Below are 144,179 nucleotides of genomic sequence, written 5' to 3'. Positions count from 1 at the left end.
TGCGTAGCAGGAACTGAAACAGTGTGTGCTCATCAAAGAACGTCTATGTTCGGGAAGATACATCACTCACGTGCAGTTCTTGCGGATGTGGCCACAGACTGAGTACTGATAAGAGCACTACTAATATGAATACCTTACAGGCCCTACGTTAGAGAAAGTGGTCACACACTCATTAATTTATTCAAAGTATTATTTATTTCACCCAAAACAAAATAGTGCACAATTTTTCCACACATTTTGCATCATATAAATCAAAGAACATGATCAGAGGAATGTGTGACATGCAATTAAATATCCATACCAAGCTGCAAAAATGCTGATTTTTGCTCTGCATGTTTACAATACTTTCAGCTTGTGTGTAATTTTGTCACACACACTCAGTGGCCTCGAAAATGTCGCCAGTGCACTGATGGCACACTGCGCTGGTGTTTGCCGTACCCGGAAATAGAGGCAGAGTGAGCGCTCACTCCTCCTTAACCTTTCCTGTTGCTTGTGGAGTGATTTCCTCGCCATGGCAATTATAACCATGGCAACCAGCATCAGTGTAATGCTTGGCTGTGTGAGCCGTGTTGCCTTAGTAATGGGAGGCCTCTGTCATGCGAGGTCTCTTTTCTTCCCTTTTCCTTCTGTCTTTTTGTTTGAGCGCTGTGCTGCAGAGGACGTGAGGGGAGAGCCAGCTGCTCATGGAGGATAATGAGGCTGCTGGCTGGTCGGCCTGTTGGTCATGATGCCTCTCACGGGGTGCTTCACTCTGCTGAGGAGGCCCACATCAACTGTAATCACACTGGTATCCATTTATTTGCTTGTGCATTGGCCTTTGTGAAGAAACACAGCTCTATAGTACAGGATCATAACAAATATAGCAAAACACCTCCTGTGTAGCGTATATATACGGCTTGTTTTCTGCACTTGGAGGCATGAGGAGGTGCAGCGAGCATGTTTTATGAGATGAAATGTGATTTTGTTCCCTTCCCGACTGTACTGCCTCTTCTACCCTGCAGGTAGGCACTCCTGAACAATAACGTCATCTCTGCTTTTCAGTCTGTAGCGTCTCTCCCCGGCTTTGTTGGCTCTATCTGCCTTTCAGTCTCTAAAATTATGGTCTCTATTTTGGGAAGGAAAAAAAAAAACACATCATGCATTTTCTTTTTTCTTTCTTGCCAGTCTGGTCATTTTTAATCACCAGTTATCTCTAATATTCTAGGAAACAAACACAACAGTGTACAGGAATACTGTCTGTGTCCGTGCATCCAGAAATCACCAGGATGTTAAAGTGATGCTCCACCCTCTGATATTGCCAGAAGTCATTATTGAAACGCATCGTGACTGTGCATAATTCTCTCAAACTATCAGACTGGAAAAAGGATTAATTTGCCAGATCTGCTCATGCCTGACAGCTGGATGCTCTGGGCCTCAGAGATCACCAGCATTATAACATTACCCAGTGTGAGTGCAGGCCTACCGTGGGTGTGATAATAACATGTGAAGTCTCATATGAGCTCATGTGTTTCTGTGCTCACACTGGAGGCCCTCAGACCGGGGTTTGATCCCCGACTCCAGATTAGAGCCAGGGATTAAGGAGATTTTGGAGCACAGGTCATGACGTCAGGTTTATGATCATCTTGTATGTCCCACAAGCATTTTTTTCCTTTCTTTTCTTTTTTTCAACATACTGTTCTAAAGTTAGATTTGAATTCAAGTCAAGCTCAAGTTGTGGAAGAAGCTCCTGCTTTTACTCTGGTTTTTATTTTTTGTTATTGAAAATGCTTGGCTCTTCTGGTTTATATGTTTATTTTGACTATTGAGGAATAGACAAAATGGTGTATGTGATTTTTTCTTTTTTTGCCACCTTTTCAAAGTCTTTGTCTGTCCCATCTTTACTATAGAATCTAAAATTATTTCTACAACAAGGACCACCTTTCCCCTCTTTTTGTACCTCATTTCAATAGTTTGTCCCGTCTCTCTGAATGAACACAAAAACACTGATTCAAAATGATACCTACCTGGATATAAATAATGTTCCCATCTACCATCACGGCTTTAACAGAATAATTATCAGGGGCTGAAAGTGGAACACTGATGATATGGTAGGCAGGTTTAAATGTCTAATTACAAGGTAGGCAGACGTGCAATGTAGAAACATCTCCCTCCCCCAGTCTACCTTTTCCTCCTCCTCCGCCTCCTCCTCCTTCCCCCTTCGCCTCCCTTTCTCCCTCCTCATGAATATTGGGAGATTAAGGCGTGAGGAGGGAGGGAGGAGGCGTGGACAAAGGGAAAGAGAGGAGAGGGAGGGAAGGAAGCAAAGGAGGAGGGAGGGGGGAGGTGAGCTGCTATCGTCAGAGGCCCGGCAGTGCGCAGGCTCTGTGTGAGCTGGGCTGGCTGCCTATTGATTGGAAAACAACGGGCTGTGGGAGGACAGATAAGGGTGGCTGTGGGCTAACGGGTGAGGGAAGGGATACAGACCGAAGCTCCGACCACACTCTCACCCCTCTCTCTCTGTTTTTCCTCCCCTGTTTCACACTGGAATGAATGCAACTGCTCCTCATCGGTGGGTTTCGCAGTGGAGGGTGGCTTAGGGCGCAGATCTGCCTCGTCTAAGAAGCTCCTGCCTACACGCCGAGCCATAATATCGGAGGCACATCTTACTGCAGGTAATTACCTTCCCACCTTCCACCTTCCTCATTCTCCCGTGCCAACTCTTTGTCCTGACCGGTCCGAACTGCTCGTTTTGTCATCATCTCCCTCCATCCTCCATCCTCCATCCCTGCCTTGTAACCATGGTTTTCTCATGTCTCCTTCCCCCTGTCCTCACTGCTTCTTCTTCTCTCCCTCCCCCACTCTCATCTTTTTTTTTCTCCCTGTGATGAACTGATGACATGCACTTGCTTGATTTCCATTTCTGCCACAGCGCTCTGCATATTGATTGAGAGGAGCCTCCATTTCACACACACCTATGTGGTTGAAAATACAGCTGATTTGATTTGTATTTGGAAAAGTTACAGTGCTGAATGCGACTGCTTTCTGTAGCTCAGCCAAATTATTGTTTTATTCATCATGGCTGTGGGCACTGACAGACGTATTTTCATGTAAGCCGATGGTAGTAATAGATGCAAAGCATATTCATGTTCCAAATGAGAGGCTATTCCAGACACGCAGGCACACACTTATGGAAATTAGTAACAGTGGACAGGTATTGGCATTATTTTGACCCAAAAATGGATTTTCTTCCCTCAACAGAACAAGCCATCTTGTGAAAATTAGATGCTTGCTACCAAACATGGATGTCACCATGTGTTGTGTCAGAGCACAAATATGATAAATGTAAAGAAACACTAAAAAAAAAAAAAAAAAAAAAAAAGAATTATTGGATTTGCTTCATCTGGTGACAGTTGTGGTCGTCCCAGGGTAAAATGAGGTGAGTCATTTGATTCCCTTGCATTAAATGACCTCAGATGAGCTTTGGTGATTGCTTCTGTTGTTCCTGCATCCTTGTGGTTATGTTTGGCTTCCAGCAGGGAAACAAACCTGGGGCCACGGGTCCCTGTGAAGGTCACACACAGAGGCTGACACGCATCCCCTACCACACAACAACATACACACACGATGCACTTTAACACTATGCAGTTGTTTAACACACACACAACTCTCCAACGTCTGTATTTCTGCCTGCTCTGAGCCTGCTGCTGCGATTTCACATCATGCTTTGGCTAGAATTTTTTTTTTTTTTTTTTTTTTTTTGTCTGGCATTTTCCACATCCATTTGCTAAATTGGCTTGGCAGTAAACAGAGCAGTTACAGTAGCAGTGAAAAAGCCATGTCATGAACTGAATTTGTAAATTTAGTCATTTTCAAGGAGCGATGTGTTTGCGTCACGTGTAAGAAAGCCCCGTGGCAAAGTTAGACTCAGCTGCTAATTTCCATGTTTTCATCATTTGAGACAATAAAATGGCCTGTAGTTGACTGTACCAGCAGATGCAAGTTGTCAGTCAATGTCACATAATGGAGGCAGGCAGTGATTCATCTCCCTTGCTGCTTGAAGCCATGTGACACGGAGTCTCTCTCTTGACCATCGATGTCAAAGCAATTAGGAGCAGAGTGAGCGTTGATTAAAGAAAGATATACAGTACAGCCAGTGGTGATGCAGACACAATACAGTAAAAAGATGAAAGATTATAAAAATAACACAAGACAAGACGGCTTGAAAGGCAAACAATCGAGAGGTGAGAGATGGAGACAGAGACAGAGAGAGACAGAGAGAGACACACACACACACACACACACAAAGAGAGAGAGAGAGAGAGATCCTGTAAAATAATATCCGGCTTTTGACGGAGCAGCACTTTGCTGAGTGCTGTGCTGAGGAGGAAGAGGCTCGCAGCAGCTTGTTTTAAATGGACTCCTCTGTGCTCACCCACCACGCCAGGCCGCCGTCCAGCAAGGCATTAACGATGAAGTTTAGGCCTCACTACTGTAATTACACTGCGTCAGAGGGTCTGACTGAAGCACAGCTGCTGTCAGAAACTCTTGACTGCAGCATTACGGCCCTCCGTAAGAAAGGAGGGTGATTCTCGTTTCAGCTGAATACCTTTCTCTGTCTGTTGTTTCCGGTAATGATGTTTGATATTGCAGTTAGCTCAGCTTTTCGTTAGCCGTCTTAGCTTGAGTCCCAACAAGTTCCTGAAGTGAATTATATATATAGTACCTTTCTATTTTAAGTTTGTTTTGCCTGTATCATTGACTGTTCCCTGAATCATCATAATCAGCATCATTTTCTATAATCCGTTCCATTTTTTCTGAGCCCTAATCCCAAATTAGGACATGTTCAGCATGTAAAAGAGAGCATATCCATACTGTCATGTACCTATTGTCCCTCTATGTCATTTTTTTTAACCTGAAATCAGCTGCATGTTCACTCAATCTTATGTTCCCTCATAGTAAAAATTTAAAATAATATCTGCCTTCCATTATATTTACAAAAATGCATAATCTGATACATATTCATATTCAGTACATATTCAGTAAATAATTTCTGAAATGGTGTTCATGGACAAGATACTGTCTTATTTGAACAGGTAGATTGTTGTCAAATGACATTGCATATGTTATTTACTGAACATATCAGATTATGACTATTTGTTAATATTCCATGAATATGATAATCCTTTTTCTTTGGTTAAGGGAACATAAGATTGAGGGAACCTGTTTGAAACATGTACATTGTGGAAACACAGGGCCCTGGGAACATTCAGGAAATGACCTTGGCAACATAAGTTGGACCCGAATGAAAATCCCTAAATAGGCCACATGAAATCAGCAGGGCTAATGTTTTCACTGATTTGTTTTGGTTAATATTAAATGAGAATAAACCTACATGGAGACTCTTCAGTTTCCAGCGTCACATTTGTCCCCGCTTTGTCGTGACGTTTAACTTTCCAACTCTGAAAAATAGCTGCTAAATAGGACGGCTGTATTGTTCTTAGCCTTGTGTTCTCAAACCTTCCTGTCCCAGACTGTTAGAAACCTCATCAGTTGAAGTCCCAGTAGTGGTACTTAATTAACTGGGATTTACCAGTAAAGCCAACTGGTTTGGGCTCCCTGTGGGACCTGGTCCCCTTCTGGAGCATCTCTCTCTGCCTCCTCTTTGTCTAGACCGCATGGTGCCATTCCACCTGGGGTAAACTAGCGAAGGCGTGATGTAGGAGATGCCAGACACATGCTTTAGTGGTGACGGTAAATCTAGCAGATGGGTACAAATGATAAGATGGAAGTGATGAGTGATTTTTGTGCTTGGATGGAGCTGCTCTTTCCTTTCACACATCTGCTGTAGCAGAGGCCATTCCATTGATGAAATGCCATATTATTCTTGAAATTGGCAAACTCGAGCCTACCTACCTACCTTCTAAATGCCTTATGTTTTATCACCACCTTTTGCTCTGTCACCTTTTCTCCAGGGCACCCATTTCAGTGATCAAACTGACTGGGGACACCATGGAAGCTCCTCTGGTGTGTTTGGATGAGGAGTTCGAGGACCTCCGGCCATGTCGGATGGAAGACCTGGACAACCCAGCCCTCAACCACTCCTCTTACTCAACCACAGCCACCACCACCACCACCATCCCGCTGGCTCCCATCACCCGCGAGGACTTCTCTGAGCTGGAGAACTTCTCAGAGATGATGAGCTTCAAGTCCATGGAGGACCTGGTCAATGAGTTCGATGAGAAGCTCAACGTCTGCTTCCACAACTACAACACCAAGACGGAAGGCCTGGCACCCATACGCAGCCAGTCGCACAACCAAGAGGATGAGGAGAGGCTGCAGGATGAAGAGTGAGTGACCACTGCTAGTTTGGCTTCAAAAGATGTGTGTTTAAAGGTGCATACTGCAAAATTGCCAAGGGTCAGTTAAAGTGAAGACCCTTTAGACTTTAGACTCGTTCAACTGACCCTTGGCGATTTTGCAAAGCACGCCTCGAAGACCATGCAAAGTGCGTCTCTGAAGTTTTTATAGCTCCAAATTTTTTCAAACACTGACTTTATATTAAGAACTAACAAGCCATTCAAAAGCATTTGTGTTAGTGTTTCGGCTTTTTAAGATAATGAAAACAGAGGTAGAGAGCATTTTCTAGTAATGCTAAGGGAAGTCAGTGAATAAAAATGTGGCTCTTAAAAATTTCATGCAGCACCTTCTAAACAGCTTCCTGCTGTATAAATATACAGTGTAGTTACAGACGTATTTTCTTGAGATATATATATATATTTTTTTTTTACTCCAGTGGCTGCCAGTAGAACTGATAACCAATGCTAATAACTTCTGCTTCTTCTATCTCAAAAATCAAACCACCAGTCCCTCTGCCTTTTGAAGTATTCTCCTCAGCAGGATGTCTTTTGGCAGTGGAAGTAAAGCATGCCGCAATTTGTGCCTGATGCCAACACCAAACTGGGACCAAAACACTGTCTCACCAGCTCAGTATCTCACAGATGACAAGTCCAAAATATTTCACTCCAGGTCACCACTGGTGCGACCACAACAATACAAACGCTCAGTCAATCAGCAGCATGACCCCACCCAGCCCAGTGCACAGTCAGGCTGCATGCTGAATTATTCAATGTGTATTTTTGTACGCTTCAGTTGGCTTTGCTCTTGGTCTGTCTGTCTCAGTCTCTGCCTCTCTACCAGCTGACTCTCAGCACCTCCTCCATTTGCGAACAGGCTCTGAGGCGGAGGCACAGACATCCTCACACGGTGCAAAAAAATGAATCCCCCTCTGCTAAAAATAGGCCAAGAGTAGGTGTATGAAAGGATTTTTTGGACTGGAATCAAATGAACATGAACAAACTGACAAATAAAGCTGCAGAAAATGAACTACAATAAAGAACCATTAAAACTGTAGAAAAAAAACAAATCCCACATATTCATAATATCTAAGAGAATATAGAATTGGCTTATAAAAATGACTGCCTATTTGAATATATGTTTGTGTGTTGCAAGATGTTGTTTGATGTTGATCTTAACAGATATAGCCACCTATGTAACATGAATAGGACAGTTTGGTCTCACAGAAATATGTGAAATGAGCATGGCTTCCTTAACAATGCATCACATGGTGGTGGCATGAAAATGATACCAATGTTGAAGTCATTTAGGATCCGTTGTCATGTTTGACACACGAATTATGGATATAAAGAGTGACTTTCTCTCAGACGACCCGTGTTTAAACCCAGTTTGAGGCAAGACCAGTGTGTTCGTTTCTTGTTTACAACATTAGCTTTCTAACATCAACCATGACCTTTCCCAAACCTTAACCAAGTAGTTTTGGTGCCTAAACCTAACTCCATCAGCTTGCTAATGTTTTCAAGGTACCACGTATTATGTTGTTAAGAAAGTTGTGGTCATTTCACATATTTCTGTAAGATCAAGTTGCAGCATAGTCTGTGATTTCAGATGAAGTGAGTCTCACTCGTAGGTGGTTTTACACCTGTAATACTGACCTCAGTGCCACTGAGATACTGGAGCCTTGAAGGTCAACTCACAGAAAACGTGGAATCAACACAATTCAGTCTACATGGGTCTCACTGTCAGCCAGACTCACTGATAAATTATGTGCTTTTTGTCAGCTGAGTCTAAATGGTCCTTACCTCCCTTAAGCCTTGTGGTTCCTCCTCCACAATAGCAATAAGCTACAATAACCAGTGAAGCTCAGGATCTGTATGGTGGACTCTCACACTCTCAAAGATGATAGCCAACATTTATCCATTTATCAAGTCGTTCACACTACATGTCGGCAGCAGTCTGTTGCCATATTATGACCATATCCCTGTATTCGCCTGATTAAAAACCCGTACGAGTGTGTCCAACGAGCTGATGGGGAAGTAGAATATTAAATAGGATGATTCCCTCTCAGTGGCTGCAGGCCAACAAACACAGCAGGACAGCTTTGTAACATCGAGTTCCTGTCGGCCAGACGAGCCTGTGTCCCCACATGTCTGTGTTAGCATGCACAGGGACGTGTGTCTTGCTTTTTGTGTGTGTGTGTGTGAGTGTGTGTGTGTGTCCATGGGTGTGCAATGCCCGTTGTGAATGCATTTACGTTTTTCAGCACATCCTCAGCTTACCGAAGAGTGGCACCACTTGGTTTTCAAGCTCAACAACAATCTGACTTCTGTCGATTTCGCACTAAATAATTCAAACGGTGACTCATCGAGGCCTAATAAGGCAATCAGCACATTAGCATCATCCAGTGGCATAGCTAACATTCAGCAAAAATAATAATAATAAAAAAAAAATGCCTCCCAAATTGCATTACCTTTGTTACATAAACAAAGTGATGAAAGCTATAGCGTTTTCACATGCACTGTAAAAAATTCTCCATCTAACAAGTCGTTCAGTCTCATATTCAGTGTTTCAATCGTGTTTTTCTAACAAGATAAAAAAAAATCTATTCAACTTTTTTCCACAATTTTCTTGAGTCAAGTTTCATTATTTTGATACTACAGATGTATACATATATGCATTGTGTTTACAAATAAAAACAAGATTTTAAGCATGAATATGACACTGAATGACTTGTTCAAATTGAGATTTTTTTGCAGGGATATTTTAGTGTCTTAGACAAGTTTTTATTCCTCCTCAGCCTTTTCCTTCTCAAAATCTAGTTTTCATTTTTATCTCAGTTTACAAAAAAAAAAAAAATGTGTTTCAACATCTAGTAATTGTTGTAATACCGCTGCGTTCATGTGCGCACCCACAGCAGGCATATCCCAGTGAGGTAAGCTCTGTGATGAATGGGCTGCTTGTCCGGTGTGTGACTGGCTGTGGGCAGTGCCAGTGGGAGCAGGGCATGAGGCATTAGCCAACCTCCAAGTGGGGGGAGGGAGAAAAAAAGAAAAAAAAACAAAGGACTGGAAACAAAGGAAGAGTTTTCTTCCACTTTTATGTCATTCCTGCTCAGACAGACGCTCTCACTGGCTGCTCGCAGGGACATCTGACACAATGATGTGAGAGGCTTTATCTAAATCTCTTCTCAGGATACCTTGCAAGGAGTAGTAAGCCGTACTTCTTTTTTCTGTTGTGCATTGTTCCTCTCCGGCTCACAGCTCTTGCACATTGATCAACATTATTGACTTGCCTCATTGGAAAATTGACTGAGTTGCAGGCTACTAGAGAGACGGCTGAGTAGACCGCCTCAAAAACAGGAAAATAAAACAGCATAAAACCCTCTAATGGGATTATATCGCCGTATAACCAAATCTCCTCTTGATATGCCGGCTAAAAATAGTGGACAGCTTTTAGAGCGAAGGCCAAAAATAGGTTGTGATGCTTCCGTCACAACAGTATCTCAGTGTGTTTTGGTTCTTTTATTTATTTATTTGCTTTTATTTGATTCTGCTCACATGTGTCTATTTGCATGTCATTTTGCAGTGTGTGGGATGCTCTAACGGACAACTACATCTCCACTTGGGACAACCCCAACTCAGAGGGAATCAACGGAAACCTTTCTGACCAGGAGGTACTTCCTTGATATATTTTTGCCTGAATGTATGTGGATTAGATGCAGGGGATGTGTATGTACATATTAGGGCTAGCTAATAAAAATAATGAGTGAAAAAACTTGACTCATGTGACATAGAGCTGACCGAACGATGACTTATGACATAGCATGATTTAAAATAATTTCCTTTTCCTATTTCTATTCTATCTATTTCCTATTCCTATACTGTTGACCTCAAGGTAACCTTGTTTGAGTGCAGTTACACAAACTGTTGTGTCATGCATTGCGAAAGTTCAAATGGTGAAAAGCATGATGAATGGATGACTGATTCTGTGGACTCCTATAATGTTTGTATCCACTTTTACGCTCAGATGATCATCATCTCACTGGAAGTGCTACCAGTTGTGAACCAGAAAACATGCTCAAAACCCCAGAAAATTGCTTCTGCAGTCATTTCTTCCATGTTTTTCCACTTCATTCTCCATAGATTAGGGGGTGGGGGGGTACACTGAATGTGCTCTAATTTAAAGTGATCTGGCCTAGTTTACAGGACAAAATTTGATTCCCTTTAAAAGCACATTTTGATCATGCCAGTTATGTTTTTATGGTTGTATACACACATTCTCTCGGGGCAGGACCTGCTGAGAAGTAAATGGCCTTGGAAAATCTCAAATCCCCCAGTCTTTTTTATCACCTTAGTTTGCATACACTTTAATTCAGTACAATGTAAAAGTTATATTTAACCATCTGTTACTTAGGCCTGGTATCAAGAGCTCAGTCCCTCACTTTGAGGCTGATAAACTGGCTCTGACAAAATAAAAATAAAGCAGCAACTTGGCTCATATTGGTGTCACTGGTGGCATTGAGCTCCCAATTTGGACTGGGCTTTTAACTTATCACATGCTGAGCATTTTTATTTATTTAATTCGCAAGGACGTGTCTGCATAATGCATTCATGGACCTTTGCGAGCACATTTCAGTTTCAACAGTTAGATTTGTTTGACTTAAAGAGCAGAGGTAAAGACAAAATGGCATTATCAGTGTTCACCCTCACATTTCTTATTTTCTGATTCTGAATATTTCTGATGCTTTTCTGATAATTGTGAGTGAAGGAGTGAATGAAATGCAGAACACGATGTTTGATCGATTTTAGTTTCGCAACAGAGCAGCCGACAGAGCAGCCCAACAGGCCCAGCGTCTCTGAGGCTGAGCTGTAACGCTGACACATAAAGACATGCTTGACCAACCTTGACCGGCCTGCCATTCAGCATAAAGTTCCTGTCTTCCTCCCCTCCCCTCCTCCCCTAATTGGCTGTCACATACAACTGCACAGCAGGCACTTTGCAGTCTGGTCCATGTTTGGGCTGGTCAAGGCCAGCACGGAGACATTTTAGCCTGAGAGGATTGTTATTTTGCTGTCCGAGTGCGGAGGAAAGTGAAGGCAGAGTGCTGCCTGTGTGCACCGAGGGCAGACTCTGCACTCTGTGTACAAATCTGTAAAAATGAAAATTGTAGTTCCAAAATAAGGTATTCTAGCATTTAAAATTTAAAGTGATAATTTGGGATCCTATTTTTCTTTAATGAATGCATGAATTTATATTTTATCACTTGTCAGTCAATCCAAAGCCTGTAGAGAGATAAAACTGTGGCCATGGACTGCTGTGAGATGGAAATAAAACAGTGCAGTACAGTCTGTGGCCATGGGGGGCAGTGATGAGCACTTGCTAAATAGTAGAATTCATGGAGGTCAGTGTGGCTAAGCGTTACCAAGTGTTAGGGTTAGTTTAATTATAAATATTTATGAGCCGCTGGACTGATGTTATTGTTACATGGCCCAGTATTCAGAATGAAGACATAATTATAAACTGACATGACTGCAATGGGGCAATTTCAGAAGATTTGCACCAATATTGAGGCTATTTTGGTGCTGAATGGTTGCATTAAAAATGCATTTTTTTTTTTTAACCTATAAGTTTCCAGATTTCATTCATCTAAGCACATAGAAATGTGTATCTTGTTAACCACATTCTGGTCATTTTCACCAATGCACATGAAAAAAAAAAAAAAAAAAAGAATGAATGAATGAATAAATTCATAAAATTATGATTTAGAGAACTTGTTTTACTCCCATTCACCACCATTCAGTTTTAGCGCTCTACGTCGCCCCCCGGAGGTGGCCTCACATATTCTTGCAGGTCTCCATAGACTGTGTAATCTCCCTCTGTCTCCCTGTCTCTCTGGTCCAACAGCGTCAGAAACACTGTTGGTCTTTTTCTTGGGTTTTTGTTTGAAGTTTGAGTCTCTGTAGGTGGCGCTCTTCTCTCTGTCAGCTGAGCCATGGTGGCTGTTTAAAACCCTTCTCCTTTTGTATGCCAGAGGATTTTCCCCAGGAAAGAGCTGCCAAACCCCAGCTGTTTAAAACTGTGTTATATCAATCAGAGAATAGCAAAGCAGATATATTTATTTATTCAGAAATGCTGAGGATTACTTTAAATGTAACCCCCATCCTGACAAAATGATGTCTGGCATGAAAACAAAACGGACTTTTGAATAGACTCTTCACTGATGAAACAGGTAAATTATGTGTGAAAGTAATATTAAATAATGGAAATATCTCTGCTTTTAAATATTGATCAATGAGCATGAAATAATGTAAATGACTGCAGTTTTAATTATTGATTAATGGCCATAACACATTTTTTTCCCCACATGGATACATAGTGCTTTAAAGTGGAACCTTTCAAATATTTAAATGGGATTTTCAAATGACTTCATCCCTGCAGTCGTCAGCTGTCAGTGGCATTCCTGCCCAAACACAGATTTCTTTTGGGAGACGTCCCGGGCCACTGCTGACTGTTGTGAGCCTCGTTTCTGCCACTCATGCTAAAACATTTGAATTCTGAATGTTGATTAGTTCACTTGGTCGTCTCACACTGTGCAGGTCCACGAAAAAGAGGAGGAGGAGATGAACGAGAAGAACGACAACGCCAACTGCTTGAACGAAGAGCCTCTCATCACAGCTGACCAGGTGGGTGCACTCCAAGAAAATCTCCATCTTAACAAATCATTTATTCTCATATTCAGATCTTGTTTCTTTTCAAAATAGTAAACAAGTGTGCCAGTGGGATGAGATAATCCAACTTGTTTCCAATGCGAATCAAATTGTTTCCATAATTTTCTTTGACTGAAGTGTCATTTTCTTGATACTAGTGGGCTGCTTTCCCAGAAACATTCCTGAAACGAGTGAATCGGCCTTGGAAACAAGTGGGATTATGTCATCCCACTGGCATATTTGTTCAGTTGTTCAAGATCTGAACGCTGAATAAGGGACTAAATGACATCTTGAAATGGAGATTTTTTTTTTGCTCTCTGTGTGGCGACAGTGCAAACAGGCCCTTGCAAGAGGCACACAGAGGATCAGCATCCCTAACTCTCCTAATAAGTCATTTTCATTCATGGATTTTGTGTACAAGACTTGGATTTACCATAATCTTCTTTGACAACAGAGCTGGACAATTAGTCTTCTCATAACAAGTTGTAATCCCTCAAATTGTTGTGTCCCACCCCAAACTACAGCCAGTCTGTCCACTTGCACCTACTCACAGCATACCAGGCCAGTGTTTTCGCCGTCCTGCAGGCTGCCTTCGGAGAGGCTTTCCATCGTGCACAATAAAACTATTCATGTCACTTCTGACAGTGCGGAGTATCAGACTGCTTGTAGATCATGCGGGAATAGGAGTGTACACAGACGCCTGCCAAAATCTAACTCAAGGCTGTGTCTGTGCTACACAGCCGCCACTTTGGCCATCAATAATAGATGTGGGTGTGATGCATACACTTAAAGGGGAGGCTTTTGGTCTTCTCGTGGCCACAATGTACCGACAAATGGGCGGATATGGATGTATACAGCATGTACTAACCCTGCTCTCCTGATCTCTCCCCTGTCCATTCATCACTCCATCCATCCACCTGAATTCCCCCATCTGCCTCCATCCCCCCAAGGTCATAGAGGAGATAGTTGAGATGATGGAGAACTCCCCAGACCCTGGTGAGACAGAGGAAGAGGATGAGGAGGAGAGCAGCCACTGCTCCTCCAGGACCAACCCGTCCCTCCTGGAGGAGATCAGGCAGCTGTCGCAGGCCTCCAACAACAACTGCTCCTATGAAGGTAGGAGCCTGGAGCTGCTTTCATGTCACTAGTTTGTTTGTTCAGGTGATGTCTGCTAAACACACGTGCACCCAAGGTCATTTTCTCACATTTCTAACTGGGAGTCCAGCACAACCGGAACTTGTGCACTCACAGTTAACAGCAGCAGAGTGAGCGGAGAATAGTTGTTAAGTTACAACTAAAGCCCCAAAAAATCAATTTCTGCTCAACAGGGACATAACAAGGTGCTTCAAAACAAACTTGAAAACTTTAAAATAGACTCATAGCTCAGCCACTACAAAGATACTCAAAGCCTCTGAACCGTCTCTGGCTGTGGTCACACCCAACACATCCTACAAAGACCAAAAAGGGACAAACTCTGCAAAGCATGACTCAGAAAGGCTGGTGCATCCATGAGCTCGCATTAAGGCTACAGAGAAAACACTAAAATGCGCTTTGCTACCATGACTCCTGAAGGGATTGTACCTCTTCATGAGCATCTGGTTGGTATCCTTACATCTCAGTGGAATCTCCGAACACCACATGAGACGATCACTCTGTTACATGAGAGCAACAAGTTTAACTATGCATGCAGGGAGACTGGCCTTTTGGACACCTTTTAGGTTGTAATTAGTGGTGCTCCATGAACCTAAACATCAATACCAAATATCAATAAACAAAATGAGTTTAGGCAAAAACCCTCACAGACTGGATGCATTGATTGTCAAATGGCAGCCACACCTGGCCTGCAGAATATTCATGAATTCAGAAAATGTGAGGGAGAAAAAATATGTGCCGGTATTTAGGATGTCTAGCATTTTTTTTCTTTCTACAGTAAAACAACACCAAAAACAATTGAGATGGAAATAATTTCATTAGGAATGATTTAAATCCATCTGTCAGCTTATTACAAAGCAAAGCTCCACTTATTTTGCTGGTTGTCACTGAACAGCAGGAGCCTCGGACAGGTGAAGCCGAAGCTGATGTCTGTCTTTTATGAACTGAATGCGGCTCATCTTCATGCAAGCATGCGGACAAGTTTTCCACCAATCAGAACACTACATGAGAGCGTCAAACCCAGTTAAGGTTGACTATTTCCTGCCAATCAGGACTGCATTCTGCAATTCCAGATTCAAATCATCACTCCTCCTTGGTGGAGGTCTAAGAGCATTTTCTAGTTCTAGTAGTATCTAGTTATTATTATGGATTTCCAATGGTTTTTAGGAGTCTGTTCACACTGATATAAGCTAATACAAATAACACTGATTTGTAAGAAAGTGACAATATTAAACAATGACAGGCTAATTAGGCCTAAATAAATGTAAATTTTGTTATTTGAAAGTCTTTGAATCATCTCACCCCACTGGCATCTTCCTCCCTAACATTTTACTGTACACAGCTTAGCTTTCAAATTAACTCATCATCATCATCATCATCATCATCATCATCATCAGTATGTGCTGCAAATATGTGAGGTGCTGGTCAAATGCAGAAGAATGTCCAACGCGGAACAAATGTTTGCCACATATTCAGACCAATGCATTATTACTCATGATTGATGCACTTAAAAAGAGAGCAAACGATGTGCTGCAGCTTCTTTGGGCTCCCTCGTCATAAATTTAATTCAAGGCATTTTCTATTCTGAGCCTCCGGTTTGAAGATGCTGAAGAGATTTACACATGGCTCGATTAGTCATTTGATTTCAGCAGGTGAGAGTTCAAGAGGACCTTTTGTTCCCTGCCATACGGCGCCCTGTCGACAGACATATTGGAGGTCCATGTGGTTCCCTGCTTGAGTCGCATTTAATTTGTCATACCAACTGTGTGTGTATGGGAATGGGTACGCAAGTAGAGACGTGTGAGGCTGAGCATCTTTTGGCACCCACATCTGTATGTGTAAATTAATCTTTTCCTGATTTTATATATATTGGTGTATTTGAAGAAACTGAAGGTTCCAGTGTGGGGGTGGATAACAGTATCAGTGCAATATTAGGAGTCTTTCATTTGCATTTTACATCTATTCAGCTCTTGCTCTCACTTCAAAAGATAAGATAAAATGAGCTTTATTGATAGGAGTCTTTGCAGAAAAAAAGGTATGGTTAAAAATGCAACAAATAGAACAGGCTAAGGATTTGTTAATGCAGAAGGAGCATTTGCTTGAAAAAATCTCACTAATGCAATAACAGGCGAGGCTTCAGCTCCATACATTACGATGTATAGCTCAAGTGAGCAGTGCACTGGTCAAATCATCCAGACAGTATTTCCACTTCACAGCACATTACGTCTGTATTTATATCTGTTGCTGCCTTTCCTGTGCACTTCCTCCCTCCTGTCATCCGTTCCCCAGGCCTGAGCCTGATGCCCAGCTCGGCGCTGGTCAAGCTGCTGCACCGGGTGGAGGCCGCCATCCGCGAGTACTCAGAGGAGCTGGTCAGCCAGCTGGCTCGGCGTGACGAGCTGGAGTTCGAGAAGGAGGTGAAGAACACGTTCATCACGGCCCTGATGGAGGTGCAGAACAGGCAGAAGGAGCAGCGTGACAGCGGCAAACGCAGGCGCCGCGACAAGGCCCTGAGTCTGCAGGGAGGAGGAACTCTGCCAGCGAATGCCGGGAATACCACGGGACGCACAGAGAAGACAGGAAGCATGCCTGTCAAGGTGAGGCGGCAGAGAGGGGCTGGGTTTGGATGGAGTTTTTATATGGAAAAAAAAAACATAAAGTAATGCTTTTTTAAGTAATGATTACTGTGTTTACTGGTATTTGTTTGCCTTATAATGATCTAGTACCTGACTGATATCTCATTCAGCATATACTCATGTCAGTCCCATGCAGCAAAAACCAAATTCTAAAGTGGTGTGATTTTGCATGCTGGAGCCTAAACAGTCTTGGATTGTAAAGTCAAATTGGGTTTGACTGGAAAGCTGAGACTCTCTTTTATTCAGGTGCGATGTCACCCCCAGTAGCCATTTTACTATAGCGAGGACATTTTTAAAATATATTCTGTATTTAAATGGTCAGAAATTGACTGTAATTGACTGATACTGAACAGCAGCTATTTATTTATTCATTATTTTTGCAGTGTTTATGTCTAGAAATGGTTGACAATGTGTAGTAATGTCAGATATTCTTTAATTAACCTGTTTGTTTAAGAAAGTAGCCCTCTGTGTAATTTTGCATAGACATTTTGGTGCAAATTCAGCGCACAAATCCACATAGAAAAGGTCTAATTTCATTCCAGCTCAAAAATTCACTGTATCTGCTGCCACATCTGTCGTTGGCTCGATCTCAAAAATCCCTTATCAGTCAGGCACTATAATGATCATTTTCTGGAGATTTAGTTTGCCCATCTTATTTACCCCCATGTGCCCTGCCTATGACTGACCCATTCGCTGTAATTCCACCAGCATTAAAGCCACCCAATGTAGTTTGTGACCACCAGTGGAGCAAGATATTGCACATAATGATGCAACGATAAAACTTTCAAAAGGAAATGTGTTTTGAGGCAGGAAACGCATTGAAGGCGTGCTCACAAGAAACAGCACATTGGGCACATTTCATTAAGCCGTAATATACAAGTTTGACCTTTCACTATTCGGTGTGCTTATGAGTGTGTGGTTGTGTGTTTACTCCTTCCCGTGCAAAGCAGAGAAAGGTGAAACCACACTGCCAGACAGCCGACTTCCTCCCTCCCTCCCTTCCTCCCTCCCTCCCTCGCTCCAGCTGGCTGTTAGCATAATGGATCTCAATGCCATTAGCGTCTAGAGAGTCTTCCAGGAAAGACGTTAAAGTGGACGCGACCCATCCTCTACATACAGTAACAGCTCAGTCCAGCCTCCTCATGTCCAGTAACAGACAAACAGCCTAATGGACATGCTGTTTCCTCAGTGCCATGCAAAGGAAAATCTCAAGGGGGCAGCATTTTTTAACCATCTGACTGCTGTTTACCTGAGGCTCTGTCACTGATGTGCAATTTTCCCTGCAAGTTTGATCAAAGCTCTTATTTTGAAAGTCTGTGCATCCTGCTAGTGCACCACCTTTACTGACGTGTGTGTGTTTGTGATCTGTGATGTGTTCAGCGTTTCAGCATGGAGGGACTGTCCAACATCCTGCAGACCGGCATCAGACAGACGTTTGGAAGCACAGGCAGTGAGAAACAGGTGAGGGTAAAGATCTGATATTTAAGAAAAAAATTTAAAGTCATGCTTTTGTTGTTGTTGTTGTTGTTATTTATTCATTCATAAATTTCCTCTTTGAGTGTGGCACACATGTTTAGAAATATGTTCCAACACTGGCCTTAAAATATCTGTGTATATTCTCAGTCGATGATATTCTTTTGAAACACATCTCAGACACTAGAAATGTATTTTTGCTATATAATGCATTTCAAAATACATATCTGAATGAATTTAACATTAATGTGAAATGAACAAACATATATTCTGGCCAATGTTCCAAAGAGTGGACTTTTTTTATTTTTTATTTTTTTGATAAATTGATAACTGACATCTTCTGCTCTCTTTAAATTTTGAGTAAACTTTCCCTTTAAAATAAACACACCCCCATTATGTTGAGGATGCACGCAGGGATCGATATGAAATTTGATCAGCCCTCACAATGTAAGCACTTTTCTATAGTGCACTGCCATAGATGTCCATGTTAACCAGATGTTAAATGTCAGTTTTCATACTACGGTTTGAAGCCATCGGGTGAGGTCACTGCACCATGCGGCCTCTATGTGTTTCAACAGGGTGACAGCCGTTTAAAGAAAATTCTGCAAGAAGCCAGGTGACTAAAAGTTAGTTTCACGGTGAGAGATGACGAGACGTTTTCTGTTGACTTGTTTTCAGTATCTAAACACAGTAATTCCATACGAGAAGAACGGGACCCCACCGTCTGTGGACGACCTGCAGATGCTCACAAAGAGTAAGTCTGTCTATCTGTCTATCTACAAATCATTTGAATTTGGTCTGCAGTTCATGCCACTGAAGTGATTTTTAATTGATTTTGGTCTTTACCCACAGTTCTTTATGCCATGAAGGAGGACAGTGAGAAGGTGCCTACACTGTTAACTGACTACATATTAAAAGGTAACACAAAATGGAGCAAGGTAAAACTACTGAAATGAGAATAATGACACTAAAAGTTAAAATGTGAAATAAAAGTGGTCAGGATTTGCCTTTTGGGTTTTGGGGCATCGATGTGAACATGACATTTAAGGGGGAATAAAATCAGGCCATACTGCATGTAGCGACTTTTCTCACACCATATGACAAAATGTGAAAGGAATTTAAGAGTAGGCCTAAGCCGCAAAAAAAATCTAAATAACAAAGTATTCCATGAAAGATGAAAAAACACTGGTTCACTGGAAAGGCTGTGTTACACTTAAATGGAGAAAAAAAACTTGAGTCTTAATTAATAGTAAACTATTGAAAGCTCATGAAATCGACTAGATTTCTTTCAAAAACATGGGGAAACCCAAAATATCAAAATATGGCTGGAAAATTACAGCATTTATAATTAATGTAAATTTAAAATCTATTTCAAATTAAACTAGATTAAGATTTATTATCTCAAATTCACCCCCCAAAGTGTGAAGAAAACAACAACAAAACATGAAAAATAAAAAGAAATAATTTTTGTTATGATTGTGAGATGAAACCTTTCAGACAGCTCAGGGGGTTTGTATATACAGATAATAAACCTGACACTGACCTGTTGGTCTGTGAGCTCTTTGCCCTGGGAGCTCAGCGGTTTCTTTTATGTTAAGGCTGAGTCCTGATCACAGCGTCCTGGGTTTGAATCCGACCTCAGGCCCTTTGCTGCATTTCAACCTGTCTCTCTCTCTCTCCTGACTTTCCTGTCTCTCTCTATAAAGCAGAAATGCCTAAAAAAAAAAGTTCTCCTGGACGTTTGAAATGATGGCTCCGCCCCTGCCTTAATTTGTGCCATTAGTAACACCTGTGTGTGTGTGTGTGTGTGTGTGTGTGTGTGTGTGTGTGTGTGTGTGTGTGTACCTGCAACTGTCAGACATGAGTTCAGTCCCTGCTGTGTGAGAGCTGCCAGGGCACACAGTCCAGTATCAGGGTGAATTAAACCCCCGACCCATGGGCACCACCAGGAATTTTGGGCCCCATGAAAACAAAAGTATATATATTTACTCGATGATGGTTTAATAATTTTATATTAGTTTTTACCTATTTTTGGGGCCCCTGTCAGGCAAGGGCCCTTGGAATTGTCCTAACTTTTCCCCCCTATACGGCCCGACGTAACAGGGTGTTTCTCTGTCTGCAGTGTTGTGTCCCACCTAAAGCACCGCCAGGCCAGGGGCCGCCGTGCGACGGAGACTCCGACCCCCTCCTCCGCCCGCGCCGAGGGCTCCTCCAACCTGGCAACCCTCCGCGCCCCTGGCCCAAAGCTGCATGACCTCCCCTCATTTACCATTATCAGCCATGGATCCTCACCATCGACATTATCGTACGTTACTCACCTCGACTACGACTACTGCCTTTCGCTGAGCTCACCTTGTCCCCTCCTGCACACCAAGCTCAGGCCAGACCCAAAATGGCTGCCATATGAATACGTGTTGGGGCGGCCGGTCCCACTTTTAAACGGACTTTACTAACAAGAGCATGACATGCTACTAACGAACACACCGCCACATCGGTACAGGGATTTTATTTTGTTCTTTCTTTCTTTCTTTCTTTTTCTTTCTTTCTTTGTGTTGTTGTTTCTTCTTTGGTTCGTACAACGGAGACAATTTGATTTTGACACATAGTTTCAAACCGACCCGCTGGGTTTTGTGAATCATTCAGTTCATCGATCCATACGGACTACACTTTACAGATAATTAAAATGCCATATTGCATCCAAGTGTCAGCATATCTCTGTATTGTTGGAGATGAAAAAAAAAAAAAAAAATTAAAGTAAATCTAATTCATTTGAATACAAAAGCCATGCACCTTTTTCTGCCAATTTAGTACTGTAGCTCCATGTAAAAAATAAATAAATAAATGAATAAATAAATAAAATAAAAATAAACACAACTATTACGGGTGCAGTGCAGTGTGCTACACGCTTTTTTTCTTCTGTTCTTCTTCTTTTTTTAGCCAATATTTGAAAATCCAGTGCTCTTCTGACTTTTTTGTAATTTCTTTTCATTTTTATCTGAATATTTGATACACAGTCTGTTGTTGGTTTTCTACTTTTCTTTACTGTGTCATCAGAGTGTTGTCCAGCCCGTTCAGCCGTGTGGAAGTGTATTACTGAGTTTTTCCTCGAATGTCATTCCCCTGATGAGATGAGCTCATTTGATCAAAGGCGTACATATTGAGCATATTTATGACTTCCTTTGAGCCACGTAGGTGAATGTTACATTGCTAATCGCAAATTCTAATAAACATTCTACCCTAACAGCGAAAAACTCCTGCTTGTCCTGTCTCGTCACTGCCGTTATGTGGGTATGAGAAGAATATCACAATATGAGGATATAATCGAAGAATATGCTTTACAAGGAGCTGTGGAAAGTATAAAGTTTATGAATTAACTTGGAAACTGTGTCTTGATTCAGTCTACAGGGAAAGTCATGCTGCCCTCTGGTGGTCGAGTTTATAGCTGCTCTGTTAAAATTACATCACACATAAATAACACAGGTTATTTGTAGTATGTTGAATTAATGACTTCTGTTACTTAATACAGTTACTGATGGGCTGATACAGAAGAGTTTTATTATGATGCATTTGTTATTTTTGTCCATAAACAAGTGGTTAAGGTCATAGGGGTGATTGTTGATGGAAATATTTTTAATTTGTTAATGAGAAGATGAATGGGTCTTTTCTGAGGAGTTAATGCGACCAGCTCACGTGGGAGACGTTGGCCCTCAGCGTTTTCTGCCAGAGAGCCTCTCTGACCCAACCCTCACCCTTCTGATGGAGAGGAAGATGAAGAGAGGCTTTCCCACAGAGAGCCCCGAGGACAAACTTCCTCATGTGTCAGCTGTCCGGTGGCTCAGCCGGGAGTAGAGGGGAATCCTCGCCTCCCTGTTGGCCACACCAGGACAGGGGCTTTCTCCACATAGCTTGAAGACAGTTGTGTTTTTTCTAAATAGATTTTTTTAATTGAGTGGGCTAGGTTCTGGAACAATACATTCAATAATTCCACATACATTATCACCATTTCACCACCCACACACATACAAGCACGCGCACATGTACACAAACACACAGCAAACAAAACAAGATGAGGAGAAAACACAGGGCTCCTTCAGTGTTGTGGCTTCATGAACCGAGCTCCAGGTCTTATGGAAATGTTTGACTTTGTTGCTGCCCTCTGATACTGACATCTAACAGTGAAGGTGCTTCCTTAAATCTCCAGTTTTGCAATATTAACTTCTTATAAACTAATGACAAAAAATAATGATAATTTGCCATCCACTCAGGTAAATTATTTTCACTACATTTTGAAAGACACAAATTATTGGTTAAAATTCAACTTGAGAAATGACGTTGAGAAATCTGTAGGTAGCAAACCTGTCATGCTCTTTGCACATGCTTTTCATCGCTCTTTATTCTTCCCTGTCCTTGATGATATGCTGAGGAAGTGTGTAAGTATTCAGTTTGAAGAGCGACCCCTTATTGATGCATTAACCTGTAAAAAACAATTCAACGTTCAGGTTGTTCCAGATCTAACCACTCATAACCTGCAGGCAGTTTAAATCCCTGAAATGCATCATTAACAAGGTTTGACAAATTATGTATGTCATAATTTGTGTAATGCCAATTAAGAAAAAGTGCTAATTTTAAGAGTCAGAGATTGTTTTATCTACTGAAAATAATGTAAAAGTGCAGTTGTCACTCCTCCTGCCTGTAGCTCATCATCACCACAGGGTGGAGGCATGTCTCTAAATCACAGCCATCCTCCCAGTTTGTCTCATTCAGCAGCCTGAACTCCATTAATTGCATTCTTTATCCTCTTAAAAGCGTATTTTATCTTGTTTTGATTGCCAAAGCCTTATTTTAAAGAAATGCGACAGTGTAAATCACCCTGTAAAGTGTCTTTTTCTTCATAGTGGTCGAGTGATTTTGCCTTAGATAAAAACAGGAATTGGGTGGAATTATTTCACCTCACTGACAGAATCTTTCAGACCATAAACAGTTTGTTAGGATTGCAGTGTAGCTTTAAAAAAAAAAAAAAACAGAAAAAAAGCAAATGAAAAGACAAAGCGGTTTTCTGATAATGTCTCTTTTAATTGAAAATATCATACAAAGCCTTTTCCATGAACTTAAATATGGAAGGTACAAGTGAAGACACTGCTGTCCATGGTGTAGCAGAGGCCGACATAAATAAGCACAAGTTTGGCCACCAGTTTCGAGAGCAATATAATCCACCACGGCCTCAAACTCACTGACCAACACAGTGAGCGTCATCGTCATTTTTACTATTTATAAAATTTGCCCACATATTTTGTTCACTATATATTAGAGTATAAAAAATAAAGGCTTGTCTTGAATACATTTTTAATGTACAGTTTAAAGGACTTTTTAACCCAGGGTATTTATGAGAGAGTGTGTACACATGGAGTCTCGTGTCCCCCTCAACTTACTGATGGAAAACAACTGAAAAAATTTCTTATTTCTCATTTCGGATGATTTCAGCAGGGCTCATTTTGCTCCAGTGGGTTACAAACAACAGAAATCTAGAAAATCCATCACAGCTTCAAAATACATTTAACACTTGTGTTTAGCTGTCACATCATCGCTGTCATTCCTTGAGTTAAAATATATAGACTCTGGTTCCAGACTGGGCACGCGAAGAAGGCTTTTTAACAGTCTCTTCATTTCATCCGGAGGAAACTTTTCACCTCAGATGATCCATTTTTGGATTTGGTAGTTTTTATTCCCTTTTTCTCCTGATCTTTTGTGCACATAAAAAAAAAAAAATGACAAAGCAACAACAATGAATATAATGCTCCAGTGTAATGACAATACAGCAGAATCATGGATGGCAATATTCACTCCTTGTTTAGCCACGTTTAACTTTTACCTTCAGATAGAGACGAATGGTGTGACAGCAGGCGTATAGTGAGTGACTTGGAAGTGGCCAGACAAAAGGTAAACAGGCCACAGATGGGAAAAAAAAATAATGATTGGATGCTGAAAGTGACTTCTACAAACTCAGATGCTGAAAGAAAAAGCGGTTCTTAACCCAACACTGATCACATGGTCAGCCTGTCACCTTTAAGTATTCATCCAAAATTCAGTGCTTATTTTGTTCAGTAGCCTAAAGTCAGCACATTTTTAATCTTATGTTGTGGATTTTTAACAAAGCACAATAGGATTTATGTATGTTTAAATTTGCAAGATAAATTCGCTTCTTCCACTTTAATGAGGAACTGTGGATCTTTGATGTCCCGTCTGTGGAAGGGAAGGTTCAGAGGTCGTGGACAAAGGGTCAGCAACCTTCGGCGTGTAAACCAGCGGTCCACTAACAATCAGAGTGTGCAAGAGAGGCCATTTTTTTTTTAGGAAATGTTGAAGTGCCTTCTCATGCCATTGGCTGTTGCACGGTCTGTTATTTAGTGCGGTCATTGGCACAGCCTCCTGCTCAGAGGCTGTGCCAGATTGTGTCAGCAAAGCTAAAGTAAAGCTTAGACGGAGGAGTGAGGTGAGTATTTTATGTTTTGAAAATGTTGTCTGAGTGTGAGATGTCATTTTGAGACAAGACACAAGAAAACAACGTGGAGCGTCCAGGTACGGGAGGAAACCCAACACCTGCGAAATCTTTTTTTTTGATTGTCACCCCTCCGATCACACCGCTGACTGGTGAACCGTCAAAGTCTACTGTTGCTGTGCATGTAGCCTATATGGATGGAATAAAATTACTTGATTAACTTGATGCTAATGTCAACATGGCACAGGAATTAACAAGAAAATGTAAAACTGGCACTTTGTATCAAAAAGGTTGCCGACCCCCGTCTCAGACACTTTCACACTGCCACAAGCCCGCTGTTACCATTTGTTAGAAATGCGGCTGGAAATCAACAGGGAAAGAAACGATTTCTCTGCAAAAGCATAAAGGCATGTAGCTTATGGGAGCAAATCAAAACGCGATGTTGAGTAAAAGTGTTCCTTTCCCCGGCGAGCTGCACAGGAGAACAGCCTACAGTGTACGTAAAGAGAGCATTTCAACATAATAAAGCGATATATCTTTGGTTTGGTATCCAGTGTTGTAGGCTACATTATCACCTGTATCGTATAGCATGTACAGGCCGTGCCTATTCATATGCACATGTGTCACACATAAAATAAATATTGTATTTACAACTTCAGTGCAGCGAGCAACTTTAAATTATTACAACTCAGGAGTGGACTAATATATGCTCGGCAAAGTCTCTGATACTGCAGATGTGAATGGTGCTCTGTATTGTAAGAAGCTTTTCCTAAGCTTTGTTTAAAAAAAAAAAATGTTTAAAGCATTGAGTCTAAGTCTTCATAAGCTGAATCCTTGGCGGAAATCAAGCCAAAAAGAGATTATGATACTAGTGTCTCCGAATGTGTGATGTTGTCTCGTCTTTCTGTTCATTCATCTGCTGCGAGCCTGTGGTCATTAACACGCACTCTCACACAAGTCTCTCTCACTCATCTCTTCCTCACATCATTTTGAGTAACATTCTTTAAAATGCAAGTGTTTATACCTCTTTTCGCCTGTAAGAGTCACACACTTGGTTGTTTCTTATGTCATAAGGTGATATATCTGTGAGTCCCATGTACAAACAAAACCAATATCGATCCATTTGTTTCGTCCTTGCTGTTGTGACATTTGCATGATAGGAGCACAACAACAGGTTTTGAGGAAAATGAGACATTTAAAAGATAATTTGAAAAAAAAAAAACATTAGAAATGCATTGATACAATAGAAAACAAGATACTGCACAAATGTATAAAAGCCATATCTATACATACTTTTTCTACAGTGCATATATAGTATAAAAGAGGCTTGAGTATACCTAAAGCAAGTCAACACAGTCTGTGCTGGAGCGTTCTGCCAGGTGTCACCGCATTTTGACGATATCAAAAAGCTTCCTGGTGCCAAAGCAAGAGTCCATCTATTTTAGCTAAACGGTAGTTAAAGCGTTCCCTTTGAAAGGAAGAAAAAGTCGGCGGCTGACCCTTCCCTTAAGGTTAAAGGTACAGTGTGCCACCATACCAAAGTGAGTTTTTTGACAACAATGTTTCGCCACTCGTTGCTGGCGTTAGACCAGCGATCCAGCCTGGTTCTGCGCAGGCACCATGATCGGCACCCCTCCCATCCGAGTGATGTTGGAGGCCGTGACCACGGAGGTGGGCAGTGGAGGCGGGCGGGGAGCGGCCTGGGGCTGTTGGTGAGGTTGGCTGTAGGTCTGTGGCAGCGGCTGGGCCTGGGGCAGCTGGGTGTAGCGCTCCGGTCTGGGCAAGGTGCTCCCGTTGGTGCTGCCCTCGGACGACGGTTGACCGCGGGGCAGGGTGGCGCTGCTGTTGTAGCCGTAGTGGGTCGGGGTGGAAGCTCCCTGCTGGCGGGACGGTCTGTAGCCGGCCGTGCTGCCCGTGGCGGTGATGATGGAGGCGGTGTCCGAGGGCGGGCGCTGGGGGTACTGCTGCAGGTGGTGGTGGTTGTTGTGATGTGACGGCTCCTTGTGGTGCGGGCTGGAGGTGATGGAGGACAGCGTGCCGTTCTTGGAGATGATGTCCGAGCCCATGCCGCTCTTGGCCCATGACACGCGCTTGGGAGCCTGGGCGTCCTCCCTGGAGGTGGAGACATGGACACGTATTGGACACTCCACACAAAAAACACTAAACTGTCTCATATGCACAAATCCTAGCTGGTTTACATGGAGCAAAAGCCTTGTTCATGAGTTTTTATATGATGTAACTGTGGAGAATAAGAAAGCTTCAGCAGCTGTAAGACACGTGGACTCACTTGATGTCGTTGGCCATGTCATCTTCGCTGTCTCGTCGCCTCTTCATCAGGAAGACGAACAAGATAAGAAGAAGGAAGATGAAGCCGATCACTGAACCCACTACGGCACCGACTATCATCCCCACATTAGTGGCTGTAAAGAACAAACCAGATCACGCACTCATAAACACCACAAAAAACTGAAATTGCCACCACAGTGATCTGGTAATAACAGGAGACACTTGACTTATGAGGCTTATCAGGCTTGATTTGAACTTCTATCATTTGCTAATGTTTGTCACATAACTGTTAAACACTCAGACCTGATTGGTTGTTCTGTGGTTGGATATTTCTAACCTGTTACCTTTGTTTATGAAGCATTATTTTAATTATGTATAGCTTTACAGTGCTATGAATGATCACTTCAGGTAGGTTTGATATATCACTATATCAGAACATCTGGTCCATTTACTTTAGGTAAACAAGCCAACAATGACAAACAGTGACACCTGCTGGAGCCAAATGTCATTACAACATGGATATCAAATCAAATTGCAAGGTAATATAGGAACAGCAGCTAAAAACAAACAAACAAACAAACAAAATCATAGTAATTTAGACTATAATATAGGGACATAGACTATAACATGCAGTAACCCCAGAGCTGTGTCAAACAGACTTGGCAGCCCAAGAGGCCCTCCACCATTACTGAAGTCAGAATCTATGAATTACTCTAGTGGAGTCTTGAAAGCTACTAAAATCATTTCAAAATGTATAATGTGTTTCAAATAACTGGTGTTTTTATAAATAGCCATGTAGTAAGTTTAGGATAATGCCTGGCTGGTTTTACATTATCTCTCATGTGTGTGACTGTGAATTTGATCGTTTCCCAGTGCCTGTGGTTTTGTTTGTGCGACGTACAGGTGATGATCTCCAGGTTGATGTAGCAGGTCTCTGAGCCGGCTGAGTTGGTGGCTGCACACACGTACTTCCCCGACATGTTGCTGCTCAGGTTGTTCAGCTTCAGGGTGCCCGTCTTTTCATCTGAAACGCGTATAAGACATTGAGGGAAAATGGTCAGGTACAAACACATACACTTTGGTCTTTGCATTTCCTGTTTTGGTGGAGCACACAAAGGGGTGGAGCATTATTGGTGTGGTTTATATGTTGAATGGGGTCTTGCGTTCGTGATTCATAAGTTTCCTGTGGTTACTTAGCAACACTAAACACACTATGTTGTACCTACTGAAGGTGCAATAGGTAATATCAGGGACACTGACTCTTTCCATGATGTGAACTGATGAGGTGAATCAACGCAACAGCCTACAGTAAAGTACACATTTTTCTACATTATGGTATAGAGCTAAAAATTACTGTGATATCAGTGATATTGCACAGATTATAATCCGTACAACACTGGGGCTGCTTTCATGCCAAAGCAGCAAGTCATTGTTCTAATCTGCTATCTATTTAATTCCTAAATAATAAGCATTAAGGATGAAACAGTTAACCTAACCTAGACATGCCGTCACATAGGCTGGTCAGTTTTACAATCTACTTGGTTTCTGACGTAGTGGCACTGTTACATTATGAAATGTGAAATCCAGTATATTAGAACAACAAAGCAAATAAAAGTAAACATGGAAAACTTAATTGCTTTATTTTACATTTTATTGATAATGATGCCGTAGTGTTCCCTTCCGATCCTGTGAGGCATTTCTTTAGTGTTGGATATGGTGTCATCCAGGATGATACTCTAATCTTACTGGTTTATTACTTATAGCTTTGAATAGCATGACTCCACTCTGTTTTAGGTCAGACCACTTAAAACAAAACCAATAGATTTCGGCAATTTTGGTGGCCACTAGGCTGGGCTATATGAACAAAACAAAAGAAATACAATATCTTTGAGTCTAATGAATTAATAAAACTACATTCTTCTTCTGTAATGCAGCCTTTAACCAGGCAAAGACAATACTTAATTCATGTCATATTATGGCATCCAAAATCTCAGCCGATATCTAGTTCCATATCATGATATTGATACAATATCAATAAATTGCCCAGCCCTTCTATGTATGTACCTGAGTGAGTGGATATATCACTCAGAGTTCTTGCTTTAGTTAAGATAAACAACATCTACTGGATGAATGGATCAAATCTTTGTCTTAAAAAAGCATCTTCCTCCGTCACAGAGGAACGTCTCCATGCTGGTGTTTTCATTCCACTCTACTGTAATTTCCCAGTTGTAACACTGAAAACTGGGTTGTACACCAGGCCTTCAGAAACTTGACTGAAGGTAAAATGAGGTGAAGTGCGGAACCAAACAGAAGGAAGTGTTTTAAAACACCGAAATGACAAAACTGGCTTCAGGATCTTTCTGAGCTTCAGTCTAGCGAGATAGCCTGTGTGTCCCAAGCAGCCCCACAATCTCAAACAGTGAAACAGATCAGCGACAGTGACACTAACGCCTGAATGATACAAAGTTTGCTGATTAAATTTCCTTTGGAGTGAGTGCTCTATCTGATACAACCTCGTCTTCCTCAGGTCTCTTAATCAACTACATGCACATGTGCACTCAGTGACCACTTTATTAGGTCCACCAGCACAATCTAATCCAATCCAACTGTTGTACCATAAAGTTTTCTTTCCTGCTGCTTATAATGCCCAGGATTTTTTTTTTTTTGTCAGACTAATAGAGGTGTTCATTCACTCCTATGTTTGACATTGAGCTCATAGTTAGTGCTGCTGTGAGTCTGGACTGCATTTTATTGAGAGCTGTTTCCAATAATCTGTCCCCCTCGTGTATACATAAACAGGGAGGACAAAAAATTAGAAACACCTGTCAATATAATGTAGTCCAGTACAAGACCTCTGCAAACTACAACCTCAGTAATAAACACAGACTTAAATCTACACATTCTCCACAATGTCAACACAAACTGAACATTATAAACTTTCATAAAAGGTAGAATTGAAGGCAAAGTTGCTGCATTGAACTGAACTGCATTAGATTGTACAGGTGGAGCTGATAAAGTGGACATTGGAGGAGTGTATATTCCCATTCCAAACTCTTCAACACGGGCAACAATGACATTTTGAACCAATGTGCTGTTACTGATACATACCAGTAGAGAATAAATGACATGATTAATGGTGATCAGCTTCTGGTCGTACTCACTGAGCATGGGTGGGAAGAAGACCTCGTGGGTCGGGCTGGATTTGGTCCACCTGTACATGGGAATGGGCTTCCCAGCGCTGGACTTACAGCTCAGAGTCACGTTGCCCTTCAGCACCGGCTTCCCTGACATAGAGCACTTCGGGACAGCAGGGGGGACTGAGAGAGGAGAGGAGAGGAGAGGAGAGGAGGGGAGAGGGAGGAGAGGAGAGGAGAGGAGAGATCATATGGGGTTCAATTCACTTTTCATTTTACTATATATGGCCGCTGTTAACAAGGCAACAAAACTACTGAAGCATGAATGATTGGATTATAAAACATGTTTATTTGTGTGTGTCTGTGTGCATTGTGTTTTATTTGATTGTGAATTAAAGATTAACATCTGTGCATTCATTTTTTTGTATTTCATTCATTAATTCACTCATTCATTTTTTTTTTTTTATTTTTTTTTTATTTAATTTAATTTAATTTTTAGTAGTGGGGGTACACTGAAGCCATGCTAGATTTATTATTCATGCGGCTGCATGGGCACATACTTTTATTCCTCTTTGTTTGTCTTTGAATTTTGATTTTTTTTCCAATTATCTTTTCAGTTTATTTCTAATTATTTTGTTATGTTTGATTGTGGACTGAAGATCGACAGCTGTGTATTCACTGGTGTGAGCCGCATTAATTATGTAACTCATTCATTCATCTTTTATTGGTGATCTAATTTATTCCTTTCTCTTTTTGTGATTGTATTTTCATTTTTTTCATTATTCTGGTCGTTTATTCATGAGACAAACTGTGAGTTTTGTGTTGTGTTACACAGTGTGTAAAGTTATTAATAGTAGTACCACCACTTTCACCACTACCTTTACCACCACTATTAATCACACTAGTAGTAAATAGCATTAATGAATAGGTCATTCTATTGTAAACTGTGTAAACTTTATTGTGTTTTATAATTCCTGGAATGAAATTAACACTCACACAAGCCCGCTCAAGTTTTACCAATTTAATCATAGTATATATAAATATATATATATTTTTTGTGTGAATGCAGATTCAAGAGTAAAAATGAATTTACTGATTTTTCTGAACTATAAGTAAAGCCATAATGGTGGCTATAATTACGTGGTAAGTGCTTAGAGATCAGACGTGGTGGATTTTCATTTCCTCTCGGCTAAAAGTTGTTTCTCACCCTTGACGTCGAGGCTGAGCTCGGCGGTGAGGCCTGGGTTGTCGGGGATGATGACCTGGCAGAAGTAGCGTCCGGAGTCCGACTCCTGGGTGTTGTTGATGTACAGCGACACGTTGGTCGAGGGCATGGCGGACATGAAGCCGACGCGCCCCTTAAACTGCGGGCTGGCCACGCTGATGGAGTCCTTGGTGTAGGAGATGATCTGGGCACGAAAACAGAAAGACGGTGTTGGATGTCAAACAAGGTGTGTGCTGCTGATTTTCTGGCTCGTCCCATGAATACCAACAGGCAAATAAATCCTGAGGTTTTAATGCTGACTGTGGCACAACGAGAAGCCCTGATCAGGGGATTTAAGGGACATTTCACTTAAGTTGTACTAGGAGCCAGTGTACAGACACCAATATTTGACTTGCTGTAATCTCAAGTCTCATTTGGACAAAACATGACTGAATCTTGGATTTCACATGATTTTCAAACTTCAAATTAGTCTTTAGTTTGTCTGTAACTGCTATACTTGGTACTGCAACATGCACCTGATCTGGCCATGCAAAAAAATTATAACATACACTTCTCTGTCTAACCAAAGATTGTGGGATCTAGGTTTGGCTGAGGTAGCGGGATTTAATTCTTTTGATTCATGTTTCTGGCTACAAATTAAAGTGCGACAGAACGAGAGAAGGGATGATTGTCCACTCGTATGAAAAAGCCTCACTTTTAATCAACTGTGTCTTTCCCAGCTCTGTGAGAGTTCTCTTTTCCCCTGTTTTCTTTTTTGTTTTGGATCCTCTTTGGGGTTGTCCATCTGCACAGCCCAATAATCTGAACTAAGCAGACACACACGCTAGGCCACAGCTAGGTCCCTAGATAACATGTTTACTCATGGTGAACTGAAAAAAAAAAAGCACAATAAAAGATTGCAGACAGAGTTCATCCAGTCGGGCTTGATGTGTTAACCTCCTCTGCTCGATTTAATTTGTTTCGAGTGCAGCAGTGATTTTAAAATAGTCTCATTTGGAAACACATTTACCTCTGCCTGAACTTGGTGACAAAGATAAAAAAAAAAAAAAAAAAACAACATCACACTGGCACCAATGTATTTAAGCAGTAAGGAAATAATACAGTGCTTAAATGAAAGATATAAACTATGTTTTTCTTGGATTAATCTCCAAGGCTTTCCAGTGGAAACGCTTTTGCAGATTAACAGTATAAGAGAAGACAAACATCCCTCATAAGTGTAATCCCAGATATTATAAGCACAGATGGTAAAGAAAAAAAGATTTTCCTGCCGAGCTGTGGATGCAGCTTTATATGGGCTACAGAGCAGGACGTGTAAAAGAAGTATCATAGAAATATTGCCCATTATCTAATGTGAAGCTAAACACATGAGAGATTTTAAACTGGGACGTGACAGGGGACATCGTTAAAACTCAACTGCATGCAGCAAGGTTTTTGATAAATAATTACTCATTAACAAAACAGCTGATTTCTACAAAATGATTTATCACTGTCTCTGGCTGTCATTATATCAGATTTTCACCACATGATTATGATGGCCAAAAGCATTCACAACAATGATATTATCAAGATAGGTGTAGAAAATTACTTCTAATAATACTATAATAATATTGATAATGCCGTCAGTCAAATGCACCTTCAACTTTGTTTATTGTGCGTATTGTATTTTTTCCGGCAGAGGAATTACACTTAGACAAAGACCCTGTGACCTCTTGAAATCTTTAAAACACTTCTGATTTCTATTTCGTGTTTCTGTAAAAAACCTCTTTTGTGCTGGGAGTGTTCCCCGTTTGGTTCCTCACCAGTTTGGTGTTGTTGGAGACAAAGTTCCAGAGCACGGTGTTGGTGTTCTTGTCGGTCCCTGGCTGCGGGGTGTACCAGGCCCTCAGCACCACCATGCGGCCCTTGATCACGCTCATGCTGGTTTGGGGCATCTGGATCTCGGCCCATACGACTGCACGGAGGAGGAAAGGCGGACACAAAGGGAGGACACGGTCAGTGGGGGCTTATCGGGTGCAGACACATTCTGTCGTGAATAATGGAGATGTTATGACTCTACGTCGATGCAAAACATCAATTCCAGCAGCCCTTCAATTTGAACTCATTTGATCCAGCAGTAAACATGTTTCTCAATGCTGCTTTGTGTCTCTGTGATGCGGCTGTTGCTGTCAATGAAAGAAACATTAAATATGTCATCTAAAAATACCCCACAACCACAAGTGTTAAAGTCAGGATCTCAGCAAACATTCAGACAATAAATTCACAGTAGGGGAAAAGAACCACGGTGGTTTGACATACCAGAAAAAGACAATAATGTTACCTAGTAGTGTTTGGACTTGGCACCCTTTAGCACTTATTACCAAAATCTTCCAAAACATAATAGAACAGCAAATAAAAAGGCTGTAGGCACTATGTCAGACATGTCGATAAACACTGGTGGCTGTACATCACGAAAGCGTTTCCTACCAACCAAAGTTTGGAAGATATCCATGCAGGCGAGCACTTGTTGAGGCAAAGTCTTCAAAGTTAGAGACATCTTCCTGTGAGATGCCAACGTGCCGTTTGAGTTATTGACCAGCGAGCGATAAAGACTTTTCATCACATGAAAACAACTCCAGTTTCTCTGTGGTGCTGTCGGACGCCAGGCTCAGAGAATGTATATCCAATCACACACAGAATCCACATTATCTATATCGGCAGCATCATTTTTTTTTTTTAATCCTCAATACTCTGTTGCAGTAAGGGAATTATAAGGGACTTACTGTGATGTTGAAATGAGTGGGGGGAAACACTTGGATCTCGTTTGAGCCTTAAAGGTGCAGTGCGTGTAATAATGCTACAGCAGTGGGATATACCAGTGGCGAAGCTGCTGGTTGAATCTACTTAAGTGTTTTCACAAAAGACGTCAACAAAGAGCGTCTACTAATCCGTGGCACAGTATAAGAGCATGAATAGCTGTGATTTAGTTATGAATGTTTTGAACACGGCTTAACAGCTGAGGCTGTAAAGTCAAGGCAAACTGAGCAAAAAAGTGACACAGGGCCGTGCATATATTCTTACTAGTGCAGGGCTTCTTCAAGGTCACCTATTACAATAACTATACCAGGGAAAAATGTATTCTATTTAAGACCTTTTCAAGATAAATTTTAACCAAACATTAGATAGATTTTTTTGATAATAGCTGCAGCAAGAATAAATCTAAAAAGACTTGGTTTTTTTTTTTGTTTGTTTTGTTTTTGTTTTTGTTTTTTTACACAGAACTTGAGACAAGTCCAAGGATTTTTATGGATTTCTCTCCACAGATGCTAAAGTGAAGAATTTGGTTGCTTGTGTGCCTGAAAATGTAATATATGAGAGTAAGTGTAAAGTGAGTCAGGTTAATCTACCACAGGTAGTATAATGGAAGGATTGGGTTCAGTGTTCTGCAACATCAGAAGTGCTGAATTTCATGCAGAGGAGGTTGATACATTTTTACAAAGACAAATTAAAAACTGGAAAATTAAATTTGATAAAATATTTATGTTAAGATTATGACGTCATAAATTCAAATGTAAGACTGTTTAATGACTTTTAAGGCTGGTTACAGATGGATCTGCAGACTACTCTGATGGTTGATGATGAAAAAAATAGGGTCAATTTTAAATGTTTAAATTGAGCAATAGAGTAAGATGTACTGTGTCTTTGTGGCCAGAGAGGGGCAGCAGAGAGCCAAAACATATCTGACAGCAAGTGCTCACACAAATTAAACATCCAAGGAACATTTTCTGATGCTCAAAAAGAAACAGAAAGTTCACGGCACTTTAATGTGATTCATTGTACGATAACAAAAACCATTTACACATACGGCTTTGGGTGTGTGGGTGAATGCTTTTCAGACTTCAGTAAAGAGTGTTTGTTGATGCTTGGTGGGTGTGTGTGTGCTTTATGTGTGATCACTACAATCACAGGAAATTCTGCCTTTTTGTGAAACAGTGCATGTGCCAAATAACTGTTTTTGTCTTTTTTTTTTTTTGTGAGGGAACATGAATCCAGCACGCATCTACTCTTTTTTTCATGCCTCTACCATGAGACCCCAGCAGAGAGAGAGAGAGAGAGAGAGTGAGAGAGAGAGAGAGAGAAGATGAGAGGATGAATAAGCCAGGGAGGCAACACAAGCAGCAGAGCGACCTGTTTTCCTCTCTTCTTTATCCCTCCCTCTTATCCATCACCGTCCTCACACAGTCTCTCCCCTGGTGCTCCATCTCTCCCTCACTCTCACTCTCTTCTTTGACCTTTCCTTCGCTCCTCTGGACAGGATTTCTGTCTTTCTCTTTCTCTCCTCTCAGATGAAATTCCTCTTCTTCCTCTTCTCTCCTAAGTGAGACACTACACATTCTCCCTATTCATCATTAATTATTACTATTATTATTTTTTTTTTTTATCAAGCCCTAACCGACTTGTTATTATTCAGGTGCCAAGATCTGGTCACTGGTGAGAAATTTTCTGTATGCACCAGATGTCGCAAAGCAAATCCCAAATGTGTTTCCTTCGCTTACAAACGTCACATTACATGATTTCTGGGCACTGAAGTCCTCAGGAGTCAAACAGTCGCCTCAAGCTAGCTTCCAGCAATGTGTAAAGTTGCCTGGAGCGTCTTTAACAAGGCATCTAGTCTGAGACGGGCTGATTTGGTTTGGAAACAAGTAGAAAAAATTTAATCCCACTGGCAAGTGTTCCCCCCTTTTTTTAAAAAAAAAAAAAAAAAAAAGAGATTTTAAGACTCAGTACTTGTTGAAGATGGATATTTTTGGTAGTGCATACCCCTCGCACTGTCAACGCACAGAAGAAAGTTAGTAACAAGACGAGTTCCCCTGCAAAGAGCAGGTGACACAGAGGAAGAAATGAAGAGAGACAGAAAACGGGGCGAGAACGAGAGCGCAAATCTGTACAGCGCTTTGGAAATATTGTTTCTGATAAATAGCCTTTGCCGATAAAGTCATTAAATCGTGGAATGTAAAAGAGACAGATGAGAAAGGAGGATTTCAGAGGACGAGCGAAGTTGAGCAGGATAATCAAGAGCAGAAAAGGAGGACAAGTGGCAGTTGACAAGAGGAAGAGGTTCACTGTGTCAGTCGCTCTTTAGACCTAAGAGGATTTTCTGCGGCAATATGAAAGCTAGAGCGCTTGTCTGGAGAAACGTTGACTGATAGATGGTTGGATGGATGGATGTATGGATAAGTGGATGGGAAGAGATGACAGAAAGAGGCTTAAACATAAATGCAATGAGTCACACAGAGTGACTACTTAATGATTACGGTAAGCCTGTAACAGACTCCAATGGGAAGCCTGGGTGGGTGGTGGAGGGATGATGTATAGATGAATGGATGGAAAATAAAAATAGAAACACGCTTTAGGGCAAAATAGAGACAAGAAGTTATGGGATGAGGACATCAAAGGTAGAATATACGGCACTGTAAACATTCAGCCTCAGAGCTGTGACGGGTACCTTTACATGTTGGCAGCACCAAATGCAAGATGTTTGAATTTTTGGGACTTCAACACTCAGGAATTATATAATGTGATGTCAGTAAACTGCATGTCTTCTTAGGGACACATTTATTATGAGGGGCACTGGGTATGCAATGTGCCTGTGGGCGTTATTAACAACATTAACACCTTTCTGCCATGAAACAGGGTATCATCACTTACAGCACAGAAAACAATGTTGGAAGTTCTGGTTAAACAGATTCATACATAAAGTGCAAAACCAAAATGCGCCACCCTCATGTAAAAATACTTTATGGATTACCATTTCAGACAGCAGGAAGAACAAAAAAACTCATAAAGAAGAAATGGCAGGACTTGTCTGTCTCATGTCTCCTCTGAATGATTATGGCGGACACGTTAGTGCTGAGAAACAACTGTTTATAGGTGCTAAAGATGCGGCGGGAAATCCTTTTTCCACGCGAAAAGAGGTTTTTGAGATATTAGTAGATCTGGCTCGTGGTGACCAGTGAGGGTGGAGGTGATGAAGATGTTCAGTCCTCATCTGTGAGTCTTTTTTCCATAGAGTACACACTCATTTCTGTTCAACTGCTGCACATCTCTCTTAGGTTTGAGTCGTCACTTCGTGCGTGCAGAGAAGATTCCCCCACATCCGACATCACACCATATAATTTAGGCCAAACAGGCCACATCGACGGCATCTCAATTAGTCAGAATGGCAATCTCCTCCCCGTTGCAGCCCCACTTTGTGAATTTAGGATGATCAAACGGATCTATTTCTCCATGAAAATCTTTCCAAGTGCTGTTTTAAGAAGATTTCCTGACAGAAATCCCCCCCTCAGTCAGATGAGAGTGCACCCCACTAATAAGAAAAAAAAAAAAAAAAAGATGAAGGAATGTATTAAGAAATTGAAAATGGAGGGGACAGACAGAGAAATGTTCGAGGCCACGAGGACCACATTCGTAACATTCACTCTTCACCCATAATTTGGTCAGTGAGGCTTAATCTCTCCCAGTGTGGCAGGTCTGAAATCCACTCTACAGGCTTCACGCCGATTGGCTTTAAATATTCCATGGTGACTGATGGCCGGGCAGATGGGAACGTGCTCGCTTGGTGTGGAGGCAGTCATTTACACTGGATGGGGCTTTTGGGTCTCACTGGAGGTAATGGGGGAACATCAGGAGGTCTGATTTAACAGGATGCTTCATGGATAGTTAGTTTTGGAACACTGAAAATGGCTTGGAATGCATTTCAGGTGATTATAAATAGGGTTGGAAACACTATCGCACCTTGATAATGACAACCTTGAGGTTAGAAAAGAAGTTGCAGTCATGAATTTCTAACAATTTGCCACCAGAAAGTGCACTTTGTTAAAAAAAAAAAAAAGAGCTGAAATATGAATTGAAACCTCTATCCGTCATGTCCTGTCATGTGTAGACAATTAAGTTTCTGTTCTAGTCTAATTTATCCCACTAGTAAAGTGACAAAACATCTGTCTCCATATATATTTCCCTTTACTTTGACAATGAAATGACTAAATTATTTGTTAATATGAGTGTATCACTTGCGTTAGTGTGTGTGTGTGTGTAACTAACAATGAGCCCGGTTGATATTTTCAGTGGCTGAAGGTCAAAAAATGTCTGCAACAATTGTGTGGAAAAAGCCAGGATATTACCCATAGTACCTGGTAAAGCTTTATTCTTAAGTAAAAGGGGGTTTGACTCATCATTTGCTGTTAGAAAGAGTGTGTTTTAAACAAAAGGCAGGGGCCACACATCTTTGTTCATGCGTAAGTGTGTATAGACTGCAAACATAAAGCATGTACAGGCATTGCAGAGAGAATACTTGGCATGCAATAGATGCAGTAAAGTCATCTCTGTGCATTACAAACAGTGAAATAGGACCAACGCCTACATGTTAATATTGAAAATGAATCAGCACTGTGAGACCGTATGAGTGATAGAGCCAAGTGTATGCTGTACACATTGGCACGATGGCATTTATGTGTGTGTACGGTGGCACAACAGAGTGTGTTATTTCCCTGAGGGTCAACGCTGTGCGCGCAAACCAGCGCTGGCAAATCTCTTAATTACAGGAAACACTTCAGATTGAGTCTGTTTACTTCTTGAGGCCTCAATGTAGATAAAGCATAAGCCAGGCAGCCTTTGATGATGGTGACCTTTACTAGCGTCTTTCATGCTAAAAGATGGGTGGAGTGGGTCGGCCACTTCCTCTGACAGCGTTATCAACCTGCTTTGAGTAAACTGACGAAAAAGGGAGAGAGCGAGAGGGAACAGAGAGAGAGAGAGAGAAAGCGAGAGGCGGAGGGATGGAGTACAAGAGCGCGACGGAAAATGAGAACGATGTGTCATAGGTAAGCTGCTGTGAAGTTTCTCTCCTGCTCCCGAGTTCACAGACGTCTGTTCGCAAACGTCTGAAGTGAAGAACAAGCATTCGACAAAAATCCTACTCCACAACAGCCTCATTAAAGAAAGAGAGCGAGAGAGCGGATGACGGAGGATGAGAGGACGAGCCGGCGAAACAAGAACGAGAGCGATGAACGAGAGATGTGTAGATGAAAGGGGAGGAGGAAAAAAAAAAGACGTTGTAATCTGAATGATCTCCATACTACAGCGAGAGACTCTTCTGTGTTGTGAAGATGTTCCTGTGGAGGCGGACCGAGTCTTCTCTCTGGAGGCTGGGAGGAGCAGCAATGTCATGCTTTCTCATGGAGATAAACTACACAAGCGGCTCAGGGGACGAGTTATCCTAATTTAATCACATCTGATTGGTGGACTGGCAGTTCTTCCTGCGATCAAAGTATCCGGTAAAAGCAGGAAATCAGCTCTAAGTGACTGCCTATCAGGAATCACTGTTAGATGAAGTGACAAACGTACACGGAGCCTAATGTCTATGGATGACTTGGCAGAAGCATTCCAGGACTTTCTGGTGGCCATGATGGCACAGCCGCCTAGTCTACCTTAAATAATACACCAAACACCATCTTAAGAGAGAGTTAAACTTCATTGGTTGCCACAGGGAAAATCTTTCTCTACATTTGACCAATCCTAACTATTAGGAGCAGGGACCAAGTCCAGTTTGACACCAGCACCTTGATTAGGGGTACCGACAGGAGAACTAACCTCGTATACACATTTTTCATGGTGAGGGACATAAACACAGGGAGAACATGCAAACTCCACAATGCCCCAGCCAGGATTTGAACCGAGGACCTCGTTGCTGTGAGGCGACAGTGATAACACTGTGTTGCCCTGTGGTCGTCTGCTATAATCTCCCTGGAGAAACAATCATTTTATAGACATCCAAAAAAAATCAAGGAGAATAAACAGAACTATTACCAGAGAAGAGGAGATGGCTAAGGTGAGACTCAAACATTTGCAGAGATGTCAAAGTGGACAGCAACAACCTCAGATCAGTTTATATGCACTGACTTATTCTAACAAGTTGGGGATTTTCAAATATACTGCGTGCTATCCAGGTGAGAATCAACAAAAAACATCTCATCTGAGGGAAATAAATGTCTGGATTGTTGCTTGCAACACCATTGACTGTTTTCGTAGCACGGCAAGGCGTCACAGATGTGCTTTCACAGCTGCTGCTACCTGGCCTGGAGACTGCGCTGGCTAATGGACGCCGGCTTGCAAAGCCAAACTGCCACAGCAGTTCACTGCCAGCTTCTGTTTGGCTCATCGCCTAATATCGCTGAACCATTTCCTACATCGGTCAAGGGTTCCCAAGACCAGAACAACATACCAAATGTAGCATCTCCTCCCCAGCTAATTGAACACCATCTGTGCTGGTGTGTGTGTGTTTTTTCTTTTTTTCTTTGGTGTGTGTGTGTGTCTTGAAAGAAGCTTTTGCTGTGGATTCATTCAGACTGATTGAATAAATCAAACTGTCAGAGTGCACTGCTTGAATGGGAGGAAAAGAGGTGATCTGATTGGTCCACCATCTTTATTACCTTTATGATTTAGACATGACACGACAATGCTGGGAGTCATGGCAGTGCCTTATTAGCAGGCATGTAAACGTACACATTGAAGCAGTCTTCATCAGAAAAAAAACAACCTTTTCTCTTCTATTATAGAAAAAAATGGGTTTCCACCTTGGCCACATTTTAAACTTAAAATTGCCAGAGGCCAATTTAAGTGAGTTGGGCAGACAATGAGAACCATGTAGGCTCAACCATCAAATTTTGCGCTTATTACAGTTTTGGTCAATTGAGTCTACGTGGTCCTCACAAGCCAATCACAAGAATAAAATTATGACATATAGTATTATGTTTCTGCAAACCCAGACTCCAAAACTATGTGGCTTATCAACATTTAGACTTACAGCTGATGAGGTGGAGCTTGAGTCATGACTGTTCATGCATGTGGGAATGCTAACTAACATTAGCTCGTTATCTACTTTAACCACTTTTGTTTGTTTCATTAGCTAACAAAACTACCTGGTTAAGATTAGGAAAAGGTCATGGTCAAGGTTAGGAAAAGGTCATGGTTAGGGTTAGGAAAATGTCATGGTCAGGGTTAGGAAAAGGTCATGGTTAGGGTTAGGAAAATGTCATGGTCAGGGTTAGGAAAAGGTCATGGTAAAGGTTGGGAAAATGTCATGGTTAGGGTTAGGAAAATGTCATGGTCAGGGTTAGGAAAAGGTCATGGTTAAGGTTGGGAAAATGTCATGGTTAGGGTTAGGAAAGGTCATTGTTAAGCCCAACACACACCGGCAGCGTCCGACGCGCGTCAAACAGCCGCCCCCATTATTTTCTATGTGTGTCCGCACACCGGCGGCGGCTAGACGCGCGTTGACGCGCCGCGCCGCTACCTTTTACGCCACTGTCCTATTTCCAGCGTCGGACGCGCCTGAAAAAGCATATTTTTTCCCTTCCGGATGTCCATCCCAGCTTCCGTAGCTGTTCTTCTTCTCTACTTCTGTGGCTCTTTCCTGTATTTTAATAAAACTGTCAGTCAAACAGATCTAGTTAACATTACAAATAAGCGCTCTGCTGGTTTGAAGGATATATTGCGGTAAACATGTCCGTTATATGCACCGTTTTTTCCTGGTTTTCCATTTTTAAACATAACTGAAACTACCGCACTACTTGATCAATAAGCTACTGCCCATCACTGGATATTACGTTATGGTAGCCTGTCAGACAATGCTGGTTGATCTGGTTGATTTGTCTTTTTTCCGTGGTATGTAGTTTTTTTCCCAGTTAACGCCGATTGACATTCTACAGCGCAACGCTTCCAGTTTGTGTTGGGTGCGTCAGGTGACGCGCGTCACCTAACGCACCGCGACGCTACGCTGCTGGTGTGTGTTGGGCTTTAGGGTTAGGAAAAGGTCGTGGTTAAGGGTTAGGAAAAGGTCATGGTCGCATCCTTGGTTTGAAGAAACGTAAAATGCCAACGTTTTTTCCCCCCTGGATCTGTGCCGGTCCTCACACTCTGCAGTCTTGCACACTGTAGTGTTGCTTTAACCCTTTACATGCAACAAAATCTCACTTGCATTTACAAGTTTAACGACAAAAATGCAAAAAAGCCCAGACATGCTTACACGTTTACTACCTTGCTGCTCACATGCGTGCACAACTGCTCTGATGTGTGTGTGAGGCGCTCACATTGACTCTGAAATTCCTCTTATTTTCAGCACTGAATTATTTAGTCACACAGCTAACATTTTGTCACAGTCACTTCTGACACACTCTTTTGTGCAGAAAATGCTTTCAGTTTCATTTTTAAAACATATTTAAAAATATGCTTACATATGAATATTTGATAGCTCACATTTACTACAAATGTGCCAGCAGGTAAAGGAAAAGTCCATATAACCTTCAAGGGATTTAATTTTCCGAACAACAGAACAAAACCCCTTTCGAGCTATTTATAAACAGCGCAAAAATATCCATCTCAGCAAGTTATTTAATCTAGTATAGAGTCTCAAAATCGTATTTTCTCAAGACAAGTAAAAAAAACCCCTCAATGGTGTCATTAATTTCACTTAAAATGCGTATCAGAAGTGTCATTTTCTTGGCACCACTTTAATGATGTGCCTTGTTCTGCCTTGTTTGAAAATAATGACACTTGTTTCCTGAGAAAGGCAGAAAATTCAATTGTTTTGACAGAGTTTGGGACTGAAGGCCTTGCTAAAACGGACCGTTTTTTGTACTGCAGGTTAGTCCCGTTGAGATCAAGGTTCTCTTTTCCACGGGCGACACTCACAGCACATTTAGACACAGACAGAACAACAAAAGCATTTCATAATGAATAATAGATAACAGAAAGAGTGAAAGGAAGAGGGGAAGACAGAAAGAAAGAGAGACTCTTGAAACAGAGGCACCGTGCTCATACAAATGACTTAATCAGAGCATTGACCGTTTCCTCCAGTTTAATTTTCCAAACATTTGCTTTGAACTCATTTGGAGTAAATATATTCTGAAGTTTCAGATTTACGCTGAGGCAGATATTATGAAAGCTTTTACATCCGTGTCCCTCGGAGCTTTAAGGTCATTCAACACATAAATACTCATTAATGAAAATAAGAAACGATACTGCCAATAATGAACACGCAAACAAACATCCGCTCAACAGAGTATTTACTGATTTGAGTTTTATTTTGGGTTTGAGAAATTTGCCTTTGACCTTCAGCCATTTTCACCACCAAACGGTAACTTGGCAGCAAGCTGCAGTCCTTAGTGTTACTGAGGAATGCTGGGAATGCAAATGAGCCATTTTGGAGAAAAATGAAGGATGAAACGTACAGGTATCCCACTCGGTAAAGGCATTAACCTGTTAACCATTATGTTGATCCGAACTTAAACAGTCTTGGTCCATTTATACTGGCTCTGGTCGCTCCCTCTTAAAGAACGATGCATCTATCATATCTGTATCTATCAATGAACCCACTTTTGTGTATCACCAGTTTGTTCAAAACAGCAGCTCGTTACAAAAGTGGGATGTTTCTTTTGAAATGCAGTGGAATAAAGGACGAGTGTTTTGTGTTAAAGGAGTTTTTCCTCTTTCCAACTTTGATAATGACCGCCGGTAAGTGGTACCTTTAATGGTGTGATGCCAACAATAGCAACTGGCTCCCCTAATCACTCTCAGCACACACACACACACACACACACACACACACACACACACACACACGCACAAGGGAGGGGGGTCTCGGGGTGAGAGACAAAGGCAGAACTCCTCATCTGATTACTGTGTGATTGCCTTTCCTTCCAGTGTAATTAAAGGAGAGATACTGCAGTGGAGAGCAGGACGTGTCGTCTCTGTCCCCGAGCTGAAAGACTACCAGCCAGTCATCAACTGGATGGACTGAGAGAGAGGAGAGGAAGAAGGGAGTGTGTGTTTAATTGGAGAGACAGGGACGATGCACGCTCTGTGTGATGGGAGGAAGGTCAACGGTGTGCGCATTTGTAGCTACGGAGCTGTGTGTGAGTTAATATTCTCCGTATCCATATTAAACCTTGAGTATGAAAGAGCCTTGGTGTCTGTGTGTGTCTGTGGCTTCAAAAAGATTCAGCTTGATTTTTAATTCAGTAGTTGGCAATTTCATATAAAAATAACTTTTCTTTTTGGGGAATGATTTCATCTGATTGCAGTTTGTAAATCACAATTCAAGCAAATAATTTGATTCAGGACTTCTGATAATGTGATAATGTAAAAATGTACCTTTTCTCAAATCTCACAAAAAAAGCTCCAATTCATAGCTGTTCTGTTAGATCTACATGTTAGGCCTCCTTTTTGGACAAGTCATGGATGATTCAATTCAAAGCATTTGATACTGATTCAGCCTGAAATCACAGCAATTAATTCCATTTATTTATTTTTTTATTGAGGTTGAACCGGCAGAATTGATCATTTTTGCCTCCATGCAACGAATGAATCGACACACAGTGCGCTGGGCTCTTCTTTCGCTGCATGTGAGGTCCGGTTGTCCCTGTACAAACTTTTCTTAGGAATAATATTTCACTTCCACACAATAGCTTGACTGCTCTATTGCCAATGTGCAACTTCCAATTGCTGATTTCCACAATAGATCCTATTTACGTGCGATGTGGTTAACAACTACAAATCATGCACAATTATGTTGGGCCTCTTTCAAAGACAGCAAAGTCCGTTTATTCCACGTAATTTCCTGTAATTTCCATGTGTTCAGGCTGAAAGCGACACAATCAGCAAGTCACCGGAAGCCTGTTAATTTCCTATGGAGCTGACCAATCAGGGTCACTTGGGCGATAAGTGGACCAACAACAAGACTGTCAGCCAAGAAAAGTTGGACACCATCAGCGGCAAATCACATTCCCAGACTTCCTTACCAATGTGATTTTGCTCCATCTGCACAGCCACTTAAAGGTTTCCAATTTTTCTATGACTTTTTTTTTTATGTCATCAAAACGATGAGGCAGTCGGAGGTTCTCTGAATGTCCACAAGAGGAGCTGAACGACCAAACTGTTTGCAGAGTGAATGCATGGTCGCTAATTATCACACTAAAATCAGAGTACAGTGTTTCATAGTGTCCTGCCTTATTGTAAGTAAGTAAAATTTATTTATATAGCACTTTTCCCTGAGAGAACTCACAAAGTGCTTTACAGTGGTCTCTCGTTTATCGCGGGAGTTACGTTCTAAAAATAACCCGCAATAGGCGAAATCCGCGAAGTAGCCAGCTTTATTTTTTACAATTATTATTATAGCTGTTTTAAGGCTGTAAAACCCCTCACTACACACTTCATACACTTTTCTCAGACAGGCATTAACATTTTCTCACTTTTCTCTCTCGTTTAAACTCTCAAAGTTCAAACCTTCGTAGAAAAATAAGTCCAGTATTATAGAATGAACGCATTCTGTACTGTACAGGAGACACGGCACGGAGGAGACTGATTGACAATAGTCTACAGTCCCTTAGCCAATCAGGACGCAGAACACAATGTGCTGTAAAAAAAAAAAAAAAAAAAAAAAAGCATCCAAATTTGCACTAAAAAAAATCCGCGAAACTGCGAGGCCACGAAAGGTGAACCGCGTTATAGCGAGGGACAGCTGTACAAGTTATAAATGCACAAAGATAATAAAAACAATATACAAATGCGATACAAAGGAAATATAAAATACTAGAAACGACAATAAAAACAGTATACAAAGGTGATGCTGAGGAAATAAAAATGCAATAAAAGACAATAAAAACAATGTACAAAGGCGATATACGGAAATACAAATACAACAGTCACGTAATCCATCTAGGAGCCACGGACTTAAAGGCTCTGTCGCTCTACTGTCTTATTTGCATTAAAACTGCATCTGTTCTGCGCAGGTAAGTGTAGTGCAGTAGGTGCAGGAATGTCCGAGCTACAGATGAATTCCTGTGCATTTATTGTGCTCGTCGAATTGAACGACTCTGGTTATCATATCTGTGCTCTCGAGCTTTCACGCGGCAGTGTTTGTGTGCGAGTGTGTAGCGCAGTTTCCTGATAGCAACTGAGCCTTCAGCGAGAACAGAGTGTCAGTTAATTAGACTTGGCTTCCATCTGATCGAGACACCATGGGAACCGCTGCAGAGGGAAAAAATACTGGAAATCTGTGAATTGACTGAGCTAGGGGGTCTTATTAAACCACGTACTGCAGATAAAAACCCTAGTTCGCTCATCCGCTCCTATCGGCCTTATCTGGTGAAAGAAACAATGAAGTCCTCAATTCCAATCCAGCTTTATACAAAAAAAGAAAAAAAGAAAAAAAAGAAATCATGGCTGTAAGTTGTGCCGCTAACTCACCGAGGAACAGTGAAAGGTCTAAAACCATTCTGCTTTCGCTTGGAGTTCAAGATCTTCAGGGAAAAAAAAAAAAAAAAACGACATAGAAGTTCACATCCTGTGCAAAAATCAAAGACCCTCTCACCCCCCTCTTTACACACACACACACACACATTTCCTTTGCATTGTGTGGGTAACGGCAGAGAGGAAAAAGCTGGGCCTCCTGATAGCGCTCTGATGGGGATATATTCCAGGATTAGCCTATTTGGCTTGGTAGGTAGTGTTAAAGTGAAGTCCAGTAGTCGAGGTCACACAGGAAGTAGTCCACAGAGGGACGCAAACAGTGTTTAACACACTCCCTCCTGGCCACCTGCCCTGCAGACCACAGTTACACTCACACACTGTCTCACTAACCTTGATTCATCACACCATCGGCTGACATTTCAGAGCGGATAAAAGGCTATTACTATTAAGAATATGTTATAAAGCTGAGCTAAGTGTGCAGGCTCATTTCAAAAGCTATGTTTACTGCGTTAGTTATTTTAAAGACATTTGCCGTGGTGCCGCGTTACAGGCACTGATTCTCCTGTGAAACATCAGGGAAACCAAACAATGTGGATGTGCAACGCTTATCTCCACCTCTGGCACAAAGTAGTGGGAATATTTATCTTCTGAGTGAGATCAGTGTGAGAGGACACTGACTAATAATGAGGAAACTCAATCTAGATAATTCAGCTTCTATCCTGTATTGAGAACAAATGATGACAAAAGTAACGACTGTAAATAAAGCTCAAACGTAATTGGAAACATGCTATTGCCCAATTACCATTAAAAAGATCTCCTTGTATATACATTGGACTAGCTACAGCTAAATTTATTGAAGCGGTATCAATATATTGCAGCAATCCTATGATCAATGGGAATCCTGTAATTCCCAGAGGTTTTCAAAATATTAAAAAGATATCACATGTAATGGACAAACCAAACATCAAATGAATGTTCCAGTGGCAGGAGACTGATTCATCTTCTGCCCCCGTTTCATGAAACAAATTGGAACAAAGCTTTTTTGTTATTAATACGGTTTAAATTAGGAGGTCAGGACATGTGACACTCCTATAAGAACCAGCTAGAACACATGGAGAAAACAACAGATCAGCACAAGGTGACGAATATGTGCCACACACAAAAGCGGGGCAGGTTTTACTACAGAGCATTCTGTGTGCCTGCATAGACACACAATCAAACATACACACACACACCTACACACATGTCCCTCCCCAAGGTTTGATTTATCCGGCGAGCTGCTGATAGCTGTGGAGATAAACCTGGACAATATTGGGAGATGACAGGTGACACGATCAGCTCAGAACAACACTGGACCGCTATGATGAATTCAACCCAGGGTTATTCCACCCACTGCTCCCTTTGGAGAGTAACAAGAGACTAGTATGTGTGTGTACGTATGTGTGTGTGTGTGTATGTGAGAGAGAGAGAGAGAGAGTGGGGGAGGGAGAGGATAGGGAGAGTGTTGACACGGGAACCCACAAGCCTTCAATCTTGGGATGTGCTATCATTTTTCTGCTTTAATCAAAAGTTGGACCGATGTGACTGTTGTGTCAAGGAAGCTGGAAGGAGCTGGGATGTCACCAGCGGCTGATTGTGCATTGTGTGTGTGCGTGTGTGTGTGTGTGTGTGTGTGTGTGTGTAAGGAGACGTGCTGGCTAAAAGCGTTGACAAGGGGGGGCTAAGTGAAAACAGTGGCAGGATGGGATTCCCCTGGAGATGATGGAGCTCAGGACGGACAGATGATCACTGTGTACAAGAGCTAAATGGAAGGCATGTAAACAAGCAGCTCAAATGCATGCCCTCTCCCATCTAGCGTGTAAGAGTGTGTGTAGCTGTGGTGTGATGCAGACACCACATGTCATCCAGAATGTATTATGTCGTTTTGCTGCCAGCCATCGTCAGATCTCTTCACCGGGTTCTCACAGCTCCAATATATTAGGCGATTGTATCGGCTGTAGTGTCACATATCAAATATATCATAAACTTTCACTGTAACTCTGAGGTTAATGGCACAGTAGGAAAAAAGAGGGCCAAATATGGATACTAGGGCTATAGTCAACCAAAGAAAATCTTGGTTGACTAAAGTCCTGAAATTTCAATCAAAAGTTGACTAATCTAAAAAAAAAAAAAAACAAAAAAAAAAACAACTTACTATTTTTAGATTAATTAACTTGGCAGTAGACTACCTGGTAACCTTGTCCGCCTAAATGAATTATAAATAAACATAAACAACTAGTATTCGCAGTATATTAAATTGTTTTTGACCTCATTATTTTGCACAGAATGACACACGGTCGGCTCTGACAGCGATGCATCACGCGCACCTACGCAACATCATAGCCTATGATATAGGCTATAAATAGTGATAAATAGTGATATCTTTAAAAGAAGATTAAAGACCTACCTTTTCACTCTGGCCTTTAACTAGCTCCTGTTTTATTTGTCTTTTATCGTTTTATTTGCATCTTTTGTTTTATTTCAAAGTTCTCGCTTTTAGCCTTTTCCTTTTAATTTGTGTTTTATTCTTTTTAATGTTTTATTTAATGTTTTCAAATGTTCTTCTTTTTATTGTGAAGCACTTTGAGCTGCAATTCTTGTACGAAAGGTGCTATACAAATAAAGTTTTATTATTATTATATTATTATTATAAATAGTACTATGTCAAGCTGCCGTCACCGCGGGTGTGTGGGCCTGCAGTTATAAAACGGTTATTAGACTAAAACTTTGAAATATGCCAATTCTGATATGTTTATACTCAAAACTGACGGAGCAACCTAACGCAGACATGTTAGCTCACCGTATTTAGGTGATATGCCATGTTGGTCAAACTGTTGTTTGCAAAGTTTGCATTCGACTTTCCATCTATTTTGGTAAAATGCTGCCACACTGACGACGTCTTTGACATGGTAGAGGACTAAATGTTCATTAAATGTTCTTAATCAAGCAAATATTCGGAAAACCAGGCCTAATTTTTTCTTCAGTTCAGAACATACCGGCCTACCTATCTGTTGCCAGTGGGTTGGGCTAATCCAAAACTGTGAAAACAAGGGGGGTGTTCTGAAGACAGACTGTTACCTGTGAAACGGTGTTCTGAAAACACCCACATTAGCACTTAGTGCTTTAAAATTAGCACGGCAAATAATTGACCAATCAGATTTTGGTCGACCAAGAACGTATCGACCAATAAATCGACCAGTCGACTAACAGACTACAGCCCTAAATGGATACAATAATGGATCTAAGTTAGTAATATCAGCACGTAAAGAGACAGCTCCAACAAATGGACACCTTCATGGTAAATGCAGCAGAATGACGCAGAGTGAATGAATGAACTTTCATCACAGAGCAACACGTTCAGCGCCTTTGGTGTGAACTCAGCCTCAGGGAACAGCGAGCTGCAGAGAAATGCGCTTTAAAAAGAGAGAAGAGTAGAGGAAGGACTTTTTTTTTTTTTTGGAGAGATCAAAGCAGTCCGTGTAGCGGTCCAGGTCCGTAATGACGCCATTTGGTCCTCCCATGGTGCAATGCACACCCAGTGTTTTGGTCCGCCTCCTCCTCTGTCTCTGAACCAGCAACAGCAGATGTTGATGTTTGGATGCTCGGCTCAGTGTGTGTTTTTGTGTGTTGGAGTGTGTGACAGAGACACCTGTCTACTGGAGAGAGCGGTTCCACGGTGAGCCACCCCGGGGCTCAGGTGAGTCAGCGTGAACGTAAAGCCACATGCTCCTCATCATCACATAGTTTCACTTTATACACTTCTAAATCTCTAGGATTACATGATCCCCCGCTCGTTTTGGATGTGCTTTCAAAAGCCTCTTTGCTTACACTTTGCCAGTCAATATTCTCTTCATGCAGGCACTAGTCAACAGAAATAAAATATGCACACATGATTATCATGAGGGCATCAGTAAGTTGTTTGTGTTCATTTTCATTTCAGCTATAGCTCAATTTGGCAAAATTTCTATATCACATGTTTAAACGTGATTTAGATTTATATGTGATGTATGTTTTTCTTAGTTTTACTATTAATTAAGATCATTCTTTGTCTAAATTGAACACATGCACTCTCCAAAACTGAGTTGGTGTAATCACAGTATTGGGCAAAAGGATTTGAGGGGGTGAGAGAATTAAAAATACAGCTACGCTGTGATTTAGTATTAGGATTTTGTATCTTCTTGTAAGAACCCCATAATTCTACCTACCATCTGCACACCTTGTGGATCTTGTCATTCTGACAGTTTCCTCTAATTATGATTTGTAGCTCGCGTATCTCCTTCATAAGTGTTTTATTAGGATGACAAAAGCATCTCATACGATGCAGCTCTTTCTGTTACTTGTCTGGAAAACGAGTTTCATAATTAAGAGCCTGGTCTTGTACACCCTTGAAGAAGACGTGGAAAGAGAGAGGAGAATGACGCTTGGAATCAAAGATAAGGGCTCTGCAGTGTGCGAGGGAGAGGCATTCATCTTGTTTTGACAGAAAGACTGATAACGTACGGGGTCGGGGGGGAGAGAGCCGGGTGAGGGCGAGGTTGTCTGCCGTGTCGTGATGCTAATTGAAGATGTTTAACAGCTGAACATGCTAATTTGCCCCAAAGATGTCAATGGTGAAAAAAATGCAGCAGTAAAAGCCTATTTTTCCTCCTTGGTTGTGATACAGTTACTGCAATGCTCTGTGATAGTGGGATCTGGCTAATGCCTGGAATGTTTTCCCTGTAGTTACAGAAACAAACCTTATTTTTCTGCATTTTTTTTTGCATTTATGTCCTGGATTAAAGCACCACTGTGCCATTGGTGGTGTTTTCACTCCAAGCACGGCGATGGAGGAGGGATGGAAAACAGTCTCAAAATGATGATGAGTCCTAAAATAGATATAAGGCGGGTTCAGATGGGTTGTAAAATGAGAACCGCCATGACACAGAGCGTGAGACATGTCTGCAAACTGTACTGGATTACACTGGTCTCTCAGAGAACTTAGAGGTTTTCCCACACAGTGTCACAGTGCTTTAGTGACACTCTCTGTAAACAAGCATATGACACAAACACACAAACACACACACACACACACTCATGCACACAAACTCTGCTGAGGTCTTAAAAGCAAAATCCTCCACTGAATTTCAGCTTGAAAATACAGTGTTTTTCTTATGCCCCTTACATGACTTTAGTCAAAAAATGTTCACTGATGCTAAAGAAATGACAGAAGAATTTGTCCTCACTGAGAATCTGTGGATGTACAACTCCGTCAAGAATGAAACTGGGAAAAATCTGGAGCCCATTATCCTACTGCAATATATTGCTCGGTTATTTGTAAATACTCTAAACATTATTCTATGAACCCATTTAAATGGATGGTTAATTTCCAAAAGGCTATCTACAGCGATATGCACTTGATATTTGATGTTCAAGGCTTCTTATTTCAAAATCATTTTGTAAGTATTATTTTGTGAACAGCTTCAATAATTATCCATACTAAGTTTGAGAGCAAGCATTTTCTTTGAGTAGGCGTCACATTTTGTGTATCGACGTCAGGTGGTGGTCTCTGTTGTGCCTCAGCAAATAGTCCAGTAATTTTAGGCCAAAATTGGGGTCAACCTAGGACAAATTGCAAGAGAAGCAAACTCAACTGATTTTGGATCCTCAGTTTGTCCTGAGTGAGGGAAAAAAAGTCCCAAGGAATCCCTTTGGTGGAAAGTTTTGAAAATCTCTTATTTATGACCGCATATTACCAAAAAACACTGTTTTTAACACACAGGGGAAAGGGGTTCAAAATTTTACTTTCAGATATCACTATAACAATTCACAAGTTGATTACACACACAAAGACAAGAAAAAAAGTCAATTACAAGTTCTTTGAATTATTCTGTTTACACATGCATATCACACATTATCTGATTTGATATGCGCTAATAAGGAATATAAGGAATAAATGCCAGAACAGATATTTAAACAGTGAATTAAAAGGTTAATATAGTAACCTTGAATTAAAAGGTTACTATATAACAGTGAATTAAAAGGTTACTATATATATAGTGACCTTTTAATTCACTGTTTAAATATCTGTTCTGGCATTTATTCCTTATATTCCTTATTAGCGCATATCAAATCAGATAATGTGTGATATGCATGTGTAAACAGAATAATTCAAAGAACTTGTAATTGACTTTTTTTCTTGTCTTTGTGTGTGTAATCAACTTGTGAATTTTTATAGTGATATCTGAAAGTAAAATTTTGAAACCCTGTCCCTGTGTGTAAAAACAGTGTTTTTGGTAATATGTGGTCATAAATAGGTGATTTTCAAAACTTTCCACCAATGGGATTTCTTGGGACTTTTTTCCCTCACTCAGGACATACTGAGGATACAAAATCAGTTGAGTTTTTTTCTCTTGCAATTTGTCCTAAGTTTTTAAATAAAATGACTGGACTAAAACAGCTGACTGGGCTTTCCCAGGCCAGGAGTAAAATACAGGACACTAAACTAAATGTGTCACATCAGCCCACGGTAGCAACAAGCATGCCGAGTGTTGAACAGACTGTTTCAATGCTTCAATCAGTCATGTGATCCTGCATCTACCATATAAGGTTGCACACAGTATTCTGTGAAACATCCTGTGCTTCCATAGCATGTCCTAATTAGAGCGCTCACAATCCCAGTCAGAGATGGGTGGATGTGGGGGGGGGTGGAGGCGGTGTCACCGTAAAACAAACACAAGGCCTCCTGGAGGCGGGAAATGACAAGTAAAGTTCACTCTCCCCAGAGGAAATGGTCATCTTGCTGTTTGGCCTGTGATATCCCTGTGTTTGTTTGAGAGCAGTGAAAAATGTCCCTTTCCTTCTGTCCCTCTTAAAAACACCTGAAGATCTCGCCAATCAATCAGTGTGCCTAAGTGGTGTTTGTTCAGAACTTTCCCAAAGGCCGAGAAGACCGAGAAATAATTTGAGAAACAGTCTGCTGTGTCTTCATGACACGCTATCAAAGAGCCACTTATGGATGGGTTATTCAGAGGGAAATCCGTGTCTGATGGCGCCCAGACTCTGAACTGCGAGGAATTGTTTATGGAAAAATACCAATTTGTCAGCGCTCTGCTGGCAAAGGGCCAGGACTGACGGCTTAGGCCAAAGATAGAGACGTCAGCCCGTATCAAGGAAACAAGCAAAGCAGCATTTCAAGCGAAGGGTAGTCATCATGCAAAACTTATTCAAGTAGGTCCTTGATACAGGCTTAAAAAGGAATCATCAAGACTCATGTGAGAAGAATTAAAAGAAGAATTTAGTTTTGAATATGAAACAAATTTCCAAAAGGCCTCAAACAAGATATCCTTCACTTTTGACAGGAAGACAAAGGTGAACACAGTTAAAACAACTTCATACATTTACATACATATTTTTACATGGCAAGGAAAAGTAAATGTTTTAGTGCACATTTTTCTCATGGATAAAAAATGTTATTTGCATGAAAATGTGTCTAATCATATGATTTCATCATTGTAATCAGTGGTTCAAGTGGCTGCCATGAATAATTTAGTGAGCTTAACTGTGCTGTTTTTACATTTCACTTTTGGAAGTCATAAGCTACATAAAAAAGCAACTACATTTCAAGAAAAGTAGCAATATGTCCAGACAACAGTGCTTCATCACGAACAGGAACCCAACAGAAATGAGCAGAGCAGCATGAACATACTGTATGCGGCTTGTGCAGCTTGAGAAAGCCGAGCTGCCATATGTCCCCTCGTGAATAACGAAGACAGGGGGTTCGGGAACAAGATGTGATGGATTTGTCATGAGGAGCATGCCTGACATCATGTATGAAAAAAGTCCAATATTACAATTACAGCCATTGTGCCATATGATTAGATGGTGCCATGTAATTGGTGTGTCCTGCAGGGGGTTAAGTTCAGCTTGGCTATAATAGGGTCTTTGTGAATTCAGTGTACAATGAACTCCCATTGAGCCAGCCTGTATTTAAGGTATAATTGCTGGTGTTGCTGGAAAGATCATAATTATCCTACTGCAGCCTCTATCACTGATATGCTGAACACAAACACGCTAATGACAACATACACGGGAGCAGCAGAGTTCACAATGCATTTGCTCTTGGCTTGCATTGATGACATGACTGATTTTTGAACTACAAGTGTGGAAAAACAAGGAGCAACCAAACACTGCGTTTAGAGTCAATTCGCTAAACCCTGTGGTAGCTCTGCATGTGATAACATTCGCCATCAAATGTTATTGGCAGTATTTCCGGGAACAAAGTGGAGCAGTGACTCACGGCTGACGAGACACACCTCATCAAACTGATGTATCATTCATAGATCCACACAGCTAAGAACATCGGCCCATGATGCTCCTCGGTGATGCCGACTCTGTTCCGAGGAAAGGGGCAACCGGTGGCTCAAGAAATTGCTGGAAGTCGTTGGATGACATCATATGTTCATTTGATATTGTACGCTACATCGATCCTGCTCTGCTCCCCTGCTCTCAAAGGGTGACGCTACGCTGTGTTATTGGGACGGCTGTGATTGTTGGACGTTTTTGGATTAGACAAGCAAGATGTGCAAAAAACGAAACACGAAACACGCATGCCACATTGGCAATTGTGCCCAGCCTCATGCGTTGCAACATTTGTAAGCCTAACAGTTCCTGAATCCCAGTACCGGGCGTCGGGTTCTGTCACTTGGTCTCATGGTTTCACGTTAACTCTGAACCTCCGTCGGAGCGGGTTGTTCCTCAGGTTTAGTTTTTTTTCTTCTGTTGTTTAAATTGTTCATATTTTTTTCTATATCCCTTGTTTATAGTGTTTATATTGCTTGCTGCTATTTATTATCTGTTTATACTGTAAATTTGCTTCATATTTTGCTATCCACTTTGCTGCTGTAATGCTTGAAATTTCCCCACTGTGGGACTAATAAAGGAATATCTTATTTTATATTATCTTAAAGTTAACCCTATAAAGCCGCACGTGTCATATTTAAGACATGATTGTTTTCAGCCTTGTACATCAACTGTACAGCAAATTTTTTACTGAAACATACATCAATAGGAAAAATTACTGAGTTGATGCAATGTGAAATTACTGAATATTTCATAATGTTGTTGTTTGTAAAACTGTGTTGAAAATGGCTGTCTTGAATTTAACACAGCAGGTATATTGAGGTCATTTTCACCAAATTGGTCAAAATAAAAAAAAAAAGGATAATACTAAATAATGGAAAAAGTGTTATTTTCTGTGTTTGGAAGGAAAAGTGTTCTTTTATATATTTGGAATTACCAATGTGTTAAAGAATTTTTGTATTTTATGATGTTTTGTTTGTTTAAAAAAAAATTCAAGCACAATTGCCAAATATGACACAAATTGAAACTCATAGTTGGGAATTGATATTTGATTTTTTTTTTTTTTTTTTTTGGCTGTTTAGTTGGGACCAATAATGGCTCCATTTTCAAAGAATTGGAATTTTGGGTCAATTATTTGATGGTTCAGGCTTTACAGGGTTAAAGTCGCTTTACTTCCAGCACTCATGGCAAGTGCTGTATTTTTCCATAACCATCCCTGTGAGTAGCTCTGGCTTAAGATTTGCTGACACTTTGTGACAAAAAGACAAAATACATTTTCCAGTCAGCCTCTACCATCAAAAGCTCTGAGTACACTATTTTGTTTCAGCAGTTTGCCAGAGCATTCATACGCCACGCCACAGAGATACAAGCTTACTGACCAACAGCAGCTGCCTTTGCTATGGCAGCGCTCGCTCCATTGCACAAGCCATCCTTGTCTTTAGGTAGTTACAAGGAGCTCACATTCGCTGTATTTCACCTTAAAGACACTTGACGTGACACATACGCTCTAAAAACACGACACACTTTGTGTTAAAACAGATGACTCAGAAACTGCGGTCAAAGCGTGATAAGTGCTGGGAACTTTTGAATACATATCTTATTTCTCTGTGTGCATGTGTGCATGTCAGTGTGTGTGTGTGTGTGTGTGTGCAATACAGCATAAAAGTGTGGACAGAGCTGTTGGCGTGGCAGCTCTTCCTCTCATCTCTGCTGCACTCAGAGATGATTGGGTTAGATGTTGAAGCAGCGAGGACTCGGTGCTAAGCCTCAACACCACACTCCTAATCCTATCAGTGTTCAAAGGCAGCGCTAAAGGTAAGACCCCCGAGTCAGACACATCTGGTGGGGAGGTGGAGTGACGGCAGCAGCAGACGGACAGGGAGTGAGATGCAAACAGACAGCCATGCTGAAATGTGCACAACCATCCACCTCCCCACACGTTTGGCTGATACAGGTTAGCTACGGGCAAAGCAGATATAAATAAAAGTGAACAGTGACTGTAAACGTGCCGCTGACAGATATCGCACTCAGTCAGAAATTTTAGCAGCTGCAGGCACAGGGCAGATGAAAGGCCTCTTTGCCCAAGTCTTATCAGTCATCCAGCATGTTGTCAACTTGTCGTCAATTGATGTAATTAGCTTTTTTAATTTCCTGTCATAATTCTGTGTACTTACATAGATTAGATTAGATTATGGCATGAAATTAAAATTTTCTCTGTGGTAAAATGGGGGTAATTGCAGCAGCAAAAGAGAGAATACAGTGACCAAAAAACACGATATAATCAGTAACATACAGCAAACTGGGGGGGTACTTATAATAGACAACATTTTCCTGTAGAGATCTACTAATCTAATTTTATGAGCCAAAATCATTCAAATCAGTCACCCTTTGTTGATCCTTTGCTGAGACTATTCACCCTATTTCTTCTGCCAGATATTGTGAATGGTTGGGAATCTTCATCAACCACAAGAAGGAGGAGATGGAATACAAAACTTTATCGCAAACAAGCGTCCGCTCTGACTCATCCAGAGAAAGCTGGACTCATTAACAATGACTCAAGCTCTTCACCACCTCTACGCCCACCACACACTAAACACACGATTACTGATGTCACCTTGCAAGATTTCTGAGCATTACGATTATTGTTGCTCAAAGTCTCAAAAATCCATGGTGGTGGAGAGCAACTTTGATCCCCATTTTAGCTTTTGCACTGGTTTTTGCAGATGATAAGGCTCATCCTTGTCTGTACCCCAACAATAACTACCTTGTCCTTTTGGCAAATTATTATTCTCTACTATCCACTGCCTAAATCTTTTTTTTTTCCCATTCCAGTTCCTCGCCATACCATGTCTAAGTAACACTGGTCTGTCAGACACAAGGTTTCAGAAGAAAAGAAGAGGACAGGGGCAAAGCTAAGAAGCAAACAACCTTTACAAGGAGCTTCACAACGAAGACAACGGAAAGGGACAGAAAAAAAACGTTATGCAAGAAAAGAAAAGGACAGTGGAAGACAGAAACCATGGTTCCACGAAATATTACATAAAAGCACGTCGGTTAAAATAGGTTCCAAGAAGTGATATAAAAGACGAAAGTGGCTTTGTCCGCCTGGCTTGCTCAGAGAGAGCTTTCCAAAAAGCAGGTACCCTGATGATGAACACCCGGTCTCCTTTGGCCTCGTGTCTGGAGTAAGGAACCACCACAGGGCCCCTGCCCAGGGATCTAAAGTCGCAGTCAGGAACAACAGGTCGAGAGGTCAGACATAACCCTGGGGGCTAAAACCTATCTGTGCTTTAAAAATGATGAGCAAAACCTTAACGTCATTTCTGAGACCAACAGGTAACCAGTGAGGTGAAGCGAGAAGCGGGGTGATGTGATTTCTTCTGTCAGCATGAGTAGCAATCTTAGCTGCTGCATTCTGGAGGCACTGGATGATTTAGGCAGGAATAAAGAGAGTCATAAGAGTAAAAGGAAATAAACACGAAACGACTTTCTGCATGGTGCTGCATGACAGGAATGGCTTAATTTCAGAGGTGTTTTCCATGCTAATAAAAAAGGACCGTGTGGCTGTCTTCACTTGAGCATCAGTGGTTATGGTGGCATTAATGGTTCTGGTGGCTTGTTTTATATTAGCAAACAGAGTGCAAGTTAAGTTTGAATCACAAATGGTATTATAGGGGTGACATATCTCTATTTTTGTTAAGCCTGAATTAAGGTGAAGAGAAATTTCACCAAAGCATTTTTTAAGAGTCTGTAGCTGATCTGAACTTCAGGCATCAGTATAGCTGCATATCATTTGCATTGCATTTGGAGGAAGTTCTTGTGTGTGGGGCTAATGTGACCACGAGGACACATGTCATTAGGTTTTCCTTTAGGGAAATGGACAGACTTATCAGAGCAGTGTTAGAGCGAACCCGAATAAGATCCTGTGGTTGTCTGCTTGCTTGTTAAGGAAGATCCAATTACTGCACAGATCCAGTTGCACAATAACATTTTTTTTTTTTTTTGCCATCATTTACTCCACAAATAGTTCTCTGAGGCTGAGTAATGAAGCAAAGCAAAATTCAGAATAAATGTCAGGAAAGTATTTTGCTAGCTTGAAAAGTTGTCCTACAAGCAGCAAAACAAGCCAAGTAAACTAAATACCCCCCCTATCCATTTCAATAGACTCCTGGATAATGTTCAGTGTCTCTTCTTTGAGGTAACAGGATATCACACAACGTACTTGCTTCTCTCTGCCTCTTAGCGGTCTCTATTTCTCTATTTCAGAGATTTCTAGGGGGCTGCTGGTGTTTGATCCAGCACTGGGGTAGAGGTAAGACTAGCGTGCTACTCCTTTCCAGGTAAAGGGCCTCCCTTTTCTAAATCAAGCCATTGTGTGAGCCACGGCCTGCTGGACTACCCAGAATCCCACAGGACAATAGACAATGGGATCTGACTTCAGTTACTGAGCACCTCTATCTAGACACACATGTAGCAAAAGGAGATAGGCAGTCACACACACACACACACACACACACACACACACACACAGTATTAATTCAGGCCGCCACTGCCCCCTTTCACTGGCTACCACAGTAGGGATCCAGTTGCAGGAAGGATGGGCGTGGTGCCGGATGACGTGCTGGACAAATGAGCAGGCTCTGCTGCCCTGTTCACTCGGCTGAAAGTAGCTCAGTTTCGGCGTGGAAACCCTCCAGCAGCTCAATACAGCCGTCACACATAAAGGTTACAAAATATTGATCTGTGTTTGCCAAGCAGCCGAACACGCCGCCTCGTCAACGTGACACGAGCAGCAGCCGTCCGACTTCACCGTGTTTCCCCCCACCTTCTCCGTGTTTTCATTCCCCACAAATTCCCAGAGATAGGTTGTCCCCGTCCCTGCCACCTCCCCCACTGCTACAATGGAAGCTGTTATTCACCGTAAGTCCTGCGTCTTTGTACTGAAATGCAGAGAAGACAGAATGTATTTATTTATTTTGGCGTCTAACCGTTATCGGTGGGCTTGATCATTGAGGGCTGGAATTGGTGCTGGATGGAGGGGAGAGAGAGGACAGGAAGGAGGAATGTGCTGGAAGGCCTTATCTGGGAGCGCCAGGCCGCCGTGACGGGAAGTGAAGTGTCAGGAGGGGAAAGAGGAAGCAGGCTAGGACGTAACGCACAAATACACACACATGCAAGCATGCGCACTCACGCACATCCGTGCAAGTACGCACACAAGCGCACGGCATTTCCTGCCCTATCGTCAACGCTACTGGGACAGATAATTCTCATCTTTCTCATGTCCCCACGATTTCAGTGTTTTATTTCCTCTGTCTTCAAATTGTTTCTTCCTCTCTCGTCCTCTCGCTCTCTCACTTTATCATCAGGTCTTAGAGGGAGCAATTTGAACGGAGGAGTGAACGGGGAAATTATTATTGTGCTCAAGGTCTGGTGAATATCAAACCATGGAAGATTGTTTTTTGGTGGCAAACAGCACAGAATATGAAGTTGACTTGAGGTGAATGAGAATAATATGTATATAATGCTTCAAAGCTTTCCCACCCCTAAGTATGGAAAGGAAATTTTAGAGCAACTTCCTTCCTGTAATATTTCAAAAAATGCAGCTGAATGGTTGGCTTATGATTCAACACGTAACAGAGAACAGAGTCTTGTTCCACTCAAAGGCTTGTACACGCCTCCGCACAGAAAGGATTTTCTTTAATCTAAAACACTTTCAAATTAAAAGCTCCAAGCATCAGTCCTGTGTCTAGATGAGTGTTCGAGCACGGTTTAGAACCACTTCTTAATTAGTATTGATTTACAATCTCAGTGACGAATCATTAGCCACTAACCTGGAGACAACGCCAATTTAAGTGTAAATCAAGTGCAGCTCAACTCAGTGATGCGTCATTTTCTCAGCTGAGGTGAATGAGCTCCTCTCTCTGCCGATGGGGCTGCACAGACCAATGCAGGCGCTGATAGCTCAGAGAGAGAGAGTCAAGTCAAGGTCATTTACAGTTTGCTTTGAACCAACAGATTTGTCACAAGATGGTTTACAGAACATAAACAGCCCAAGAACAGATGGAAACATGGATAGCAAGAACAAACAGGCGTAGTACATCATAATCCTTGCGTGAGGGGATATGAGGAGACAACAGCAGGGTCGTCTGGAGAAAATAAGAGGACGCCAAACTGCCTTCTGCGAGAGATTGGCGGCAACGGTAAAGCAAGAAAACACGGAGCTAAAACTGAATGCAAACAATAGCAACGCCTACACAATGTCCAAAGGTGCTCCTTCCATAGACCACAGGTGGTGCATTCACAACAAAGATGTGGTCGATTTCTAATAATGTGATACTTTATTGACTCCACTGAGAAATTTTCTTTTCCCCCTTCCCTCCAACACGGTCAGAGGTCAGCGTCAGTGTCTTGCTCATACACACTTGAGCAGGGTGGACATTTGCCACCATGGTGACCAAACAGTAAAATACTCAACTAATCAGTCAACAGATTCATCAGGTTCATTTATTATAAATATATGATAAATAATAGATAAATCTGGATGAAATCGCCCCCTTAGAAACCCCTTTTATATTTCCCTTTGCCCTGCCTCTTAATTTAAGAGGAAATGTGATTAAGTATTCATTAGGTTAGCCAAGAATCTCAAGCCAACCCCCAGTATGTCCTGTTTTAAAGCTGCATCAATCAGATTAGCCTTGGCTTAATTAAGTGAGGACTTTTTAGATTAAAGTGACATAAAACATACAAGTTTTTATTCTTATGCTTTTATCAGTTGAATCTAAAAAGTCCTCATTTTTGCTATTTCGACGGCTACAGCTTCAAAATATAGGCCCTTCTTGAGAATAATAATTGGTAAGACATCCCACTGGTTTTTGGACATGGGGATTTGAACTTGTGCCATCTGGGTTACGGACTGTCTCTTTAAGTGCTATGATTTTAGTTTAGCAGTATAAGATGAATGAAAAGTTCAGGTGTTTAACAAAGCAGCATCATGCGGGATGTGGGAATGCTAGCACAAGTCATTTGGCTTTAAAATCATTCATCTGAACAGCGACATGCATTATATTGCAAACCACACCGCAGTATCACTGTTCACCATTATGCAGCAGGAGGACTTGCATGAAACCTTCTAATTCCAGCTCCATCACTGTTCATTATGACAGCAGGCCAGTTGCTAACAGATTTTTTAAATATAGCATCTCTTGTGCTTTCAGCTCACTCTGACACATACACTTTGTTAAAAGAGAGCTTTGACACTTGGCAACATCCCCCTTTGTAACCCAGCTGCGTTTTATCATGCACGGCCCTCGGAAGACTTCTTCCAACAACCTCGCCAAATCCTGTTCAATCCTAATCTAGGTTATTTGGCTATGATGGGTACTGTATGCCGAGCGCTTTCACAGTAGCAAGTGGCACAAAGCCTGAAACACAGGCACGCATACATGGATGAGCAACACACACACACACACAGACACACACACACACACACACACACCTCTCGCTGACACCCTGGCGTCTGCTGGGATTTGTGCCTGTGTGCAGGGCTGTCACTTGCTGTGTGAAATAATGCATGGGCTCCTGAGCAGGGCCGCTTTCTCCCTCTCGTTCTCGTGAGTGGCCTGACAGCGAGTGCCGACTTTGTCACAACAACCACAACTTAAGGGCCCTCCTCGACCCAGGATCCATACTGCTTTGGAAACTGGACCAGTTAATGGAACCCACGGGGTCATCTGACTCCATTTCCATAAGGTGGAAGAGAGTAAAGGAGGAAAAAACAGAGGGAGAGGGGGAGGGAGGGAGAGAGAGAGAGAGAGGGTTAAAGTAGACACCAAAACAACAATCTATGAAGACATCGCAATTTGTGCTGACAGGGCAGGGACGACAATGTGATGAAAATAACAACCTCCATGCATAATGCAGGACACTCTCCTCGCACTGAACCGAGCACTCTGGACTCTCCAATACGTCGCCGTCCCTCCTAAAAAGCCCTACGCCGAGGGGGCCTTGTAGTCTGCTTGTCTTTGCTCGCAGAGAACAAACTTCCAACAGCGGTGAGCACCCACTGGGAGACGAGGTTGTAATTACGCGATGGGCAGTGGCGATTGCGATATCCTGTTCTCGCCTCACAAGTAAGTCGATGTTAGCGACGGGATCTGTCCTGTGGGTCTCGAGGGGTGGCAAGGAAAAACCCTGTCATGTCGCCTACGTGTTAAACAAACAAATCTGCAATGAGGAGCGACAAGAGTTGGAGGGCCGGTCGTCATGGGGAGTAGATGGCATCCTGCGCTTTGAAACTGCACTTTATGTTAGATTTACCAGTCACGTTAACGCCTGAGAGATTTTGTCTGTGATTACGGCTGTTAGTCCACCGATAAGATGGAAGAGTTTCATAATTACACATTCTTAGCGCAGTCCCGTGTTTGGATTGCCTCTCACAGGGCCGGATCTGTGCTGTGGCACATGCATAAATCAAGATACTCACTAAAATATGTGTCGTATGGCTAAGTTGAATCACAACCCTTGAGTTTTTGTTGGCTTGGCAGCATATTTGCTATGTGACATAACTGTTATCATTTATCAAAAATAACGTAGAGCGGTTTCAAAAAGAGGCAAGACAGTTGCTTGCTATAGCCTCTATAGCCCTAATTTTGCCTTTACAGGGTTAATATATATATCTTTTTTTATTGAAGCTGCCAGTGGTTTGTGCTGATACCGTATTTCCCCAATTAATCGCCCGGGCGTTTAATACGCAAAATCAACTTGGACCCCAGGCGTTTAAAAGAACCAGGCGGCTATTCGCTGCAGGCCTTTATTTATTTTTGCACAGACCTGCACCAGGCCATTATTGTGATGACCGTTACAGTCCAGCATAATTATAGTCGGTTGATTTAAGATTACGGTACACCCTTTTTTCTAACGTTAGCTAGCACTTTTATTTTGACAGAAAACGGAAGTGCTGCACAGTTATTGTGTGGCTAACTGTTTACTTCTGCAAAAATAAGGTGAATAGCCTTATTTTGGGTTTACCTCAGTATAAGGCAAATAATCACCCCGGCAGTTATTCGGGTGTGCATTTAATACGCAAAATGGGTGCAGACCCCAGGCGTTTAAAAAGAACCAGGCGGCTATTTGCGGCCAGGCGATTATTTGGGGGAATATGGTATTCAGTATATTTAAATTCAACCATTTCAAAGCCCCACAGCATAAAAGGGACTCCTAAGTGTTATTCTTATGACGACAGGGAAACCTCTAAAGCAGTTTCACACTTTAATGTGACATTAAAACTATCCATTAAAACCAAGTATAATGTAATTCTTTCAGGTGGGGTAGCAATTTAAGTGGGATCATTTATTATAATAAACCTATATTCACTAGTTGTGGCCAAGGAGGAACGTCAATCAAATCAGAGGTGGATGACACAAAATTTATTTCTCGACAAATGGCAAAATCTGTCACACTCTGATATCTGTTGTGTGAAAGAAGATCAGAGGCCAAAGTTTGCCTTGGATGCAAATGAAAAATGGGTTAGAGGAGCAGCGAACAAACACAGGCGTTTGTCTAGCAGGGAGTAAGCTGCGCTGGCACAGTCTCGAGAAAGCAGCTAGCCACAAGCCCTGTGGCGAAGTGTGTGTGGCGTGGCATGTGCAAATGTGAGACGATGTCTGCAGCCTGTTAGGGAGTCCTGCCGAGCGCCGGGGCGGGAAACGCACACGCCGGTTCCTGGTGAACGGACCGTGATTCAAACGGACACAAAGCGGCCGTGACCAGGAGGGCTGCGAGGGACTGAGCTTAAGAAAAAAAAAAAAAAAAGAAAAGAAAGAAAAAGAAAAAAAAGAAGAAGAAGAAGAAAAAAAACAAACTCCAAGGTGCTACTGTAGGCTGGAAATGAGCTCTTATGTAAGCAACTTCATCCTGTACTCTACAACCAACCCATCCCCCCTGTTCACACACACACACACACACACACATGCACACACATGCACACATGCACACACACATGCACAGTCACACACATCCTCGAGGCATTAATAAGTCATAACTCAGATGTTTTGCTCTCTTCTACACCCCGTCCACGCTCATTTGCAGAGTCAGTGGGGCCGAGGTGAGCGCCAGGCGATTTACCTTTCCTCCACCGCCGCAAATAAACCTGCAGAGGAGCGGAGTGTGTGTGTCGGTGCGCGTTTACTGCGGATACATGCGACACACTCAGGTGTGTGTTGGCGTGTGCTCGTGTGTGTGTGCGTGTGTGCATGTCAGCGGCCATTACCCTCCCTGTGGAGAGCTCACTGGACTGCTTCTTCCTTCATGGGTGCTTGACCCACCTGCCCTGATCAGGTTTCATTGGAGCTGGACGGCTCACAGGGCTGCAGCTACTCACTTCAGCTCAGGCCTTTACTGGACTGTAATCCCCTCTGTCCCCCAACCATTTCTGTGCTATTAGGGCTAAACAACATGGTAAAAAAAAAAAATCATATTGCACATATTTTTTTTTTCAGATATTGCTTTATGATTTTAGCAGGAATGTTAAATCTTGCATTTCATCTTCACTGAAAAAGCTCTTAAAATGGTGATGGTGTGATTTTTGCTGTGGTTTGTACCAAATCAACATGATTTCTTACATCTGGAAAATGCAATTTGTAGGCTAGGCCATCTCTATAGCACCATAATACACCATAATTTATTTACAACCATGTTACGTCACACATTTTACCTTTATCAAAAAATTGTAACTCCTGCAATTTGGATATTGTGCTTAGCCATATTACGATTTCAATAATATTTCGATTTATTGTTCAGCCCTAGCACACATGCAGAGCTGCTCAGTTTTCTTGGGTTACACAAGCATTTCAAACACCTTAATTTTGGAATGATTTTTGGATGAAATTCTCCCTGCGTTTCTCTATCAAAGCAAAACAACAAATAAATGCATAAATAAAGATAATCCATGCATTTATTCATGGGGGGGAGCAATATAAGAAGGTTTAAGTCCATCCTGATGCTTTACTGTACATTCACCAAGTACATTCACCTACATGTGTCTTCTGCGAACTGTGAAAATGTAAACTAGCTGTGGTTTGTGTATCAGTATAAAAAGCATTGGAATCATTATTTAAGGTTAGAGGAGTCGTGCCATGTGAGCACCAGATACCCTGTGAATTTCATCACTGTGCCATAATCTTCTGTTTAATCTCTTATGTGTTGTAGCCCATATTTGGTTGGAGAAGCAGGGGTTTAAAAAGGAAGGATTTCTCATATGGAAATCCCCTATGTCTGAGTTTATTTAAAAGAAAAGTAACAGAATAAGATTTTGAAGCCATACGTAGTGAGTGCTAATGTCATGACACGTGATCGTAAGATGCTTTGTTCCTGGTGCGGCGGAAAACTACCAAAGGAGGGCGGCGGTTTGTGTGTGTTTCTGTCAGAGTGCATCCTCTGAAACTGTATGTTTAAACAACAGACACCATAAAGCCATCTCATTACTCTCATACACATACGCACATGTACAAACACACACACACTGCTGTCTGGTCAAGTACTCCAGCTTTGTCCGCCTCTCAGATTAAAGCTACCGGGCTAATTTGCTGCTACATCGCAATTCCTGCATAATCCGGCCCTAATCCCTACCGACTCGATTAAACAGCCAAATCTCCAGCTCAGTATCTGGCTCTATCTGGCGCACTCTTCATTTGCGCTCTCTTGCCTCCACTTTCTCCCTGCCTCGCTCTCTCCCTCCCCTCCCCTCCCCTCTTGCCTCCTGACTCTATCAAAATCTTCTTTATCTTCTTTGCTCCGTCTTGCCTCCTTCTCTTTCAGTTCTCCTCCCTCTCGTTCCGCACTGTCTTGTTTTTCTCTACCTACCTCTCTCTCAGAGTCCCCAAAATACTTTAATGGCATCTCGCTCTTTGCTCAGGTAAACCAGGAGCTGGGTTTCCCAAAAGACATGGGAATTTTAATGTAACGGAATCGGTGGAGGAGGGTTTTGAATGCACTTTCAGCCCCGACACTTTACTTTACACAATAGATTGCAGGATTACACAAATCACACAGGCTTGGGGAGGTTCTTAATTACGTGAGGTCCGCGCATAATGCCACTCCTGTGCAAATAAGGCTTTCGGCAGCTGGTATCAACATTAGCTGTCCCAGGGATCTGCTTTTGCCACCTATATTCAGGCATTTCCCACACTAATGCCAATAATCACACGCAGGAAAAATGACCTCTCAAACAGCATGATCTGGTGTAGAGAGTGGAAACGGCATTGCGTATATATCTGCTTTTCCTTGTTTGTAGCTGCGTTGGATCCAGATGTGTTTCTTGTGGCACTGATTTCGCTTCTGTTGTTTGCTTTACGATACAGGCACTGGTTGCTCTTTAGTCTCGCACTGCCAGTCCTGTCTCCACATTTGGGTTCGGTCAGACCTTCTTCCAGAGCTGGGACCCATTATCATTCTGCTAGAAGGGAAAAAACACTCTGGCTTGTTTGTATTTAAAAAAAAAAAAAAAAAAAAGAAGAATTACAGTTGTCTTGGGTGGCGCTAATCCCAGGATGCAGAAATAATGCCCTTGCAAAATAGTGTTGGGGGAAAACTTGTAGTGATGCAGCACTTGTTCATAACTTGATCATCGCCTGTGTATATTTGAGCTCTGGAGGAGCTCTGGACGATTTCATAGCTGAATGTAGCTCATGCAGAAGGTTACTACACTGATATCACAGAAGCTTGTGTGAGGTTGAACGTATCGGTACATTGGTCAATGTCACTGGCGCATGTTAAAAGATGCGCCAACATGGAGGTTGCTAGCTCGGCGGTTGTTGTTGTTGTTGTTTCATGTAGCGATGGGGATTTTGAAAATGGAAACATGCAGATGGTGGAAAAGGAGGAGAATTCAGACTGAAATTGCCGGCCAGCATCTTATAGCCACAGTGTACATCCTTTGAGTCAGACTACGCGCTGTTGGGTTCAAACAGTTTGGAAAAGGCGTGGCAGCGGCAGGCATTTACAAAAGCACGTAGCAGGTGATTGGATCAACCACATGACTGTCATTGGGTGAGACGTCCAATCAGACAAATGAATCACAGTCTTAATATGAAAGAGCTGACGATAAACAAACAGCAGCAAGCTTTTTAGCATGTCTGTACATAATCAAGGAAAATCTACCCTACGTACGCCTGAAGTTCCTCACAGGTCTAACGGTCCAGCCATTTTGTGGCCACAAAGTTTCGTAAATCAAATGACAATGAACTCACAAGATCAACTAGCGGTGCAAGGTTCTGGATCAAGTTTTAAAAAGAGTGAGCAAGCCTTATTTGGATTTATATCGAGCCTTACGTGGGCTAGTTCTCATTATTACCTGACTAAATGAGAGGGCAGGGACACAGCGCTTGGTTGAGCCTCGTTTGACACAGCCGAGGAATGTCAGCCCATGCTGAAGTTCTGCGCGACACCCTTAATGGCCTTTAATAAATCAAAAACCTACAGAGAAGAGCAGTGTGGTGATGGAATGGAAGAAGAAATGCTCACAGCATATTAAAGTATTTCACGGTAGATAATTAAAAGTGACTGGATGATGGAGGAATTGTTGACAGAGTAATCTTTGTAATCTCAGGGAATGACTGAAGCCTCCTGTCAGCACGTGGGCCAGTGGAGGGCTCACCCTGTCGGGAGTGTTTTGAACGTGCGAAACCTTGCCTCTGGAAACTGTGACCAAAATTTATGAGAACAATTATGACAGCACATGCATGGATTTGTGAGTGGCCGACCTTGAATAAGGATGGTTAAAGAAGATTGTTTACCATCACACCACCATATTTCTCCAACACTGTACGTAAATTCATTTTATCCAACAGTCCCGATTGTGTCTTCTGTTCTTTTCTTTTGGGATTTAAGTGCACAAAATCTAGAATTGAATTTTTAGTCAAACACAATAAGGACGAATTTGCGATTTAACAGGATGCATCTCTGGACATCCGCAGCCACTTTTGCTCTACCAGCTATTTACATAACCCATTCATCAAACACTGGAGGGTAGATAAGGCCTGAGATGGTGATTACAATCAATGATAGTGTGGCCTGTGTGTTAGAGTTTGCATCTTCACGTTGGTAGAATTAAAAGAAGTCACAGTTCACAAGGGCTCCACCATAAGGCATCTTCCACCAAATGCTTACATAACTCTACAATTTGATCAGGAAATGTAAACAAGAGCTTTCGATAAAGAACCGCAGCCATACCAGCAGACAGCCCATCTATCCTCATGAAAGCAACGACATTCCTTCCCAGCTTTGACTCTCCAGTGTGTATCCCTGAGGACATACACACACACTGGAGCTGGGGTCAAGCCGCTCTCAGCTCACTACATTTAAAATGCAAATTACACCTGCGATTTCCTGCAAAAAATACCTTTTTTCACAGCACCTTATAGATCACATATAGCCTTTTCATCTTCAACAATTTTTTGAGACTCCACTTACTGAACTGAAAGTGAATTGAACTGTATAACTGAACATGTTCAAAGGCAGAACGCAGCACATGTACATATTTGCATAGCCTACTTAAGCAGTGCTACCACTTTTGATGCAAACATGCAGCACAGAGTGGTCAAAATAATGTAAACGCCTTATCCAATATGATTATCAACCATCAGATGAGGAGCCAGTTGCCCCTTGGAAAGCTGTCCAACAAGTCCTGGTCCGTGTGTTGTGGGGATTTGGACTCAACAGGCCAGTTCTTTGAGGAACAAATGAGGTGGAAATCTATTTTGTGCTTCATAATTTCCTTAAAGGATCGGGTTGCTGAGTATTTAGCGTCTATTGAGCTTTATTAGTCACCCCGTGCTGCTTTGAAACCTCAAAGTCCCCTTGAGATACACACACACATTAGCAGTGATTGGCAGGAGAGAACTGAGAGAAGCAGTTTATTTTGGATGACTTGCGCCGCTTCATCACGTGGCCTGTTATGACCGAGGCCAACTAATTGCTGCAGCCGGAAAAATTATGAAGAGCTGAAAACAAGAAAAAAGAGACAGAGAAAAAGAAAGGAAAAGAAAAAAAAAAAAAAAAAAAAAAACCTTTGGTTGACACTTGACAACTCGGGTCTATTTTTAACAATGTGAGGAGGTAAAAGACAGATGAGCGACAAGTTTCGGCAGTTAAGGGGAGGTCTGATCGTTCCTCCTGCGCCTCGCTGTGTGATGTCTTGCTCAGTGACAGGTAGTGTCAGGAGGGGAGACGAGACGGAAACTAGAATTCCTCTGTGTCCCAGTGTGTGTGTGTGTGTGCGCGAGTGTGTGTATGTGCTCTTATTAAACGGAATCATCCGCAAAGTTATTTTCCTGACGATCATAATAGCGGAGGAGGCACGTGGGGGAAGCTCAGAGACAGAATGATTATGGATCAGAGAAAACTCGCCTTTCCTTCTCCCAGAGGATGTATGTTAAAATGAGTGTGGGGGGGTACAGGTCTGGCATCTTGATTAAAGCGGTCCCACCGAGGGAGTTATGACGGCAGGAGAGTTGTAGCGGTATGGGGATGTACAGAGAATAAGGGAGCATGAAGTCATTATAGCACAGGGTCTCAAAGGGCAATGAAAAACATGTTGCATCTAAATGAGGATTCTCATGTAATGCGACAGGGTGATGTAGACGTTTATAAGAACATTTGTTTATATGTGTGTACATATGTGTGTGTGCGTATGTGGCCTGCTCACACACCACCAGACAAAATACCTCCCAGCGCTACCACAGTGCCTCATCGCAGCACACGGAGGTCTTACGCTTTCCCCTCCTTTGCATTAACCACCTGGTGAGTCACATTTACGTCACCGCGTATGGAAATTCCAGTTTTTAGGCGATACAGAGACCGAGCGCCCACAGGTCAGCTGCCTGCATAACGCGAGCATCCACATAAACAACCCTCGGCACACCTCCAATCCAAAAGAACTGAACAAAAAGTGAGCGGCTTGCCTAATTACTCTTAATGTCTGGGGTTAATGGGATGTCTCTCATGGATGAATGCCTGTAGGAAATCAGTGAACGTAATGGCCAGCCACTAATGAATGCTCAAAACGTCAATGATGACACTCGGCGGAAAAGCTTTCTGTCGCCGATTGCTAAAAAAAGGCACAGGTTTGCCGGAGTGGCTCAGCAAAATGCTGCCGCCCGCATGAGAAAACTCTCACACTGTGGTTCAAGTGGCAAGCATTTCCATATTGCCGTTCTAAAACAGTCAGCAGTAAGCTAGACTGCCTCAAATCCAGACTTAATCCTGATAGATCCTGTTTAGCATTCAGTTTAGAAACTTGCACCTCTTCAAAGACATGTGCAGTGAAGATTATAAGGGCTCTCTCTCCCTGTTCTGTACTTCAGAGCCCGTGTACAGTTTTTGCTGCTGCATACAGATACACGAGAGAGGAGATGAATGAATGAGGAATAATGTGTTCTGCTGGCAGATGGGGACACACCAAAGGCAAAAGACCAATTCAGGAGGAGGCTCTCAGGGAGGACAACATGTAGCATTTCAAAATTACTATTTCCTGTACCAGTCGTCTTTGTGCCTGTTCCTGTGTTGCACGTCGGTATGAATTCATTTGCCATTGTTCTTGCCTGGGGGAACATAAAATAGAGCTTACGTCAAGAGCAAGGAAACTGATCTAGCCTTACGGCAAGTCGCAGGTCCACGGCAATTTTCACAATTAACAATGGTGGCCTGCGAAGATGGCCGGACCAAAGTGGTGGAGATCAATGCCTTGTAGGGGGGGGATTTGCTGCAAGTATTTCTGTCATCGCTTGTCCAACCGATGACAGAAATACAGCCATTTGTGCCAAATGAAACAGCCAACTCTCTTCCTTTGGCAAAGAGCGTGGAAATTACATTTGTGTAATAGTGTTTTTAAAACCGCTCAGCTGCTCTTAATCTGATGACGGCAAACATGTTTTCTCTGAGGGCTGTTGTCACTTCGGCTGCAAATGAAGAAAGAGAAATCCAATTAGGACAGTGTCGGCAGCGGTCCCCCTGCATATTGAGAAATGTCATATTACTGGCATATTAAAACATATCCACTCTCATGACTGTCGGTGTAAGGGGGTGCATTAGCTCAAATAGAGTAGAGGGGAGGGTGGCGCTGTGGGGAATGTTTTCAATAAACAACAATTATAGATGGAGGGGTTGTGAGCTGTACCTCTGAGCCATTATCAGAGATAATGACATCAACTGAGCTCTCTCCAGAGCGTAGTTGTGTGTGACGGAGAAATGGATAAGAGCCTATAATTACATACACCACCCAGGGAGGGAAGGGGAGAGACAATGACGGAGAGAGAGAGAGTGGGAGGGAGAGAGAGAGAGAGAGAGAGAGAGAGAAAGGGAAAGAGAAAGAGGGGGATGATTGGAAAGAGGAGAGTAAATACACAGGGGGCTCAGGGCTACACAGTGAAGGCTCAAATGAGGGACTGCACAGTTAGACACACACACACACACACACACACAAATGCATAAACATACACAGACATATGCAATATAGAGTGAGGCGTTATACACGTAATGCGCGAGCAAAAACAAACACTCACACACACGCGCAATGCGTACACACACACATGTGCACACAAAATTGTGTTGCTTCTAGTGTAAGAAGGCCCCCTCTCTGCAACCCTCGGCTGACCTGAGACACTGATGCTGATGAGATGCTGGAGCTGCAACCCCCAGGAGAGACAGGATGAAGGAGAGGAGGAGGAGGAGGAGGAAGAGGAAGGGGCAGCAGGATGAAGAGGAGAAGAAGAGGGCAAAGGAGGAGGAGGGGGCAGAGATGAGATGATGATGATAATAAAACGGAGGAAGAGGCATTTGTTAGCAGGAGAGGAGGGACTGGGAAACGGGAAGGCACAGGAGGGGAGATACACTGCAAAAAATCCTGTAAACAAGTTATTAAGTCTCACATTAAGTCTTCAAAAAAACACCGTCCAGAAAAAAAATCTGCCAACGAGAGACGATTCCATTGTTTCCCCAGTGCAGTTTCATTTGTCTCGGGAATCTTAGAATGAAATAACAAGGCAAAGTGAGGCAGATGACTGCACTTGTATCAGTAAAATGTAGTAAAAGCAGATACAGTGCAGGAGAGATGACAGGAGGTCCTGCCCCCCCCTCAGCGTCACAGACACAGCTTCTGAAATAATGTGATCGATAGGGCGGCTGTTTTCCCCTGCCGGCAGACAGAAGGCTCTTTCAGACTGAGGCCGCAGAAAGCCCAGACTCACACTCAGCCTTCATAAAACACACCGGCTGCATAAAGCTGAGCGCTGCTCTCGAAATCTTGAGGCCATTGCTTCATTTTGTGAAGTCGATTCCACTCACTCGATAGCGAGAGAATGAATTAAGGGTGGCTGCATGGCCTTTAAAGGGACTGTCCACCAAAAACACAAAAAAAGTCTTACTCCTAATGTCATCTGTCCATCCATAGTTTGTGTGTGATGTGGTGGGGCTTCCCTTGCTCCCCTCACCAGAGTATAATGGCGGTGGATGGACAGTCTTTTGGATATTGGATATGGATATTCTTTTATGGAGCAGGAACAATGACATGGATACCTGGTAAAATCTACATTCCAAAGAGGCGATATATGTTCTGCTGTGAGCTATTTCCTGCTAAAGAACATTGGCAAACTGTATCTATCTGCCCCAAATTCCTACTGCCGGGGGCAAACAGATACAGTTTGCTGCATTCTTTGGGACTGGAAAACTCACAAAGCCACAGAGAATCTTTATGGGTAGGGGTAAGTGGGAAAATATGTTTTCTGTATTGTGTGTGAACTGTTCCTTTAAAAGCTAGAGATGGTCTTTGTGCCACTGAGTCTTGGATTGATTCCCGGCAATTGTCACTGAGTCCATCAGTACTTGTGTGTATCGTTAATGTCACTGAACAAAACACTAAAAACCTGTTGATACTTTGCACCCACAATAAAACACTTAAACACTATTAAAAAAAAATAAATAAATAAAAAAGCTATGGGCGATGTTATTCCTGTTGCTAAACGTAGATGATGTGTCATCAAGATATATTTGATGGAGAGCAATTTTTTCTAAAAGCTCTCCATCAGTAAGTTGTTCCTTGTTCTTAATATTTCTATCATTATCGCTCTTTCCACCTACATGTCTAACATGCAACTGAGACACAAATCAGTGACTGAGGTGGAAGTAGAGAAAGCAAGTTGAGGCAAAAATATAAACTCCTGCACGTCATCACAAAACAACTCCTGCACTGGGCATCACAGATTGATGATATCTAGCAGTGTAAGATCATCCAAGGGGTTTTCTCCTTTCAGGGTGTGTGATGGACTCACACACCCGGTGGCGGCTTCTGCCTCCAACCGTCTCTCTAACAGCGCTTCCTCATCGCTCACTCTGTCTCAGCGAGAACGCCAATACAGTGCTGATGCCCTGTAGGTCTCGGCTTAATAGTGTGAATGTAATGACTTTTTCCACACGGCTGCCTGCCGCCGATGCCACCTCATACACAATTACTCCATCTGTTTCATCGGGCCTTTGTAATTATACTCGCACTAATGTGAGAGAGGTTTTCTGCGCTCACAGGAGACAGAGAGGTGTAACGGCTGGGTCTATGGAAACAGTCTGTGCGTGTTCATATACACATGCATGCAGGGGTATTGTGTATCTACCATAAACTGTGTAATTCACCGAGTAAACTATGATGACAAGTTGGAGATCATTATAAGGCATCACAATCAATATAAAAAAAATCTCCATCTGATTTTCATGTTTTTTACCTTTAAAAGACCATTTTAAGGGTAAAAATACCCTTGAGGCTGAGGGAAAGGGGAGAATAAGCCTCCTGTGGCTCTCTTGGCTGTAAATAGTCATTAGGCAGTGTATTGTCAAAGCTTCAGAGGCAGATAAGTTCGATCTGTACTATGAATTTAAGTCCTAAACAATCCTCTAAGCCTTAAAAAGAGGATACACTCTTCCAGAAATAATAGAACAAGCGTTCGATTTGGCCTTTGATCATATACATGCTTACAAAAGTAACATTTTTTGACACTAAGGGTGTATTACTCAAGTTCAGCCACAAAAGAACGAATTCTATTGTGGTTATTTCAATATAAAACGCAAACGTTTTAATCAAAAAGGACAACGTGGACCAGCGTCATTGTATGTAATTCAGTGATCAGCTGAACCATTTCATGTTTTAAACTGAACGGGAAGGAATGAAGGAATAAGAAGGGAAAAGTGAGTCCAGTGCCCAGCAACATGTTTATTTTATTGACATGGTCTGACCAAATACTTTGAGAAGAGGACAGGATTATTAAAATGTCGCTGACATCTTAAGTGCATGAATCTTTACCCTCCGCCCCCACCCAAATACCTTCAAGTAGGAACGACTTTACACAGATGTAACCTATCCTGTCTAAGCCCTTGCCCTCAATTCCCGTCTGTTCACATTCTGATTTACTTTTTTTTTTTTTTTTTTACTTTGCAGGACAGGTCAGGAGGATATGTGGTAGTGGTTGTTGTTTCTGGTCGCAACATCTGTCAGTGGCGCTGCGAGCGAGCTGCAGTGGCAGATCGAGTGGCTGCTGTGGCTAACGGGGAGGCAAGGCAGCGCCGAGCATCACTGTTTGTGAGCCGGCTTGTAACACCAGCCTTGTCATGGGTTTTGTTCCAACCCCACATCTGGTGATTCTTATCCTCTATGAGCTAAACAAACAAACAAAGACAACAACAAACAAGCAAATAACAATACAAGCAATAAAAAAAAACAAAAAAAACAAGTATGACCTTTGGACTTTTTGACCCCTTTCAAAACCCGTCAAATATACAATAAGACATGCATGTTCAGCTAGAAGTTGTTTTTCTTAGTCCCTGAGGAAATGTCGAACATTTTAGAAACATAAGCTTGTCACAGTTTTGCTGATACCAGTTTCTGAAGGCATAACGTTATTCCTGCAGTGCAGTGGCATAATGAAGAGGAGAAAATGTGCATTAAGCATGTAACTGATGTGCTACAGAATTCATAAGCCAAAAGATGTTGTATAATACAACACTTTTTCCATCAATTTTTGACAAAGCCTCCATGTTCTCCGCCTCTCACATGTCTCATCTCAGCAATTCACGTATCAGCTTTCCTTATCCAGCGTTTTGTGAGGTCATATTTCATACGGACTCATCTTGTAATTAAGATATTTCCCACAGACAGGACTTCTAAAGGCAGCAGTAGCTATGTGCTGTTAGGTAGCATTAGTTAAGCACTCTATCAGTGACTATACTGCCTGTCCAGAGGGAGATAGGAAAGGGGGGTTTTGACATCAGCAGCCTGCCAGAACATATGAGGCTGAGGGAAAAGGGAAAATAGTCAGCGAAGCAGCCAGACTGGCCCTAAGAGCCACCTGATAAGCCTCCTGTGGCTCTCTTGGCTGTAAATAGTCATTAGCCAGTGTATTGTCAAAGCCTGGCCACACTAGCTTCAGAGGCAACCTTAAATTAAGCGTTGGGTATGAGTCTGACGGTGCAGTTTTGCATTGTGTGTGCAATTCAGCAGGCCATGCTGGCATTAGTAGCATTTGGGACATCCCCTTCAGAGACCATGATAACATTTCTATAAATACACTGTATCTGGCATTTATTTGGATTCTCCAGAGAGGGAATATAATGGCTTGTCAAAAGAAACTATTCTTAACTGTAAAATGCCAGAAGCAAACATCAGCTGAGAATAACTCTTGTTTGCATAGCCAACATACAAAACAATACACAAAAGCACAGATTACTGTCCACGGGAGATTTCTATCAAAACTTGCAGGCATCTTTGCAGGCATCAATCACTCATGGAGGCAGAAATATGAAACGCCCATATGCAGCAGTTCTGCTCCGCCCATGTGTGGCGGCTGGCACAGCTTACTTGCCTTGCAAGAAAGGGGAGTGGGGAGGGGAAGAGAAAATAAAGGAAGACAAACAGAGAAATATGAAGTAGGGAAGCGCATGAGCCTATGCCTTTAAGAGAGTCCCTAGGTCATCTGGCTGTTGTTGGGAATGTTGGGAAAGTCGCCCAGTGCCTTTCTCATGACCCCTGAGAGGAGGCCTTCTTCCTTCAGGGACGAGGGACAGGGACAGAGCGACACACAAGAGCCCAGGAAAGTGACGTCCAACACATCTTCTCATAAGCATGTGATGACTAGCCCTGTGATACTGCCTGGTAGATGGGCTTCAGCACCTATGTGTTATGTACACCCAATAACTGCTGACTGCTAATAATAACTGCTTCTCATACTTTGACAGAACAACCTGCTAATTCCTGGTTTATTGCAATATTGCAGTGAGGGCAAACTGCCTGACCATGCCTCCTCCACTTTTAGTTCAAAAGCAATTCCCCACGCTGTCATGCTCTCCTGTCATGTCGCTGCCATTGTGTTTCCATTGCTGCCATGCCATTGCAATTCCTGAGATTTATCCAGTGTTGAGACTCAGTGTGTGAACAATGGGCTATACTTAAAAACAGTGGTTATGAACAAACAACTGACTCAGTGTTGCAACTGTAAATCACAGGATTAAAACTGCTGCTAATTTTGCAGCGCCCCACATTTGTTAGTCACAGCATTAATCCTATGAATGTGACTTTAATTTAATTAATATGAATTAAAGTGTTCATATAACCCATGTCCTAACTGCTTTATTCTTAGATTGAAGTCTTGTTGTACATGTGTGCATAGCTGATGTGAGGACTTTGACCTTTGGTAATTAAGGGTTATAAACTGTGTATTATTGTGCTGATAACGCATCACAAACCAAGTTTCAAAGGGCAACAACCAAAAGGAAGAAGCACTGGCAGCATTTTGCACATACTATGTACCATCTCTTTTGGAGCGTGCCCCCTCTCTTTTCACCTGTCACTGTGTGGTTGAACCTGCGCTAATCTCCCCACCAGGTTCTCTCACGGCTTGCTGTCCTGGGCCTCGTACCGAGTGCCAGTGGCTGTAAATACACAGGATTACATGAGGCGGGGGCACACTTGCATGGACCGACGATTGGACAGCAAACCGCCTTGCCAGGGGGGAAAAAGTGAGCCGTTGTATTTCTATGTCATTACGCGTGTACCGATAAATCCCTCAATCTCCTTCGTCAAATCAAAATTGCACCAGTTGCTGGGGACACATACAGGAGACCGCAGGCTTCAAACTGCTGTAATCCCAGCTCAAAGCAGAGAGCGGCTTTGCTGCACATGCATTTGGTATTATTCTAAGAAATAGGCAATTAGAGATAAGGCCATAGTTGTTGTAAGTTGGACAAATTGCATTCCACGACCCTCCCTTCGCCGGTCTTTAGGGATAGCGTGATATATTTTGGGATGTGGCGTTGACAGGGGAACAATAGGGACGGAAAACAGGAAACAAACAAGTGCTGCTATATCGTCGTATATAGATACAGTATGCCAAGCTTTAAGTCGTGTTTCGATTGGGGGAAGGACCACTGCCCTGAGTGGCCCTGTGTTAAAATAATACATGGAGCTAAAAATAAGGCTTGCAACCGTCTGACTCACTATCCTAAATCACAGAGAGCTCCACAGAGAAAATCAGTGGTGGCAGCGCAAGCTTTCCTCTCCCCCATCCCAATGGAGCCTTTGAAGCTTGTATGGATTGACCTTGTTAAATAAGTAAAGTCCATTGTGGGACCCACCTGGAAAACAAATGAAGATGTTCTTCCGCCAGGTCGTGTGTTCAGAATAGGAGAGTAATTGTGCGATCGTCGAGCTGAGAGATAAGGGAAGGCTTACCCCTCGCTGCCATGAACAACTGGCTTTGATAAAGGGCTTTTGGATTCAGGTTCACCAAGTGTGCACATGCAAATACACACACTAAACATACATAAACTCGCATCCCGTGCTGGTGCCAACACACTCTTTCTGTCACACACAGCACATTGTATTGGACAGCTGGGCACACATAAAAAATTTAAGAGCTGGGGTTGTCAGTATTTTCAGCGGGGAACCAAAGTATTGATATAATTGTTCACACCTCCTGTTAGATTCAGAATGTGTCCCAAAATCATTTCTATTCATAAAAATCTAAAATCTGCACCTTTAACCAACAAATAACTGTATATGTGTTATCACTCTTAACTGTCCGCATGTATGAAAGCACATCAAAAAGGAACATCATAGGGTAACTAAATAAGACGGATGTGTTATGCATGTCAAGTGACAAGTTTGAAATAACACTGGGGGAAAAAAAAACAGCTTTCCCATCAGTAATGAGATTCAAGAGCAACAAAAAGCATTTGAGGCGAATTAATTTAAGCTTTTATACCATCCATAATTATGCAATTTGCCAACTGAACTGAGTCTTGTGTAATCAAATTAGCTGATCCACGTTAGACTTTCTTTCACACGGTCCTAATGCGTTTATGAGATTGAGGGGCGCCATGAAGTGACATGCAAGCAAAAGCTTAATCCAAACACACACAGCTGATGAGGGAGATAGAGCAAAAAAATGAAAGCGCACGAGTCCAATGTGAAATTCTAATTTTGAAAGAACCAGTGACTCAAAAACTCTCAACATTAAAGATCAGCAAAGAGGCCACATCCTGTTTTTCTTGTCATATTTCTCCTGCTCTGACTTGAACCCAGGATCAAACGTTACTACCCAAACGTGCCAATCATGCAGAAGATAACTCCCACGTCTTGGTTTTCGCCACTAAATATGAGAGTACTGTTGTAGCACTAGGAAGCTAATGTCTGTTCATTCATTCATTAATGTCTCACCACATGAGCAGACTCAGTAAGTGTGTTTCAGAGTAATACAGTCTTCTAGTGTCTCTGCGTTGACAAGAGAGTCATGATCGACTAAAATCTTTTATCACCACTTCTCTTCAACTTCGGCTGTCCCACAGCAGTCTCCATTCTGCTGGCTTTTGACTGAGACGCCGTATAAGGTCTTTTGTTTGTCGGCGGACGCTCGCTCCCTTCCTGCCCAGGCGCAACAGAACATGGAGACTCAAGGAGTGTCCAGTTTTCCTGTTGCCACTCACTGCTATTCATGACCGTTTCCGCCCTGAATCTCGACCACTCCATGTTTGCAGGACACACCTGCAGGGGACTGACGGTGAGTCAAAAACGCTGAGGTCAAGGTCAACTACTGTTGTTGTATTGCATTGTTAAACTGCAATAATGAATCACTGCCAGGTGTTAATACTGCAAATGAGTCACTGTTTGAGGTATGGACTGAGGTTAGAATGGCTCCGTGGAATTTCTCAGCTGTGTCTGAACTAAAATGCTCCCACAGGTGTCAAAATGGTAAAATGGTAGCATTTTTTCCCTCCAGGCAGTGCCTATAACTCAGTGTGAAAGAAGCCAGATTGAGATCCTCTGTGTCAGCACTTGTGATTGTTTTGGCAACAGCGCTCAAGGGCACACACGCTGAGGCAGCCTAGAGCAAATTAAGGCGAAATAAGAAGCTCCCACATTGATTTGATGTCTTGTGGGGATAATAAAAGCACAGTCGCCAGCCTCTGTCTGTGAACCAAAACACACTCACCTGGAGGGGAAGGGCTCAGAGAGGAAGCTCCTTAAGTTTAATAAATTCAAAACCCAAAGCAATCCTTATGCTAATTACAGTTCTTCTTTTAGGTTGGAAGCATGTTGATTTTACCTCGATGACCCCCATTTGTGCAACTTATTTGGTGACTAAATTTTGCTTGTGATTTTTGCCAATTGCCAGTCAGCCAATTTATACGTTCTAAAAGAGTTCTTCTACCAGATACAACCACTGTCTGACTAACTTATCCCATTAAAGGCGTTACCCTTTAAATGTACTTTCAGCAAGAAGAAAAATCTTGGCAAATCTTACAGCTTTTTTTCTGCCAGGTGTTAAAAAAAAAGAAAAAAAGAAAAAAAAATCAGGCAACCTTCTTACAATTAGACACAGTCTCAATTTTCTCTTAATAAAAATAATGATTTATAACTTCTTCATAAAAACATAGCAAATAACAGTCATACAGCTGTACCATGGCCCAATTTCTAAATCAAAAAGATGGCAGGGGGGAAAGTAGGCTGCATGTACTGTACAGCTATCAGTGAAAGTAGGAGTTTAATACACTGCTAGAGAGAGTGACTGCTGAGCCAATGTTGCAGGAGCTATAAAGGGATTATTCTTCCCTGGGAGACATAATCATGTGTAACACACTTGTTTCAAATCCTGTGAAAAACAAACAGGTGTTTCAGCTTTAAATCCATCCCTTCATCTTCTGGCATGCAAGGCAAAGCCTTGAGAAACTGATATTTATTTCACCTTTTGGGTCATAAACTCCTGACATTTCCCTATTAGCTGCTCTAATTAAAATGGATCTTGTTGTCATGTTCTCCCACTCTGTTAAAAATGCATTTCACATATATTTTAAGCACACAATGGACAGAATAATGTTCAAAATAAGCAAAACTAGCCATAAATGTACATACATATCAATAACACTAGAGGTATAGACTGAGTTATCCCAATCATATTTTGGACATACCTGCTGATAATTACACATGGGAATAAATGTATTTCCAGTGTTCACAGTACCCGATTTGTTTTAATATTTTTAAGCAATATGTGATATGCATTACTTTGCAGCGTGGGATGGGATGAGTCAGTGTAAGGCGCAAGAAAAGGAAAACAAAAACTAATAACTAAAGAACAGGTTCATTACTGACCTGACAGCCCCAGCAGGAAAGTGAATGACAGCAAAGTAAGTTTCCTCGAAGTAGAAGTGTACACCTCCATGGCTCAGCAGCCGCAGTTTGCACTTCCCGGCGCTAATGTCCTCCTTCACCCAGTTCGCCCTGAATGAGAGCCGTGTTTCGCCGCAGGCAGAGCTCCTCGGGTCGGTCAGGTGTTTCCCCTCAGTCTCGGTGGCTAGGTAAGGGACACTTCAGGTGAGGAAATATGGAAGCCTTGTTATCCCACCTTCCTCCTCCTTCTCCTCCTCCTTCAGCCCAGGAATCCTCTTTCTGACTTTGCGGAGAGGTGGCAGCTAATAAAGTGAAGTGTGGAAATTTGTTCTCAGCACCTCCGACACTGAAGGTCCTCCACGACTCTTCTTCTTCTTCTTCTTCTTCCTCTCCTCTTCAGGCTTCAGCCGCATCTGCCAATTCCCTCCTTGTCGTGACCGCAGCGAGTACAACTACAGTATGCAACTTGTCATCCTGTGTCCTTTTCAGAGAGAGAGAGAGAGAGAGAGAGAGAGAGAGAGAGAGAGAGAGAGAGAGAGAGAGAGAGAGAGAGAGAGAGAGAGAGAGACATAGAGCAACACATGGGGAGAGGGAGAACCGTGCCACCTCGGGCGAGCGAACCGGTGTCACGTCGCGCATAATGACAACCATAACTTCCTTTTATTTGTTTCAAAATAAAATCATTTTTGAACGCCAGCCTAAGTAGCGCACAGGTTAACAGGGGTGCTTTTATTTTGAAGACAACTTAGCTTTACATCCGGTGCTATCGCCGTAATAATTTAGTAACTTAACGCAGGAAAAGGCGCTACACCTGTCCGCCGCTTCCCACCGTGACACGGAGCTACCAAAGCGGCTCGCTATAAATTACAATTTTGAAATATATATTTTTTTTCATGATCAGCAAATGCAAATTCACACGACAACAAGTGAGATTGAATTAATGGAAACTTTAACAATTCCCGTGGGATAAAGCGGGTCAGAGACAGACATCCGTAGAAATGAATACGCTAAGAATAGAGTAACGAAATAAGCCAAGAAAACAATACATTTGAATAAATTGGAAGCCATGCAACAAAAAATCGGTCTAAATATGTCAGGGCGGGCTAAATAGTTGTTTTTAGTCATTATATGATTTTTATACTTTAACCATCTGGCGCATAGTGGTCACTATAGTGGACAGCTGTTTAAAAGTCATCTTCTCCTAAATGCAATGGTTTCTATGGTGGAATTGCATATCAGCTGTTAGAGTGCTCTCTGCTGCTCCCCTCTATTGAGGTTTATGCAGAGACTGTCAGTTCTTGTTGCTGAAAACATATTAATATTAGTATAATGATATGGTAATACCAGTCCTGCATTCTTAAAGAAGTATGGAGACTCAAACATTTTCATGCCCTAAGAAGAGTAAAAACACATTAATAATAATAATAATAATCTTGACTCAGGCTTTCATAATTCATGCACCAGAGGGTTAAAGGACTTTTGATGCCATGCTGACCTATAGTGGAAAATACGAATAGATAGGCTATTTGATTAGATGAGTTTGTGTAATTCAGTGTAAGGTTTTACAGCAATAGCTAGCTGTAATATCATTTTCACAAACACATACTGTGCATAGCCCACATAAAGACATGTGGCTTAGCACAAATGCCACCCATACCTCATCTCATAGCAATGATCTGTTACTAAAATCTCCAAAATGATAACACGCCTCCCTCCAATGGTCTATGAAAGGGAGACTTTTTTTTTATTTGTGTTGTTTTTTTTTTCTCCTCTTTTATACACTGACATAAGTTATAAAGTTACAATAGCTAGCTACTTTTAAAGGGAAAAGAATGTGGGAGAACATTTAATGTGCTAAGACTCATGGTTAAGCTTAAATTTTCACCATAATGCAGCTTTCACCGGCTTTTGTGATTTAGAAAGTGCATTCAAGTTCTGTAAACCTTGACGAAGTTGGATAAGAGACAGGAGTTAAGTGTCTCACCCCTCAATGACCTGACCTGAATTTCCCTCTGAATGAGAATGAGATGAAGGGCCAAAAAAAAGGGTTTCAGAGGATATTTATAGGAAGGCATACTTGCCCATTTTCAAATGCCTTGGCTCGAGCTTCCTCAACAATAAGCCTATTTCCAAAACCACACAAGTAAAGCACCGTCTCCCCCCCACCCCAGTCTCCCCATGAAAGTCTTAAGCTCATGTTCTATCATGTGTGAAAAGGTGTGGGCTTGAAAGCAGAGAAACAGACTCGACTCAGCTTGACATGAATTCCCAAGGTGAGCTTACCCATCATGTAAAAATACGGACTGACCTGAGCTCCCAGAGGTGGGCAGACCCCTTTATTTCATTTTCTTGGTTGCCCCGTTGCCTCAGCAACAAAGGTGAGCCTAATGCGGGAGGACTGTTCAATTATGAGAGGTGAACGAGGGTTATTCCTATGATTAAATCCAAGGAAGCAGGGTCCGGTCTTTGTTGGGGTCAGATTCTGCTGCATTGCTGCAAATTGCATCGTGGCCGGCAGCTGAAAACGGCTGCATTCAGAGCAAGGGAAAGCTGTCAAGACACCTCTTGTTTTCTTTTGGTGCAAAATAATTTGAGCCAGATTGAGGCTAGCACCGATTCTGGACCTCTTATGTAGATTTTTATTTTTAAAAAATCCAGTCAAATGATGAGTAACCCTGACATCTGGAGGTGAAACATGTAATTATTGCTCTAAAGAAATATTTAAGAAATACTGGAAAGGCATATAACAGGTTTAAGGTGTATAGTGATCTGTGACCTAGAGTGTAGTGAAATGATTTTGGTAAATTTTTGGAGCAAGTGCATAGCAGATTCACTGAAAAGACAATGCTAAAAATGCATGGATGTATGGAATGGACATTGCTACCAAGGTATATGGCACACTAACATCAATAACAGGTGTAAAGCCAAAGTACACTATGATTGGGCAGTCGACAGAATCACATCCTGCTATTCACAAAAACCAAGGATGGTACTCACTCAGGGTTTTAGGGAGGCAGGAGCACTGATGTGCGCTCCAATTTCACTTCACGTTAAGATGATTGAGAAAGGGCTGCAGTGGTGAGGTGTTTTCCAGTGTGGGATAATATTGTGGATTTGGTGCCGCTGGTGGAGGAAGAAGATTGGATAGCTTCTTTTAATAACGTCTTCGAAAAGGTAATTGTGGTGTCATGTTGACTCTCAATGCAAACTGTTTTTTAAAAAATTGTGAGCATTAAAAAAAAATATATATAATATATAATGTGTATAATTGATTAGTAGGCCAATGACCATTTATTTGGATTTTAAAAATTCCCTATAGCCCTAACTAAAGAGCAGCTTAAGTGTGTTGCCGTAACTGTGATGACATCTCTGAATAAAGCATGGTAAAGAGTGTCCGGACAGCAAAGCGAGAATCTATTGTCTTTATAATCAGATTATCTCAGATTATACACTATAGCACATACTTGTAGAAATTGCAATTTTATAGCATTGCAGTCGTCATCACTGCCCTAGATACTGCAGAGCTGATTTAAAGACTTAAGACCTGCTCAATGAGAGGCTTTCTATTGTACATAGTATAAGGTAGGGGACAGGACCAGAAAACACTTTGATCAGTTTAGTTTTTGTTTCATTTGGCTTCAGTCTGCATTTTCATATTTTGTAAAATCAGGACCTGTAGCAGAATTTGAATGCTTATAGTTTGCGGCAGTGTATTGATTCATTTCTTGGTGGGATTCTGCTCTAAACTTCATTCCACATGTCAAAAAGGAATGAGATCCCCCGATGCCCAGAAAGAGCCCGGTCATGATGGCACTGGGAAATTAAGGGATTTTTCTTCGAAAGATGTTGAAAGTATGTGAAAGTATGCAACTTCCCATCAGCATTGTCAGCATAAAATATGTATAACAGAGTCTGAGATGTGTGTTATTGCTATAGTGATTACTGCTATGTTATGCAAAGTAGAGATGTTGATTAAAGACAATGTGTAAGGATTGATCATGGTTAGTGTACCAGGAGTAATATGAGTTAAGGTAATAACAGTTAGAGATAAGGATGAATGTGGTTTAAAAGTATGATCAAAAAGTAATGATCAAACTGTGTTAACAGTTAAGACATGTCTTGAGACAAGTCTGTGATTTACTGCGCAGAGAAAGGCTAAAAAGGATCGCGCGCTTTATTGTAAGAAAATGTCTTTGTATTCAAATTCAGAGTTTGTGTGTAAATGTGTGTGCGTTCACGTTTAGAGTTTTGTGTGATTTACAAAGAATCTTCATCTGGAAATTATCGACTGGAGTACGAGGGAATAACCACTTTTTCCAGCCAGTTGAGGATTTAATTTAGATTTTGAATTTTTCTTTTGTTGGTGCTGCCTGGATAGGACAGAATCACTGTTTGGACTTGGGAACTTTGCTCTGAGTCTTGAGTTCTTACAGGTTTTCAGACTCTGGCAGAAAAGGGGAACTGCTGCTGCAGAGCGCTGACTCTCTCCTCTCTCCCTTTTTCAGCTTATTTTTGATTCAGTTGTGCTGCTTTACCCTGCTTATTCCTGCAATAAACTTAACTAAATTGGATTTAAAGTATAATTGTAGACTCCCCTCTTTATGGTTTTTGATGACAGTAAAATAATAGGTTGTGGTGTGCATTATGCTTAAAAGGTTTTGTAAAGGTTACTCTAGCTTTAGTAAATTAACAGATCCTTGTGGATATTTTTCCGAGCCACTAAACTCCACCTTGCAACTGGTGGACTCAAACTCCCAACACATGCATAATGCACACAAGGCCCTGAGTAACAATCTTGTGAGGAGTTGCATTAAGGAAAAATACAGTTATCTAAACCCATGTTACTGGTATAGAGGCAGAAACTGCGGTGGACAGCATTACCTAGTCTTGGCACAGGCTAATCCATGACAATTCATAAGCCAAAAAGGATTGTATGGCACTATAACCCAGGCATACTATGAAAGTTGGCTGAATAACACCTTGCCCTGGGTATGGATAACACCAGTACAACACTTTGTTGGAGCCTTTCATGCAGTATACACCAGAACAGCCCAAGGCCTCACATGACCCTACCAGTCAGATCTAATGACTGTGCCTACAGGAGATTTTCAGAAGACTGATGAGTGTGTAACTGGGAAAATATTTGAGGATTTGAACGTCACGGAGTATGTGAGCGATGGCAAATCCCCTCGCTGCCCCTTGTGGCGGGAGTGGGAGAAGACATAGGGCATTTGGAGACATGAATGTGCTGGACTTAGAAACAACAAAATGGTCAAAGGGATCTCCACTTCCAAGGACAGAGATATTTGGCCCAGAGCTATGTATCGACCTGAATCACATCATAGTCCCATACCATAGCAATCAAGTCTATACGAAATTAGGCGCTGGAGCGCGCTGGTCAGTGCACTTCCTTGCGATCTGGCTGTTCACAGATCCAGCTGCAATCTACTTCGACCTGCTGAAAATCGTCTACACTGCCTACCAAGGCCTGCTCCACGTGTCCATGACTCTGAAGATGCAAAGAGGAAGAAGGTGTTGGCTGGTTGGACTCATTGTCATTGTGCTGTGCGGCGTAGGCTGGGGCCTAGTCTGTGCCCTGTATAGGTTTAAAGTGGTCGGACAAATAGTTTTGGTAGCCTGGTTCATGACATATGCTGCGTTATTTCCAAAGCACAGCAGTGTTGCACATAAAAACCTAACTGGGGGCATAAAAGTGCTTGACACCTGCTTTTAAAAGGTATTACGTGCATAAGAGAAATGAAAAGGTTCAGTTAACGACAACCTTAAAAGTCGATAAAGTGAAAGTTTTTCATCAGTGAAGAAGTAGGACATGGTCTAATTAGTGAATGGCAACCTCCACTCCAACATTTGACTTATAAATCTTAACGACAAAAGGCTTATGTATTTAGTATTTGCATTTGATAGATTCCCTCTGTTATGTTCTGTGTGTGGTATACAGTATTGCATGTATGTGCACAATATATACAATATCACACATTCACCATGAAGAAAAGGAAACAAGATTGTCCAGTGTACAATGTACAGTGTTGTACAATGAAATATGCAAAATAGTGTTACTTTTTGTGTTCAATATCAATGTCACACACAGTTAAGTGCCCCACTACATCAATATTAAAGTAGTGCCACCTTTTGATGTAGTTACATTGACAAAATCAAACAGATGTTTGTGAAAGATTACTGGAATTTGATCCCCTGCTCATTCCCTCATACGTGCTTTGACAGGGATGGTGAGCAGCGTCCCTGTTAGTGCCAGGGACTAAACCAACAACTTGTGAATTAGTTCAAACACATTCATCATGTCTTCATTTACACTAAAAAGACGTTTTTTGTTTCTTTTGGTCAGACATAAGTTAAGGGATGTTATTCTACTTGACAGTTCCAGAGGTGGTTACATTGACAAAATCAAACAGATGTTTGTGCCAATATATACAATATGGTGCCAAGGAACATCCTTGGCACCATGGAAGTCAGTTGGACACTTTCTGAGGAAGGAGGAAGTTACCAAGGAAGTTACAAAAATCTTCTGAATTATTAGTCATCACGACCATCTGTTATCCCTTCTTTCTCAAAAACAACTTAATGAAAGATCCAAACACCCACATTAAAAAAAAACAACAACTAATAAAGCAGAAATTGCATTAAGAATTAAAGAATTAGAATAAGAATGAAATAACATCTCATCTTTTTTCAGCTCCTGACTTTGAGGCCAGTAAGGGTCAAAAAACTTTTTCACTTCTCACAAGTCATCATTAGGTGATAAGATATTCACAGAGTGCAGCAAATGACTTCCGTTTATGAGATTGGCGAATTAAATGGATAATATCGATGCCTCGCTAAGCAGGCCTCAGCAGACTTTGTTTCTCAAAGAGGAGAAATTACAAAGTCATTTCTTCAGGACCGTGGTTGGGTTTTCAGCAGTAGCCATCTACTGCCATCTTCTGGCCACCTTGGTGAATGACATGTTTCTTCTAAGTGCTGGCACACAACAACAGCAGTTATATCCTGAGGAGCTGAAAGTTACAGTGACTTATTAATAATCAAGGTCACTGTGTAACTTTGTTAAAATGTTACAGTCCCTGGATGTTCCTTGGCACCAAACAGTTTAAGATAACATTAACATATTAGAATTTGTATTCTGTAGTCAAGGGCACTTTGGCAGTTTTTGGTACTGAACAAACACGCACTTGTAACCTGCTGCTCAGACAAATACAACAAACCATGTTCAGTGAGTGGCAAATGATGGTGAGTGCCCCATTTATTGTTTCTTAAAACATGTAAACATACAAGACTGTGACCTCAAAACAATTACATACAAGACATGGTGTCAACCAATAAAATAATATAAAATATTATATTCATATATACCCAAACAAATGAATGTTGTAAGTTCGCAAAAGCTGGAATGCTCAAGAACATCGATACTCTTAAATATATATTATATAGATATATAAGGTAGATTTCATATACATAGACAGATTCAGTATGGATTCATTCAATGGGTTCATAATCTTCACATACATAGTCCTTTCCTGGCACATTGCACATAACCTCAGGAACCATATTCATAAAGACTCCTGTTTGAATACTGACCTAGGACAGGTTTACCTCTGCAGCTGCAAGGCCTAGATCAGTACTCTAAAGCCTTGCTTATACCTGTACGCGAGCAGATTATCACAACCGCTGCAAGACTGATGCAGCTGATGTATTTTGGCCCTGGCAACCTATGAGTACAGCATTTGTGATGTCCACCTGCTGATACCCACAACCCCATGGGTGCAATTCCATTTCAATGTACAAAACGTAAGGCATAAATCAGCCAGAATTCATAGAAGCTTTGTGAATACAGATCCGGACCTCAAAGAAAAGGCAGTTTCAGAACAAATACACGCTATGGTCCCCTCCCTGCCTCGGTTGCTACATCCTACTGAGGTAGACAGATGCATACTGCAGTAGTCACCTTGCCAACCCCGCACTCCCTGATGAGGCAATATTCGTCCGCACAAGACGTGCAGCTCAACCTCTAGTGCATATATTAGCCAAAAATAATGAGTACATATTTCTTGGATGTCGTTTCTGTAATACTGTGTAATACTTAAACCAGTGTTCCCATATTTGCATACAATGCATTTGCTGCATTGTTAATCTTTAATCACTTTGCCTTGATGTAGGTCTAGTGGTTGGGTAACAAAATTGGGTCAATAGTGTTCAAAAGGCTGCAAAAATGATTTGACGAATTCTTGCACACATCCATGCTATTTAACAGAACTGGCCACCCTTCATGCCCCCCTGCTGGCTATAACACTTGTTCACTATATCTTTTAGTCAAGGCAAATCCAAAATACTGAATGGTAGTTACATTGTCTCTTTGATGTTATATTTTAAGGTATAGCCAACAGCAATTTCTAGGCACTCCACCAGGGAACCTGCTGAGAGGAAGTCCAGCTCCACCTCGATGAACTTAATGTAAATGGCAAAATGTTGAGACGAGCCTTCGCCTCCTTCCCCGTCCTGACCTCCGGTGCCACCGCGACAGTTCTCCTGAAGGAAACGTGTGACAGCGGAGGGTTCCCCATAGACGTAGTGCTTGCCAGAACCCTGAAAGTGCTGGAACAGGCACTGCTGTAGGGTCCTATCCTCGGCTATGCCCAGATAGCAGTAAGTGACTTTAGCCCCAGTCCTGTCACCCTTCCCTGCTCCTTCTCCGTCGGCATGGCTCTGCCCCGTGCTCTCCGACTCCAACCCACCATGAGGTATACTGTGGTCTTGACTATCACCCTGGGACGACGTCTGTGCAGTGTCGTTAGGGGGTGGCACCACCTCGTAGCCGATAGCGTAGAGTCCGTATGCCTTGGGGATGTCCCCGGGGAGGAGGTAGTGCGATGTGCCTTTACTGCAGCCAGCCACCCTGGACTGGGTAACAGGGATCCAGTCCACCTCCATGTGCAGCTCCAGGCAGCGCGCTTCGCTGATGGTGATGTCCAGGAATTTGTAGTAGACATTCTTCCAGTTCATCTTCTGAACTTTGGTCATGATAATGCGGCCCTCTGGCTTCTCCGGATTGAAGTATTCACGAAGCCGCTTGCCCAGTGGCACCTGGGAGCTAATCTCTGCGTAGTGGTAGCGCACGTCCTCGCGCCAGCGCGTGTTGTAGCCCACACCAAAGATGGCCAGTTTGTTGGAGAGGTGCAGCCGCGAGAACTCGGTCCACGTCTGGAAGTGCTCCCATTTCAGCTGCACCGACTCAAGGATGCGCATCACATTCTGCATCACGTCCCTTTTTCTGTGGGCAAACACACACAAACAAGCGTTGGTAATAATGATGACATCTAGACATATATTTTTGTTATGTGATATGATGAATAAATCCAACTGAACAATACTGGGGTGTACTGAAGTTTACTTGCCAACCACAAAATATTAAAAGGATGCATCAGATGGCAACTTGGCTGACAAGAGCAAATGGGAAGCCTCAAGATTCATTATGAAAATGATGCATCATGTCTGCTGGAAAAATAAACACCAATATTGTCTAGGGGACAGAGCCTGTTGAATCAGTGGGATGAACACCTATGAATTTGTCTTAACTGATGGCACAACCTCAAGTAAACATCCCATCTCAACCTGTCTAGATGCAACTTCATGTTCATGAGGCTTGTTCTCTTTAACACATCTTGAGAATAACAATCTCCACAAGAACTGCAAATGAACACACCAGCCAAGTATTCACAAGATATTATTACCTTAGTGTAGCAACCTACAAGTTTCATGTAGCAGTTTTCACACTCTTTGAACATCAGTAGGGGTGAACTGGAGTGTGCTACCCTTGGCTTCTAAGCTACCAAAGCTTACTTTGTGTGTGTAGTCTGTACACACTTATACAACTGATATTAGTGCCAGATAAAAACATTACTGTTGACAAAATAGGACCGGCATGGTCCTCCAGAATGTTGTCTTATTTAGAACAATGCTCAATCAAAAGCAAATGTGAATGCAACTTTTCCAAACAAATTGAGAGCAAATTTCTGGCCTACAACTGATTCTGGTAGTGAAAACTAGTGCTGAATCAATATTTCGGTCAGCCAATATTATTGGCTGATCATGGCCTATCACAGATACATTGGTAACATATCAGTATCGTCATATGTTGACTGATTTGCACCGATATAAAAACATTTGTTGCGGGCTTTTAAAGCTAAAGTGAAGACACTGGTATCTTATCAAACTAGACAACCTAGGGAATCCACTGGTGCCAAGCGTGCCATGCTAGGAAGCTGACATGGACACTTCGCAATGCTCCAAAGTTAAACTAAATTTTTGGCAAGGAGAAAATGGCATGGCAATTTTCAAAGTGGTCCCTTGGCCTTTGACCTCAAGATATCTGAATGAAAATGGGTTCTTCGGGTATCCATGGTCTCCCCTTTGCAGACATGCCCACGTTATGCTAATTCACCTTTCACCTATTCTAAAATGGTGTATTTCTGCATACTGGGGCCTAAACAATCTTGACATTGCATTAATTGGGTTTGACTGGACAGCTGAGACTCTTGTGGATTGAATGAGCCTAATTTTATTCATGTGTGATGATGTAAGCCCCCACAGTTGCCATTTCATTGTAGGGAGACCATTAGAAAAATAAAAATTATAATGTTATTTGTTTAAGAAAACAGCTTTCTGGGTACCTTTGCATAGGCGCAAATTCGGTGCACAATCCACATAGAAAAGGTCTAATTTCATTCCAGCTCAAAAAAAACAACAACAACAACAACAACAACAACACTATGTCAGCTACCATATCAGTAATCTGTGAATTTTCCCTTCTAAAATTGATATTGTTCTCAAAAACCCCATATTAGTCAGGCACTACTGAAAACAAATCATAGTGTTGGACTTGTAGTAATAACTAAAAATTATTCAAGTAATTAAAAACTTTCAACACAAAGCCTTGTGTCAAACATATTCAATTAACAAAGGCACCGTGAAGTTAGCCTTTGTCAAAATTGACTTACTGGGTTTGTTCTGAAAGCTCTGCTTGGATCTGTAGAACTCTATTTTTAGGCACCTGGATTTCTTCTGGAGGGAAAAAAAGACAAGAGCAAAAACACAAAGAGTTGAAACCCACTGTTCCTGTGCCAGTTCATGAGATCTGCTCACTGCTTGCCAACACCAACACTTACTCACCGGTCTCCATGTCTCCCTCCTGGAAGGCTGAGGCCAGCACCTGGTTGCACCAGTCCTCCTGGGAGAAGTCTTCCAGGGTGCTGCTGTCGGACTCCATCTCCTGATACAGCCCACTGCTGTTGATGAGCACCGGCGCACAGCTCTGAGAGTCCCAGCCTCCCTGGCCGAACACCTTCTCCAGCTGCTCTATGGAGTAGCTGCTCTTCCTCTTGCCGATACCGTGCTCCTTCACGCGGCTGTAGCAGCGCCGCAGTGTCTGAATGAGATGGGGGCACATGTCATCCATTTCTTCAGGCTAATGATGTATAAACATGTTTCTGCTTCCCACCTCCCTGTAGTTCAAGTAACTTTCAGCTTGGTGAAGGGCAGCACGGTGACTCATACACAGCATAACATATGAGCTCCGTTACTTTAAATAAAACGTTGTAGGCTACTTACTCAACCACAGGTCTTAGCAGCTCTGGTATTCACTGTATTTGAATTTGGATTGCTGAAATAAATATTAAACGTGAAACATTTTGTATATTTTCACAGCACGATGCAGCACTGACTGAAGTTTACAGTATACTTTTTAAGTTTGTGCATACTGCTGATAAATCAGTGAGAGAGCACTGCGCAGTTACGAGATTCAAATTCAGAAGATAAAACCTGGAGAACTACAGGAGCTACTGCTGATTTTGTTTTTTTTTGTTTTTTGTTTAAGGCAACTCACCTGAAGACAAAATGGAATTTCAAATATACTGATGGACTTGGGGAGTGGAATGAAATAAAAATATTTGGATTTGTTGATGACATTTTGTGCATTCATATAAACTTCATATAAACAGAGCAGATATTCTCTGTTCAGTAAACATTTTCTCTGTGCAATAAATATTTTTGACATTCTCTGTGATCAATAAATATTTTAAGTAACTGCATTTTCTACATCCATTTGGTATTATTATTATTATTATTATTATTATTATTATTTGAAGAATGCTCAGTTTTCACTGTTGCAACTTGAACAAAAGTGTGAACCCAACTATTAAATAATGAGATATGAAATTTTGTCCATATAATGCAGCCCTACTTAAAACACATGACACATGCAAAAAGGAGAATAGCAATGTACTCCTAATATCTTGCACAGTCAGTGTACATTTGTCAGTGTCCAAAGACCTGCACATCGGGCTTTAGACTTTGCACAGCATGCAGGTAGGTCTGCTTTTGCTGCATGTCATTACAAACAGCTCGGCCTGTTGTAATGACATTGGACTGCTGATTTTTTTCCCCTTCTACCCCACAACCCAGTAATCTACCCTGACAGTGGCAGCATCAAATGACAACCATCTGCAGCTCAATCTCAGCCTCACAGCTCCAAGTAGAGATGCCAATTATGGAGGAGGGAGCACATTCAGCCCTTTATTCTGCCCTCTTGTTTACCTTCATCCTCTCCCGACACTGGGACGGGGTCCTTTCGTAGCCCAGCTCCGCCAGGGCTCTGGAGACCCGCTCGTACATGGCAGGACCGGGGGCCTTCCCGGAGAACACGGTGCCCGCGACCTCTAGCTGCTGCATCCGCGCCTCCGTCAGCCTCTCGTTGCCCCACACCGCGATGAGGGCGTTCGTCTCGGACGGAGTCCACGACATCCCTCGGCAAGCCGTGAAGCTGTTGGAGGAGGATGAGGCCGCCGTCCGGCCCGCCGTCCCGGAGCCCACGTTCAGAGGCGAAAAGCGGTTCGGAGTGGAGGGATTGGAGTGGTATTGATTACTGTCACTCAGATCCTCCGATTCCGGGGACGGCACCTCTGTTTTCGGTATCTTTAACGGCGTCGATATCTCGGGAGAATGCTCCGTGTTACTGGACGCCGCCATCTTGCCTCTGTTGCTAAGGGGAGGGGGAAGGGAGGTGACGTTAGGTGGGGGGGTTGTTAGGGGGGGTCTTACGCCCGACGGGATGACGCAAAATACGGCGTGGATCCGTACTTTGGATTGGACGATAAATTAATACCACCCCGACAAACAAAGAAACAAGGGAACCTCTCCGCTGAGCTGTTGTAATCCCCTGATGCAGTGGCTCTGCGTTCAGATGTCTCCAGAGGGCCTTAATGCTGTTCCAGTGGGTCTTCAGCAAGTGTGGATTAAAATAATCAAATTCACTCCTTATCAGAGCCGAATGTGGTTCATTAACCATCAGGGAGGAGCAAAAACCTGCAGAGGATCAGAACTGAGTAAATTCTCTTAACCTCTGCCTTCCATAATTCCTGTCACTACTGGCTCTGGTTCATTTAAATCAGTGGTCCCCAACCCAGTCCTCAAGATCCCCCTGTCCTGCAGGTTTTTTTTTTTTTCTTTCAGCTCTACTCTTTCATACCTGATCCATTTAAGGGCTTCATGCTGATTGGCTGAAACAGATCTACCTGAACAGGGCATGCGTGAAGGTGCATAGGCCTTAATTGGGTCAGGTGTGCAAGAGTAGAGCTGAAACCAAAACCTGCAGGACAGAGGGATCTTGAGGACTGGGTTGGGGACTACTGATTTAAATGAATCAGGTGAGCTTGCAGTGACTCATCTGGCAGGGTATTCACACCAGGATGGGTGACCACTGTATAATGGCAACTTCCAGTTAATGCATGAGTCAGTCCTTGATTTCATGGCTGGAATAAAAACCGGGGGGACAATTCAAGTCTGACAAATGCACTGCTGTAGAGTAAACAAATAATATACGATGATGCTTAATAACTATAACCAAAATCTCCTCAAATGGGATTCCTTGGGGCAAAATATTTTCAAATGGGTGTGGGTACATGTAAGGATGCCTGACATGAAAGAGTACAGGAACCCCTGATCGCAGACAAACAATGACATGAAGGAGTGAAGAGTCCTGACTGCAAGACCTTTGTGCTTGTTCTGTCAGACTGTTGCGGCACACCGACAGAGGGTTTGTTCACAGCCATTTCTCGGCCATTTTCACATGAAACAGCAGGTAAACACAGGTGATACTCATGACATTATTTAATCAGAATCAGAATCAGCTTTATTGGCCAAGTATGCGTTCACATACAAGGAATTCCTTCACCACAACAGGCTCTGCTCTGTTTCAGTCTAACAGAGCCGCAACCCTGATGCTGTTCATGCTGGCTCATTTGAGGGGCTCTGCTGCATCGAAATGGGACAGAACTATAATTAATGGCATTGGTAACACCTGTATTTATCCTACTATTATTTTGTCAAAATGGCTGCTGTGAAAAAGGTCTATTGGGATGACCCTGCAGCTGCAAGAGGCGACACTGGAAAACAGAATGGTAGATAAACTTGTTCAGCTCAGTCTGTCAGTGTATGCCAGTGCCAACTGAATTATGTCTCAGCAAGATGTATCATGATATATATTTAAAAAAAAAAATACAGTTCAATATCTCCTCATTTAAGCAACAGACATCTTTAAAATGAAATGTAATAGACAGAACTCTAATAAGATATAAATGGATCCATGTATGTAAAGCTGTATTTAAGCCCTGTGCCAATAAATTGTTTTGTTATATATTTTTTTAATGTTTGAGAAGGCATTTGTAAAGTTATTCCAACTTGAAAAACTATAAAAAAAGCAAAGGCATGTAATAATGACGCCTTGAAACATAAAGCCACTTATGTATAGCTTAAATGATACTTTCATAATGTATTTTTTTTTTTCTCAGTTTCTGCTTCTGTTGTTGACATAGTCATTAAAACATTTACAATGGATAGGCCAGGTCCAATTAAAGTGTTGCTGACTGTGTATTGTAATGCACAATATGTCAGTTTATTTATGCTTTCTATCATATTAAGGTATCTGCAGGGATCTAGTATAGTCTGTCAATAAATCACTCAACCAAAAACGACTTGACCAGAGTGCTCTGTGTGTGTATTAAATGACTTACAGCTGTTTCCATTCATGTTAACTAGTCTGCACTTTGTCATAACTACATCAATGAATATAGATGTAGATATGACATAGATTTGAATCTGCCACTCTTTATTAGCTTACAAGTAGAAAACAGATTTTCTGATTCTTCCTGCAGTATATCAGCTTATGGTCAACAGAATCCATCCACCTTTAAGGGCCTTTACTGAAATCGCACCCATTGGATTTAACTTTATAACTCATCTCAATGCAGATCGTTGCAAACATATAATCACATTTACTGTTTGAATCCCAGTTAAGACATAATTCAATCTGATGACGAGGATATAACTTTACAATGTACTCATAATATGGCAACGACAGCTTGGTTTGATAGCATTTTTACCTATAAATGCGAGTTAAAATAATAAAAAAAAAAATTCGTATTGTTATTGGAATTGATAATATAATGTGCCGTGTATTGCCATCCATTACTGCTCTCTTGACAAACAATAGTTTGTGCTTTGTGTGTGTTTTAAGTGAACACTTAAATTAACTTTATAACAGCTCTTGTGAGTTCCTACTTAAGTGGAATCAGTGGATAATAATATGTATGTACAGCTGTGTTTCAGTGACCAACAGTACTACAGCCTGCTGTACATTAAAAGCAGCCCTTTGTTTTAGTCATATGTCACACAGTTGATAATCAGTAAGGCTATTAAGCAATTTGTAGATTTGAATTAGGTAAACTGTATCACAACGCTTAAAAATGAGTAGATCCCGAAACAAAATTGTAAACACAAATGGTTTATTGTAAATGAAGTAATATGAGTAACTTCAGGTTAAGCCTAAGGACAACGTTGTTAGACGCCACTTGGCACAGACATCCATTACTCTCATTGTATTTCCCCTTCACTACATCAAAGGGCCAAAGTCCAAAAGGACCCTGCCATCACTGGGGCATGAAAGAGACATTTTATTGGATGGTGAGTAAATAATTGGTCACTTGATGGCCCGATTGATGGATTGTGTCATTGTCCAGTTCATCGTTTCTGTGACAGTTTTTGATTGGCTTCCTTCAGGGACTACAAGTCAATCCAGCCGGCTCTGCCATCTGTCCGGTATCAGGCTCTGAGTGTGTCTGTGGTCAGCGGGGTCCTGATCTGGCCAGAGGGACAGTAAGATCCTTTTTTTTTTTTTTTTTTTGACAAGATCTATACACGGGCTGTCCAATAAAGGTCAAGGACAGGAAAAGCCTGGGCAATCTAACCTTTAAATACTACAGCTGTCAGTGGGTTGTCAAGAGCTGCTGTCAGAATGAGGAATTATACGCCCCAAAATACTTAAACTGTTTGCATTTTGCTTTTTTTGATGTTCTGCAATGACTATGCTGATATTTCATCTATACATTATATTAAACAATTGTAAACAAGAAGCACACATTATCCAAAGTGTAAAGAAACTTTAGCAATCTGACGCTGTCATCAGTTTTATTCTGTAGCTTACAAATTAACAGCATCTGAAAACAAAAGCCCAACCCTTATCACTGGTCAATTATGAATCAACAGCACTAAAACTTCAGATGTCTGGTTAATTTCACTACCCGTGCTGTGTAAACAAAGTAAGTTATGCCTGAATTACTTCTGCCAGTCCTGTGCACCAGCCTGATATGTTTGGAGGTGAAATTAAAATGAACTAACCAAACAAAGTTAGATCTGTGACAGTTTCTCATTTTCTCACTTAATTAGGGCAATGCTCAATACCAAACTTCACATAACACCCAAGTCTGACAAATTGTGCACCCAAAATGCTGGTGTAGCCATGTAATGTGTGTATTTCTCAAATGGGCTTTTGATGTGCACGCCCTCATCTCTGGAACAGGCTGGCCTAGGATCTGGACACAGCATAAAAAAAAAAAAAACTAAAAAAAAACTTTAATGCATTTCAAACCAAAGCTTAGTGAACAGTGACATGTTTTAGATTGCTGACTGGACTGCAATTACCTAGTGCTTACGTGCTTAAGTCGCACTGAGCAGCGTGTCAGAGAAGTCTTCCTCCTCTGGATTTTTCACTGGCACATTCATAAGCATTGAGGTCAAGTCTTCTGTGGCCCCAATTGTGTTTTAATATTCCTGAAAGCACATCTGAACAAAATAGCGAGGATCTGTGTTAATCTATGTGCCATCAAAAGACAGCCATTATATTCTGTGAACATGTACAGACATAACTTAAAGTTAATGAGATGGCCCTTTATTTGCACATGTTTGAGGACGTGAGCTTCACCTTTCAGTGCCAGAGGCGTTTCTTACGCCTCATGAATTCAAAGTTTGGGGATAACTTTCTTTGTAATTAGAGAATGGTTGTGATCATAAGCCCGGGCTTATCATTAGAGGGATGATTTGCTTTCTCAAACTGTAATAGATTACTAAGAGATGAGATCTGACAGAAGATGGAGGGCTGATATCACACTTGTTAACGCCGTGAAGTTCATTTTGAATTAGAGCTCATTTTCTCTTAGCGAAACGTGCATTATTCAGGGGTTGTGCTGGTTAATTTTGTATGGAAGGGATGCCATTGATTGCCTACCCATGGCCGCATATTCAAAATTATCATCCATTTCATTCTCATTGACCTCAGACAGCGAGGCTATGTTTGTCATAAAATGCAGTATATAGTACATAATGGCTATTGGCTTGCACAAATTGATAGTAGAATTACCAATACTGAATGATACACAGCTGAAAAGGCCTCAAATAAAAATCTGAAATAAACATTAGTGTTGCCTAAAAGCAATAAAAGCAATTTTCTCATTCATTTGGGTGATGGATTTATTTTTATGTCTTCATGCTCATGTTTGATTGGGCCACATCTGTTACTCATGAGCCTCAGCATTGATGACAGAGCCAGGAAAGCCCTCAAGTGTATTCATAAGCGTATCTGAGTGCAATCCTACTTACGGTTCCAAACTCTTATTACTGTAGATGTGAAATGACACAATAATTACAAAGTTAAAGTGCACACCGTCAACTTAAATTTGACGGTATTTGCACCCATATCAGGTGTTCAGGTAAGCAACCACAGGCCTTTTTTTTGCAAATGGCCCGCTGCATTTCAGGGTGGCAAAAGTAATTTGGCAGATTAAAATAACACTTGATACAGCAGCTGGTTTTCATGTGCACTGTGAACATCCTAATTTGGAGTAATTTCTAGACTGCAGCTGCTCAGCGTTATTCTAACAGGTTCTATGGGAGTGTAACACTTAGGAGTTAGGATCTGCTAAAAATTGTCACTCTTCATACTAATTTTCAGGTGTTCCTCTCAGAGGTTTTGCATCTCAATGCGGCTTTATTAGGACTCCTTCCAAGCCACACTTGTCTCTGAAGTAAGGCAGCAAGAAATACAGGGAATGGCTGAATGATTTAAAGCTAAACCAGGTTTGAGTCGACACAGGAGTGCAGGGTGACTAGACTAGACTATTCCCTGAAATTACAGACAGTCCAGAATTACAAGCAGTCATTCTGACTCCTGAATCATTTGGATTAGTTAAAGTCTAATACAATATTAAATACTGATCATTGTGAAACATTATGTTGGTGTTGCCCACTGATGGGCACTGTTATGACCATAGCCTACATGAAATATGGTTCTTGCAGGGTTTTTTTTTGTTTTTTTTTACCCCTGTACACTAGTGCAATGAATTGATAAACAGCTATGTACGGTGGCAATGCATAGCTGTCACGTCGTTAAATTAAAATATTTATGGCAGGAAATTAAACCATCCCTCGCTGACATGGAGCCTACCAGTGTCTGGCTGGATAACATGTGCAGTGGCTTATGGTGTGGTCTCCCACTGCCAATCATCCCATAAAGACCAAATGAGTGTTGACAAAAAGGTGTCAGTCTTCATGTAATGGAGCAGTAACATGCATGAAACACTGTACCTCATATATCCTATAGGAGAATATTTTGTCTTTTTCTACATATATTTCTTTTGTACTGTTTTAAATTATGGTATCAATACACACTGAACCGCTCATTTCATGCAATGTGCTTTGGGTATTTTATTGGCTATTTGATTGTTTGACTGACTGATAGTAAGTTACTTTGACTGAATGATTCATCGATGGAACTTCACTTATTATTAAATGAATGAGCTTCAATTATTATTTTGACCTCACAACCCAGTATCACGCTGAAAAGTGCAAAAAGAAGTTAACAAAAGGAATGGATTTTGATTGGGTGGCAAAAATACCATAATTGCCAATCCATGTCTTTTAGACTTTTCCCTGCTGCTTTTCATGAAGTCTTTGGGAGAGAAGCCATCTGTATTAGAGAGGCTTTTCACATCCTCAATCAAATTCTGTGTCATCTCATTCCCATCAGCTGTGCGCTCCCATCGGCTCATTACTAGATAGGTGTGAGATGACCATTACATGGCCTCCTTCACTGGTGCTGATTGCAGCAGACAAGTCAGCTGGAAGTGCACCGGGCTGACAAAGAGCTCTCAGGGTGAAACTCATCTCTCTGCCTCACCTCCCTTTCAGCACATGTGGAAAACACCTCAGGATTTTAAAAAAGGTTCAGGATTCTGTCAAAAGGAAGAAGTCGGTCCGTTAAGGTGAAAGTTGCACATCCAAATCTGGTAACTTTGCTGTAATGTTACTTTAAACCTCGACTCACTGGCCTTTAGGGACTACGCCAACATTTTTCCGACTTTCCCGGACTGAGACAAGATGTTCGATACCATTTTCACCTCTGTACGTCCAGTGGTTCAGTTCCTATGGGTTGGGATTTGAAAAAAATAAGAAGCAAAAAACGAGTTGTTTTAGGAGAAGTTAGATGGTGGAACTTTATCTTTCTGTCTATTGCAGTGATCTGTGCACTGCTGAATGTATAGGTAGATTTAGCACAAATTAACTTCTGCTAAAATTGCTCTTTTTTTTTTAATAGTCCAATAAAGGGTATTTTGCCTAAAACATTGGCGAATGCCTTTATTAGTTGCAGCTATACAAGCTTTTCACTGATAGAAGGGTAGCACTGAGTCTCCTGTGTCATATGAATATCTAAATGCACAAATGACAATCACAGCAAATGTATTCACCTCAACTCGCGGTATTTTGATGAGACAGTCACGCTGGATTCTCCTGCATGTCCTCAAACAAAAGAGTCCCCTATTGACTGTCCCATTGCTGAAGCTCAAATCCACTCACATCTCTACGTCCACGCTTCCCCAATCAGCATTTAGCTCTTTAACTCCCTCCAGCTGGGCCCAGCCTCGCCCCCCCCAAGTGGATTCCCCTACCCTGAGCTAACCTGCCCCAAGCGACAAGGGGGCCCAGGTGCCATCCCTGAACGAGACGTCGGGGTAATTTGGCTCACCGCACCCCACCACACACACACTCTTCTGATAGGAGGGGCAGACCGGGACTTTGGACATTAAACACTGTCTCATTAGCTTTATTTGGACGAGACGGGCGACCTAATGAGAGGCGGTGTAATGACCAAAAACATCTGATCTCCACCCGCTCCAAACAAAACACTCAGGTAGGGACCAGGGTCAGGGCCAAAGTCATGTCATGCCTCCCTGCCTCTGAAGGAAGGAAGATGGAGGGGCGGGCGGGCGGTTGGTGGAGGCCAAGGAGTGAGGGAATCCAAGTTCAAGCACTTACAAAGAGGAGTGGGGATTTAGGATGCATGCAGCACGCTTGGGGCAAAGGTTGCTCTTTGTCTCCGTGAAAGTCTGCTTTTGATTAGCTGTGTTGACAGAAGTTGTACATCAGTCATTTTCAGCTGATTGGTGTTTTATAAAGAGGGAAATTGGAAATTACACCAATCCTTCCATGTAGTTTTGAAGCGAGTATTATGTGGATTGGGTTTAAATTAGCAACTTACGCCTCGTTTTGTGTGAGCTACATGATATTATGCTGCTTGATTTCTATTTTCATCAAAAAGTACAAAAAGCTATCTCCCACCCTCCTCCAAAATTATCATCTGCAGATGCTGCATTGTTTGCGGAGCAATTTTTCATGATGAAAGAAAGGGAACAGTGTTTTAACCAGTAATCTGCAGCTGAAAGTTTTGATACCACCCAAAATGGTCACCAGCTGGGTACCATTACCCAATTACATCTAAATATCACAGACAGCTTTTTGAATTAAGGATATTTCTCAGCTCATTAACATCTCATGAATGTTAAATCAAGAAGCAAATAATTGGTTGGTTGGTGATGATTTAGTTTACCATGGCAGCACAAAGGAAAATCACAAATTACATTCTCCACTTGTGATGCTTTGGTTTTTGTAGCGTCATATTTATTGCCAAAATATTATATAACACAATTATCCTCTACAAGAGAATGCAAATTTTCTACCGTGTCATTGACATTTTATGGAGAATCAGCACCAAATGGTATGTCTGATGGGACTTATCTTAAAGGTAACTATAGCTATGCTCTCTCAAATCAAAGAAAATCCCTATCAGGTATTCCTGCAGTCACCACGTCCAGTAATTTGAGATAGACTGTGTTGGCTTACACAATTCCCCAACTGTCAAATGTCAGAGAAAGACAAAGGAAAACAGTTGACGTGAATGAATGAAGGACTCCTAATGGTCATTGTATCTTGATATGCGGCCCCTTGGAGACGGCTGGGGGTGGAGGGGGCTGCTGGCTTTCATGATTCATGAGGTGTTGGAGGTTGAGAAGAAGGCCTTGATGAAGGATGAAGGTACCTCTTCGGTGTAAAGAGGGGTGCTGAGATCCACCGCCCACCCACCTCATTCCCGTCAGACCCCAGGTGTGGAGCAGCTGAACCACTGAGGCCTCTTGACCCAAGGCCTGTCCACAGCTCAATACACCATTAGCCTCTGCAGCTGACCTGAGTAACGGCCAGCCCTCGCTCTCTACAGTCCACTGTGGACGATAAGATAATTGGCAGCTACCAGGTCAGAGATAAGGGGCAAATTTATCAATGGAGTGAAGTGTAGCAGCGCTTAATTGCGATTGAAAGTTTATTTTAGTCTTTCAAACTGTGGATAATAGTTAGGGTTTCAACTGATACACATTTTAAAACTAATTTTAGACATAATTTTGCCGAAATTCAATCTTTACATCTGGCTGTTTTCCTAACAAAAAGTATTTTTCTTGTCAGGTTGTAAAAGCGGCTGAACCTGCATTCAGACCACAGTGTGACACGTACACCCAGTATTGTTTATGACCAATAATCCCATGATGAGGCGTGTGTTAAAGGGTTTTTAATGCACAACATAGTGGCAAAGAACGACCTGAGAAGAAGTGGAGATTGGCTGCCTCGGTGGAGTTAATGTAGGGTATGATATAGTCTGACTGCACGCACTATTTCACACCGGACAACCAGCCTAGCAATGAAGACACTACCCACTGATTTGGTTATGTGTCGCAAGATATTAAACTCCTCTCTACACTTGCCTAAATGGATTAAATATGGCAGAAATCTACACATAAATAGCTTGGCTAGCTCAGTATTGATGTTAAGGTTATGCCAATGTAAACTGCTTGAAAATAATCGCAATACTTTTTAGGCAATCGATATTTTTAAAAATGAAGCGTGAGGGAGTGTGGTGTCTAATTGTTAATGCACAGTAGTTAAATCAATGCCTAGGTTTCATTTTGTTGCTTCAGTCATAAAGGCTGGTTCAAAACTTTATGACAGTGTATGAATTCAGAGTAGTGATTAACTTTGAGCCGGATTACGTCTGAAAGCGCACCCTCCAGCCAATCAAAAACCAGACTCTGCCATAATAAAACATTAATACTGTGACGACCCCTTGCTCTGTCTCTGCAGAGTCTTTCAGTTTCAGCAATTTTTGTGGGATATAATGTAATACCTTAACCTTAAAGACATAATTCACAGCACAGATAAACTCAACCAAGTCAACTGAAAGCATATAACTCCCTATAACAGCTTGTCTGACGTGATCACGGACCTAATGTCAGAGGAACTTTACAGGCAAATCAAAAATGAATCCTCAGCTGCTCCCTATAAGCATTTTGAGGTGAAATGCAATGCTGTGAAATATTTCAAAGCCATCAGAAGTGTGTTTTATATCAATATGAAATGTCATCATCTTTCACAGTTTGTACTCAGTATGAACTTCTTACCTTGGCTTTCGCCTACGAGCCTGTGAATGGAGGGCACTCAGAGAAAGCTGGTGACCAAAAGCAGAGGCAAAACAGAGTGGGCAAATGTCTGACACTCACCAAGTTAGTAAAGTATCCACAGTGGGTAATACAAAACTGCAGAGAAGAGTCTTAGAAAATCAATCAAAAGTTTACATTAGTCTCATGATAGATCATTTAAACGGAGCTAGGCTGTTGTTTAATGCTTTCAGAGTATAGATATAGGACAGGAAAACCATGGACTGATTGTATGAAAAGCATAAAAGCAATATTCTAGCACACTTTGACAGCCCAGATACCAAGACGGCACTCTCACTACCCTAAGTTTTTATGTCTAGTCACAGAATGTTTGTCGTGATCTCAAACGATGCTCGCTAATGCCTTTGCCAAGTGTGCTGTAATTATATAGAGGGGCATGTATGAAGGAGACTTGCAATCTAATCTAGATGCTATTATTTTCAAATTATTAGAGATAATAGCAAATGCAAGGGAATCTGAATCCTGCATCGCGTAACCTTAAAACTTGTGCCAAAACGCACCGTTCTCTGATGAGGCACCGTGAAAAAGAAAAGTTCTTATGATACCCAGCAAATTCGTGCTTGATCCGTTCCTAATGTGATTGAAATGAGATGGATAAGAGTGTGCCAGTTTTGACCTTCATGACTGTGCCTTGAAAAGCCCTCCCGCTGCATAGTAATTCACTGTCAGCACTCCTCAAATGCGTCGTAGGAGGAGTGCACCTGGCATGTAAAAATCACACCGCTCGCTGTCTCCTCACTTATCACAGCCTTGATTGATACCCACAATAAAGACGGGAGCGTCTCCGGAAAATGGGTTTAAAGCCTCGCCTCCCAAATCTCATCTGTGCTCGCTGACAGGCCCCAGATGATCTTACGTCCAGGAGGGAAGGGGTTACGATGGTTATCAGCTTGTTTGACTGTATATTTGAATCCAGCACTGCACTATCACTTCTCTGTTTCTACCCGAAGGGTTTTTGTTGAAGGTCTTTTGTATTATAGTGACTTATGGTGTCATGACATTTCCGTGCGAGGTGAAAGGTCGTTGACCAAATGTCAGCGTTCAAAGCGGCCCAGGCAGATGGCGAGCTGCCGTGTCCCGGTCTAAAAGTTGATCACGCCAATAAGTCCAATCAACTGTGCCATAATATAGGTTTTAGCTCTTAACTACAGTTTAAATTGACAGCTAAGTGTTTGTAGTACTGTAGTGTGATAAAGGCAAAGGAGATTTCTTGGGTTCAGTCATCTCTAGTTTTTCAAGAGACAAATCTCCTCCTAGATTGTTTTGGAATTTGGAGTCTCTCCAAGACAAACAGGGAACAGATTTGTATTAGAAACTTGGATTAATGACAAATGAATACTTCAGTGAGCTCAAACTTCATCGTTTTATCATTACAGTGGGGAGCAAGGAAAAAGCAAAAACTGTCCATAAATCTATTTAAATGCCATATCTAAAATAAATCACATCATAAAGTGCTTTAAGACCAATATCTAAGAGCTATGAGCGTCATCTATGGGTAAGATTTTATTGCATTCACCAGTGCAAATATCTTGTTACATCCAATAATTTATCGAACTGAAAAAACAATAATATCTTGTCATTTATCAGTCATTGCCCCACTTTGCGCAAAGAGAAATTCAGTCAATTATGCGGTTTTGGATGTTTTCGTGGAAAATTATATTAGATGCAGGCACTTTGCTAAACCTTTGTGTGTTGTAAATTGACGCCCCTGAACAAATATGGCATCTCTAATCCTTTTGTTAGACACAAAGCCCGTGATAGGCAAGTTTACTCCATGGAAAAGGGTCACAGAACATCTTAGCATAACCTCGCTGCCCCCCTGAAGACTGCTGGGACAGCCGACAGCCAAACACAGGATGTGACAGAAAATGGAGATGACCAACACGCCGGAATAATGAAGCAGAAAAAGGTGTATCAATTCATATGAGTTTGCGCATGTGTATGCGTCTGTGTGTGAGTGATGAGTGGCACGTGTGCCGGTGCAGCGCCCCTGCTGTGAGCCTAATTAAAAGGCATTGGGTGCAGAGGGGGCTGCTTTGGCGCCCAACCGAGTCCCTTTATATCCCTCCTTCCCTCTCGTTCTATCCACTGCCTTTGATTAACATGGAGCACTAATGCCCCCTCCCACCCTCCCCAAATGCAACTGCACATGTGCCCCTTCTGGTTGGGGCGGGGGCGAAGGGAAACGAGAAAGAGCACCTTTCCCTTTGGGGAGCAGGCTTTAAAGGTTCTGCCAGGGGTGGAAAGACAACCAAAATATCCTGCTCAAGCAGAAGTAGGCAACTATTTCACCCTTTCACTATTTCAAATGTTCCTCAAGTCAAAGTAAGTTACTTTTTCTATAATAAGTGACATCAAAAGTCAGTGTGTGGAGCTGCTCATTAAGAATCTAAGTTTGGAGGACAAGGTGGCAGGACCCAGGGTGAGCTCATTTCCTGCTCTATACCTGTTTCCATTACAGGGAACTGGAGCTCATTTGGACATTAAAGCTCACAAAGTCATGCCTCAGTTCATTATCAGTGAAGCAGATGAAAGTTTTATGTGTACATTACAGCCTCACTTATCCTCCTGACTTCTGTTTTTGATGGAGCCTCACTTTCATCTAATTTAGAGGGGGGAGTTCGGCATCCTTACAAAAACCAAAAAAAAAAAAAAAAAAAACGCTTTAAATATTGATCAAATAATCAGGATAGGCATGCACACATAATTTCACAGCGTCTGACAAATATCTAAGTATATAAACTGAATTTTATGCCCTTGATTATAAGTATATTTAGCACAAAAATCAGTTTTCCTGTTTTATCTGGAAAGGTAAAGCCAAATCTCTTAAGGATTCAAAATATGTGTATCCCGGCTGGCATTTGTACACTGAATTGAGATATTTGGTTTGTGACTTCTTTTGATGATGTGACATCCAAGCATATTAATAGTTTTTCAGAGTAGGAGGTAAGTTACGTCGATTTAAAAGCACTCCTTTTGAAGTAAAATGTTTTTCACATTCATTCCAACATCTCCTCCACTAAAGGGAGTCAAAGGATGAAAAAAAAAAAAGACACCAGGGTGTTTTGTTCTACTCTGCGTCGAGCTATACCACAACATTTGTGCACTCTGCTGTACCCACAACAGTGTTTGAAGTCATATCTTATAAACATCAGAAACACCCTGAATGTCAGCGCTCAAAACAGAATATGGAAGTCCTTTCCCCAACAACAGACTTTGACCATCTTTAAAAACATGTATGCCAGACTGCTCAAACCCAGAAAGGATGCCAGGCCTGCATGATGAAACAGCCCCAAAACAGAGCCCTCAAGGGGGGACCAGCTGCCAGCAACGTCTCCTCCCACTTCCACATGCACAAAAAACATACACTCTCGCACACTGCGGCCAATTTGTGTTTAGCCCAGTGTGGAGTAGGGACCTAATCCCCCTGCTATAATTGCATTTGGGAGGCGTTACTGTGTATCTGAGTGGCTTGATACACTCCTGAAACCACTTTAGCGTCAAAGCATGCATCTCAGGTCTCTCCAAGGTCAGCCCTTGACAACATATGCCTTCCCATTCCTTAATCCCTCCATTCCCAAACAAGATGAGTAAAACACATGCATCAGAGCTGCTAATTAGTCGATTCTGATGACGCACCGCTTGATTTGACATCATTTTAAACGAGCGGCTGAGTCGGGGAGAAAAAAAAAATATTAGAACTGTATGAACACTGAGTCAAGGAGAGGGAAAGAAAATGAGAGAAAGAGACAGTTGTGAAGCGAAATGCCCCCTTTTTCCACTCTGACTTTTAATTAAAGGGCTTTCATGGAGGTGTAGTGATGAGATTGGAAGAGCTGAAGTTTGTCCTTGGCTGGAATTACCGTCTGTACTTTGATGGGCTCGCCCTATTGTAACTTTGCTACAGGGGAATATGGGTGACTTTGATAGGAATGTCTTCATTCTTGTTAGAAACAATCAATGTGTACTGCTGAGGTCACATCGTTATTATTATTACAATATGCTCATTTGCCAGAATAACTGTGTCTGGGGGAAAGGGGAGATTTCTGAGCTGTCACCTCACATGAAATATCTGGGTGTCTTTGGGTTTCACATTTCGCCATCCCTGCACATCATAAAATACGTGATACATACTCTGATTTTTTATTCTCTTTTTTACAATATCCAACTGGACGTAATGTTTTATTTAACTTTTATGAGACAAAAAATGTTTATTATTTCCTTTGGCACTGCAGCTTGTGGCAAGTTACCGATATAACGGCTCAATAAATGCAGAATTAACAGCAATTGTGTTGAAAGGTAATTTTGATTACACACATGACGGTTTTGATGGAGTGCAGTTTGTGTACATAAAACATTTAAGTAGGGAGATTTTAGAAATACTTTGATTTAAAAAAAAAAAAAAAAAGTTGGATGGATGTTGCGTTGCGTGAGATAAATCCTCACCACCCCTCCCTGTCAAAATACTGTAATATTCATTATCATCACAACATATCGTGACAATATCATGATAAAAAAATTTGGATTTTGCCCATGACAAGTCTTCAGTGTGGCATGGAAATGAACAAAAATGACCATCTATGGGCCTCCAACTTTGATCTTAGTAAAGCTTTTTTTGTGTGCATTTCCTCTTTATCCAGGCAGAGACTTTGCAAATTCCCAAACCTTCAACTCCTTTTCATCAGGAGCATATCTGTCACCTCCCATTTCCCGGTGCTACATCACCCCGTCCTCTTCATTAAGTCCTAAGGAACTTGCAGCCCCATACAGTGATGGTGTGAGGGACCCCAGATGACGCCCGGTCCAGGTCGTCCATCACCCGTGTCACATGTCCCAACACCCCCGTGACACCCCACGGCTCACACCCCAGCATGCATATTCACCGATGCTGGTGGGCCCTGAGGTGGGATAAAAGTGCCCCTTCTGAGGAAACCAAATTGCCCCACGTTGTGTATCTCTTTTCTTAGCCAATATTAAAATGGGATAATAAAGAGGGGCAAGATTCCCCCGTGGTAATGGCTCCCCAGAGACCCCATGGCTAATTAAAGGGCTGCCCCTTCCAATGAACAGTAATCACTCATGGCTTAGAATAGACAAATACATGCATGAGGATGAACAAATATGGGATGCCGGTTTAGGCTGCATTGTTGTGAGATACAATTGGTTGGGGGCAATTTTTTCTTCTACTAGAACTGATTTCTTTTGTTGCGATGAACTTTTTAAAAAATTTGTCTGGGGCACTTTCACTTTGTGTTTTCATTTTGCACAGTGATGAGTTAAATCTATGTAAAACAAAACAAAAAAAAATAGCAATATCTATTTGGCTGCCCCTTATTAACTCTACACCAGATTCAGGTAAAAACATGCAGATGACTTGGAGAGGGACTTTTACTTTTAAGGCGATCGAGATGTGAAATGTGCAAAATGGGCTGTAAAATGATATTAGTTATGTTTTGTGCATTCAATGTACTGTATATTTTTTGTAGCAGCATTTAAACACAAAATCTGCAAATGTCGAGGTTGAACAGCACATTGTCAAGTCTTGAATTTATATTAAAAAAAATAATTCAGACCACTGAGGTTATGGATGTCAGTATTCAACTCTGCATTTATGCCAAGTTTAGCAAACAGAGTGTGAATTGTGTGTCGACGGTTTCAGCTGGAAAACTTTGAATGCGAACATGAACAATTTAAGAGGTTTATCCATTCAGTTTCCCAAAGGGTTCAACAGAAAAATCAGGGGGGAGACAAAGCTTCTTTAGCTGCTCAAAAGCGAGGAGCCAAAATCTCAGTGTGTTGCTGTCCAAATGCCTATGGATCACGCTCTACATACACAGTATAATCTCACATTATCTCGAAGCCACATCATTCGTCCGCCAGCGGGCCTCGGACTGAGCATGGCTCAAACGCAAAGACCGCTCAAATCCTAGTAGTGTCGGGGAAAAACACAAACATGCAGTTTGTTCTCTTTTTTTTCTGAGAAACGAAATCATCCATTTAACATGTGGGTTTCACCAGTGAGTCTCACAGCACATCAATATGTGATTTTTGCCTGGCTGGGAAATATCTGCCGTGATAGGAAGAATAAAACAGGCCTCACTTGTACAGCGGTGTTTGTGGTGTTGCTCTTTCTGTGCTGCTTTTCTCAAGTTAAAAAGAGCAACGCGTATAATGCAGCCCAGTATCAAGGAAAACATGTTGGCATTTTATATTTCTCCAAACCAAGACTACAATGCACATTTTTTCAAGTTTCATAACATTAACCATGACCTTTTCCTTACCCTAACCATGACGACAAACCTTTTCCTAACCTTAACCAAGTACTTTCGGTGGCAAAGGAAGATAACAAAAGTGGTTAAGTAGCTCACATGATGATGACGCAGGCTCCACCACATTGGCTGTAAGTGTACATGTTGACATGCAATGTATTTTTGGTTCAGAAACATTGGCATTGCAATGTATTTGTTGCAAACCAACAAATCAGACATGAAAAATGGCAACATTTTATTCTGGCGACAGGGTTGTATGATGTGGAACTACCTATGACAAACGGAAATGATGCTGTTATTGCATGTTGTATCACAAAATGTTAAAAATAGACGAAAGTATTCAAATGCCATATTGGTTCTGTGGATAGACACAGATGAGACGGCGACACAAACTGAGCCAGTGAAAATTCAAGCCTTTTTAAGCCAAGCAAGGCCACAATGTCTAAAAACTGCATTTTATTAAATTATGATGAAACAACAATGCATGGGATATTTTCACTCAATAAAAATATGAGCTGTGGGTTTTTGCACATGGGCTGAGGCCTTGTCATATACTGCAGTGCTACTAGTATCAACAATACATATCTGCCAGTGCAGCAGGGGGACACCACTGCACCGACTTGAGAGTTGATCGAGCATCAAATCTTAACAAGGGTCTCATAATGATCTCAATGAAATGCTCTGTGACTTAATTAGATTATGCGCTCTGCATTATGCTGGGGGTTGAAGGGTGGAGGGTGGGGGCCTTTTTAGTGCAGGGTCACAAAGAGAGTAAATCCTAATCACTTTATGTTATAATAAGTCCACCAAATGCCCTCAGTTGTGTGTGAGAGGGTGTGTCTTGAACTTGAGGTTAAAAATTGAGCAAAAAACCAAAGGCCCTTAATTTAAATCCCCGATAGTGGCAGAAGGCTGAGAGTGCTGGCAATACAAATGTTCTGCTTAACCAATTCCTTCAACTGGCAAATTCAACAGTGCTAAAGTATATGAGCTTCTTGTACAGCGCCATGATTTCATTAATAAAAAATGGAAGAACTGACAAGCGCAACACTGCTGAAACAAGGTTTCTATGCCACTGGGTTACATAATGATTTCAAGGCGAGCAGCAGCTCTTTAAAGAAGCTCTTTAGATTCACCGCTGTTTTTCCAGACAGAACCCCTACTGTGATAATTATAGATGTATATGGGTGAAAGAAGTCTCTGTATTAGGTATCACTTATTTAGTGTGTCACGACGGAACACCCTACACCACGCTTCCAAGAGATCATGGAGGAATTGCTGCCCCAGTGTCCCACAGTGACAAAAACAATACATCAGAGGATGCAGCTGAAAAATGTATTCGTAAGTAAAGGTGGCATTTAACCTAAAATAGATTTCCATTTGTTTAGAAGAATGTGTTAGAAGAATATGACTTTTATTTCATATGCATGTATAAGTTTATTTTTTTCCTATAACCTCTCCCCTGTATTTGATTAAACCTTTTTGATCACCATCTCAACGCCCTGAAAGCTTCTATTTCTGTTTCTAAGAGCAAGGTTTTGGTCTGTTAAACGAGAGCGTGTTCACACCAAGCGAGTTTGGAGAGGCTGATTTACTCTTTTGGTTCAGTTTGTTTGGCCAGTTGAGAGTTAAAATGTGTCTCAGCTACATCAGAGATGTAGCGTCGTCTGTTGGGAGTGAGAATGTAATCCGAGCCAATGAAAGAAAACGACTGCAAAACACTGGGTTTTATGAGTATGAGGAGATAGATGTTGGCATATGACAGATCCTCATACTTGGAAAAGCCAGGCATGAACACCGAGTGACTAGACTAAAGTGCATATCGTGCTATTTCTTCATGTGTGACTGACTGGCATGAAGACAAGAGAAGGTGAATCACAGCAAAGAGCATCATGCCTCGCCAAAATTTAAAGGAACTAGTGTCAGATTAGTTTTGATTCCCACATCACCCACCCCACTGTCAAAACGTCTAACCTGGTAGAATGACATGTTTCCAAAGCTCTGCTCTATTGATGAGCTACTTCTGCTGCTTGGTTTCAAATAGCCCTTTCCAACTGTATGAACTCAGAAAGGCACACTGCGCTGTGAAACCTGCTTCATGGGTTCCAGATTTTTTTTCCACAAACAGTTCCAGAAAAAGTTCCCTGAAGCCTAATATCGACCCCGCTTGGAGATTATACAAAAATCGTGCTTTCCAGGAAGCTTTATGAAGAACCATCCTTCGTGGTTGGTTCTTCATATGGTGGGATTGGAAACAATCACTTTGGCTTCAATTTACTGAATAGACCCTCGTTATAGAACTTTCTGGGTTGCTGGTTGAAAAGGGCTATAAAAGTATCAAAAATGCAACAAAGAGAATTTTCTAGGGTTGGTCCAACCAAAGAAAGCAACCTGTTGGTGTGATCACACTCAATATTGGCTCTTCAAACCGGGTAAGATACGGTTTTGCGTAAGAATATCAAGGTGTTAAGTTCTGCGGTGCATACATGCGATGACGTCATGTGAAAGCCGTCCAATAAAAGTGTGTCTGTGTCTGCGTCCGGACACCTCAGGTCACTGTAAACCTTACTGTCTCTGATCTTGGGAGCCTCCAAATGACTGCATCTCCATTAGGACTGCTGTCATTTCCTGAGAGGCCAACAATTAGTCGTTGCCAGCGGGCCGGCCAAGCTAATGGCTTCAGTGTGAAAGATCTGAGAGGGCTGGTGATGGTAATGCAGGAAGGCCAGTGGGTGCCTGGAAAAGAGCCACTCATCTCTCTGCCCTAATTGCCATGAAAACTCCATCTAGTTGGGTTTATGGAGAGGCAGGAGGCAGGGGACCGGTGCCCTTTGAGAGGTTTTGTTAAGCTGGCCATGGGTTCTCTTTGCCCCACCCCCGAGGCCCAGAAGAGGTAGGCTGCAAAATGGACACCAGATGGAGGAAGCATAACATAGAGGCAGAGCAAGGGGAGGAGGGATTCGGCATGGGGCATGGTGGAAGATTTGGCTGGCTCAGTTAGCCTTGTTGTTCTGCGTTATACGGGCATATGTCGCAGCATTATCTGATATGATTGCGCATTTGAAGTAGGGTTTTAAGTTTTCCATAGCACAACTGCAGTTGCTGAAAATGTTTTGGGGGGAAAATTGCTATATAACTTTGTAGACAAACATCTATTTGTCAAAAAAAAAGTATTGGATCATATCAGAGTTATTCCATCATTACCAGATAAAATGCTCTGCGGAGACGAAAGCAAAAACAAACCAGTCATTTTTGGCGAGCATACTGCACCCGCTGTGTTATTCCAACCAATTTTCTGGGGCCTGACCACTGATAGCATAGTTAACTAAGCAAGGTCTGTGCATTTGCATCACGGAGACAGTGGTGAAAATAAATGGATGGAGATTAAATTGAGAGGGAACGGTTGACAATGGGTCCATCTTGTTGTGCTGTCTGTTAATCATTTCCCAAGCCCCTCTGGCTTCAATAAAGGAGAATAAAAGAGTATAAAAGAACAATTTGGGCTGCCCCAGCTGTGAATAGCCAACCCATCATGCTACACAATAGCCCAGTCACGGTTGCTGTAATTCAGCTTGTGATGTCAGACACGCCCCTCTCTCTCTCTCTCCACATCTTTGTTAAAGGCGTCCGTCAGGCATATCATTTTCCTCTGCCCACCCCTCCTGCACGGCCAGATGGTTAAAATCCATAATTCAGCACCACCAAAAAAAATGACCCCCAGACCCCCACCTCCACAACCCTCCGTGCTACAACATTACACTCACCGCAGCTCATTATTGGCCAGAGGTAGCCCCCCTCTCAGCTAATTAAGCTCAGCTTTGTCGGGCCGGTGTGCAATAGCTTTGTGAGCGGGGAGGAGGTCCCAGCACCTGGGGAGTCTACCTGTTACTGGGCCCGGTTCATCAGCCACACAGGGAGAGGAGAGCGGAGGGAGATGGAGGGGGACCCAGCTGGCTGGCCCGCACTAGCAGTTAGGGATGGGGTGAAGCTGTACCCACTGATGCATGATGCAGTTGTTTGAGCAGCATCCGTGGGTATTTTAGACAAGATGCACCTCAGTGGGTGTGCCTACACACATATAACAACATGGGGTTTCACTTTTTGTGTACAAACATCTACTCATTACGTTGTTTTTCTTGCTAAGATGGACTTCTTTGTTCTTAGTGCATATTGGATCAGTGCATTAAACCCTAAACTATGCCAAATACCCTGCATCTTGTATCATTTGCCACTAAAATGTCCATATCTGCTTATAGCAACTAAAATTTGGGGGAACAAGTAGGGCAACGAGTGATGACTGACATGATGAATATTCAGCGAGATAAAGTTTTCGAGACTGCCACAACAGAGGGAATATTGGCCCCGAATGCTATCCCGATGTGATGTTTTCAGAATAAAGTTTTGCCAATTTGTTGCCTCATCTCTGCTCGCTATTAGAATTGCCAGCCGCACCCAATTTATATTCATGTTAGTGAGAGACTTTGTCTCTGAGTTTAGCTTCGATCTTGTAATTTTCCTTGATCAGTCAGTTTTCATTTGTTTAGCACCAAATTATTTATCTGGCCTTTGGGTCAAATTTAATTTAATTGTCATGAGATCTCAGATGAAAGATGGCATATGAAGGAGAATGACAGTGGACCTTGGTTAAACCAGTTACTAAGCCTTGATTGGCACTTGCCATTGATTTTCCCCAGGCGACGTCCACCTGCAAATGGGTGGCCTCTTTGAAGTTTGCTGTCTGCTGCGTGCGGCACAGTGGGAAAGCAATCAAGCTCAAAGTTCTCTCCTCCTTCAAAATCTCAAGGCTGACAAATAACTCATCTTTTTTTAGTTCCAATCAATATGATGCAGCCCTCTTCACTCTTGCACTGAAATATTTTCTCTCTCCAGTGCTGATTGGAATGAACTCCAGTGTTTCGAAGGTCCCCGTGCACTGATTGTGAGAACGTGAACCAATCCCACTGAATAGTGTGAGGTCTTTTTCCCGGGCAACCTGCATCAAAGTCTTGCTGCAGCGAGGTGCAAAGGGTCAGTTTTTGAGAAGTACTTGAAAATGGCAGTGCGTCTCCATGGGACTGGAGGACTCTAACCCAAGAGAGGCAGACACGGGTCGGGGCTTTGCAAAATTACCACCTTTGGTTCGGGGAGGTGGAGCCGGCTATTATTCTAATGCATATTTAAATGAGGACTTTGCATTTATCTGCATTAATGTGAAAATGATTTTTAGGAAAATAAGAATAGAGTGAAATTGATATGGAAAGGTGTAGAGGGGAATTCATGAGATGCAAATGTCTGATGGGGATAAATGGCAGGCCCATCTTTACCTACTTAATATCCATGAGGTCATGGCTAATTGTTCTTTTGTTGTGCAATTACCCAGAGTTTGCTTAGGGTTTAGATAGTCGGGCTGTGGGGTCTAGCTAGTTGCTTTGTTTAACTTCCTCCCCTTGTGGCTTTGCATGTAACTTAGGCCTCTGGAGATCAGCTAATCCCCTGACTAAAGCATATTGGCCCTGTCACTTCCAGTTACCCTGCTAGCTTTATGACTGTCGACGTTAAAAGGCAGACATAGATGCCTCTTAACAATTTCTCTCGCCATTGAAGGTAACCTGTCCTCTAGGTTTCAACTACACACTCCACATGCTTTGAACTTGGCTTTCAAATTGCACATTGTACGAGGCAATTGGATGAAATGGGGAAATTAGCTGCAGGGTTTCCCGGGGAACTAGCGTGTGAGGCGTGATTGGACACAGCGCCCCAGAGGGAGACAGTGGCCATTTTGCTCAGGGGGCTTGTTCCTGTGGCCCGTGCGCTAAAAGTATAGGACAGAAGCACCAATTATGCCACTTTGGCATATGGGCAGTGGCAGGCGCCCAGCTCTAATGATGGGCCGTGCCAACTGCTCGTTGGTCCAGGGTCAGTGGCACACGGTGTTTATTGCCAAAAAACACCGCCAATTACCGCCACCTCCTTCCCCTGTGGCAGTTGTGGGTCTATCTGTGGAGGGGGAGGGGGATAGCCGAGGACTGGGGGTGGGGCACCATACACCTGCAGCCTGGTTGGATCCCTGGATCTGGCTGCTTGCCTGCCTTGGCCCGACTCTTTCCAGCTGGGAGAGAAGGGTTGGGGATGGATCCGGCTGTCTTTACCCGAGCCCAGAGGTTCCCGGGGGGGCAAACTACAGCAGCAGACCCCAGCAGGGCGCAAAAACAGACCTGGCCACAGATGTTCCGCCCTGGTGCCGTGTGGCGTCTAGTGGCACATTGCTACCTTTCTGAAGCCCGTCTGACTGCAGGTGCTGGCAGCAGTCACATCTCACTGTTCGAGAGAAGTCAGACATTAACCACACCTCATCTCAGCTGACATTCATCCAAGGGAATAGGCCTCACACCCTGTCATTATGCTGACAGGCAAGCCAGCTGATGGGACAATGAGCTGCTGCTTGTGGTGCATACAGAGGCTGTGGTTTTCTTTGATCGTTAGATGGACACACAATACATCTGCCTGTGTAGTGCATCCGTGCATTGCACTTTCCTGGAGAACTGAAGAGAAGCTATCAGTCACAAGAGCAATAAGTCAGATGCATGATCATAATCTCAGTTTTTAGAAAGGAAACGTTCTTGAGAAAGATGTTTGAAAAAACAACAACGCTGAGATTCATGAAACATGCATGGAGCGTGGGGTTTGTTCTAATTCAAGTTTAATGAGTGTGAAATGGTCATAGCTGGAGCATTTAATGACACAGCGCCTTCATTAAAGATGCTGTTTCAAAGATTTGGAGCATTGAGATATTCCTGGAATGTTAATGTCCTTAGGCGATCAATAAATGAAGTTCCACTGTGAAATCCTGACATGACTGAGCTCTGCTTTCACCAGCTGCCGTGCTTTCAAAAGTTAACATCTTAATTGGAAAAGAAAAATGAAAGAAATTCCAGAAATTAGCTTCTCCGCTAATTTTATGATCAAATGCATGTTCATGTGTGGCAAGTATGAGTCTGCCCTTAATCGACAACTACCGACGTGCCTTTGAGCAAGGCATTTAACCTTGACACTAAAACATTGGAGCTTGTTGGAAACCAAGGGAAGACGGTGGTTGAACTGGGCAGCTCTGAGATTGTGAATTTCCATAAATGTATGAATATAAACCAAAAGCAGTCCTAGAAATATCAGTGCACAGTCCAAAAACTTTCCCTGGATGAATAAAGGTTTAGAAAGTATGTAGGACTGCTTAGCTTTATCAGCAACCCTGACAAAACTCATCTCTATAAGCCGCAGTGCTTCATTAAATGGGTAAAATTAGGAAATGAAGTCAGGTAAAAAAAAAAAAAAAAAAAAGAAAAAGAAAAAGAAAAAAAAAATCAGGCTATTCAATACTCTTGTCTGCCAGCTTTTCAACATGCAAGCCTCTGTCAATAGCCTGACTTGGGCTGCGTTTTTCTCTTTTAATTGAGTCTGGCTAATTGTCAGAGGCAGTGTGGGAAAGGAGTGGGTAATGAGAGTTCGATTGAGATGATATTCTCAAACCAGGGATGGATGTGAGAAAAATACATCGGACTTGTAAACATTTGGCTGTCCACATTTATTTGTATGTTACGTTCAGGTTAACCACGTGGGTATTGAACCCAACTCTTCCTTAGCCTTAGTTTCTGACTGACTACGTCCATGTCATACAGAAATAACTGTAGGAACAAGCTGCTGGTACAAGTGCTCATATGTTTTAGGTACTTAAACTTACTGTAATAGCAAGGAGGATCTTTTCTGCATGATTAGTGCATGTGCTCTTTATGCTAAATGAGAAATGCTAGTTAGGGATATACATACATGCATAATTATATTAAAAGAAGACTATGCAGCGTTATCGGGAAGGGTGCACTGCTTTGTTTCCTAATAAAAAGGTTGAATTTCGGGAAGGCTCAAGCCCCTCAGGTTCATAGTCTGTCCTCTGATAACCAATGGCATTGATGCAGCACTTTTAAACGTCTCTTGAATCCAATGTTTTGATGTTGCATGTCCATAAAAATATTTTAAAAATTAGCAAAAGAGCCTAATGGCTTGGGTTATGATGGGGTAAAAGAGTTGTGCTAGACTCATGAGGCATGCATAGACTAAATTCTTTGAGAATTAATTATCACTCATCATCTTTTACCCTATCATAACAAAGTGGTGTGTACTCACCTTTGAAGCTACGTAGTCTGCTTTTAAATGTTTCAGACTTATTCATGATAATTATAACATTATGCAGTCACAAGCACTGATTCTAGGTTTCAGGCTGTGATGGAACTATTTCATCTTTAATGTTTGAACTGGTCAAGACTTGTATGGGAATGTTTAAAGGGTTTCAAAGTCATAACAAGTTTCATAGCGACAAAGTCATCTATCCATTGTGACGGTGTGGTGATGTTAATGACCTATCTGCATCCATCTTTTGCATTAACATCAGTATGAATGGCAAAACATTCAATGTGCCACCATTCATCTCCCCCCATTTGATGGATTCGCATGAAATTTCGTTTGCACGCTTCAAGCAGAGGTCCTCATGTCACTGACAAGACGGTGTGGGAATTGATTTGTGCAGTCACGGTGTGGAAACTATTATGTGGCCAAAAAAACACACAAAAAAAGAAACCAACAAAAGACATGAAAGGGATCAGAGAAAGGTCACTAAACAGCCAGCCTGAACAAAACAAAAAGAGAGGAAAACACAATGTGCCATGGAGGTATGAGCTGTTTTAAATTATGCTCACGCTCTGTTGCAATTTCATTACTTAACAAATGCAACAAAGGATTAAAAGAACTGTCATTTTTTCAAGAGCCTGGTCTGCAGGTGAAGCATTGCTAATACTATTAGTAGTGTTAGTATTATTAGAAAAAATACTATTTCTGCTACTACTACAACAACTAGTATTATTATCATTACTAGTTTTGCTAGTAATATTAATATGAACGCTATTATTACTGCTGCTACTAGTACTTTCTCTGAAGAAGTATGAGGTGTGTTTCAGTGTGAGCTTCCCAGCTATACGTGGAGTATATTTACAAAAAAAAAACAAAAAAAAATTTTGATTGCCTCAGCATGTCGAGTATTGAACAGTAGCCTATGCATGTTCAGGAGGGCAAATGAGCACAAGCTGGTACAAACATCTCCAGGCAAAAGTTTGTCTGAGGAAGATGAAACAGCCGCAAAGCCTGAAGTGCAGTTAAAACGCCGTGTGTTTACACAGCGAAAGTGACACCAAGAACATAGTCCTCATGACAGCACATTACATGGGTAAGCAGAATCATTATTGAGAATTACGAGTGGCTGAGGAGAGAAACCAGGGAGCCTGCAATCATTGTCACATCTCTTTGTAGTGGCACTTCACCACTGCCTCATTATGGCTAGTTTATGACAGAAATAAAAAAAAAGCACATTGCTGTTGAAGATAATTGCAACAATGTTAGCACCATATGCCGGTTATGATTTGTTGATTTCAGTTTTATTCCGATTTATTATTATCAGGTGACAGCAGCGTTATGAATATTCATTGAATATTCATTCAAAACAATATTCCAAACAGCCACAGTGGTGTTGCACTTGAGATATTTTCTTTGTTCAGTTCAAATGAGCTCATTACTTCCAGTGTTATTTGCTGGCTCAGTTTTAAGAGCACAGCTTCATTCTGCAAACAAATGTTTATACTGTCCAATAGACGCGTGCTCGGTGGTAACCTGGCAGGTTGACGGGTTGGCTCAAACTGACCTGTGCGTACGACCTGAAAACAAAAGGGAAGTTTCTTGCAAAACATTGCTAAGCATGTATTTAGCTGTGTTTGGCCTTTTGCACACCCTCCCCACACAATCTAACATGACTCAATGGGGAGAGTGTGCAGCTAGATGTTGCTCTCTTTGGCTGTTAATCACCCTGTTATAGACCTGGCTGTGCGGGCAGAAAGCCTGTTCTTGAGGAGATGGATTGAGGAATTACTCTATGTGCACGTGTGTGTGTGCGCGTGTGTGTGTGTGTATTTTGCGGCTCATTGAATAAGAGTACTGTGCTTTAGTGGTTCAGTCATGCTGCCTTTAACAGGGGAGAGATGTGCCCATCTCGAAGCGCCACATAGACCATTTAAACTATGGAAGCATCTTGGGTGCTTTCACATCCTCGTTTCCTGAAACACTTCAAAGCCTATCTGTGTGAAATGGCTGGAACGTAGCACAGAGCCCATACACAAACCAGCCTGTGTGTGGCTATCGATCTTGCACCCCTTCCATACCATTCCCATATTGTACGCCCATTAACACCGTATGTGTTGAAATAGCTGGCACAGATGCCCCATGAATGGAAGACCCTCAGAAATGAGGGGGACTAGAAGGGACCCCAGGAACTGGGGTGTGTGACGGGGGTCGTCACGGCAACTTTGTCACCGGGACGGCTCCCATTGTCACGGTGACGGAGCGGGAGGACAGGGCCCTGATGAGGGATGGGCACCGCTAATAGGAGCCACACTGAGACTGTCAGCGGGACGTCCCGGGACGCCACATGCTACTATAGTACTATGAAAGTGCGTGCGTTGATGATGATATGCAGACTATGCATTATTATGAGCATACTTGAGCATTATTGAAGGTATGTGGGTGCATTTCTTTCATACCTATTCTCTCCCTCTCTTTACACATACATGCTTCATGCAAACTCCTAAACATGGGCATTTCAAAGTGGCTCCAAAATGCACCACCACCCCTTTGATTTGGTGCACATTTTCATGTGCTGCAAAACTCATTCAAAATTTAGGTATTTTTCAATCTAAAATCTATGCAAATGAGTCTTTTCTATCAAAATGAAGTTAAATTTCATGAAATTTATTAAATTTCACAAACAGAACAAATTACTTTGCAAAAGTATCAGGCATATCCTCTATTTTCTTACCCCCAACCAGATGCCTATGACTTCTGACAGCTGGTCAAGCAGTCGCATTTAACCACACTTTCCCCGGGCAGAGACATATCGGCTCTGATATTTTCTGATGCAACTCCAGTTTATGCAGATAGAGAGGGGATGGTGGGGTACTAGGTGAATATTCCTCTCTCTTCTTAGACCTTTTGATGAAGACATCATCAAGCGAGGCATTTGGGGAGAAAAGTGTGACAGCAGAAAAACAAACAGCTTCAGGCAGGAGCCAATACATATTGCTAACTGAGTTGAATGATCTCATTTTGGCACAGCGGTGAGCAAACAGCAGGAGTTTAGCTTGGTCCAAGCTTGTTTGTGTTACACCGGTACACATGTGCATGCATCCACATATGGGACTGCCTTTGTGTGCATGTGCAGTGTATGGTTAAGACAGTGACAGTAAGTATATTCTCTTCTCCTCTGCCACCCCAACTTAAAGCCCCCTGGGATGATTATTAATCTAATAATTAAACATTTATTGCCAACAACACCTGCTCTCTCTATCTCCTCTGGACCCCTCGGGACCCCATCACACAGAGAGAGAGAGAGAGTGAGAGAGAGAGAGAGACTGAGAGAGAGAGAGGTGGAGAGGGAGGGAGGGACACAGGAGGAGCCAGAGGGAGGGGTCGGAAAAGGGAGAGCAGCAAATCCGAAGGGGTCATCATCACATTGCTGGATTCTTTTACACTGGCGAGAGGGTGTTTTTTTGTGTGGTGGCAGACGGTGTGTGAAGTTATGTGATCCCAGAACAAAAGAAACAAGGAGGAAGGAACAATCCGATGCTGGGCAGGAACTGGACGGCATGACAGCGAGGGGGCCCCCCAAGCCTGATCTGACATCCACAAGCAATTAATCAAACAAGCTTGATTTATTTTACTTTTTCATCAAGACCCCTTGATTTTTTTCCACTATATTTTTAAAAAACTCTTCCAATGATTTGAAATGTTTCTGAATCCAATTTGGGACCAAGAGGACATCTTCTGAACTCACCGCTCACTTAACACACCCACCGAGTGAGGAGGCGAAGGAGGCAGAGTCAGCAGTGAGCAGATTCACACTTTTAGAGAGGACAGAGAAGGAGAGGGAGAGTAGAGAGACACAGAGGGAGCGCGGGTCCCCCTGTGCGGCAAAGATGCTGCGCTATCTGATCAAGACCCTGCTGCAGATGAACCTGTTCACCGACACCATCCGGAACCCGTACAACGGCACCGATCCCTTCTTCAACATCTCCTTGCCCTCCTTCAACAGCTCCCTGCTCGACTGGGGGAACTTCACCGGCTTCAACGGTAAGTGGACACAGATTGCTTTTGCATCCTCTTCGCATCCTTCCCGTTTGGCGTCACCCTGTGTCCAATTGTCTTTCTCTGACAGACCGATACAGGGGGACACATGCTCTTTCTTGAAAAAGACTGAAACACTTACAAGGGAGGAAATGGTGGGGGAGCCTTTTGTGATGGTAATGCAGGACTGAGCCGGAGAGGGAGTTGAAAGGGAGAGTGGAAGGAGTTGTCAGGAGAGTAAATCTCTTGTGACGTGACTTGGGAGGAATGGGTATTTGAAATCAGATGGGCTGGTTACAGCAGCTGGATTTTTTTTTTGTTCTTAACTTTATCATCTGATTAGATCTGCTGTCAGACCAGTTCTTGGTGAAAGTCCAAGAACTCACCGTGAGAGTTAAGGACTGTATCATAAGATAATTAATAGATGATGCTGAAGTCTTTTAAGAAAGCTCTTTGAAGTATACTCTTTGAAGTATACATGAATCTAATTTAAGCCCAATGAAAGGACAACAGGGTGAACCTATTGTTAAAGAGATTTTTGCATCCCTGAACAGCAATGTCTTGTCCTGCTGAAGTGCCCTTGAGCAAGACGTTAAAGCAGCCCTCTCTGCTCCTTTTTGCACATTCTTTCAGATAGGAGTGTCAAATAAATGCCAAAAAAAAAAAAGGAATCCCGGCATAGTTGTGGTTGTGAGTGCAGCATGACAGAGAGACAATAACCGGCTGTGTGCTGCAGAAGCTCGAGCGGCGCTCTGCTCACTCACTTAAATGAAGCTGTCGGCTGTCAGGCAGCCGGCTGGACCGACCAGCGCTGTCACATCTCCTTAACTTCTGCCACTGGGCTTTCCTCTCTCTCCCTGTCAGCGCTATATGGCTCAATCTCACCCCACCACCTCTGAGGAGTCACATCTGCCGGCTTAAGGTGGATTTTAGAAAATGTTAGTGTTCTGGGTTTGGGATGTGGGAGGAATTTTGAGTTTTTGTGGCTGCCTCTGAACAAGGCTTATTAACATGGAGTAATGAGATGTCCCCGCTGTGCTTTGCTGCAATGGCAGGGTACAGGTTGAATATAGATGTATTTATAAACAAGTGTGTGTGTATGTGTGTCTGCATTTGTATAGGGTAGAGTTAAGTCAGGGGATCACCTTGATGCCTACTCTAATGAGCACCCTAGCTTTACTCGCATGTCAGTGCATACCAATGAAAGCTGTATGCACCATGTGCACGTACACACACACATACACACACACACAGGGCATGTGCTTTTAACATAATCAGTATATATATGCAGGGCGGTCACATATTCTGAGGGCTATCAGAGAAAAGGGAAAACAGCTGGAAACTGATAGTTTGTCCTACCATTTTCTCTTCTTCGCTCTTTCCTACTTTCTTTCTTTCTTTACCACTTTTTTGCTCCTTTCCCTCCTTTCCATCTTTCTTTCTTTCTTTCTTTCTTTCTTTCTTTCTTTATATCTGTCAGTAAGATCAATTGCAGTTTGTCAATTCCCAGCTGATTTACAAAACATCCAGCTGCTTCTCAACTTGTCCCCATTGACTGATGGTTGAGACTCGGCAGGAGGACTATTATGTACTTCCTGTGTGTGTGTGTGTGTGTGTGTGTGTGTGTGTGTGTGTGTGTGTGTATGTTTGTCTGTACATACATAGGTGCGTAATTGGTGTGCAGTGTTGCGGAAGGGAATGGAGTTTGCCTTTTGATGGGTGGGCATGTGCGTGAGAGGTGAATTTGCTTTTGAAACGTGACCCCCACTCCCAGTAAGCGGCTTATCGCAGGGGTATTGACCATATCAGTGCTGCTGAGTTTATGGCTTCTCCCTCATTGCCTTCGCCGGCTCCCCTTTTCTCATCCCAAAGCCCTAATGGAGTGCAGATTGAGCACGCCGTTTGCTCCGAAGATCTATAGGAGTCCGATGAGAAAGTGAGCAGCAGAGGCGAGGGGGAACAATGAATCCATTGAGGAGAATCTATCTTGGTGTTATCTACATCAGACCTATACAGAATGACAGGCTGATAGGCAGACGTGCCTCTTGTTCATTCGACTTCATATTCCCTGGGACTTTTCCCAAGAGCTCCCCGGCTCTGAATCTGCACCCCGCCATGCCGCCACGATCTTTAAAGTTACATCAATACGTTCAGAGAATCTAAATGGTGGTGGGGGTTTACCTCACAGGTAACAATAGCTCAACTAATCAGCGATCAATGAGACAAATTATAGCATTAAGATTCCTTTAGCTGCTTTTGCTGTTGTCTTTTTTTCCGGCGGATATGGATTGAAACTTGTGCAGACACTCAAAGGCAAAAGGTCCTATCTAAATTTGCACGTGCACATCAATATCGATGTTTTGTTTAAATACAAAGAGAAGGTGCGTCACATTTACTTAAATGTTCAAGGGGAGTCTTCCTCACACGGGTTCCTTTGTTATCGATGCCCTGATTTGAGTCGATACCGCCGGACTGTTGTTTGGTATCTTTTGCCGTGATTGAGATGTATTTCGCCAGCAATTATGTGCTGATTCATCATTTGGGATGGTAAGTCAGAGGGTGGAGGGGGGCAAGCCGTGGGTGTCCAGGCGAGAAGCTCAATAGCGTGAGGGAGTGGGCGGACAGCTTGTGTGGGTTGTCATGGTGTTCAGAGGGAGGCTCAGTGTGAAAATCAATACGGCTCGATAACCAATCTGGGAAATAATGGCCAATTCACTCAAATAAAGCTCTGTAGTGGACTACTGGGGACTGGCAAGTTTATCTATTAGTTCTTTCAATAGTTCCCCTATCTCTCTCTCTCTCTCTCTCTTTGTTTTCTCTGTGGACGCTGTTGTTTGAATAAGACAACTTTCTTTAGGGATTTCTCCTCTCGTACCTGATTCATGAAGTTGACTCACCACTTATAGCAGTAACGTGTCAATACCTGAGGGTCGGGTTAGTCAGAAGTCAACTTTAATGAACGGTGGATGAATCTTGGGAATGTTAAATGGAGTGACTAAAATTAAGAAATACCCCCAATTTAAAATAATAATAATAATAATTTGCTTCAATATTGTCCCCATTTTCCTCTCTTATTCTTTTTAAGTCAGTCTAGATGAGAACATCAGCTAATTGTCTCTCAATTTAAATGCTGCCTTACTTGTCAACAAAAGAGTACAAAAGAGAAACACATTGCTGCAGGGATCTAGCTAAGATATATTTTTAAACCAAAGCATGCAGTTAAATGAATATTAAAGGAGTTGCTCTTCATTTAAACTGAGACATTCAAAAAAATGTGATGACAAAAGTGACAGCCCTAATAGACCTTACCTCACCTTGCCGCCCACGCTACCTGACCTCAAACACTCTTCTGTGCTTTGGATGCAGCTCCTAACTATGGAGATACATTCATAATCCATAACAGATTGCATAAAGTCTGCTGGGGTCAGTAGGTGGAGAGACAGGCACTCTTTGGGGAACAGTTTGTCTCTCTGAATTGGCATAAAGATTTAAAAGCCTTTATTAGACCGCAGTCAATTAAAGTTCAAGTCAATTTCCTTTTTATTATCCATAGGAAATTCAGCTTGAGAGCAGGACCCACTTCAAAAAACTGGTTTAAAACACCCAAATTACACATAGAGAGGAAAACAAAGAGCAAACATACTAAAAACCTTTAGGCTTATGAGCCTCCCTCATGCACACACACCCACCCACCCACACACATACAGAAATTATGAATTTACAATTGGCTAACATAGATCAGAACAGGTCTTCATTAAGCATTGCTCATTTCAGTTTAATATTTTATGATTGTATCCCTGGCCGGCTCCATTATTTAGCCATGTATTGTGTATTGTGTGCAAAATGAGTTTGTGATTAAACTCTAGCGGTCTTAGCCATGAGCTTTAATTGGGAGCTGGTGTGTGTGAGTGTGTGTTTGTGTTTGTGTGTGTGTATACATGAATGCATGTATGTATGCATGCATCCAGGCAAGTGTGGATTGCCATGGCTTCTGTGGCGTAATTGTGTGCATGTGTTTGTATCCTAATCTCTGGGTGCTAATGCGGCCATTTGTCTCTTCATCAGGGTCAAGTAGGCTCCCCTTTGCTCTTTTCACCAATAAGTCTGGCAGGGAGTCATTAATGCAGCGTGGCTGTGCATTTCCAGGCTAATTATCAATATGCAAATGCGGGAAAATTGTAATCCCCCACAATAACCGCAACTGATTTTTATTTGCGCGCAAGCAAACTTGCCAACCGAATCTTTATCAGTGCAAATCAGCGTACAATCATGCGACTTCATTTTGCACGCTGCAGGAGACACAGTGAATTCAAAAAGAGGTGCTTGGAACTACAGAGGGAAGGCAATCAGCGTGGCGCGCTGAGGCCCACTAGGAGCTCAGAGAGGAGGGTCTGTGCTTCCTGTGTTAGGGCACCCTGTGGTGACTGTTAAGGGTGCAGGCTGTGCAGTGCCAGCGACTCTGTCCATTTGGAGGTGTGTGAGTCCACCCAGTACCTGCAGAGGGCGCTGGACAAGGACAGGAGGGAGAAGAAGTTAAGGTGATGAGAGAGACATGGGAAGAGAAACAAAGAAAGGCACTAAGGCTGACTAAAGTGTGCACTGCTTCCCATTCATGCACGTCCTTGCCATTGTATTCCTCATTTATTCACCTGGAATCGCTGGCTGGCAGGAATGCATTATTAATAGATTTCCAGGGAGCGTTTGGGAAGCCAAACATCTTTATTCATAGCATGGGCCGAGCACTGGGAGCCAGTAGTTGTCTCCCCTCATTCTCACCTCGGCTTGACTCCACAGTCGCCAAAAGCAAACCATTAGGCGGCCAGGGCTGCGTGTTTAGCTTACACACACACGCATCACATGCGCACACACTTAAGACATGATGCACAAATGCACAGAGATGCTCACTGATTTGAACATCACTAGGAATGCAGGCACACATACACACAACTTCACCTCTGCACCCCCGTGTTTCCTGTCATACAGTGTGATGCCTGGATCATTAAATATGACCTTTTTCAGTCTACTGGCGCTGACGCTCGCAGTGAGGCTGTGGCTGCTGGGACTTTGTAGTGTGCTAGAAAGAGAATGTCTGATGACCGGTGAGGACCCAGTGGCGGCTGGCTAGACAAACTATGGAAAGCAGGAGGCGGAGGCATTTGATTCCCCCCACACCAGTGGCATTCGGCCAAGAGAAGCCTATTATTCAGGCAGAGGGGGGTCAGGACTCTTTACCTGCACACTTGCCAATTCATTGTCCCATAAAGCTCATGTGGCCTGCATATGTGACTCCTCCTCCCCTCCACTCCCAACAAAAATGATAATATCATTTTTGCATTGTAGATTATTAGATACAAAATTAATCAATGGCCTGGATCCGCATCTGTGGCAATGATAGATTTTTCAGCAAGTACAAGCTTGCAAAGGCAACAGTGGAACACCTATGTGCTAATTTTCCCTTAAAGTAGCTTCAAAGATAGAAAAAAAAAAAAAAAAAGATTCCACACAGAATGACAGTGTCACATGGTATATATTCTATATTAGGAGGTTGCAAGACTTTACTGAAGCTACATCATAGTCAAACCTAAGACATTGTTTAGGCTGCACTATTACATCAAATAGGAAATATCTACATGTTTTGTGCATCATTTTATACACATTTCCCTTTAACTCAGCAGGACATACTTGGTGTCTTTGAAAACCGTGGGATCTCCACTTGCAATTAAAATGAAGTTCTGTGGATTTGAACAAAGCTCGCCTGTGCAGCAATGCATTTTCACTGGCAGGGCAGAGGATTTTTTTTTTTTTTCAAGAGCCAATGGTTGTCATTTGTTGACAAAGTTATGACACTGTGCCATTATCATTTGTTACGGTGACTTTTTAGAGTTTTGCTGATGCTGAAGGGGCAAAGGAGATAGGAAATGAAGAGGAAATGAATTAACAATCTCTGTCTCCTGTGTGATGGGAATGAAAAGCGGCTGATAGCGCAACTCTGGTGTAAACGCGGAGCATGACATGGTCCAGCATACTCAAACAGGTCACGTGTTGACTGCGGTGCAATGCTGCCACTGCAAGAAGCCTATATAATTCAGTTTTTTTTTTTTCCAGGTCTGACTTTCTATCTAGGACCATAGAAGCAAATCTATAATATGCAAATTGTGTATTTCAGGTGTGGACCACAATGAAACCACATTCAAACTGAATCACAAATGATGGCTCCCTGTGTGCCTCTGTGTCTTTGCTTGGAACAAAACAAAGGGACAGCAAAGTTAACAGTGGTAGGGTTTCACTTATGGGGTGCCGTGAGGACCTGTTGCTCTTCACAACATGGGGTAGTTGTGTTAGACTTGATTAAGCCGTTGGGCTGAAAGGGCGGAGGTCTTGTGGCATATAAAAAGATTCAAATATTAAATTTTAAGCGAAGGAAGGTGATGTCACGCACTCATCCGTCTCTTTCAGGAGCCTTTTCTTCATTATGTCAGTCTCTCCTCCCTCTTTTATCACCTGTGCTCTATCTCCATCTCATTTTATTCCCATATCCCGTCTCTCTCCATTATTCATCCTCATATCCTTCATCGCTCCACTCTCTCTCTCTATTTCTCTCACTCCCCTGCTTTCTGCCTCGATTCAATTTCAGTTCAATTCACTCCATTTTATTGGCATGAATGTTACATAAAAAATATTGCCACCTTGCGTGAATTCATCTCAAAAAGAAAGCATAAACCTAAAAAAAAAACTACAATAAATACCTGCTGAATTTGTGTGCATGAATTTGTGTATGACAGCACCTTGTTAAATGATCTGGGTTGATGTATACTCTTCTTCTCCTCCTCTCCTCCCTCTCCATCACACTCCATCCATCCCATCCTCCTTCACTTTATCCCGCCACCTGTCCCACCCATCTTTCCCATTAACAAACCTCCCTGATCCCTTCCAGGGGGGTATGAATAACACTGGGGAGGCTCTGCGGCTCCACAAGGGCTCAGCAGTCCGGCTAGGCGGCCAATTACTGTCAGATCATCTCTGCGTATTTCAAACGCTATTGACTTGAGCCTCCTCATCGTGGCTTCTATCAAATACCAGACAGCTGAATCCCTGATAAGCTTATCCCCGCAATTTCACTTTAAAGCCCCGATCTGTAGCAACACAACTCTGCTTTCTGCCGGGACGCTGTCACCTCTGTGCTGGCTCGGATTGATCGACTCAGGTTTTGATACAAGGGCTGACAGCTGTGGCCGCCAAACATAAGCTTCAGGCGTATTCCAAAGGCTGGAGAAGTTAATTTATGTTTGTGGTGTAAGTAAAGTGAGTAAAAAAGCCTTGTATTTTGAATTCTTGAGGAGTTATGAAAGTTGCCAAAAGCTTATTTGTGCCTCAAGCATGTCCACCTCTTTAACATCCTTTGTGATTTCACAAAAAAGATTACATATGCAAATGATTAGTAGATTAGGATTCTGCAAAAATGTTCGTCTTAATGAATAATTCAGTCTTTACTGAATCATGAATATTGTTTTCCTTCAGACGAGTGAAGAAAAAAAAATCTGCCAGTGAAATAATTCCATTTTTTGAAGTTTCCAGTGTACTCTCGCTTCTTTCAAAAGTGGCAGTAACTTGAACAGCGTCGAGGTAATGGCGCCTGCCTCAAGAGAAATGCCGAAACGAGATGACTTGCAGTGGAAACAACTGAAAACAGATCATCCGTTCGGGCGATTTTTATTTTAGTGTCGAGCAAAACAAGAGTTTAGGACACAAATGACTTGCTAAGAACGATATTTTCTGCAGCGCGTTCCTCGCTCAGCCCCCTGTGTCTGAGATGATATGCAGAATTATGTACATAACCAAATGGGAATGGAAATTAGGCAGCATCTGCGGCGATGATGAACACTGAAGGGGAAGGAGGGGAGAGAGAAGGGCAAGAGATGCTACTTTGTAAGCAGGAGATAGTCCTGCATATGCTAATCCTGCCTTGGACAACTTCCTCGATCACGGTGAGGATTTCTCGAGGCAGTGAGCAGAGGCAGATTGGATGGTGATGAAGATATGAAACGGTGGTTAGATTTACTCACAAGATGCGGTGTCGGGGAGGAAGGGAGGGGCGGTTAGTGTCATGTATTTGCGAGAAGCCTGGATCAGGGAAGACAATAACTCCCTGGAATCCTAATTGCCTCTTGTCTTGTTCAGTTCCCAGCCCGTGTTTGTGGGTGGAAAAGTTGTAATAAGCCACGAGGACACGAGTATGATAATGCAGCGTTGTTACCGGGCTGGACGTGCAGTTGACAAGAGTTGCTGTAGTGAATAAGAATGATGCCCCTTTTTCCCTCAGAGATGGCAACTATAAGTATGAGACGAGACGCGAGAGCGGAGGCAGACTGCGAGTGGATGTGACTCACTCTCCGAATCTTTGCCTCACTTTACGCTATCATTTCATCAGTGGTAGAATATGAACGGTATAATTTCTCAGCATTTTTGTCTTTCACTCTGTCCTGGCGTTAAATGTGGCATGTTCAGCCATCCGTGTCATATTAAAGACACCGTGAAAAGAATTCCTGTGTCCTCGACTTCCCAGAAAAACAGACTCTTGCTGCCCTGTAATGGGTGTAAATAAAATTTAAACCAATAAAATTGAATTGTTGACCAGTTCTGCCCCTCCACGTATTCCAAACAAAACAGTGTTTCTCCACCTGATTTCTTGCTGGTTTACACTTTTGAATAATCCCTTGCCATGCTATGCCGAGCCTAAACAACTGGAAAAATTTTATGCACTGCAAAAACTCAAAATCTTACCAAGAATATGTGTCTTATTTCAAGTGAAAATGTCTTATCTCTAGTCAAAATATCTCATTAAACTTAAAATAAGACATGATCAACTCAGAAGTAAGTTGTTTTTAGACAATTTTCACTTACTTGAAACAAGTGAAAATTAGCTTGAAACAAGCGAAAATTGTCTAAAAACAAGTTATTTCTTAGGTGATCATGTCTTATTTTAAGTGTAATAAGACATTTTGACTTGAAATAAGACACATATTCTTGGTAAGATTTTGAGTTTTTGCAGTGTGGGGGTCGTTAATTGTGGTAGTTTGGTGTAATTATTGCAAACAAAGAGGTGGTGATGATTGGCAGCCTCTGTCTCACTCCAGTTGTATTGCTCAAACTTAACATTTCCCATGAATCCTTCCGAAACTCTGAAAACTTCAGCTGAGTGGAAGAACAGTGCCCCCTGCCTCTTTTGTGCCATGAAGCAATCTCCCTTTGTGCCGTAAAGCAATTTGCAGCCAACTCCTTTCCCAGTGGCACAAATGCAGTGTGAAGGCTGGTTAGAAGCTGACAGCAGTTATTTACAGTGATTATATTAATGCTTCTAAATAATTGTGGTAATTTCATAATTTTAAAATTCCACACGTGGCACCTTTAAATCGCACGTCACCGGGCTGCGAAGTGCAAGCAAATCGATCAATACGTCCACTCGTTATCCACAATTACTATTCCAAACAACTCCCGGGTCAGTCTATTAAAGAGGCTGGCTGCACCATTCATCTGGGAGTCCACATACAAGGCAGGGGTCAGTAAAAATGAGGGGTTAAGTGTGTTGATGACTCAGGGGTCAGCAGCAGAGGTCACAACCCTTAACCCTCCCACAAAACCTCGTAACCCACAGCATCTTAACTGAGGCGGCCTCATGATGTATTGAGTCAGTCCACACACACACACACACACACACACACGTGATGACACAATTCTTTTGTTCATGACATCTGCCTTGCGCCATTGTTATTCCAAATCAGCACTCTTAGTGACAAATGGCCATCACACTGTATTACCCACACTACTGAGCAGCGCTTGAGTGAAAGTCGAGATATCCTGAAACAGATTCAAGTGAAATTCAAAAGGTCCCCGTCCGCAGCTTTTAAGTGAGAACACTGATTGATTTAATGTGAAGGAATCAAAGTGAAGTATCAAAAGTAAGAGATTGCTCGCTCAAAGATAGCAGTTGCATCATTATGTGGATAACAAATTTTGTATTTGGAGCCTTTTTTCGCTCTTCAAAGTAGTCATCATTTTCATGTTTTGCATGTGACAAATGGTGTACAAACAGTGTAGAGTGTCTGCTTTGAAATGTAGCGCGGTGAAAGAATTAAGTGGAAGTACAAACAGGGATATAATGGAGGGTAAACTCCTTTTTTTTTTAAATTTGAGCTATAGAACATATAGCTGATTTTGTTTTCTGTTGGTGACTGTAAAAGTGGTTGTGTTATTGAAAGTTATTAAAAACTGAAGTCAAGGTGAAGGACTTGGACACACACGGCAATATTTGAACATGTCAGTGTCGATAGAAAAATGTGCGCACAGGTGATATCACATATGTCATCACTGTAAGTATGACAAATCTCTCTCTGTTCTCCCTGTCTCTCTCTGTCTTTCTCTCTCTCACTCTCACACACACACACACACGCACACAAACATACGCACAAACTGTAATACATGCATCTGTCAACAAAATCCATTTCCATTTCACACCACCGTCCCGTTGCCAATTATATTCTGAATCCATTGATGGGAGAGAAATATGCAACGACAACCTTGCAGTGTCAACACAATTGGTCATGCATGCCAATGAATACTAACACACACAAAAACAAAGGAAACAGTGAAGAGGGTGACATCATGCCATCCACCATAAAGCTAAATGTGCGCCTTCTGTTCCCTGGCATGTTTTTATCGTGTCTGTTATGGTTGAACACGCGACTTGTGAGGATCATCCCGTTAATCATAAACAAGTTCGACAATGCTGCAGATGTTTTATAGTTCTGCGAGCCTCTGCTTTGCTTTTCACCATGAAACCTGCCACAGTTGTGCAGTCCCTCCAAAAGCTCCGTGAGGGGAAACCGGCAGCTGCACACAGGTCCATAAATCAGAGTAAAACAAACATCGCAAGTCTCAAAATTCTGGTTTCAGCGATGCTTTAATTGGCCTCAGTCATCTCAGGTCCCGAGAGTCATTTTTGCTGACTGTTCCTTCACAGCTCAGACAGAGATGAGCATGAAAGCCGTCTTGATCTGCGGCCCTCTTGCAGGGATCTTAACCGTCGGCAAGTGGTTTCTCTCACTGAGTTTAAAGTCCATGTTTGGGCTACGGAAGACGTTATCGTCTGGAAAAAACTGCCTGTCAAACTGCTTTGATGAAACCGATCGTTTCAGAAGCGTGCCTCTTTTACTCTTACCGGGTTTAAAGGAGGTGATAGGAGTGCCGTACGAAATGATAGATTAAATTGTACAGTTTTAAACGTTTCCTCCTTGCTGCCCGCTATCTTGACCAAATCTTCTTTGGAAAGGACATCCTTGATTTTAATGGGACTAACTGGATAACTCAAGGGTAAATTAATTAAAAACAGAAAGAACATAATTGGTGCTTATAATTGTTACCCTACCCTGGAAGGGCTACCAAAAAAAAAAAAAAAGGAGAAAAAAAAAAGAAAAAGAAAAATCCATAAATAGACTCCGTCCCTCCTGGATGAATATGAAAATGACATTCAGTGTTTCTTCTGGAGTAATAACTCACCCATATGATTTGCTCATTATTATGTGACGCATGACTTCAATCTATGCTCTAGTGTGTCTGTCATGCCACATGCCAATATTGATTCATTAGCTGAGACTGTAAATGTGTGTGTGTGTGTGTGTGTGTGTGTGTGTGTGTGTGCGTGCGTGCGTGTGTGCCAAGGGGATGCTACCCGTGGGTTGTAGCTGCAATCACTTGGTAATTACCAAGTAAACACTAATTAATAAATACTGTCGGTCTGCTGCCCTGACTGCCATTCATCCACACACACACACACACACACACACACACACACACACACACAAAATCCCAGGGAAAATGAGAAAGCCCAGAAAGTGAGCTGAATCTAGAAAATATTTGCTTTTTCTTTGTGCATTTATTCTCCTCCATCTGTCTGTCTCTGAAACTACAGACACATAGAGGGACTTAAGTTAAATTTTAATTGCGATTAAACAAATGCAATTATGTACTGTACATAATGGCTGCAGAATATACTCATTATGATATTTATAATGTTACTGGCTTGAGGAAACCTTCAGCAAATCAGTCATATGACCTTAGTTTAAATAAAGTTGGAGGCTAATTAAACTAGGCACAAGCAGTCCAATAAATGCCACTTTTATTACATTTGTTTTGATATAACTGCCTTCATGATGAGAAAATAATATATGTACATGGCACAAGGGGCATCTACTGAAGTGCGGTATATTGGACCCAAGAGGACGGCATAAAAAAGTAATAAAAGACGTATTTGTCGTCATTAAAATTCTCTGTGGAAACAAATGATTCAAGCCAAAGCATCACTAATCAGTGTAGCGTAGAGCAGCACATTACATGCATAACTAAGGACGCAACACACTGACAGAGCGATCATTCATGCAGTGTGTGAGGATGTCTACATTTGCATGTATCTATAAATCCACTGTATGAAAAGGCTTCTCTCTTTTCAAAAAGGTTTTCCCTTATTGCTCTTTTTCAGCCGCGCTCTGCTTCACATTCATGCAGTTAACCTCATTCACCACACCGAGCTGCTCCACCGGGGCAGGAGAGAGGCTCGCTGCTTTGGGATGTCAAGTCAAGTGACTCAAACTGGTGACCTTCCCACGGAAACCCTGCTTTCATAACCTTTCGCGCGATCACCACTCAAATTGAAAACGAGAGATTTAGCCGCGGACACCTGTGGCAGACAATATTATTTATTGATTAGTTATGAAATGACATTACTAGAGGAGATCAGGTCGCAGGGCTGACAGGAGCAGCGGCAGCGTGACTGAAGGGAAACACCACATTGTCTTGTTGGTCAGCTTACCTGTTTAATATTAACACAACCACCAAAATCATCCATCTACCCTCTTCTATTGTAACACTGTAGCATACACTCCTTTGGGTGATTGTAGTCCATTAACATATCCCCAAAAGAAAATGAGAACTTGTGGAAACTACACAATTTCTACTTTCCCTGATTTCATTCAAAATAAAGGTGATGTTTGACAGATAAAAAGCCAGTGGATGATTACAGATGTTACTCACCTGAGACAGTTAAAAAAAAAAAAAAGACCACATCTGTTGTATTGAATGATGAGATTTCATTTCAATATTTATAAATGTTTGGATAAGGTTAATTGCCTGCCATCACTCAAAATTGTTTATGCTAAAGTGTTAGTGTACAGCTAACAATTTACCGACGATGTTCTTATTATTTAACAATTAAGTAAACGATTAAGTTGAGTTAGGAGCTATAATGCCAACTCATGACACACACCTGCTTCGGCTCGCAGTGCCAAACCGATGGCTGCTGGACACCATTCAGTAGCGGCAATAAAAAAAAGAGTTAAAGTTTCCTAAAAAGCCTGAATGACAGATCAAAAGAGGTGATGAGACAGTTCAAAATGGTCATGATGTGTCATTTTTGCTGTTCATGCCTGTATTTGAATGATGGATGGTTAAGGGTTCAAAGACATGCCCGGGGAAGAGAGAGTAAAAGCCAATGAGAGGAAACACAAAGTGAGCCGGAGAGAGAGATAAGAGTGAAAACACTTGAAAGAGCGAGAGGAGAGCGGCGGACGAGGGATGACGACAGCGGGGATTTTCAGCCCAGCTTGAACAATGACTTTGGGTCACGTTTTATAGAAGGGGTCAGCAAACATGCACACATCCTGTACTGCAGATAATATAAGAGTGGAGAACAGAAATGGAAAAGCACGGAGGAGGCGAAGGGGACCAGCTGGAGCGTACAGCTTCATCTCGGATTGATAGCATGTCGCCAATTCTCTGCAGAAGCGGAAGCCATGAAGACTCCAATTTCAAACAGCAAGATTACATTTGACGGAGGGAAGACCAGAGATATTTTTAAAAAAGCAGCTCAACACAGCGGCTCCCAGAGTGGGGTTGAGGGACACCCAAGGGGCACCCGAGGGGGTCTGACAGGCAAAAATGAGGAATAGTTTTAAATAATAAGGGCAGTATCATGATCTTAAAGCCTATTCAGTTTATCCTCCTGCTGTCACCCCCCACCATCTCTGATATGGATAGGTTTCAACAAATATGGGTTTGTGCCAAAACAGATGTGTTCTTGTGTTTTAGTGACTATTTTGTGCCGATACTCAATGTAAATGCACAAAATAAAGAAAGAAAGAAAGAATTTTCTGCATTCATAAAGTCTCTCCCTCAGACTTATCCTCTGCAAGATTAAAAAAAAGGCCTTTGAAAGAATGTTTGGGCCGTGGGACAACAGTTCTACATTATATCATTAGAATAAATTCAGATAGGGTTTCTCTTCATTTGAATGCCTCTGACTCGCTGTTGTTGACTGGCTGATATCCTGTTTTTAATAAATTCTCCAATATCAGCTGGAGCTATTCCACATGTTTGTTGGAGTGTTTCTCTCTAATATTCCAAATATGGCTGGTTTTTGCACCAGAGTCATATCCAACAAAAAATATCCGCCTTAGATGATGAAGCTCGGAGCCAAATGCTCACTGAATATTAGAGGGTCGCACAAGACATCTGTTGAGAGAAAGAGAAACAGAAAGAGAAACAGAGAGAGAAACAGAGAGAGGAGGAAAGATCGTGACATAAGAAGAGAAGGGGAAGAGATAGCACAACCGAATACACAGAGGAGAGAGAAAAGAAAGTGGCACAGGGCAACAGGGGAGACTGACATTTTCAGGCACTTTAATAAGTGTATTAAGATTGGCAGCTCAGCTCGCCGTTCACTGGCCTTATTAGCATAAAGCTATTTATTAGACTGATTTCCCAGGCTGAGAGCAACAGGGACTCCACGGGCTGGGGTGGGGTGGGGGGCGGTGGGTCAGCGACGCCAGTGGGGAAGGCTGGCAGAGGGTTAAGGGCAAGTCGCCATGGTAACAGACTGGGAGGGCAGCAGGGGAGTGACTGGGAATACTGGATGTCCATTTACCGGTGAAGGAGAGATAAAGAACAAGGGTTAGAGGTGAGAGACGACTCCCGGTCTTCTTCTGCAGACTTCCCAATCACTGTGGGGAGTTTTCACATTAAAGGGAGCTCGCACTGGCATTTTAGTGCGTGAGGCAGACTAATATAAAAATTTAATATCATGTGACTCTTACAGGTGGCTGCTGCAGCACGCAAACCCCCCCTCCACACCTGTCTATTTATGCATGCAGTTCACGTGCAGTTCATTTCATTAGACCAGTTTAACACTCTCATATTTGCATGCGTGTTTTCTTGGTATGCCGGCTCAAGCCAAGCATAATCTATACACACACACACACACACACACGCTCTCACACATATGCACAGTTCCTGCAGGTCCTCATTAGCACTAATCAGGGTCTTGCTGCCCTCCACAGCAGGGGCCACTGAAGACTGACACTTATTTGACTGTTGGCTGGTCCCTGCTGCTCTGCTACCACTCACATAATGCCGAGCCAACAATGCAATAGTGAGTGCATGTGTGTGTGTGTGTGTGTGTGTGTGTGTGTGTGTGGAAAGTAGTAGTGACCAGCTGTAATCATCTCCTGCAAAGCATTTATTTTAGTGGTGGAAATGCGGTGTTGAGCAGAAACACAATGCAATGCATCAAATATTGCGATGGTGCGGGAATACGGTTTGAGCTCATTGGTGAAGTTATTTATATATTTATATTTATAATAAATATTAATATTGGTACCTCCATGCGTTAAATACCTAACATGCCATAAACCGGCTCATTCATGTGGGCGTTAGTTCTCACAAACACCATCTTGTACGTATGTATGCACAAACTTCTGGCATATTCAGATCCTCTCATTAGAGAAATTTAACACGCTCACTTTCTCATGTGCTCGATGCACACGCTCACCAATAATCCATGCAAACCCCACAATCTCTGTGCATATGCATGATTACCATGATTGCCACCGGGTACACACCTGCTTAAAGTTGAAATTTTGAACGAGGCTGCAGTCGCTTGCCCTCCACGGGAGCCTTATCAGCATGTTTTGAATGTTCAAATGAGTTCTGTGCATAACTGCTCACCCGTTACAACTCATTTATTATGTTCATTACTTTATTTTAGCAGGTTGGTCACAGCCAATAAGTTGAGGAGGGGTTTGATGTATAGGGAGTGCAGGGACTGGATGATTGCTGCTTCCTGAAAAGTCGGTCAAGATGCATCCAGTTTGGCATCCAGCCGCGAGATACCAGAGGCTGTTTTCAGGATATTATAACCTCGTCAATAAAGAGGCTGGCCAAAACACAAAAAGTGAGACAGGAGGGCAGGACACCGTATAGAAAGTCAGTGAGGCGTTGAGGGTCCTCCGGGAACAGGGATAATTTGATTCGGTCTCGTCTCCCTGGAAATAACAGTTTTGAGAGTTTGCAAACTTCATGGCGTGATACATATTTTGGTGCATATTGCATGTCTTTTTCCCCACAAGAGGTTTGAAGTAACAGCTGAAGATACTTTTTTTTTATTTTGGAGTTTTATACACCCAGAACAAGTTTGGATTCACTGAATATTCTGGATGTAGGCCGGGGGGGAAAAAACCTGATGTAAAATTACCTCTTGGCAGATGTCATTTTTTTTTTTTTTTTTTTTAAAGCTTGGCCTCATGTTGCACTTTACCACCAATACGACAGCATATATTATAATAAAACTGATTTTTTTTAGCAGGTAAATTACAGTGTTGTGAATTTAATCATTAATATGACTTAAAACTTGACATGGATATTTTCTTGCAGTTTAAACACACAATTAACGCACACACACACACACACACACACACACACACACACACACACACACACACGTACAAAGTTGACAGGCAGGTTAATTCGTTTACATCTCTCATTCCCACTGGTCCCGTTAGAGTCATAACTTATTTATACCAGTCAATGCCGGCCGACCTTTCAGTTAAGCCGGCTCTGTTACTGAAACAGCTGGCCTCTTGGATGCGGTTTGTGTGTGTGTGTGTGTGTGTGTGTGTGTGTGTGTGTGTGTATTAAGTCAGTATTAACCTCCTTTATAGATTTCTCCAACACAAATGAAACGATCCCCCCCTTTCAAAAACTCAACAGAGATACAAATCACCTGTACACGGCTTCTGTGTGTTTGTTAAAGTACAACGTTATGGCTTTGAAGCTGCACACGGTTTTTGCAGCAGTCGGCTCTCCGCAGTGTAAATCGATACCAGTGACTCAGCCGTGCTTCAGAATGAGATCACACTTAATATTAATGGCTACACGCAAGAACTACATGCTCATTTTCTACCCAGTCTTCAGAATAAACTAACAAATACATCAACATATCAACATTTAAATATATGTTGCATATCAGCCGGCATGGTGGAGGGCAACTAACATGACTGATGGCTAACTTTAGCTACTTTAGACATTTTTGTGCGCTTCATTAGCTCCAGCAAAACTTCATGGTTGAGATCAGGAAAAGGTTTGTCGTCATGGTTAAGGTTAGGAAAAGGTCATCATTAATGTTATGAAGTTAACAATTCGCTAAAAATGAACACAGTTCTCATATGACAATGTGACATTTCAACGTATCCTTGGTTAACGCAAAATGCTAATCAGCGTCATTATAGGATTTTTTTTCCTTTTCTTTTCTTTTTTAGCTTGTTTTTCATTTTTGTTTCCAATTCAGTTTAGTTTCAGTTAGTTTCCAAGGTGGGTTTTGTTTGTTTCAGTTTAGTTTTTATTGTTTAAAACTGTTGAGTTTTTGTTTAGTTTTTATAAGTTTCAGTATCAGTTTTCTTCTTTCTTTAGTTTTACTCTTCATGTTTGCTGTGTTGATAAATTTGGCCAAATTGACTAAAACTAAAACTTAATACATTGTCTGTATGTTTTTATTTTAGAGTAGTTTTGTAAGTAATATATATAATCATCTAATCTAGTTTTTATTTTTATTTCAGTTAAATGAAATGTTTTTTTTTTTTTTTTTTTTCACAAACAGTTGTAGTTTTTTTTGTCTAGTTTTAGTGAAATAGAATAACCTTGATGCCCACCAGGCACAGTGACTCGGCTGTCACTTTTTAAAGAAGATGAATGATCCAGATGTTCATCGGTGTCAGCTCTCAAACCAGTCAGACAGCAACCCACATGGAGCGCTGGCATTTTGGACAGGCAGGGTGCATGTGTTTTTCTTTGTAAATCATGTCAGCCGCCTCACTAGGATCTTAAATTCAAATCACACGCATAAAAAAAGGCATGAAAAAAGGGCAAACAGTTGGTGTGTTTAAGGCTGACCTCACCGCTCTGACTGCAGTACATCGTCAAGCCCTGACAGGGGTGATATCACAGCCTGATATCACAACATGTGACCTTGTGCAGCAGCTGCGTTCACCTTGACACCGAGGGACGGGTTTGCATCTTGACGCCTGCGGCTGCCAGACGAGAATGAGGCTACGCAAGACGTGAGTCACTGCAACGTGATGTCACCTCTAATGAGCACGAAACAAACAGGAGTCCCGGCCTAAACCCTGCGTTTTTAAATTGTAAATTGAAGAACAAAGAGGGGAGAACGAGGCCCTGTTAGGGAAGAGTTGAAGAGTTTACCTTCAAATTACATTAACACCAACGGCTCATTTCTTAATGGTGTGCATGATAGTAATTTAAGTTTAAGGGTGTGAATCTTTGACTCAACATTGATTCAATTAGTTTTGTTTCACTGGTTTGTTCTTTGATTTGACTGGGATTTGATTCAGCACAGTACTACATGCATTAATAAAAACATCCTTTTTCTCCTGAAATATGAAAAAAAAAAAAAATCTGACAACTATGTATATTAGCATTATTTATTTGGAAGTGAACCTGGCTCAGAGAATGGATATGCTCAGTATATCTCAATTATTAACTACTGGACTGTTGAAATGCAGTAAAAAATCAGAGGATGAAACTTTTTTTTTTTTTTTTTTAACGTACAAAGAGAAGCTCATGTCCACTTGCCAAGAGTTTTGGACAATGGCTTCACAAGCAAATATGAAAGGGACGGGACAAATTGCCAAACAACAGAAAAATAAAAGACGAAAACAAACATCATTTGATCCTCAAATGCAGAGCCAAGAATTTATTTGTCACATTTTGTTTTGAAAATATGTATTAAGTTATCTGTTTACCTAACTATGTATCTATTAATCTGCAAATTTGGACAATGGACCTTTGACAAACCTTCCTTATACCAGGATGTCAGTGTGTCATTTGGTCTGAACTGGACACAAATTTTTAGTAATTTCAAATTATAAATCAGCTGTAAAAGCCAAATGAAGCAATATTTATTTTATTTTATTTTATTTTATTTACTGTAATTGCATCTTAAATTTCTGTTTCATCTGCTTCTAAGGTAGTTTCACATTTTTAAAGAAAGTCCTCCAAGCAAGTGACAGTATTGACAGTAAGCTGATTTTTCTCAGTGCAAGACTAAATGACTAAAAACTGATCACTTTTGCAGTTCATGTGTGGATTGTCTGTTTGCCTGCTTGGAAGTCCATGAATGATGTCAAGGAGTAAGTTTGGGGAACATGGAGGAATGGGAGAGTGGGAGTTGAGGAGGTTGAGAAAGCGTTTGGGGCGACAGCAGAGGAATAGCAAGTCGGGTCAGCCAACCATCCAGTATCTCCAGAGCTTCTCCTCGAGGGGAAGCACTATTGGGATGCATGCCGCAGCATTTTCCCTGCCAATTAGCAGCTCCCTTCCTACCTGGTGCGCAGGAGAGTAGAAGGATGTGGTGGTAGGGCGGCGGCAGGGGAGGCGATTTGTTTCCCCATCCTTTCATATCCCCTCTCCTCTCCCTCCATCCAGCTCTTTCCACTCACCTCATTCCTCGAGCTTTGCATTTGAAAGAGCTCTGCCAGTCAAAAAAAAAAAAAAAAAAAGCACCCAGCACATGAAAGCAAATGTCAGGGGCAAAGGGCATCTCTGACAGAGGTTCATCAAAGACAAAGAGCTATTACGATATCTAAAGACAAGACAGGTTTTTGCCTCCCGCAGGCTGGATAAAGTGGTTGATATGCGTTTGATTTGGAGAATGGATCCAGAATGGTGTTGTTTTTAGATGAAATAAAACTTTGATGATTGCCCATGGGGAAAATGCATCACTGCAGCAGCCAAATCAAAGTTGAAAGTCTGTAAATGACGACTAGTTAGAAATAGATGGGTAGAGGTAGATTTGGGTAATGCAAAAGATAAAGGAGATGAGGACAAGCAACACAAAAGATACAAAAGATTATATAGGAACTTGTACAGCCAAGGCAAACCGGGGACCAAATTTATGCAACAGTGATTTTCATAGGAAGTCAGAGCTTTGATTGCTGAAATCTCAATCCAGCAAACGAACTGTTAATTGATTGCACAACCAGGGAAACGTACAGATTTTCCAGCATGAGTGGAGCATTGATAAAAGATCAGAGATGCTATCCATTCATTCAACCATCAGTTTCCTCACCCGCTTAGTCCCATTCTGGAGCCTGTCCCATCACACATACGAGTCGCAGTTACAAGTACAAGGGCGACCTCCAGTGGATCACAGTGGCTATTTGGCTCACTGGCAAACAGCAGTGCTTCAGTTCAAAGTGAGTTCAACACACCACTTGGAAAAAAGTGACACCTGCTCCAAAACAATTGATGGCGTAAAATG

The 144,179-nt window shown here is 42.1% G+C and overlaps 3 protein-coding genes and 1 long non-coding RNA gene across 4 annotated transcripts; 1 reads left to right on the top strand and 3 right to left on the bottom strand.

Moving 5' to 3' along the window:
- Positions 1-2,365: 2,365 nt before the first annotated feature.
- Positions 2,366-21,546, top strand: fez1 (fasciculation and elongation protein zeta 1 (zygin I)). Its single transcript, XM_030069261.1, has 10 exons — positions 2,366-2,651; positions 5,952-6,326; positions 9,919-10,006; positions 12,930-13,016; positions 13,991-14,156; positions 16,482-16,789; positions 18,209-18,289; positions 18,980-19,055; positions 19,154-19,219; positions 20,424-21,546. Exons 2-10 carry the CDS (start codon positions 5,989-5,991, stop codon positions 20,438-20,440), a joined length of 1,227 nt encoding a protein of 408 aa, XP_029925121.1. The 5' UTR covers positions 2,366-2,651; positions 5,952-5,988; the 3' UTR covers positions 20,441-21,546.
- A 1,807-nt stretch (positions 21,547-23,353) lies between these two features.
- On the bottom strand, positions 23,354-82,234 carry esama (endothelial cell adhesion molecule a). Its single transcript, XM_030069391.1, has 7 exons — positions 81,775-82,234; positions 33,242-33,393; positions 31,425-31,626; positions 30,245-30,400; positions 27,985-28,107; positions 27,085-27,217; positions 23,354-26,909 (listed from the first exon to the last, which is right to left on the bottom strand). The coding sequence occupies exons 1-7, from the start codon at positions 81,842-81,844 to the stop codon at positions 26,381-26,383; spliced, it is 1,365 nt and encodes a 454-aa protein (XP_029925251.1). The 5' UTR covers positions 81,845-82,234; the 3' UTR covers positions 23,354-26,380.
- A 6,800-nt stretch (positions 82,235-89,034) lies between these two features.
- Positions 89,035-95,299, bottom strand: msantd2 (Myb/SANT DNA binding domain containing 2). The gene is made up of 4 exons (XM_030069540.1): positions 94,414-95,299; positions 92,992-93,247; positions 92,820-92,883; positions 89,035-91,093 (listed from the first exon to the last, which is right to left on the bottom strand). The coding sequence occupies exons 1-4, from the start codon at positions 94,843-94,845 to the stop codon at positions 90,166-90,168; spliced, it is 1,680 nt and encodes a 559-aa protein (XP_029925400.1). The 5' UTR covers positions 94,846-95,299; the 3' UTR covers positions 89,035-90,165.
- A 2,483-nt stretch (positions 95,300-97,782) lies between these two features.
- On the bottom strand, positions 97,783-101,620 carry LOC115370945 (uncharacterized). The gene is made up of 4 exons (XR_003929314.1): positions 101,531-101,620; positions 101,384-101,438; positions 98,854-98,994; positions 97,783-98,013 (listed from the first exon to the last, which is right to left on the bottom strand). It is a non-coding gene; the product is annotated as an uncharacterized LOC115370945 (long non-coding RNA).
- Between the last annotated feature and the right edge of the window lie 42,559 nt (positions 101,621-144,179).

This window comes from Myripristis murdjan, chromosome 14, assembly GCF_902150065.1.
Source record: "Myripristis murdjan chromosome 14, fMyrMur1.1, whole genome shotgun sequence".
Taxonomy (NCBI): Eukaryota; Metazoa; Chordata; class Actinopteri; order Holocentriformes; family Holocentridae; genus Myripristis; species Myripristis murdjan.
This window is presented reverse-complemented; position numbering and strand designations above follow the sequence as displayed.

Bases quoted from the DNA above. Each gene is read 5' to 3' on its own strand.
- fez1 (XM_030069261.1), top strand. From the start codon at position 5,989: ATGGAAGCTCCTCTGGTGTGTTTGGATGAGGAGTTCGAGGACCTCCGG. The intron at 10,007-12,929 runs GTACTTCCTTGA...CACACTGTGCAG, and splicing joins GAAACCTTTCTGACCAGGAG to GTCCACGAAAAAGAGGAGGA. The intron at 18,290-18,979 runs GTGAGGGTAAAG...ACTTGTTTTCAG, and splicing joins GCACAGGCAGTGAGAAACAG to TATCTAAACACAGTAATTCC.
- msantd2 (XM_030069540.1), bottom strand. From the start codon at position 94,845: ATGGCGGCGTCCAGTAACACGGAGCATTCTCCCGAGATATCGACGCCG. The intron at 92,884-92,991 runs GTGAGTAAGTGT...TTTTCCCTCCAG, and splicing joins GGAGGGAGACATGGAGACCG to AAGAAATCCAGGTGCCTAAA. The intron at 91,094-92,819 runs GTAAGTCAATTT...GTTTGCCCACAG, and splicing joins GAGCTTTCAGAACAAACCCA to AAAAAGGGACGTGATGCAGA.
- esama (XM_030069391.1), bottom strand. From the start codon at position 81,844: ATGGAGGTGTACACTTCTACTTCGAGGAAACTTACTTTGCTGTCATTC. The intron at 31,627-33,241 runs GTGAGGAACCAA...TTTCGTGCCCAG, and splicing joins TCTCCAACAACACCAAACTG to ATCATCTCCTACACCAAGGA. The intron at 26,910-27,084 runs GTGAGTCCACGT...CTCCACCTCCAG, and splicing joins GACATGGCCAACGACATCAA to GGAGGACGCCCAGGCTCCCA.